Below are 109,710 nucleotides of genomic sequence, written 5' to 3'. Positions count from 1 at the left end.
GTGGAAGGCTGCCGGCGAACGGCAATCACTTCACCGCTTGTTGATTTGTGGGTTTATTTTTCTTGGTACGAATGTTGATTGGTTTTTTTTTTTGGTTGGAAAATATTTGTAGTTTAAGAGAGGAGAACATGTGATATTTTTTATTTGTTGTTTGGGATTTAAAGAAATTGTTGATTTCTTGTTCTTCGGTCTTCACTTGGCCTCATTGATTTTTTTTTTAATTTTGTGCGGACACCCGTGGGGATCACCCGGCCCAGACGGACCGGGTACGGATAATATTCTCACAGGTCTTGAATACATTAACCCGCACCCATTAAAACTAACTGTATACACATTTGCTGCTATATTACCCCCTTTGCTAGGTCTAGTTAGTTTCAAACCACAATCCCAGGTTTAATTCTCCTGAGGGGCCGCGGCTGTGGATTAAAAAAGCACTGACTATGCATTCAGCTTTATAAAAATCACCGAAATGTATTGTTTTTTTTTTTTTTTTATTATGATTTTTGCATAAAAATACTTAAAAGAGAATGAATTTAACTTGATTTGGTTGGGGTGCGCCAGGCCCTTGCAGTAGTGCAACGCATGGGCGACGCTTGAGGAACCAGTAGCAAGCTACTGTAGTGGATCTCCCCCTAAAAAAATAAATTTAATATCATGTGAGACGATGTCCCACGTATCAGATATAAACTGATAGAACAGATACTACACTTGATCTAGCCAAAAAGGCCGAGAAAGGGATGCTTTGTTCTTGGTCAATTGTTATTTTATAGCTCTATTCTGCATTGTGTCTTCTGTTGCAATCAATGTGGGAGAAAACTAGGCCAAACATTGGTGCCTTTATTTATGCCAATTCATGCATGATTTTTTTTATTTGTTAGAATAATTTAAAAGCTCTTTTCATTAATTAAATACTGAAGTACTAGTCGCTGATTTCTGCTATCAGTAGTGACTGACTGACTATGTATGTTGATTCTCTCACCAGAACTGCTTAAGGAAATTGTTTAGGCAGCACTGCTTACGGACTTGAACTTGCTAACCAAACAAATTTCGGTGCAAAAAGTACCCATCAAATGACATGATAATATTGGCATGGTTAAAGCATTCAACAAATATCCTTCAATAAATCTGAAACAGAAACAGTGTTATGTTGTCGTTCCCATGCATCACCTCTAAAATCAAATCAAGGTTGTGTACAGCACAGTCTTGCTGCACTTATAAATTAAGCAAGATTATATTATATACAGCAATTTTCAGCACTCAAGAGAGAACAACCAGATTATATTATTATTAAAGCATTTTCACAAATAGATTTGATAGGAGCTGTACTCAAGAGAGAACAACCCCTCAAAATAGGGTATGCCGTTTAGGTGGGAGCACACGGATTCTTTAGTAAAAGGCGAAGAATAGTTCCGCTTTGCTCACCACGCGGCTCCATGCTTGGAGAAGGATTTACTGCATTTTATGATCTACTTTATGGTGAGGAAACTACTTCTAGGCAATGTGGGATCAGAAACATATCTACATTCTTGCTTCTCTCATAAGCTCATAACCAATAATCTTTCCAAAGTATCATTGACCACGACCATGCCAAGCAGCTCCCAGATCGATGAATCAGAAATCAGAACTCTCTACACAATAAGAATGCACTTGGTCAGGGATAGATACAAATGATATCAGTGAGAATGCGAATATAAAATGCTTTATGTGCTGAAGTGAAAAAACAGAGTGAGAATGTTAGGACTGCTCAAATCTGCAGGGAGGAGTCAAAACAGAGGAGAATGTTATGAAGATGGTTCATTTAATTAAATCTATGTTGGTGTGTTTAGTTACGTCTTAAAATTCCAATAATTCACTGGAGTCAGACACATTACCTCAAGAAAAACTTATTACTTCGGCAACAAGTGTATAAATTAGTAAAGACGATGCCGAAAGTTGCTTGGAGTGATCTGGTTTGGTTCCAAAATTCTATCCTCGGCATGCATGATCTGTGGATGGAAAAGAAAGGTACCAAAGACAAGCTGGATGTGTACAAGCAACTCCGTTATGCCACCTAATTTTCCCACTTACTCCAGGTTGTTCTTTTTTGAACAAGTCAAAAGACAATATTCTCCAAGTTGTTGAGATAAGTGTAGCTTAGCTGCACTTTTAAGTAGGCAATAATCTCTCAGATTGCTCAGAATTTGTGAGGAAATCTTGCTGTCAGTATTTTACTTTATGTATTTAAACGTGGCCTGAAACATTAATAAGGGGAGAAAAAAATCAAGTCTCAGTTAATTTGTGGGGGAGGTTACCCTCGAAGAAACCTAAATCTATCTTTATCTTCTTTGCTTGGACACACACCAAAGTGGTATCAGAGCCGTCGAATCCTGCTTCCATGGCAGAGCAAGATCTTCCCCGTACTCGCTATCGTGAACTTTCTGAAGTGGTAGCCACATATATGCTTCCTTACAACGTCTAGAGGAAAGCTCCAACAACTAGAATCTTCCCTAAATAATGTTCATCGACAACTCGCTTCCATCACTCCGCTTAAAGACTTTCAAAGGCCCTCACCCTGAGCAACCTGAAGGTCCTCTTCTTCATCCACTCGCAATCCATTGTTTGTCGACGATAATTATCGTCAACCATTAACCCCAAAAATTGATCTCTACAAGTATGATGGTACTGAGGATCCTTCGGGATGGATATACTAGCAGATCAATTCTTCCTCTTGTACCAAATTCCTGCTCCCCAAAGACTCCTTTATGGATCTTCTATCTGAAAGGAGAAGCATTATTATTTCAAGTATCTCAACATGCAGGAGAATTGTCTGACTGGGCATCCTTGGTTCAGTCTCTAGAAAAAAGATTTGGCCCCACTGAATATGAAGATCCCGAGGGTGAAATCACTAAGTTACGTCAACCTCTACAGTTGCGGCATATCAAACTCAATTTGAGAAACTGCCCAGCGTGTTGATGGACTTCCAGATGATTCCTTGCTCGTACCTTCTGTAGTGGACTACGAGATGATATCCAGGGGATGGTAAAACTACTTCGTCCTACATCCTTGAAAGAAGAATTGGCCTAGCTCGACCCAAGAGAAACACCATTGTAAGGATCAAAAAAGCTTTCAGCTCCCAATAAGCCCACTACATTTGCTGCCCTACACCCACCAAGCCATCACCTTCTCTCAAGACTCAACGACTTTCTTATGATGAGATGAAAGCAAGGAGAGACAAAGGCTTGTGGTATTATTGTGATGACAATCGGGCCAGGACACAAATGCAAGACACGTACTTTTTTCTTTTGGAAGGGCAAGAAGATAGATATGGATTGTTCAGATGACGATAGCCCAATTAGTCCGCCCCCAGCAATCCACTCCATGCCATTTCAGGAGTACAAACGCCAAAACTATGCGAATTATAGGCACCGTTGCCAACCGCTCAGCTTTATTTAATTGACTCAGGCAGTACCCATAACTTCATAGATCCATCGATTGCTAAAAAAGCCAACCTACCCATTTCTCAAACCACCACTTCACTGTTATGGTAGCCAATGGGGAATAAACATCTAGTGAAGGTAAATGCTCAAACACAAGCTTTCAGTCAAGACATCCTATAGTTACAGATTTTTATCTTCTTCCTTTGGGGGGTGTGACATGTACTTGGAACCTTTTGGCTTCAAACACTTGGCCTATTGTTTGGGATTTTTCCCGACTAAGCATGAAATTTCTTTAAAGGGTAATTCACATACTCTCACAGAGTACTACTAAAGACATATCTATCTTGAGTTGTCATTCCCTTGAGAGTCTTTCAAAAGAGGCGTCATTGTTAGTTTATGCTCCATCCAAGAACCTGACACCTATCCAACTCACACACCATTACTTCAAAAGGTCCTAAATGATTTCATGATGTTTTCCCATTCCAATGGGCCTTCCTCCTAACCGAACCCATAATCACAAAATCCCGCTTTTTGAGGGAGCTCAACCTACAAATGTGCGGCCATAGCGTTATCCACATTTTCAAAAAGCTGAAATTGGGAAAATTGTCAAAGAGTTGCTTCACGATGGTGTTATTCAGCCTAGCCAGAGCCCATACTCATCTCCAATCCTTTTGGTTGCGGAAAAACAGATGGAAGTGGCGAATGTGGTTGTTACAGGGCCCTTAATAATGTCACAATCAAAGATCGCTTTCCGATACCGGTGGTGGACGAGCTTTTGACGAATTACATGGATCAAAGATTTTTTCAAAATTGGATCTCCGATCAGGCTACCACCAAATTTGAGTTGCACCAGAGGATGTTCATAAGACTGCCTTCCGCACCCATGACCGGCATTATGAGTTCTTGTCATGCCATTGGTTTGTCAAAGCTCCATCTACTTTTCAGAGTCTAATGAATGAAATATTTCGCCCTTTTTGAGAAAATAGTCTTAGTATTTTTGACGATATTCCTGATTTATAGTCAATCACTCTCTGATCATGTGGAGCATCTTTGTACTGTACTTGAAGTTCTTCGTCAACATAAGTTGTTTGCCAAGTTATCAAAATGTAGATTTGGATGCCAACAAATTGACTATCTGGGGCATATAATTAGTTCAGAAGGAGTATCAGTGGATAATAAGAAAATTGAATGCATACAGTCTTGGCCATTACCTAGTTCTCTCAAGGCATTACGTGGGTTTCTTGGATTAACTGGCTATTACCAAAAATTTATTCAGAATTATGGTAAGTTGGCAGCTCCTCTCACAAATATGATAAAGAAGGATTCCTTCCATTGGAATCATGAAGCACGCCAAGCATTTGATGCACTCAAACAAGCAATGGTTAATCCTCCGGTTCTCTCTCTCCCTGATTTTTCAAAGCCTTTTATTATTGAATGCGATGCTTCAGGTGCGGGGATTGGGGCAGTTCTAATGCAAGCAGGGAGACCCCTTGCTTTCCTTAGCCAGAAATTGCAAGGGAAAAATGTTTTTTTTTCTACATATGAGAAGGAATTGCTTGCTCTAGTTTTGGCGGTGCAAAAATGGCGTCCTTACCTTTTAAACAACCGATTCATTATCAAGACAAATCATCACAGTTTAAAGTATCTGTTGGAGCAACGAGTGGGTACGCCAGTACAACAACGGTGGTTAACTAAACTTTTGGGATATGATTTCAAGGTTGAATATCGAAAAGGCTCTTTGAATCCAGCTGCAGATGCTTTATCACGATGGGATTTCTCTTCAACTTGTTTATCCTTATCACAAGTGATCCCAAGCTGGTTAGATGAGATACGTGCCTCATATGCAAATGATCAAGATGTTCAAACCAACTCAAACAATATGAGGATGGAATTCTTGATAAAGTGAAATTTGTTGTACGTAATGGGATTCTTTTTTATAAGCAAAGAATTTATTTGGGCCCAACCTCTCCTGTTCAAGAAAAATTGTTGCATGAGTTCCACTCTACCCCTACATCTGGACACTCTGGGTTTCATCAAACTCTCCAAAATTTGCGGCAACATTTCTATTGGTCCGGGATGCGAAATTCGGTACGTGACTTTGTCAAAGAATGTGATGTGTGACAACGAGTAAAATCCATGAATACAAGTCCAGCAAGACTCCTTCAGCCTTTGCCAATTCCTACCTAAGTATGGACTGATATCTCAATGGATTTCATAACGGGTCTCCCTAAATCAAATAGTCGTGATGTTATCATGGTTGTTGTTGACAGATTATCCAAATATGACCACTTCATTGCTTTGGCACATCCTTATACTGGCCAATCTGTGGCCAAGATCTTTCTTGATAATATATTCAAACTGCATGGGATGCCTAAATCAATTGTGTCTGATCGTGATAGACTATTTCTCAGTTCCTTTTGGAAGGAATTTTTTAAGCTCAATGGGACTCATCTTTGCTTTAGCAATGCATACCATCCTCAATCCGATGGACAATCTGAGGTAGTTAATCGCTGTCTTGAAAACTATCTAAGGTGTTTTGCAGGTATTCGTCCTAAAGATTGGAGCAACTGGCTACCATTGGCCGAATGGTGGCACAACACTAATACCAACTCATCCTCTAGTATTTCTCCTTTTGAAGCAGTTTATGGCTACCCACCCCCACGAATTTCATCCTATTCAGGAGACACCACTTTTCCCTCCAGCGTGGCTGAACACCTTAAGAGCAAAGAGCAGATTCTCCACCTCTTGCGAGAAAATCTTTCAACAGCGCAAAATCGAATGAAGCTGTTTGAAGATCGTAAGCGTACTGATCGGGAGTTTCATCCGGGAGATTTTGTCTATTTAAGATTACAGCCTTACCGACAAACTTCATTGGCAATTCGTCGCTCTTTGAAACTAGCCCTGCGATTTCATGGCCCCTACAAAGTCCTTGAACGAATTGGCAGCGTAGCTTATCGATTGGAACTACCAGAAGACTCCAAAATACACCCCATCTTTCACGTTTCGCAGCTCAAACCCAAGGTTGGCAGTAAAGTGGTCCCATTGATCAATCTACTAGAAATTGCATGCACTGGAGAGCTACAACCCGTTCCTGAACAAATTTTAGCTAAAAAGATAGTCCGACATGGAAGGCGTAATATCACTAAAGTTCTGGTTCAGTGGTCTAGCTCCAGTACAAATGAGGCTACATGGGAAAAACTCATAGACTTAAAAAGGGAATTTCCAAATTTGAACCTTGGGGACAAGGTTCCTTTGACAGGGAGGGTCTGATATGTGTACAAGCAACTCCTGTTATGCCACCTAATTTTCCCACTTACTCCAGGTTGCTGTTCTTTTTGAATAAGTCAAAGAGACAATATTCTCTCAAGTTGTTGAGATATATTGTTAGCTTAGCTGCACTTTTAAGTAGGCAATAATCTCTCAGATTTGCTCAGATTTGTTGAGGAAATCTTGCTGTCAGTTATTTTACTTTATGTATTTAAACGTGGCCTGAAACATTAATAAGGGAGAGAAAAAATTCAAGTCTTAGTTAATTTGTGGAGGACGGGTTACCCTCGAAGTAAACCCAAATCTTATCCTTTATCTTCTTTGCTTGAGCACACACCACAAGCTTACGAGGTATGGTATAGTCCCTCATTCTAATTGTCGTTTTTGTAACGAGGGGCAAGAATCTCTTGATCACCTTTTCTTTGCGTGTCCTTTCTCCCATGCACTTTGGGGTAGAATTCTTGAGCTCTCATTTGGGCTATCTTGTAAGACCTTGCGAGAATTATGTTTTGTTACTTGCTAGAAGATGGAAACGGAAAAAACTTAAATATGCAATTGGCAAATTTTGCTTCAGAGCCATGGTTTATTGGATTTGGAGGGAGAGAAATAGCAGGATGTTTGGGGGTGAATGTAGAGATATTAATTCTATTATTGACTCTATTAAGTGTGTGGTTAGAGAAAAAGCCTTGGAGCTTAAAAAGTTTAAGGCTACTTTCAATAATAGGCGCTTGATGGATGATTAGAGCCTTTCGAGGTCCATTTTCAAATCTTACCAGCCCCATGGTCCAATTGATTGATGCCCTCGTAATGTTGTTTTGGGCGGCTTGCTATTGAAGATGCCGAGTTGTTGTCTTTGTATTTCTTGTCTTTGTTTTGTTTTATGGTTCTTACGCAAGGGCTTGTCCTGTGGGAGGAGCCGTTTCTTTGTTTTTGATCTTTTTCGTTGGTTTTAGTTGCTTTGTGTGGGCTAGTTCGTTTATACTCCTCTTGTTCACATTCTTGGTATCAAGATTGCATAACAAGGGGAGAGCGGGCTTTTAGTTTTGTATAAGCTCTTGCCTAGTCAGCCTTTTGATTTTAGTCTTTTATATTACTTGATTCTTTTGTACCTAACCCAAGACATGTCATGAGGTAGGTTGGCCGAGTTTTTATGGCCTTTGTATATTATTTCTTTTCTTCTAATGAAATTTAATTACCCAAAAAAGAAAAAGAAAAAGAAAAAAAAGGTTTAGATTCTCATACTTTTATTTTATGGTCAAGCACTACATAACATTGTGGGCAATTGCTCTGGAAAAATGACCTACTGTTAAACTCAGAATTGAAGTAGAACTTGATTTGGAAGGGGTGTGCCAGCTCCTTGCCGTAGTGCAACGTGAGATATACAAGTATTTTCTTCGGACTAAACGCGTGCGCCTTTCATATTCAAGTATTTGTTTTCGGCTTTCAAGCAAGCAACCTTCAACCAAAAAACGTCTACTTAATTGAGAGAACCCAAATCTCTCTGGATCTTCTTTGCTAACAATATAAAATGTGACAGCATCCTACTTGAAAATTATGGTAAATGAAGATAAAAAGAAATGTCAACCAATGCCATGATCAGTTACTAAAGCATTCCAAGAAGTCAATCATGTCAAGAAATATAGGTTAGGAGAAGAAAGCAGTTCAGATATACAACTGCAACCTGTGTAAAACCCCATTCCTGATTTAGTTAGATCATGAATTGTATTTAGTTAATTAATTCTTTTTTTATTTATTTGATTTTTGGTATTATGGTAAGATAGGGGTATTTCTGTCAGTTTTTAAAGTTGTGTTAAGGGGTGAAAACGAGGAAATAAATCTTGATGGGTTTGCATGATCAAGAGGGAAAAATTTGGACATTTTGGTAAGGAAAAGCTTATGTGGCGGGGTTAGACTGAAATTTAGAAATTTTTGGGGGCACATATAATTTCAGAAAATTTATTAGTTTTAAAGAGGAAAAAAACTGGGCAGCTCGCGTAAATGAAGAAGAAGAAAACGAGAGCAGAAGAGAGGAAGGAGGAGCGAAAGGAGAGAAAAAAAAAAAAAAAAAAAGAAGAAAGAGTGGGTTCGGCCGAGAGATAAAGTGAGAGAGGAAGAGAAGAAAAAGAAGAACAAAGAGAAAGGGAGAGGATATATTAGTTTTTGAGTCTGTAAATAGTGCATCATCAAATTGTGATCTGGAGCTCGTTTGCCGTCCGATCGTTCTGATTGGATATGTTGTTCATGAAACACAACTCTACATTCTGAACGGTGAAGATCGAAATCCAAGCACTGTAATAGGCAGTCAATTATAGGATTAGAAGGGTGAGTGGCAAAAATCAAACATTTTTCTCAATATTTCCAAGCGTGCATGTGTTAATTGTTGAGTTTTGTTTCTAAGATATGAAGGATTTTACATGCATGGAGATACATTGCATCCAAATGCTTAAATTCATGTCTGCATGTGTAAGTTGTGCTTTCCATTTTATTGTTTGAATGAGATTTCTTTGGTTATGTGTTATATGATGCATGCAATGATGGCTTGGATTCCATGTGTTTATGAATTTTATGTCGGCCGAAATTATACATGTAGTGGTGGCTGGTTTTATATGCGTTTATGGGTTGCATTTTTGTTGAATAAAAACATGAGTTGGAGGCTGGAATTACATGGTTATGGGACTGCATTTTTTGCCAAATTAGCAGGTAAAGGTGGTTGGGATTTTAATTATATATATAATTATATAATATTATAATATACACTGTTGGGCTTGACTGAGAAAATTAAATTGGAAACTTACAAATCTGATTATTTGGATGGTGTGTTGAGTTATGCATGTGAGGTTATATATATATACGGTAAAAAGGAAAAATGGGGTGTTTTTTGTCAGTTTTGAAAGTATATTTTAAAAACTTGCATTTTACCCCCTATTTTCCATGAAATCTCATATGTTGGCATGATTTAATCTTATATGAAATATTTTTATATTATTATTATTATTTTTGCTCTTGGGTTTAATTATCATTATAATGCATTATATGAGTTTTGACTTTTAAAAGTGATATTTGCTTATGATTTATATCGGATATGTGCTAAGATCATGTGATGTTGAAATAATTTTCAATATATCATATATGTATGATCTATGGGCACATACGTAATATGCTCTTGACTTACATGTTACTTGAGATTATATATGAGATTGTTGTGGTGCTAAAACCACCCTACGAAGTACCCATTCCCTAGAGTTACAGATTATCAGATCTAGTTTATGGCTCTACGCATGCGTATGATAGTTATCAGTGCTCTGCCTAGGTGTTGAGTGGTCCGCCAGGTATGACAGTTTCGGAGGCTCTACCCACGCGATGATAGATCTTGTCGGGTATGACAGGTACGTCCCTCGCTTTGCCTGCATGTGGGACGTCCACCAGGTATGACAGATTTTCCCTAGGGTACTAGTTGTGGTGAGAGTTTCTAATACCAAAAGTTGAGGTTTTATTCAGGATCTGATACAGTTAAAGGAAATAAGTCAGAGTACAGTTTACTGAGTGCAGGATGGTTAGAAATAAATCATATATTGTATACGTGAATAGGGTGGTTGTTCTATTGCATATTCATAGAATTATATTGTCATCAGGATTTGCTTGAGAATTGTTGTATGCTATCATTATTTCTTTTTTTAAAGAACTTTTTATAAACCTCCCCTTTCCCCCACTCACTGAGTATTTCAGCTCACCCCTTTTTAAATGTTTTTCCCCCCCACCAGGACCTTCCGGAGATCATGCCGAGCAGTGAGTCTTTGCTCAGGGTTGTGCCACGTGTCGACATCTTTTTATGTGGGTTTTACATTTATGTCGTATTGTATTTTTGGACTTCCGTTTCAAAAACTCATGTTTCCCATCATGTATTTCCTTTTGTTTATGTTTCAAAATGTGTTGTATAAATGGAAAACCTGATACCACAAGTTTCCCTAAATCTTTTCTTTTGAAAAACGAAAGATGGTGTACGTTTTTTTTTTTTTTTAGATGTTGGAAATGGAAATACTATAATGTTATTCAGAAAAAAAATAAGTCCTTTAACAGGTTTCACAATTTTTCTACATGGCACGTCTCGAGTATCCGAGTCTTGTGGGAGCGCCCGGATCCTACGAGATGAGAAAATTCGGGACGAGTTGTGTCAACTTGGTATCAGAGCATGGTTTTCGATCTTTAAGGGCATTTTTTTTGAAAAATTTCACGCATGCCAATTAGTCCCTTAATGAAGCTTATTTCCAATCTATGAGTGTTTTTTTAGAAACCAATTTGTTTATGTTTTGTAGATATCGACATGAGTCAACGTGGCCAACCTCGCACGAAATCTGTGAGAGAATTATTAGTTCCTAGAGTACTTAGAAAGGTGAGTGAGCCTAGGGAAGACAGAGTAGAAGAGTCGGGTACCTGGATGTCAGGACCTTAGGGACCCCAGGAAGAATCAGATGCCGATGATCAAAATGTTGGGGAAGGACCAGTGAGTGAACAAAATGCAGGGCTCCAACGTGATGGGGATAACATGGAGTAGACTATGGATAGGCTAGCTCAGCTGATGACTAGGGTAGTGAGCTGATGACTAGGGTAGTGCAGGATAGGACGCTTGGGCGTCAGGGAGAAGGAAAAACTATAGAGAGAGCAAGAAAATTAAGGGCAACAGACTTTGAGGGGACAGGAGATCCCACAGATGTCGACTCCTGGATGGATCAATTAGAGCAAGTGCTTGGGATAATGGACTGTACCGATGACCAAAAACTACGGTTTGCTATTTTTCTACTAAAAGGTAAGGCTCGTCATTGGTAGAGATTGGTGCAACATAGATATGGGGATCCGACAACGATTACTTGGGCCAATTTTTGTCAGGAGTTCTTCTATCATTATTTTCCTATGGTGTATCAGGATGCTAAGCAGAGTGAGTTTATCAGACTAACACAAGGAAATATGTCAGTGGAGGAATAGTTGATTAAGTTAATTGAGTTATCCCGTTTCACCCCGTTTATAGCCGAAGATGAGAGAGCAAAATGTAGGAGATTTGAGGAGGGCCTCAGAGGTAGGATCAGAACAATAGTGGCCTCACACTGCTGCTCGGGGTTTGGGAAATTGACAGAGATAGCTATGAGAGTTGGAGTAATTTGGGAGAGTTTGATAAGAGAGATCCACGAAGACCGAAACGTAGTAACCGTGAGTGGACAGTTGGCAGACCTAGTAATAGAAATCAGAAAAGAGAGGGTAGTTTTTCCGAGACCTCGAGCAGTTCAGGATGGATTCAAAGGCATGCTTAGAGTCAACATTCAGGGGATAGTAGCAATTGGAATAGGAGGTCTCAAGACAATAGATATCAGAGTGGTGGTGCAAGTGGGAGTCAACGATCACCTTGTAACAGTTGTGGTAGGTTTCACTTGGGGCAGTGTCAGAAAGGAGTTTTAGGTTGTTATCATTGTGGGCAGTTTAACCATATCAAGAGAAATTGTCCCACTTTGGCTCAAGGTGATAATGCCTTAGTTCAGCAGAATTTCAGAGGAAATAGGGACTAGTTTCAGGGACAATAGAGATCTCAGGTTCAGAGGGCCCAGGGTAGTCTTACAGGTAGTAATAGTGCCAGACAGAGAGAAACAGGGCAATCTCAGACTCAAGCTCGTGTCTTTGCTCTCACCAAGCAGGATGCTCAAGCTACCCAAACGTGGTTACGGGTATGTTGACCGTTTTTTATCATGAGGCCCGTATTTTAATTGATCCGGGTTCTACACATTCATTTGTTTCTTATCATTTTACTATGCATGCCAATAGAAAGTTAGAACCCTTAGAGTGTAAGTTAGCAGTAGCCACCCCTATTGGAGATTCTTTAGTGTTTGAGTATGTGTATAGATATAGTGTGGTGAGGATTGGTGAGCATAAGTTGGAGGTAGATTTGATTCCTCTTGACATGCACAATTTTGATGTGATTTTGGGAATGGATTGGCTAGCCTTGCATTGTGCCACGGTGTATTGTTTCCATAAGGAAGTGACCTTTAAGAAACGAGGGAAACCAAAGTTTGTTTTCTGTGGGGAGCATCATATCCTTCCTTCTTGTGTTATTTTAGTGATGACTACCATGCGACTACTCAGAAAACAATGTCCCGCTTATCTAACTCATGTGGTAGACACTAGAATCAGTGAATCGAGGTTAGAGGATATTTTGGTAGTGAAGGAATTCCCAGACGTTTTTCCTGAAGACCTTCCTGGTTTGCCACCTGATAGAGAAATTGAGTTCACTATAGATTTGGTTCCCGGTTCAGCCCCCATATCCATGGCCCCTTATAGAATGGCACCACGGGAATTGCAAGAGTTAAAGGTACAATTGCAAGAATTGGTGGATAAGGGTTTCATTAGACCTAGTGTGTCACCATAGGGAGCACCATTTTTGTTTGTTAAAAAGAAAGATGGTACTTTCAGATTATGCATAGATTACCGACAGTTAAATAAGGTAACAATGAGTAACAAGTATCCTTTGTCGCGGATCAATGACTTGTTTGATCAATTGCAGGGTGCTACTCCAAAATAGATCTAAGGTCCGGTTACCATCAACTAAAGATTATGGAGACTGATATACCGAAAACAACATTCAGGACTTGTTATGGACATTATGAGTTCTTAGTGATGCCTTTTGGCTTAACCAATGCTCCTGTAGCTTTTATGGACCTGTTGAATAGGGTGTTTCGTCCATACCTGGACTGGTTTGTGGCTGTGTTCATTGATGACATCTTAGTGTATTCAAGAAACGAGGAGGAACATGAGGAGCACCTCAAGATGGTTCTACAAACCCTCAGGGAAAATAGACTCTATGCGAAGTTTAGCAAGTGTCAATTTTGGCTCAATCAAATTTCATTTTTGGGTCATGTGATCTCAGCGGATGGTATTTATGTGGATCCCCAGAAAGTAGAAGCAGTGTTGAATTGGGAGAGACCTACCAATGTGATAGAAGTGAGGAGTTTCCTTGGGTTAGCCGGATACTATCAGAGATTTGTGGAAGGGTTTCCTAAGATAGCCACCCCTTTGACCAGATTGACTCGGAAGGAGGTAAAGTTTGAGTGGGATGACGATTGTGAGCGGAGTTTCCAGGAGTTGAAAGTAAGGCTAACCTCAGCCCTCGTATTTACCAAGGACATGACTTGTCCCGAATTTTCTCATCCCGTAGGATCCGGACGCTCCCACAAGACTTTGATACCCGAGACGTGCCATGTAGAAAAAATGTGAAACTTGTTAAAAGACTTATTTTTTTCTAAATAACATCATAGTATTTCCATTTCCAATATCTCTAAAAAAAACGTACACCATCTTTCGTTTTTCAAAAGAAAAGATTTAGGGAAACTTGTGGTATCAGGTTTTCCACTTAGACAACACATTCTAAAACATAAACAAAAGGAAATTCATGATGGGAAACATGAGTTTTTGAAACAGAAGTCCAAAAATACAATACGACATAAATGTAAAACCCACATAAAAAAATGTCGACATGTGGCACAACCCTGAGCAAAGACTCACTGCTCAGCATGATCTCCGGAAGGTCCTTGTGTTGTGTTGGGGGGGAGGGGGGGGACATTTAAAAATGGGTGACCTAAAATACTCAGTGAGTGGGGGAAAGGGGAGGTTTAGAAAAGTTCTTTAAAAAAAATAATGATAGCATACAACAATTCTCAAGCAAATCCTGACGACAATATAATTCTATGAATATGCAATAGAACAACCACCCCATTCACGTATACAATATATGATTTATTTCTAACCATCCTGCACTCAGTAAACTGTACTCTGACTTATTTCCTTTAACTGTATCGGATCCTGAATAAAACCTAAACTTTTGGTATTAGAAACTCTCACCACAACTAGTACCCTAGGGAAAATCTGTCATACCTGGTGGACGTCCCATATGCAGGCAAAGCGAGGGACGTACTTGTCATACCCGACAAGATCTATCATCGTGCGGGCAGAACCTCTGAAACTGTCATACCTAGTGGACCACTCAACGCTTAGGCAGAGCACTGATAACTGTCATACGCATGCGTAGAGCCATAAACTAGATCTGGTAATCTATAACTCTGGGGAATGGGTACTTCGTAGGGTGGTTTTAGCACCACAACAATCTCATATATAATCTCAAGTAACATGTAAGTCAAAAGCATATTACGTATGTGCCTATAGATCATACATATATGACATAATATTCAAAAATCACATATAGGAATTTTCTAAACATGTTTCAGAAACTGACGGTTTAACCCAGATTGAAAATTATTTCAACATCACATGATCTTAGCATATATCCGATACAAATCATAAGCAAATATCACTTTTAAAAGTCAAAACTCACATAACACATTATAATGATAATTAAACCCAAGAGCAAAAATAATAATAATAATATAAGAATATTTCATATAAGGATAAATCATGCCAACATATGAGATTTCATGGAAAATAGGGGGTAAAATGCAAGTTTTTTAAATATACTTTCAAAACTGACGAAAAACACCCCATTTTCCCTTTTTATCGAGAAGATTATTTACCACATCATATATATATAAAACCTCACATGCATAACTCAACACACCATCCAAATAATCAGATCTGTAAGTTTCCAATTTAATTTTCCAGTCAAGCCAAAAAGTTTATATATATATAAAATCTCAACCACCTTTACCTGCATAATTTGGCAAAAAATGCAGTCCAGAACCATGTAATTCCAGCCTCCAATTCATGTTTTTATTCAACAAAAATGCAACCCATAAACACATATAAAACCAGCCACCACTACATGTATAATTTTGGCCAACATAAAATTCATAAACTCATGGAATCCAAGCCATCATTGCATGCATCATATAATACATAACCAAAGAAATCTCATTCAAACAATAAAATGGAAAACACAACTTACACATGCAGACATGAATTTAAGCATTTGGATGCAATGTATCTCCATGCATGTAAAATCCTTCATATCTTAGAAACAAAACTCGACAATTAACACATGCACGCTTGGAAATATTGAGAAAAAGGTTTGATTTTTGCCACTCACCCTTCTAATCCTATAATTGACTGCCTATTATAGTGCTTGGATTTCGATCTTCACCGTTCAGAATGTAGAGTTGTGTTTCATGAACAACATATCCAAAAATCAGAACGATCGGACGGCAAACTTCACAATTTGATGATGCACTGTTCATAGACTCAAAAACTAATATATCCTCTCCCTTTCTCTTTGTTCTTCTTTTTCTTCTCTTCCTCTCTCACTCTATCTCTCGGCCGAACCCACTCTTTCTTCTTTTCTCTTTTTTTTTTTCTTTTTTCTCTCCTCTCTTCTTTCTTTCTTCTACTCTCGTTTTCTTCTTCTTTATTTGGGCAAACTGCCCACTTTTTTTCTTCTTTAAAACTAATACAATTTCTTGAAATTATAATATGCCCCTAAAAATTTCTAAATTTCAGTCTAACCCCGCCACATAAGCTTTTCCTGGCAAAAATGTCCAAATTTTTCCCTCTTGATCATGCAAACCCATTGTTGATGCGTGATTTTTACATCAACAAAATGCACGTGTGAAATGTTGAGCTGACCCAAAAGACACACGTGAATGTAAAGGAAAATGACAGTAAATGCAATAGGGACAGTGTTTAAAGTGGTTCGGATGCTAAGGTAGCAAGTCTTACGTCCACTTATGCTTATATTGATGATAAGGGTCAGGTCGCTTTGATTGACTGACTTTACAATGATAATACAAGGTATCAAATGCTGAAAAATTCTAGAGAGAGAAAGAGAGAGAGAGTAGCTAATCAGATGTAAAATATGCGAATCCCCTTCAATGAGAGAGGGGCTCTCAATTTATAGAAGAATGGATCGAGGCAATCATCACTGAATCTGTGGGTTGGTGAGATTATCCGTGCAAAATCCTTCTTTATGTCACATTGCCCACCTTCTATAGTAATTTGCGCGATTTGGAGCAGGGATTGGACACGTGGGAGCGTCACAGCTCTTGGTTGGCCTGATGCGTGCCCACTATTCTGACATAAACAGGCTGCGGGCGTTCCCATGATCTGACTTTTGCATGCTGACTGGACCTTATGTCAGCCCTTATATTTTTAGGCATAACAAAAGTCCCCTAGTTTTTAAGGTTTAAGGATCGAACCTTAGAAACTATAAGTCACGCCGCGATTGGATTATTTCTGGAGATTTTGGTGATTCCGACCTGTTTGAAAGTAGGTCGAGATGGTACTTTTTGCGAACACGTCCTCGCATGGTCATTGTTCGCAGAGGATGAGCGACCTGATTTCGTCAGGCGTTACCTGTTGTGCTTTTGATATAAGTGCATTTAATGAAGCAGTCCCTATGTTGATAGATGTGTCCTGCGCGTGATAAGTGCCAGCCAAGTGCTTTAAATGCATTGTATGCAGACATAGTACCACTTCATTAGAACATTAAATGCGTGGCATGCTGATTTGACGCCCCTCATCAAAGCATTGAATGCAGACTGAGGCGCAATTAAGGCTTTGAGAAAGAGAGTGCCGTCGTTTGAATTTCTCAACGGAAAATATCAAGATTTGACTTTCTTTAATCATGACGCTCACTCTTTCCCACTGATCTGCGACACGTGGTCGTGATCAACGGTGAGAAATTTTTGCCGCCCAAACGTCGCTTTGATTTCGAGAGAAACTAATGTTGGTACATGCTCTATAAAAACTTAGACCTTTCTCAAGCAATGTTACCAGAGTCTTTCTCACAGAGAGCAAGAGATTTTCGCAAGCTTGAAATCTTTGTCTTCCAAATAGGCGTCTTTTTCATATTCAAAACAGAAGCCATCTTCGTACTTCAAGAGGTAAGAACCTTTCTCTGTTTTTTGTTTTCTTATTTTCTATGGTTAAATGGCGTCAGTCCTCCAGTAACCCATCAGAGACGAGATGCTCATGTCGGGTTCGAGCCATGGATGGCAGCTTGAATCATGCTGTTAGGGTTTTCTGTGGATTTAGGGTGTTTGTTTCCCTCCACGTCATCGTATGAAATAGCGTACGACAGCTATATGACCCTCTGGCTTGTCGCTTTACAGACTGGCAGAATGGACCCTCAACAACCACATCCGAACAGGGAACTGGTTCGTCCCCTCAGGGTGCTCCGAGCATCCCTCTCGAGGTCTTCTTGGTACTTACCAGGGATGAGCTCAGAGGGTAATAAAACAGAACGGTATCGAGGTGGATGTTTTCCTTGATGTGGCACACTCATCGCGCTGCCCGTTAAGTGGTCTGGCCGCAATCTCCGAGGAGATCATCAAGGGTGGGGGACTGATCCCCTTCCAACCTTTCATTAGCTCGCTTCTGGATCACTTCAAGATTGCTCCGATGCAGCTAACTCCGAACACGTACGTCATTGCCGTTGCAATGTACATCGCATGTCGTGAGAATGGGTTGGGCAAGCTGACCGCGGTGGGGCTCGGCTGTTCATATTTCTTGAAAAAGAGCAAGGACAAAGATTCTTATTACTTGTCCAAGCGACCTACCATCGTCGAGGGGATACACAGTTACCCTAGCAACGCGGGGGCCTATGAAACGAAGTTTTTCTTCTTTCACTATGACGGCCATTGCCGCTTCCAGGAACCGAGTAGGCCTCTTTTTCTTTCTCTCCCTTTTTTTTTTCCTTTTTTTTTTTTTTTGGTTGACGAATTCATTAAATTCGAAATGTGTTTTCTTTCTAACGACCTGATTCCTTTCTGACAGTTAACAAGACTACTGACTTAGGGCTGCTCTTCGATCCGAATAGGATCTGAAATTTCCGCTTACTGCCGAAGGACTGTCGCGACACGAAGAAGCTCGTGGCAACTGCGAATCTGCGGAAATACGGTTTCTTCAACGCAAGCGCGTCTGTAGAGCCTCCATTGAGTAAGTCTTGTTAACTGGTCCTTCTCTAGTCGTGAGATGAAATAATTTGCTAACGATGCTTTGCATGCAGCGACCATGCCTCCGAAGGAGTTAGAGCAGCTGCGACAAAGGCCGCTCAATTTTCCTCGGTCAAGAAAAGCCAAGGCGACCGATGCTGCTCCGACTGTTCCCCTGGCTGAAGGTGCAGCATCGAGCCCATCGGCGCGACCGGCTGGAACTTCTTAGCCCCAACCATCAGAGGATGCACCAATCCGAATCACAAAGGCCTCCCAGTCGTCGCCTGCTCGCCCGAGGCTAAAGACAATGGCTCAGCAAAAGAAGAGGAGGTAGATTCAGGTCGAAGAGTCAGAGACCGATTATGAGGGTGATCAACCTAAGAGGTCGCCGTCGGACGTGAGGAGGTCGGGTAAGGAACTGATGGAAGACACGAGCACTGCCGAAGGCGCGAGGAAGGATACTTTTGTGCTGGACTCGCTGGGGAACCTGTCGGAGTACCTGCAGCCAATAGTCTACACCTTACTGGAATGCGGACTCTCAAAATCATTTGAGCAGTTCACAGATTCCAACGATGTGGACCTAATGTCCACATCGGTCCAACATTTAAGCAAGGTGAACAAACTGTCCTCGGCGGGGACTGCCCTTAGCTCCTTTTGATTAGCTAACTCTTTCTTTGTTTGTAGGCCCTGCTTTCCATGCGAATGTCCCTGGAGAAGGTTCGACTGGGACACACGAAGGGGGAGGTCGCTCTTAAGGAAGAGAACGCAATGCTCAAGCGAAGCCTACAAGCTACTGAAACAGAGAGAAACTAGTCTTCTGAGTCGATGAACCGGTACCTGAACGAAAGAGACGCGACTCTTCGAACGGTGGACTTCCAAAAAGTAGAGCTCGAGCAGCATGCAGAGGAAACAAACAAGCTTCAAAGGACCATAGCCAGGCTCTCCAAGGAGGTCGGAGAGAATGACCAGGAGCTCAAAGCAACCTGTCTGCGGGCTTTGCGAACAGAACAAGAAAGGGATGCCTCCGAGAAGCAAAGGCAAGCTCTCGAGGCTGAACTTCAGGCAAGTCAGGGAAAAGTTACTTCCCTGACCGAAGAGATGCAGAATCAGGCAGCAGAGGTCAAGGAGAAGGCTGCCGATTGGGCGATCAAGTCTATCTATGCCTTGCGATCGAAGAATCCGTGACTGGATATGTCCGACCTTCTGGAGGACTAGTAGTAGGATACCCTCATGTCCATGGCGTGGGAGGATGATGAAGCGGCGGCCACCCGAGCATCTGATCAAGCAGGAGGTTCAGGACATGCCTCAGAGAAACCCCCAATCGACCAGCCCTAGAACAATGAGATCGGTCCTCTAGAAGCTAGATTAGGGTGTATAGTCATGCCATTTTGCCTGTTGTACTCTTCTCATTAATGAAACACTTTTTGCTTTCACAATTTCTATTCGCTTTATTATACATGAGTTTGCATTGTTTACAATACTTGGACAAGTTTATGCGAACATGATAGCATATTTACACGAACAATATTACATGCGAAAGTTGTTACAAACGAACAAAATAACACTTTACAAGGAAATTATTTACACAAATCGCAAATTAATTTACAAGGAAAACTGAGTTCGGAATTACTGATAGTATGGTCGAAGGTGCTCAGCATTCCAAGCTTGGGGTACTTTGGAACCGTTCAGCCTTTTGAGATGATAAGTCCTTGATCTTATCACTTTGTCGATGCAGTATGGACCTTCCCAGTTTGGTCCTAACACTCCCGCACTTGGTTCCCTAGTACCGAGAAGAACTTCCTTTAACACAAGGTCGCCAACTTAGAAGTCTTTTCGCCTTATCTTTGAATCGAAGAACCTCTTCGCGCGTTGCTGGTAGGCTGCTATCCTTAGCGAAGCCTTGCTGCAATGTTCTTTAACAAGGTCTAGGCTTGCTCTCATAAGTGCTTCGTTGTCGGCCCTATTGTACAAGTCCCTCTGAAGTGAACTAGTTCCTACCTCTACAAGGATCATCGTTTCGCATCCGTATGCTAGCGAAAAAGGTGTTTCTAAGGTGGAGGTTCTTAGAGTTGTTCTGTACGCCCATAAGACTTCGGGGAGGTCGTCGACCCAATTCTCTTTGGCTGCGCCAAGTTTGGCCTTTAGGGTGTGCTTGATGGTTTTATTGACAGCTTCAACTTGTCCATTTGCTTGTGGCCTTGCGATTGAGGCAAATTTTTTATGCATGCCCATCTCGTCATAAAACTGCTTGAATTCCTCGTTGTCGAACTGTTTCCCATTATCCGAGATAAGAGTATGAGGAATTCCGTAGCTGCACACAATATTCTTGAAAACGAAGTCTTTGAGCTTTCTGGCTGTGATTGCGGCTAGCAGTTCGGCTTCCACCCATTTGGTGAAATAATCTACCGCGACCACGACATATTTGACTTCCCCTTTACTGATTGGCATGGGACCGATGAGATCGATCCCCCACATGGAAAAAGGCTAGGGGCTAGTCATGGTTATCAATTCGTGGGAGGGAGCTCGTGGTATGTTCGCGAACCGCTGACACTTATCACACCTCTTGACAAAGTTGTAGGCGTCATCATGGATTCGGGGCCAATAGTACCCTTGACGAACAACCTTGTTCGCAAGAGATCACGCGACGGTGTGATTATCGCAGATCCCTTCATGTATTTCCCTCATGATGTATTCTGCTTCTTCGCTGGTTACACATCGAAGGAGAGGGGCACTAAATCCTCGCCTGTATAGCTGGTCCCCGATGAGGGTGTAACAAGCAGACCTTGTTCACAGAAACCTTGCCTCGACCTTGTTGTCAGGCAAGATCCCATCCTTGAGGTATTGAAAAATGGGAGTCATCCAGGAATCTGATTCCATCACATTCACGGCCTGTTCAATCGGGCTGATACTTGGGGCTTGATGAATCGAACAGAAATGTTATTCGACGCTTCTGAGTCCAACGATGAGGCTATTCTTGCCAGGGCGTTCGCCACAGAGTTGTCATCTCTGGGAATCTGAGTGATCGCGAAGTGCTTGAATGGCTCGAGTGTGGCCTTAGCTTCTTTCAGATAACGGATCATGTTTTCTTCCTTGGCTTGGTATTCCCCTAAAATTTGGTTAACGACCAACATGGAGTCGCTGTGGACATTGATTGCGGTGGCCCCCATTTCTCTGGCCAACCGTAATCCAGTGAACAGGGCTTCATACTCGGCGTCATTGTTGGTTGCCTTGAATCCAAACTAAAGAATGCCGTGAACGCGAGCCCCTTCGGGGCTCAAAAGGAGAAGACCTGCACTGGCCCTTTTTCTATTCGATGATCCATCAACGTAGAGGCTCCAGGTCGATAGATTTTGAGCAGTTTCCTGGATGGCTTTGCTAGGCTGTTGCTCTGACTCACTTGGAAGATAGGAGAATTTTGAAATGAAGTCAGCAACAACCTGCCCTTTGATAGTCGATCTTGGCTTATACTTCAGATCGAACTGACTCAATTCCATGGCCCATTTAAGCAATTTACCCGATGCCTCTGGCTTCTGGAGGACCTGCCTGAGGGGGTAATTAGTCATCACATAGATAGTATGGGCGTAGAAGTAAGGTCGCAGCTTTCTAGAAGCGATCAGCAGGGCATAGGCTTATCGCTCCATTTCTGGATACCGCATCTCGACATCCATCAGATGCTTGCTCGCATAGTACACTGGACATTGGACGTTTTCCTCTTCCTGAATTAGGGCTACACTGACCGCGAACTGAGATACAGACAGATACAGGAGCAGGATCTCTTAGGGAAGAGGCTTGGACAGGAGAGATGGTTTCCCAAGGTGTTCTTTTATACTTTGGAACACTTGTTCACACTCGGGAGTCCACTCGAACTTCTTATTGGCCTTCAGAACATTGAAGAACGGTAAGCAGCGATCTGTTAGCCTCGATATGAAGCGACTTAATGCCGTTATTCGCCTATTAAGACTTATGACCTGTTTTTTGCTGGTCGGGCTTTCCATATCGAGCAGAGCTTGAATTTTCTTGAGATTGATCTCTATTCCCCGTTAGTTAACCATGTATCCTAGGGATTTACCTGACGATACTCCGAACGAACACTTGAGAGGATTCAGTTTCATTCTGTACAGTCGGAGGATATCAAACATCTTAGAGAGATGCGCTATATGATCTGCAGCGACATGGGATTTGACCAGTATATCATCTACATAGACCTCCATTGACCTGCCGATCTGGTCAGAGAACATCCAGTTAACCAATCGCTGGTAGGTCACGCCAGCGTTCTTGAGGCCGAAGGGCATAACTTTGTAGCAATACAACCCCCGATCTGTAATAAAAGATGTATGCTCTTTATTTGGCCCGTACATCAGAATTTGGTTATATCCTAAGTACGCGTCCATAAAACATAGTAGCTCGTGCCCCAAGGTGGCATCCACGAGTTGGTCAATTCTTGGCAGGGGGAAGCTGTCTTTGGGACAGGCCTTGTTGCGGTCGTTGAAGTCGACACAGGTTCGCCACTTGCCATTTGGCTTCTTTACCAGAACCGGGTTGCCAACCTAGGTCGGGTAGAGCGCCTCTCGGATGGACCTATTTCGGAGGAGGTTATCCACCTCTAATTTTAAGGCGGCATATCGCTCTGGATCCATTGCTCTTCTTTTCTGGTGAACTGGCTTGGCTTTGCCGTCGATGTTCAACGCATGGCAAATGATATACGGGCTGATCTCGACCATATCTGACTGTGACCAGGCAAACACATCGATATTTTCTTTCAGGAAGCTGATTAGCTCGGAGGCAAGTTGGGGGTTGAGATTGCTCCCAATCCTTAACACCCGGCTCGGCTCCTTCGGGTTGACCGAGACTTCGGACAAATCCCCAACTGGCCCACTGGAAGGGCTTTCCTGAATCTGATGATCCATATTATCCTTTGCTGGGCCAGGCTGTGGCTCGATCCGGCTGATCGCCATAGCCTTTCAGGGAATACCATGCGAGATGCCCTTCCCTCTGCACGCCATCTGCACTGCTTTTATGTAACAGTCGCGAGATGTGCTTTGAGATCTGCTAACTTCCCCTATCCCCGTCAGGGTGGGGAACTTCATCTTCAGATGGTATATAGAAGCGACTGCCTTGAAGTTTCTTAACAGAGGTCGCCCAGGATCCCATTGAAGGCAGATGGGCAGTCTACGACCTAGAATTCAGTAATCTTGGTCACTTCGTCATAGTCACCTAGCGTGACTGAGAGTTGGATCGTTCCTTTGGGGATTAGGTGGTCCCCTGTAAAACCATAAAGAGGGATAGAGGTGGGCTTCAGGTCGGCCTCGTCCAAGTTCATTCTTTCGAAAGCGTCTTGGAACAGGATGTTCACAGTGCTTCCATTGTCCACTAGCATTCTGCGGACGTTATGGTGCCCTATGAAGGGCGTGATCACTAGAGCGTTGTCGTGAGGATGATGCAAATGAGCTACATCCTTTTCAGAGAAAGCGATCGGTTCCTCCTTGCGAACATTCTGTGGTCACTGCGACGTGTTCATCACCCTGATTGGGTCGTGATGAGCCTCACGGGCATATCTCTCTTGGGCACCTCGCGTGTTCCCCGTGAGGTGCGGCCCTCCGAAATTTATGTTGACATTGCTATACCCTTTGCGATCACAACGCTTCTTTTCTTGCTCCCCTTGACTTTTCTCTTGCGCGGGAGCGGAGTCATCAATATACTCCTTAAAATGCCCCTTCTTAATGAGCTCTTTGATTGCTTGCTTTAGAGCTCGACACTCATCTGTATGATGCCCATTGTCCCGATGGAAGCGACAGTATTTTTTATTATTTCTGGCTGTCACGGGAGTTTTCATGGGCTCGGGCTCTCCGAGCAGGCTGGCCTCCTTGGATTTATCAAGAATAGCCAATACAGATGCGTTCAGTGGAGTATATTGGTTTCTGTTGCGATCGCGATGAGGGACGGGAGCATAAGACTTTTTGGGCTCGTAATGAGGTTTCTTCCCTCTTCGCGGATCATCAGCGTCCCTCCCGCGATCAGCTCTTCTACTATCCCCCCGAGCAAGTGCATTGCCTGAAGTGCCGGGGTCGCGACGGCGGATTGCCACCAATGAATTTTCTATCTGGAGGTACTTCTCCGCAAGGTTATAAAATCCAGTGAGGGAAACATCGTCCTCAACCTGTAATTCTTTCCACAGGTCGGTTTGTGGACGAACTCCGGCTATGATGAGAGTCCGAACAAACTCTTCGGGAGTATGAGCCACCTTGTTGAGTTCTCTGTGGAAACAGTCAATGTAGGACTGGAGGGATTCATTTTTTCTTGCCTTATATTGTTGAAGTAGCTCAAAGGCATCGAGAACTTTCGATTTACTTGAAAATGCCTTAGGAACGTCGCACTCATCTGAGGCCACGAACTGATCGATCCCTCTGGGAGCGACCTGAACCACCGTTTGGCATGAGAGGTCAAAGTCACTGCCAAACAACGGCATTTTGCTAGATCTGAGACCTGGCGAAGCTCCATCAGGTCGTTAAATTCATATAAATGATCTTGCGGATCAGAGTTTCCATCAAACGTCCGCATGTCGGGCATCCTAAATCCTGGTGGGAGTGGAGCGACTAACACTTCGGGAGAGAAGGGGGACGTAGATGCAACCTGCCCCTGTTCATTTTGCTGAGCTCTTAGTTTGTCAAGAGCTCGCTACAGCTCCTCAATTTTAGGCAATGGAGCCGTTTGGGGATTACTTTCACCCATGCGAGTTCGACCCTCGCGATTGCGATTGAGGAAAGTCCGGAGGTCAGGTTCCTCTTTGCCTCGGCTGGCGGTTCCGACCACTCTTGACACACGTTGGCTAGAGGCATATGATGGCGATGAAAGGTGCGGGGTATTTTCATGACCTTCGTGGTGGTAAGAACCGCCCCGCGAAATGTGGGACCCTCTCGTACTGTGATGATCAGGATCATTTTGCTGGCGGTGATAAGAATCGCCTCGTCCAGAACTTTTATGGGTGTGTACTTGCGACGTGGCATGGGACAGCTCGGGCTGCGTCTTTTCACCGAGTCTCAACGAGACTGGTATTCTGTTTGGGACGCGGTCGGTGTTTGCTGGCCCTTTGGAGCTCGTGGGCTTGTTTTTTGCCACTTGCTTACCCTTTCGTCTACACGTTGCAGTACTTGCGGCATGGGCTATTTCCCTTTGCCCCGCTTTCGCGCGACCTGCAGGTATTTTTGGCGGTTGCACCGCCGCAGCTGACTTGGATGGCACGCCTTGGTCCAAACGGTCCAACCTTCGGCTGACCGTTTGGAGAGTATTGTCAAACCTCTCCAGGTAGCTTCTGATGGCGGGGTCAAGTTATGAACTTGACAGGATATCCCCTGCAGCATTTTGCAGGGCTGAAGGTTTTTTGGAAGAAGTGTCCCCCTAGACTTGGGGGAGCCCCTTGGCGCCCTGGTTGGTTTGCTCAGGTTTTGGTTGGTGGGCCATTTGCTATTGTAGGACCGGTAAGTTGGAGATTCTCCTGATGAAGGATGAACACTAAATCCGGCCCTCCTTCTAGCGCCAAACTGTTGATGCGTGATTTTTACACCAACGAAATGCACGTGTGAAATGTTTAGTTGAGCCAAAAGACACACGTGAATGTAAAGGAAAATGACAGTAAATGTAATGTGGACAGTTTTTAAAGTGGTTCGGATGCTAAGGTAGCAAGTCTTACGTCCACTGATGCTTATATTAATGATAAGGGTCAGGTTGCTTTGACTGACTGACTTTACAATGATAATACAAGGTATCAAATGCTAAAAAATTCTAGAGAGAGAAAGAGAGAGAGTAGCTAATCAGATTTAAAATATGCGAATCCCCTTAACTGAGAGAGGGGCTCTCAATTTATAGAGGAATGGATCGAGGCAATCATCACTGAATATATGGGTTGGTGAGATTATCCGTGCAAAATCCTTCTTTATGTCACATTGCCTACCTTCTATAGTGATTTGCGCGATTTGGAGCAGGGATTGGACACGTGGGAGCGTCATAGCTCTTGGATGGCTTGACGCGCGCCCACTATTCTAACAGAAACAGGCTGCGGGCGTTCCCATGATCTGACTTTTGCATGCTGACTGGACCTTACGTCAGCCCTTATATTTTTAGGCAAAACACCCATCAAGATTTATTTCCTCATTTTCACCCCCTTAACGCAACTTTAAAAACTGACAGAAATACCCCTATCTTACCACAATACCAAAAATCAAATAAAAAAAAAAAGAATTAATTAACTAAATACAATTCATGATCTAACTAAATCAGGAATGGGGTTTACACAGGTTGCAGTTGTATATCTGAACTGCTTTCTTCTCCTAACCTATATTTCTTGACATGATTGACTTCTTGGAATGCTTTAGTAACTGATCATGGCATTGGTTGACATTTCTTTTTATCTTCATTTACCATAATTTTCAAGTAGGATGCTGTCACATTTTATATTGTTAGCAAAGAAGATCCAGAGAGATTTGGGTTCTCTCAATTAAGTAGACGTTTTTTGGTTGAAGGTTGCTTGCTTGAAAGCCGAAAACAAATACTTGAATATGAAAGGCGCACGCGTTTAGTCCGAAGAAAATACTTGTATATCTCACGTTGCACTACAGCAAGGAGCTGGCACACCCCTTCCAAATCTAGTTCTACTTCAATTCTGAGTTTAACAGTAGGTCATTTTTCCAGAGCAATTGCACACAATGTTATGTAGTCCTTGACCATAAAATAAAAGTATGAGAATCTACACCTTTTTTTTCTTTTTCTTTTTCCTTTTTGGGTAATTAAATTTCATTAGAAGAAAAGAAATAATATACAAAGGCCATAAAAACTCGGCCAACCTACCTCATGACATGTCTTGGGTTAGGTACAAAAGAATCAAGTAATATAAAAGACTAAAATCAAAAGGCTGACTAGGCAAGAGCTTATACAAGACCAAAAGCCCGCTCTCCCCTTGTTATGCAATCTTGATACCAAGAATGTGAACAAGAGGAGTATAAACGAACTATCCCACACAAAGCAACTAAAACCTGGAGTAAGTGGGAAAATTAGGTGGCATAACAGGAGTTGCTTGTACACATATCAGCTTGTCTTTGGTACCTTTCATTTCCATCCACAAGATCATAGCATGCCGAGGGATAGAATTTTGGAACCAAACCAGATCACTCCAAGCAACTTTCGGCCATGCTTTTACTAATTTATACACTTGATTGCCGAAGTAATAAGTTTTCTTGAGGTAGATGTGTCTGGACTCCAGTGAATTATTGGGAATTTTAAGACGTAACTAAACAACCAACAATAGATTTAATTAAATGAACCATCTTCATAACATTCTCCTCTGTTTATGACTCTCCCTGCAAGAGCATTTTCCTAACATTCTCACTCTGTTTTTCACTTCAGCAAAAGCAATTTTATAGCAATTCTCACTCTATTTTGTATCCTCCCGGCAAGTGCATTTTATGTTAGAGAGTTCTGATTTCTGATATCGATTCTGGGAGCTGCTTGGCATGGTCGTTGGTCAATGATACTTTGGAAAGATTATTGGTTAATGAGCTTATGAGAGAAGCAAGAAATGTAGATATGGTTCTGATCCCACATTGCCTAGAAGATAGTTTCCTCACACATAAAGTAGATACATAAAATGCAGTAAATTCCTTATTCCAAGCATGGAGCCGCGTGGTGAGCACAAAGCGAACTATTCTTTCGCCTTTTACTAAAGAATACCGTGTGCTCGCCACTCTAAACGGCATACCTCTATTTTTGGAGGGGTTGTTCTCTCTTGAGTACAGCTCCCTATCAAATCTATTTGTGAAAATTGCTTTATAATAATATAATCTTGGTTGTTCTCTCTTGAGTGCTGAAAATTGCTGTATATAAATATAATCTTGCTTAATTTATAAGTGCAGCAAGACTGTGCATGTAACACAACCTTGATTTGATTTTAGAGGTGATGGCATGGGAACGACAAACATACACTGTTTCTGTTTCAGATTTATTGAAGGATAATTTGTTGAATGCTTTAACCATGCCAATATTTATCATGTCATTTGATGGGTACTTTTTGCAATCCGAAATTTGTTTGGTTAGCAAGTTCAAGTCCAGTTAAGCAGTGCTGCCTAAACAAAATTCCTTGAAGCAGTTCTGGTGAGAGAAATCAACATACATAGTCATAAGTCAGTCTACTGATAGCAGAAAATCAGCGACTAGTACTTCAGTATTTAATTAATGAAAAAGAGCTTTTATATTATTGCTAAACAAATAAAAAAAATCATGCATGAATTGGCATAAATAAAGGCACCAATGTTTGGCCTAGTTTCTCCCACATTGATTAAGCAACAGAAGACACAATGCAGAATAGAGCTATAAAATAACAATTGAGCCAAAGAACAAAGCATACCTTTCTCGGCCTTTTGGCTAAGATCAAGTGTAGTATCTGTTCTTATCAGTTTAATATCTGATACGTGGGACATCGTCTCACATGATATTAAATTTATTTTTTTAGGGGGAGGATCCACTACAGTAGCTTGCTACTGGGTTCCTCAAGCGTCGCCCATGCGTTGCACTACTGCAAGGGCACAGGGCATGGCGCACACCCAACCAAATCAAGTTAAATTTCATTCTCTTTTAAGTATTTTTATGCAAAAATCAATAATAAAAAAAAAAAAAAAACATACATTTCGGTGATTTTTAATAAAGCTGATGCATAGTCAGTGCTTTTTTATCCACAGCCGCGGCCCCTCAGGAGAATTAAACTGGGATTGTGGTTTGAAACTAGACCTAGCAAAGGGGGGTAAATAGCAGCAAATGGGTATACAGTTAGTTTTAATGGGTAGGGGTTAATGTATTCAAGCCTGTGAGAATATTATCGTACCCGGTCCGTCTGGGCCGGGTGATCCCCACGGGTGTCCGCACAAAATTAAAAAAAAAATCAATGAGGCCAAGTGAAGACCGAAGAACAAGAAATCAACAATTTCTTTAAATCCAAACAACAAATAAAAAATATCACATGTTCTCCTCTCTTAAACTACAAATATTTTCCAACAAAAAAAAAAACCAATCAACATTCGTACCAAGAAAAATAAACCCACAAATCAACAAGCGGTGAAGTGATTGCCGTTCGCGGCAGCCTTCCACGGCGCCAACACATGCTCACTCCACGGTGCCACAATGGGAGATTATGATCTATAGAGGGAGAAAAAGATGAAGAATTGGAGAGAGGGAGAAGAATAAGACGAACTGAAAAAGAAGAGAAGAAATATGAAAAAGTAGAGAGGGAGAAGAAGAAGAAATATGAAAAAGTGGAGAAAGGAGAAAAAGACGAAAATGAAAGAGAAAAAAGTGGAGATGACAAATAATAAAGAAATAAATGGAGAAAAATAAAATAAAAAAAGAAGAAACTGTTTAGGAAAAATTTTTAAAATAAAAGAACGGGTGACCCGCATGATGGGTACGAGTGATGCATTTTTTACCGTTTAACCTGTAATTTGCTATTGCCCGACCCGTACTGTCCCACTCACCGTTTGTAGAAACCATGGTTATCAAATCGGTATCGTACGTGTATAAAAACCTAATTTTTGTATTATGTATCGTACGTATCATAAGATACGCCTTTTTCAAAAAATTAATAAAATAATCAAAATTTCTAAAAATTAATATTATCCCCAAGATTAATTAAAGAATTTTGTGGTATTATTGACTTTAAATTACGTATTACATAATCAAAATTAATCACAAAATTCCAAGATCAATGTCAATATCTATATCTCCACTTATATTATTATTACATGTAAAATGGGCAATACATATCTCTTCACTTTCTTAATGCAAAATAGGTAAATTTGGACAGATTTAGTGAATCAAGTTGGGTGACCCGGTTTCAACCCGAAATTTTTTTGGACCTTTGGCCCAAATTAATAAAGTCGTCATGATTTATATCGATATTTTTAAGGATACGAACGGATACGTATCATATCGTAGGATACATATCAACGTATCGAATAGTTTAGGATACACCTGATAGTATCATTGGCGACCTGTATCGAATCGTATCGTATGAACGTATCGGGTATCATAGGATATTAACAACCATTTGAAACTATTTGTATCCCCTTGATTCACCTGCTCAGCACCCATGGGTGGGTTGCATAGTCAATTTATGAAGATAAATGGCTATATAATAGGTTGTTTATGTTTATAAGCTATTTAAAGTGTTAAAAAATATCAAAAAAATCTCCATATTATTTGATGAAACTTATTTTAGTAATATAAGACTCAAAAACTCTTTTTACATCTTTGTGATCAAAACAATACCCATTTTATCATGTCATACAAAAAATACTACAGACACCGAATGCTAGTACCAAAATTTTGTATCGCTCTATGTAGCATCTGACTCAAACGTGTGCACCCATAGGACACAATATAGATATTCAGTGAAGAACGACCGTTCTAATTATGGACGCTTGTCTATATCTTATGGACGACTATTCATCACGAATGGATGAGAGTCTAGAAAATATCCATGAACTCTCATCCATATATTATGGATGGAACCTTTACTATGGCGATCGTTCATATAATTTTAAAAGTATGGACGTCAGTACATCTAAATAATTTTTTTTTTTAATTTACAATTGCTTTTTCATTATAAAAACCTATGCTTGTATAAGACGCTTCACAAAATAAGCGTCAAAATTTTTAGATGAAATATTGATTTTTAAAGCACAAAATTTTTAGATGAAATAAAGGGGAAAAAAAAAAACTTTGATTTAAGTGACAAAGTATGGACGACAGTCTTCTAATGAGGATGGTCATCCATATACAATGAACGGACATCACATGAGATGAACTGGCGTCCATACTCAAATAATTTTTTTTTTTTTAAATAACAATTTTTTTTTCATTATAAAAAAATGCAAAGCAAGAGAGAAATGAAACTTGTTTTTTAAAACCTATTTTGGGAGGCCTAAATTTTAAAAATTCTAATTGAAAATTTAAAGAAATTTTTTTTATAAACTAGAATTTGGGTGTGGACGGCCGCCCATCTTATACGGACGACTGTCCATTGTATATGGATGTCGTTCATTATTTGTTTTTAAACTTTTCTAGTATGGACACTCATCCATATTATATGGACGGGAGTCCATTGATATTGTTAGAGCTGGACCGGGCCCAAAAGCCCAGCATCAAAACCCGGTCATAGGAGGTGGTCCCAAAACTGGACCAGGCCTAAGGAGGAGGGCCCAGGCCCAGGCTTGGGCCCAAAATTTTTTTGCCATTTATCATTTTAGTCCTTTGTAAAATTACATTAAATCCCTTAAATAAGTATAAATTATTAGGACTAAACTAAAATTTTATAAATTTTATTAAAAAAAAAAATTAACTTCTATAACCGTTGTTGCCAACAGTCACAAGAGCAGCCACGGTTATAAACTTATAATTATATTAATTATGAGTTTTTTTTTCATTTTTCCCCCCCAAAACTACACTATAAATAACCCTAAAACCTTTCATTTTTTTCACACCAATCAATCTCTCATTCTTTCATTCTCTCAATCTCTCTTACTCCAAATCTCCAATCAATTCTCATTCAATTTATATTTATAATTTTTCATATTATTCAAATTTTTTTCTATTTTTCAATATCATCATAATTTCATATTATTATTTAATTTCTTTTCATTTTAATATTTATTATTTTATAAAAATTTAATGTCTTCCCACAATGAGTTTTATGTTCCATCCACCGAAGAAATTGAAGCTTCAATCCATTTTCACCATTTCCTCCAGAGGAAGCAACTGTAATTCCACAACCACATTCGGTCAGAACGAGGTGTAGCCAAACACATGCGAGCTGCGAGTTAACGGGCACGGACATAGCCCAACCCCCCAACCGTCAAAGAGGGTCGTGTCCGATGTCTGGCGATACTTCACCAAATCAAAATGGCCAAAAACAAATGGGGAGGGGGAAGAATCGTGTGGGATATGTAATTATGTGGAACCATTATTGGCGCTGAGAAGGGGACTTCGACGATACGACGACATGTAGAGAAGAAGCATCCCCAAATAAATGCATCTTCAAGCGGATCAGGTAGACAAATTCAAACTCAACTTAATTTTAACCACAATCCTCAACTCTCTCAATATGGCAATACAATACACATGTTGCACGAGAGGAAAAAACAAGATATATAGTTGCTACAGACTCTCCCATTTGTTTATTGAAAATCATTTTTTTGTTAATATGGTAAAACATACATTCGTTCTCTTTAGTATTTTAATGCAAAAATCAAATAAAAAAAAAAAAACATACATTTCGGTGATTTTTAAAAAAGCTGAATGCATAGTCAGTGCTTTTTTAATCCACAGCCGCGGCCCCTCTGGAGAATTAAACCTGCGATTGTGGTTTGAAACTAGACCTAGCAAGGGGGTAATATAGCAGCAACTGGGTATCCAGTTAGTTTTAATGGGTGGGGGTTAATGTATTCAAGACCTGTGAGAATATTATCCGTACCCGGTCCGTTGGGCGGGTGACCCACGGGTGTCCGCACAAAATTAAAAAAAAATCAATGGCTGCGTTTTTCACATTTGGGAATACTAATTTTAGTATTCCCAAAAAGTTAAACATAGTAAAAAACAAAAAATTCAGATTTTTGGGAATACTACTCCCAAAATTATTCAACTTTTTTAAACCCCTTAAATTTGATAATTTAATTAAATACCCCTAATATTTTTTTAAATTACAAAAAACACCCCAATAATCACATTTAACCAGATTCCGGCCACCACCACGGAAATGGCGGAATCTGGTAGAATGGCGCACTACCGGCTGAATCTGGCGGCAGTGCGCGAGATGCCTTTTCCGGCCAGACCATGGTGGATTGGCCGGAAAAGGCCAGATCTTTGGCCGTAACACTCGGTCACGACGGCCAACAAAACGGTCGTCGTTGACCATCAACGACGACCGTTTGTTGGCCATCGTTGAGAGCAAATACGGCCAGATTGGCCGTTAACGGCCAGATCTGACGTAGATCTGGCCTTTTCCGGCCAGTCCACCGTGATCTGGCTGGAAAAGGCCATGGCGAGTATGACCGGGCTAAGATCCAACCGGTCATGCGCCCATACGGCGACTCCGGCCACCTCCGGTGGTGGTCGCCGGCTGGGGGTGTTTGAGGGTGGGTTAGGGGTATTTTTGTTAACTTTTAATGTTTTATTATAGGGGGTATTTTGTAAAAAAACAAACATAAAGGAGATTTTATTAATTTATAAATTTTACCTCGTAATACCTGCCCAATTCAACTTTTTTTTTAACTTTTTTCAAAAAACTTTTCCCAAAAGCCCCAAATTTTGAACCAAACGCAACCAATTAGGCCAAGTGAAGACCGAAGAAGAAGAAATCAACAATTTCTTTAAATCCCAAACAACAAATAAAAAAAATCACATATTCTCCTCTCTTAAACTACAAATATTTTCCAACAAAAAAAAAAACCAATCAACATTCGTACCAAGAAAAATAAACCCACAAATCAACAAGAGAAGGCATGATCAAGCCGTGAAGTGATTGCCGTTCGCTGGCAGCCTTCCACGGCGCCAACACATGTTCACCCTCACCGGTGCCACAATGGAGATTATAGGTCTATAGAGGGAGAAAAAGATGAAGAAGAATTGGAGAGAGGGAGAAGAATAAGACGAACTGAAAAAGAAGAAGAAGAAGAAATATGAAAAAGTGGAGAGAGAGAAAAAGATGAAGAAGAATTGGAAAGAAGAAATATGAAAAAGTGGAGAGGGAGAAGAAGAAATATAAAAATGTGGAGAGGAAGAAAAAGACGAAGAAGAATTGGAGAGAGAGAGAGAAGAAAAGACGAAATTGAAAATGAAAAATGTGGAGATGACAAATAATAAAGAAATAAATGGAGAAAAAAAAAAAAAACCTGTTTAGGAAAAATTTTAAAAAATAAAAGAATCGGGTGACCCGCATGATCGGGTACGAGTGATGCATTTTCTTACCCGTTTAACCTGTATCCGTTGTTACCCAACCCGTACTGTCCAACTCATCCGTTTCGTAGGTCTGGTTGAAACTATCCCCCTTGACTCACCCGCTAAGCTACCCATGGATGGGTTGCCTAGTCAATTTTATGAAGATAAATGACTAAATAATAGGTGGTTTTATGTTTATAAGCTTATTTAAATATTTAAAAATATCAAAAACATCTCTATATTATTTGATGAAACTTTATTTTAGTAATATAAGACTCAAAAACTCTTTTTACATTTTCGTGATCAACCAACCACCCATTTTATCATGTCATACAAAAATGCTACGGACACCGAATGCTGATACCAAAATTTTGTATCAATCTATGTAGTATCGGACTCGGACGTGTCACATAGGACATAATACATATACTCAGTGAATGAACGGTCGTCCAACAATTATAGACGCTCATCTATATCTTATAGACGACCATTCATCACGAATGGATGAGAGTCTAGAAAATATCAATGGACTCCTGTTTATATATTATGGACGGGAGTCCATATAATTTTAAAGCACAAAGTATGGATGCCAATACATCTCACATAAATTTTTTTTTTAATTTACAATTTCTTTTTCATTTATAAAAACATATACCTTGTATAAGACGCTTCTACAAATGCGCGTCAAAATTTTTAGATGAAATAAAGGAAAAAAAACTTTGATTTTAAGTACAAAGTATAGACAGCAGTCCATCTAATGAGGATGGTCGTCCACATACAATGGACAGTCATCCAAATGAAATAGACTGGCATCCATCCTCAAATAATTTTTTTTTTTTTTAGATTAACAACTTTTTTTTTTCATTTATAAAAAAAATGCAAAGCAACGAGAAATGAAACTTGTTTTTTAAAACCTATTTTGGGGGGCCTAAATTTTTAAACATTCTAATTGAAAATTTTAAAAGAATTTTTTATTAAACTAGAATTTGGGTGTGGACGGCTGCCCATGTTACACGGACGATCGTCCATTGTATATGGACGTCCGTCCATTATTTGTTTTTAAGCTTTTCTAGACGGGCAAAATGAGCACCCATCCATATTATATAGACGGAAGTCCATTGATATTGTCATGGACAATCGTCCATTTGTAATAAACAGTTGTCGATAACGTATGGATAGCCATCCGTGTAAGATGGACGACCATCCATTCATAGAATTAGTATTTTCTATCTAACATGGCCACGTCTTAATGAATGCCATGTCATTCGGTAAAAAATTTTGATGCACAAATTTGGTGTCCGTAGCATTACTGTTTATCATAATATATAATCCTGGCAGAAACTGTCATGCTCTTCTAATTAAATCAATGCTCTTTTAGTTGATATTTGTGAAGGGTGTATCATGCTCTTCTAATTAAAATTTGCCAAGTATGTATCATGCCCTTTTAATTTCAAACCTCTTTTTTCTAAAATATAATAAAATGAGAATCTACAATCTAAGCAAATATTAATGTTTCGTGGTGTAGTGGGTCATGGCGTCAATCTATTTAACTAAAGTTCGAGTCCGAGTAAAGCTAAAACTAATACAATTTTCTTCTCTACTCTTCTCTCTCTCTCCTTATTTATTTATTTATTTTTCTCTCCTCTCTTCTTTCTTTCTTCTGCTCTCGTTTTCTTCTTCTTCATTTGGGCGAACTACCCAGTTTTTTTCTTCTTTCTACTAATACAATTTTCTGAAATTATTGTGCCCCCAAAATTTCTAAATTTCACTAACCCCACCACATAAGCTTTTCCTAGCATCAGGATTTATTTCTTCGTTTTCACCCCTTAATGCAACTTTAAAAACTGACAGAAATACCCCTATCTTACCACAATACCAAAGATCAAATAATAATAAAAAAAGAATTAATTAACTAAATACAATTCATGATCTAACTAAATCAGGAATGGGGTTTTACAACCTGCACATAAAATTTTCCAACTACTGCGGCTGTATGGAAGGACTTCTTAATTTTCTCAGAATTTTGCTGCAATGACAACATGTATATTAATTTAACTTCATGGTTTCAATAAATCCAACAATATCACTAATTAAACAGTCACCGCATAAATAGAATTGAACAACATTACAACTAAAGCTACAGTAAGTGGCGGACCCAAGATTTTTGCCAAGGGAGAGCCTTCGCGACTCTGCCATTGTTTGTCAAACAACTAGTGAAAACTTTAAAAAATCATCAAACCTTAGCAAAAAATAATAATACAATTTTAAGAACCTGAAAGAAAAGAATGCAATAACACAATTTTTTCCTACTTGATAAGTCTATGAGAAGCAAAATTTTGAGTAAATGTGTTGAGTAAAACTTGAGCAAAGCGTTCTTTTAATTATTATTTTTTATTTTTAGCTTCCAAAGATTATAATATAAATTTTTATGTCTTTGATCAGATTTAACCTAAGCTAAAGTCAACCAAAACTTAAATTAAATTAATGCTGCATTGACTTTTAATATGAATTAATTAAAAAAAGAGGGAATTTTCTTGGTATAAACATAGATAGTGACTCAAATTTCTTTAATAATTTTGAGCAGCTGAACGGTGATGTTTGAAATATAGGAAAGTGGTGGGTGAAGAATAACGTCCTTTAAAATATAGTTAAGGTTTTAATTTGGGAAAACATAAATATTCTTAGACATAAAACACAAAATAAACTCACAAGATCTATGTCTTTTTCCCTCAAATTAGAATAAAAAACCTTTAAAAATCAAACATGATTCAACCTTAAAATAAACTAAATTGAAACAAGCAATACACATCTAAAAACTGATAAAACAGAAAACGGAACTAATTGTGACACCTTAAGTAGTAAAAGCTTCAACAATTTTAGTCTTGAAAAGCTTTATGAGTGAATAACATGAGAAAGGGGAAGAGAGAATGAGAGAGTAAATAATTTGAGGGATAAAATCATAAAAAGCAAGTGAAGCTGGGGAGAAGAAGAGTGAAGAGAGTTTTAAACTTTTAATATGATGTGGGCTTAGAATATATATATTAATAGCAAGTTTTTTGTAGGTCTAGATATTTGTTTTCGATATTTTTAACGCTTTAAATAAGCTTATAGACATAAAACAACATATTATTTAGTCATTTATCTTCATAAAATTGGCTATGCAACCCACCCATGGGTAGCCTAGCGGGCAAATTGAGGAGGTTACAAATAGTTTCAACCAAACCTGGCAAACGGGCGGGCTGGATAGTACAGGCCGGGTAATAACGGATACGGGTCAAACGGGTAAGGAAATACATCCTGTATCCGGTCATGCAGGTCACCTGTTTCTTTTATTTTTTAAAATTTTTCCTAAACGGTTTCTTCTTTTTTATTTTTCATCTCCACATTTTTCTCTTTCATTGTCGTCTTCTTCTCTCTCTCTCTCTCTCTCCAATTCTTCTTCTCTTTTTCTCTCTCTCCACGTTCATATTTCTTCTTCTTCTCCCTCTCTCCAATTCTTCTGTCTTTTTCTCCCTCTCGACTTTTTCATATTTCTTCTTCTTCTCCCTCTCTCCAATTCTTCTTCATCTTTTTCTCCCTCTATAGATCTATAATCTCCATTGTGGCCACCGGTTAGGGTGAGCATGTGTTGGCGCCGTGGAAGGCTGTCGGCGAATGGCAATCACTTCACCGCTTGATCATGCCTTCTCTTGTTGATTTGTGGGTTTATTTTTGTTGGTATGGATGTTGATTGGTTTTTCTTTGTTGGAAAATATTTGTTGTTTAGGAGAGGAGAATATGTGATATTATTGATTTGTTGTTTGGGATTTAAAGAAATTGTTGATTTCTTCTTCTTCGGTCTTCACTTTACCTTATTGATTATTTTTTTTACAGTGTGCGGGCACCTGTGGGTACCCACGGGGATCACCCGGCCCACCCGTGAAAATAACGGACGGGCCGGATATGAGCAATATTCCAAAGGTCTTAATTACATTAACTCGTACCCCAGATTTGCTAGGTCTAGCTTCAACCCACAACCCCACATTTAATTCTACTGAGGTGCCGCGGCTGTGAATAAAAAAAGCACTGACTATGCATTGAGCTTTATTAAAAATCACCGAAATGTATGCTTTTTGTTTTTTTTAATTGATTTTTGCATAAAAATATTTAAAGAGAACGAAATTTAACTTGATTTGGTTGGGGTGCGCCAGGCCCTTGCAGTAGTGCAACGCATGGGCGACGCTTGAGGAACCCAGTAGCAAGCTACTGTAGTGGATCCTCCCCCTAAAAAAATAAATTTAATATCATGTGAGACGATGTCCCACGTATCAGATATTAAACTGATAAGAACAGATACTACACTTGATCTTAGCCAAAAGGCCGAGAAAGGTATGCTTTGTTCTATGGCTCAATTGTTATTTTATAGCTCTACTCTGCATTGTGTCTTCTGTTGCTTAATCAATGTGGGAGAAACTAGGCCAAACAATGGTGCCTTTATTTATGCCAATTCATGCATGATTTTTTTAATTTGTTTAGCAATAATATAAAAGCTCTTTTTCATTAATTAAATACTGAAGTACTAGTCGCTGATTTTCTGCTATCAGTAGACTGACTTATGACTATGTATGTTGATTTCTCTCACCAGAACTGCTTCAAGGAGTTTTTGTTCACTCACTAACATAAAATGCACTTGCCGGGAGAGTTAAAAACAGAGTGAGAAATGCTATAAAATTGCTCTTGCTGAAGTCGAAAACAGACTGAGAACGTTATGAAAATACTCTTGCTGGGAGAGTCATAAACAGAGGAGAATGTTAGTGAAGATGGTCCAGACACATCTACGGCAAGAAAACATATTACTTCTGCAATCAAGTGTATAAATTAGTAAAAGCATGACATTTTTAACAAACAGTTTAGATACTCCACTTTTATTTTATGGTCAAGCACAATAAAACATTGTTGGCTCTTTGTTTCTGATGCATGTGGACAACTGCTCTGGAAAGATGACCTCCTGTTAAACACAGAATTGAAGTAGAACTGGAATTTGGAAGGGGTGTGCCAGGCCCTTGCTGTAGTGAAACGTGAGGCCGACGCATGAAGGCTCAAGTAGCAAGCTAGTGTGGCGAGCTCTTCCCCTAAAAAACATAAACTTAATAACATGTGGGACGATGTCCCACTTATCAGACATCAAGCTGATAAGAACAGATACTACGCTTGATCTTAGCCCAAAGGCCGAGAAAGTTATGCTTTTCTCCATCTCTCAATTCTTCTTTTATACCTATATTCTGCTTTGTCTCTTCAGTTGTTTCAACAAGGTGGGGAAAAATTAGGCCAACAATATAAAATGTGACAACATCCTACTTAAAAATTATAGGTTACTAAAGCATATAAATAGAAATTTCAACCAATGCTATGATCAGTTACTACAGCATTTCCAAGAAGTCAATCATGTCAAGAAATATAGGTTAGAAGAATAAAGCAGTTGAGATATACAAGTACAACCTGCACATTAAATTTTCCAACTACTGCCGCTGTATTGAAGGACTTCTTAATTTTCTCAGAATTTTGCTGCAATGACAGCAACATATATATTAATTTAACTTCATGGTTTCAATAAATCCAGCAATAATATCACTAATTAAACACTCACAACATAAATAGAATTGAACAACATTACAACAAAAGCTACACCAAGGCATAATTTGATATGTTTAGTATTTCTCCTTACTTTCCGTAGTGTTTTAAAGTTTTTGAACCTGTTAGATGATGCTCATAAACATTATAAGACATTCCTTCTTAGCTCACTATATTCATTCCAAAATATGGATAATCAATGTAGGATAGAACTACCAAAAGGGCTATCATGAGAGCACAAAAGCTTCGAGTATTTTGCGAAGCGATTATGAAGGATTCACTTGTTTGCAATCAAAAAGATTAAGTTGATTAATCCTGCTTTGTTTTGGGACTGGCTGTGTGTCATTTAATGGTGTTTGAGCTGGGTCATGTATTCTACAGCAGAAGCTTCTTTACTAGTCTCATGTTGGTGTTCAATTTCGTTTACAATTTCATCGTATCTATTTGCCCCTGAAAAACCTTCACACCTGTGTCACGTTTCAGCAATGTGGAGCCAGAGGCATCAGGTGAACCGGCTACAGCATCAATTAGAACAACAATACTGTGACAAAGATGTATAAATTTCCATATACTGCAACAATTAATATAAATTCCCATATAAATTAAGAAATTTGGATCCAATTTTAGATCAGTTATCGTGTAAATAGAATCAATACAATTTATTGAATCAAAATACTAATGATCATGCATTAAAGTTGACGTTATATAAGCAAATCTGATAAAAAAGAGAACGCAAATTTTAGGTACCATTAGTTAGCGGGTTGGGATGATGATCAGATGAGAATGTTAGTAGGGATGATTGATTGAGCAGATCATGATCAGAGTGATATGTCTAAAATAAGGACTGACATATGCTGACATCATCAATCACCAATTAGAATCCAGAAAACCATTCTACCGTCCAGAATATGACATGTCTCCAAAGGCAAAAGGAATATAGGTGTCTTAGACGCAAACTGACTCAAGATGTTATGTAAAAATTGAAAATGGAAATATAATTTAATTTTTAGTTTGCTCAGACTCGAACTGGAGACCTTTAGTGAAACCAACTACACCACGAAACATTAATATTTGTTTAGATTGTAGATTCTTATTTTATCATATTCTAAAAAAAAAAAAAAAAAAAAAAGGTGTGAAATTAAAAGGGCATGATACGCACTTCACAAATATCAACTAAAAGAGCATTAATTTAATTAGAAGAGCATGATAGTTTCAGTCAGAATTACATATTATGAAAATAAAACTGTTATGATAAAATGGGTAGTTGGTTGATTACAAAAATGTGAAAAGAGCTTTCTAGTCTTATATTACAAAACCAGAGTTTCATCAAATAACATGGAGATGTTTTTGATATTTTTAACACTTTAAATAAGTTTATACATAAAACAACTTATATTTAGTCATTCATCTTCATAAAACTGACTATGCAACTCACCCATGGATAGCCAAACGATAAGGGCGAATCTAGAGGGTTGAAGCTAAAAAGTTTCAACCTACAATCCAGGTTCAATTCTTCTGAGGGGCCGGACTGTGAAGGTGGATGAAAAAACACTAACTATGCATTGAGCTTTATTGAAAATCACCGAAATGTATGTTTTTTTTTTTTTTTAATAATATATATATATATTTTTTTTTGTTATGGCTGGCAATATTTACTATCATCACCATCTCCATCTTCATATAAACTAAAATTATCCAGCAGAAACTGCCATTACCACCCACCCACATTGAAAAAATTATGTAAACTAAAGAAATAGAATCTTGGCATTATTGATTTTTGCATAAAAATACTTTCAGAGATTGTAATTTAAACTTGATTTGGCTGGGGCGCGCCAGGCCCTTGTAGTAGTGCAACGCATGGGCGACGCTTAAGGAACCCAATAGCAAGCTACTGTAGGGGATCCTACCCCTAAAAAAATAAATTTAATATCATGTGGGACAATGTCCCACGTATCAGATATTAAACTGATAAGAACAGATACTACACTTGATCTTAGCCAAAAGGCCGAGAAAGGTATGCTTTGTTCTTTGGCTCAATTGTTCTTTTATAGCTCTACTCTGCATTTTCTCTTCTGTTGCTTAATCAATGTGGGAGAAACTACGACAAACATTGATGCCTTTATTTATGCCAATTCATACGTGATTTTTTTTGATTTATTATTCTTCTGGTTTAGCAATAATGTGAAAGCTCTTTTTCATTAATTACATACTGAAGTACTAGTCGCTGATTTTCTGCTATCAGTAGACTGACTTATGACTATGTATGTTGATTTCTCTCACGAGAACTGCTTCAAGGAATTTTGTTTAGGTAGCACTGCTTAACTGGACCTGAACTTTCTAGCTATTGCTAACCAACCAAATTTTGGATTGCAAAAAGTACCCATCAACAAATGATCGTTCAATAAATCTGAAACGGAAACTGTGTATGTTTGGAGTTCCCTTCGCCTCTAAAACCAAATCAAGGTTGTGTTACATTCACAGTCTGGCTGTACTTATAAAGCATGACAACCCTCAAAAATTAAGCATGACAACCCTCAAAAATTAAGCATGATAATATTAATAAAAAGCAATTTTCACAAATAGATTTGATAGGGAGCTGCACTCAAGAGAGAACAACTCCTCCAAAAATAGAGGTATGCCGTTTTAGAGTGGCGAGCACACGGTATTCTTTAGTAAAAGGCGAAAGAATAGTTCGCTTTGTGCTCTCCACGCGGCTCCATACTTATACTCAGGCAGTTGACGCATTTTATAAAAGAAAGTTCAGGCTGAGAGTTGTATCTTCTAGGCCATGTGGGATTTTAAAATTTAATTATATCTTCAAAGTTTCATGTATATCCATTTCAAGGCTTTAGAAAACCCTAGCTGCTCATGAAATCACTATCGCAATTCTTATCTCTTTAGTACTCTCTACCTGATATTGCTAGATCCAATTTCCTGGTATTGTTTCATTACATTTTCAACGGCCAAATAATTAACTAAATTCTAAACAGATGCACCAAGCAAAAGAAGACTTAATATTGTCTTATAATACCAGAATAAATTTGAATAAGAACTGATATTCTTATAGCTCATAAATTTAAACATGAATTACAAGTATGTGGAATGGACATAATAGATTTTATTGCGAAACTTATTTAGAAATACTCTATTTTTCATTTATTTTTCTTGCATATATAATTCCATTGATAAAATTGAGACCTTCCAATAGGTTTTCACTCTATCTCGTAACCATGTCAAGATACTAATATTGGCTTCGTCCTTATATAATTAATATTATATCGGTCCTTACATTAAGATAACTAATATTGGCTCAGTCTCGGTCCTTAAATTAAAGATAATTAATACAGGCTTGGTCCTTACATTAGCACTGGTTTTTATATGGTATCAACCGGCAAGGTTTATGGTTTTTCTAATTTCTTTCCTGCCGGAATCCCATATATAAAAGTCTTTACCTCAGTAACGTTTATACAGGTCAATGCTGTTATCTGTAGCCTTAAACTAAGAATGATGCAGGTCTTTTCTTCAGTAAAGTTTATACTGGTCAATGCTGGTATCTGTGTAGTGGAAAAGTAACCCGACCCGGCCCGCGACGGGCTGGTCCTAACCCGCTCGCCAACAAAGGCAGGCCGGGTTAGGCCCACCATTCTTTGGAAAATGGCTGGCCCAACCGGCCCGCCAATCCTAACCCGCTGGGTTAGGCTGCGGGCCGTGTCGGGTTAGTCCTATTTTTTTATTTTTTATTTTATTTATTTAATTTTTTAAATAAATAATTAACAATTTATAAATGAATAAATGAAATTATTTTTAGTTAACTTTTCAAATATCAATAATTCAATTAAATTAATTTGTTTTTGTTAACATTTCAAATATTAATTCAATTTTAATAAAATAAAATGTAGTATAAGAAAAATTAGATTTATTCATTCAATTGATGAAATTTTAGCAGAAGAATGAATTATATTTTATACAAGACATGGAAATTTGAGAATAAGACTTTAGTATTTTTTTTTTTATATTTTACGTACCATAAAAAATAATAATAACAATATGTCAAATATTACGAAATTTTATACATTTTAATATTTATGATTTAGAAGTATAGTTTAATATTATTGTGTAAAATTATTTGTTTGTAAGAGTTCAATCATAATAGTTTAATTAAAAGAATTAAAAAAATAGGGGAAACTTGAAAAAAATAATTTATTTTTTAATTTTTTTTGGGCCAACCCGACGGGTTGGCTAATGCAAACAAAATAGCAACCCGCCGGGTTGGTGGCTTGCCACATAGCAACCCGGCCTGCCCGGGGGTTGCATGCGGGTTGGGTTCAACCCGGCTCGCCTATAAGGCGGTCCAGGTTGAACCCTCTCTAATGCGGGCCGGGTTAGGGTTGACCCGTCTAACCTGGCCTATTTATTCCACCTTTATCTGTGTGCTATTACCCCAGAGGGAGCACGGGCCGGGTTGAACCCTCTCTAATGTGGGCCGGGTTAGGGTTGACCCGTCTAACCCGGCCCATTTGTTCCACCTTTATCTGTGTGCTTAAACTAGGAATTGTAGGGCTTTACCCCAGAGGGAGCCCTTCCAGAAATTCTCAAAGGCCAAGGCTAAACCTTGGCCTAAGAGGGGGTTTGGAAATAGTTTTCAACCAGCAATAGACGCGCCTCGGTTAGAACCTCACTAGCTGCGTCATTGCCCCAAGCGCAAAGATGCCTTTTCAATCAGATTTAGTTGTAGCTTTACAATGGACACAGAAGGTTCAACTGCCTCTCATCACCGATGTGGGAGGAAAAAAAAGCATTGGTTGTTAAGTTCTGGTTCCAAAAAACTAATAAAATTTTCTATTGAAATATCAACATGCGCAAATTTGTATGGCAGATATATAAGGTTTATCAGACTTTTACATGGAATAAACACAACCAATTTCGCAGAAGTAAAGGGTTCTTTTGACAGTGGAAGTCTCTAAAGAGGTTTCAGAGTTGCAAGTTTTTAAGCAATCTTTAGTGCACGCTTCAACATTTTGGCTACCATGAGACAAACATCTATTGTGGCACTCTTTGGCACATATTTCATTGAAAGAGGCGGTACACTGGCTAAAAAGAAGCCCCAACACCAAAGAAACTATCAAAATCAATTGAAATGAATTTTTCTCCATTTTCTTTTCTGATATATGCAAGAGAAGATATGTCAAGCTAAGATGAAAAGCAGCTGAATCCCTGAAAAGGTTTATATAGGAATTTTCATGACAGGTTTGTATAGTAATTTTCGGTAACTAAACTACATTTTTCCATAAATAGACATGGAATTAAGTGGATTACTTAGAGATCTGATATTCCTTAAAGAATGATTGATACGTAGATATTAATGCTAGGATTTTTTTTTTTTTTTTTTTCCCCCAAAACATTATATAGATAATTCTGAACAAAATCTAATACACCTATTTCCTCGTTCTTTTTAGCAATATTATACATACAAAATATGCACATAAACTCTGATACACAAACTTCAGCTATCAGTTCATATCCACTCTTCCATTAATTTTACAACACATTCTGCAGTTTGTACATAAAATTTTTATTTGTCGTTTTCCTTTTTTATAATCTTAAAAGAGCTTTCCAAAATGACAAATTCATCAGCTTTAAATCTTATTCCCCCTACATGATACCTGTAAGGTAGTTTGAGAAACAAAAGGTAGATGAAAATAATTAAATTTTTGAACATTGGAAAAAAGATAATTAAACTAGATTTGTTAGGGGTGCGCCAGACCCTTGCAGTAGTGCAAAGCATGGACGACGCCTAAGGAACCCAGTAGCAAGCTACTGTAGTGGATCCTCCCCCTTAAAAAATAAATTTAATATCATGTGAGACGATGTCCCACGTATCAGATATTAAACTGATAAGAACAGATACTACACTTGATCTTAGCCAAAAGGCCGAGAAAGGTATGCTTTGTTCTTTGGCTCAATTGTTTTTTTATAGCTCCACTCTGCGTTGTCTCTTCTATTGTTTCATCAATGTGGGAGAAACCACTCCTTTACAAACACCCTTCCACTTTCTCTTTCCCTGACAATAACAGATACAAAAAACATGAATACTTTATAAATTATAGATAAATAAACCATGAAAATATTATGAGTTTAATTAGTTACCTCCAGGTTTTTGAAGGTTTTCTTTGGTCATAAGATTGGAGCACAAAGAGGAGACACAACCGACGTTGCAGATGTCATTTCTGTTTACAGAGGTTTTTCCGTTATGTGTGGCCTAGGCATTGCCCTATGCAGGATAAAGGACACTGACCAGGATTAATTATAATTGTAAAAATACATCCTTTTATGCAGTTACGGTAGCATCTCTTGAAACTGGCAGCTACAGGTTGCATAGAAAGAAGCCCCAACACCAAGAAACCAATCAGAAGAGACTGGACTTCAGTTTTCTCCATTTCCGTCGGTGTTTTTAATCTTTAACTTCTATGCCATAACAAATTTGTAAGACTGCTTTATATAGGACTTTTCATTAGCTTAATTCCATATTGACCATTAATAATTCGAAAACTAATATGGTATAAAAACATTAATTTTTTTTTATTAATTAGGCAGGAGGTCAAAGAATTAAACTGGCAAATCAATGGATAGTGAAGATATAAATATGAGAAGATAACATACTGAAAAAGATTTATTGTTTCATAGCCAAGATTGACTTGCTATATAATATGATATATTCTTCCTTTCATGTTGAGTGAATCTTCAACGGTGTCTAAGTGAAACGCTGACGTTTTGGTGTTAGCTTAAGTGATAATCCTCAGCCATTGATTCTATTCAGATCTGACGGCCATTATTAGCTCATTAAGTCAAAGGTATAAAAGCAGCAAATCTGGAAAATTCGCATAGTAGCTTCGTCTTCTTCTTTCACGCGTTTTACAACAGGTTTTAGTCTTCTTATTTTCTACTCTTTGAACATTGTAATCAGGTTAGATTCTTGTGAATCTTGTTAGCAGAAATTACAGAGTAGTGTTTCTGGTATAGGCTTTCAGTTTTTCGGGTTAGCTTATTGTGATTACAGGGAGGTTTGAGTGATTGTTGTATAAGTGTAAGAGTTGAGAGATTTGGGTTGTGATTGAGTTGTAATAGTAATACTTTGATCCTTATAGTGCAGTGAGTCCCAATTTGCTTGGAGCTCAACGTGGACGTAGTTTATTCCATTGGAATAAGCGAACCACGGTAAAAATCTTGTGTTCTTGATTGTGTTCTTGGTAGTTTAAGTCTTGTGATTCTGTTTGTGAGTGTTGATTGATAGGTTTGAATTCTGTTTCACACACAACATTTCATATATTCATAGAATTCAAATTCCTTTTATGATTTCTGAACTAATTAATGTAAGAAATCAATTCTAGTCATGAATCGTGATTGTATTGATCAAATGACAAGGTTGAAGCAATCAATAGTTTAGCCTTTAATAAATCTCAATGAATGTATGTGTGGAGTTCTATCCCACATGAAAGCCAAAAAAAAAAAGGCTGATTTACATTCAGACTTATGCTAGCATCATGCTTTCACCAGAAAGGTTTCATTCCAAACATTTTATTACAAACTAAACTAAGAATCATTGTAAACATTTGCAACTTCTAGGACCAGCTGGCTGAACTTATCCTATGTGTTTAAATTTTTTCTGAAACATAAATATAATAAGAGTGTGTTTGGTTGGATTTATCTACTAGTTAAAAAGAGCTTATTTATAAGCACTATTTTAGGTTGTTTACCAAAAGACTAATCTATTAGGGGGAGAGATTTTCCTTGGGTCTGCTATGATATCACTCGTCACGAGCGGGGAGTTTCACACCTAAAAGGTTAACCTATTTGGTGGAGAGACTCCCCTCTTTGTAAGCTCAAGACTTCTCCAATGCACTTTCGATGTAGGATTCACCAAAAAAAAAAAAAAAAAAAAATTATTCTATTAAACATATTTGACTTAATTTATTTGTGTGCCTTAAATTTAGCACTAAAAAGTTTTTTACATTTTCCTAACCAAGCAACTAACACATTTTTCATAATAAAGCTATATTTCATATGGTCTTCTTCAATAAGCTTTACTCGAATAAATCGTAACAAACAGATCTTTATTAAACGGTTGAATGACATGCTTCCACCCAAACTTTTCCCTAACAACAATTTGTTACCAAAAAATTTAAAAATGAAAATTACCCACTTTTCGACAAAATCTATTAGTAGAATCTGTTAATTGACATGATATTATTGATGTTTGTATGGACCAAAAATTGTATTAGGCCTAACGAGACACAATAACAAAATAAACATATTATGACCAAGTGTCTTAGCCCAATTATAGCTGGGCCTACGCTTAAATCCACCGTGCGAACTAACCACTCTATGAGTTGAGCTATCTTATAAGTTAAGCTAAATTGAGTTTTAGCTCGTTAGCCCACAACAATCCAGAATAGGAATTAAAATCCTATTTACTTTCCGCTTCAGTCAAGATCCTGAATCTTTCTTAAAGTGGTAAGTCTAAAGTGGTAAGTCTAATATGATAAAGGCAAATGATAATGCTTCTTTCCTAGCTGAGGCTCATCTACCAAGTAGGACTTAGAGTTCTGCTAGGACTCCAATCCCTTTGGTTTACTATATAAATAAAGGCTAGATCTTTTATTATTCATTCAGAAATAACTCATAGCTCTTAGCTCCTAAATTCTTCCTCTCAAGAATCACTATCTTTCTTTGCCGTGAAGCTTACTTCCGATCAACTTCACCACCCTCAGCCACCGCAAAGTTATGCTCCGACCACTTTGTGTGAGTCTAGCCCTAGCCGCATTATACGGTAAACCCTTCCCGCTCTCAACCCTCACTAAATATGTTCAACCTCGCTGACTTGAATGTCGGAGTGCTTATGACAAACACCATATCGGTGTCACCTAAGCCTTCACATTCCCTTTCCCTCTCCTTCTTTGTGCAGATCTATCAGATTATCAATGGCTCGCTTCTCACTAGATATGTCCTTTCCGAATCAACTGTAAATTTTATCGTCTACAATGTTCTTTCATCCTTAAAGGGTGATTTTGACTTTTTATGTTTTATAAAATCTCTAATTTTTTTTCTTTATTATTTTTACTTCATTTTCTCTTTCTTTCCTTCTCATCTCTCATCTTCTCCGCCTCTTCTCTTTCTCTTATCTTTCTTTCCATTCTTCTCCCTTTCTCTTTTCCTCTTTCTATCCACCACTTTTCTCTCTACTCTCTGTCAAACAACCCCCCCCCCCCCCCCCTCCTCTCCACCTCCCATCTTCTTCTTGTTCATCTCCCCCTCTTCCCGTCTTCATCTTACCATTCGGCCAAATTGCACATGATCGCTCCGATTCCTGCCAAATCACACCCGACTAGGGTCATTTGGCTGGAATCGCATCAGGTCGGGTGCGATTCCGGCCAAATTGGATTCGGAGAGGTGCGATTCAACTTGATTTTATGTTGACCATTTGTCTTCTTCAACCGAAGGAAATCGAATCATGAGTAAGATGATACAAGTGTTTAGGAGCCCTTCCACCAGCACTTGCCCATCTTTTGTAGCCATGGACAAGCTCCCACCATAAAGATTTATACTAGTAGTGTGCCGTGGCATGGAGCTTTCTAGGAAGATTCGGAGTAATCTTCATCTTCACCGGGGCATGATCAGCTCGACGCGGCATCTTCGTCTTCTACAAAAAGATTCAATCTTCGATAGAATCCATTTCTGAATCATCATAGCAGCTATCAAACCAATAGCTAAAACTAAGAACTGTATGCAACAAAGAACATATGCATTGAATTTTTTGAACATCAGCTAGAAATTGTAGTAAATGATATATTCCTGTTAAGGTGAAGAATAGTTGGTGGGGGAAATCTGAGCGGTATATTCTTACCAAGAAAACAGAACTCTTATTTAGGAGCTTAGAATGAATCAATTTTACAGCTCTTTTGAACCTATAACGCAAACATTTTGATAAATAGGTTTATTTTAGAAGACATTTAACTATATTTGAAAATAAGATGATGGATTGAAATTCCATTAGTTCATAATCATGAGAGGAATTCGAGTTCAATGAATATATAAAGAAAGAATATATCATATACATATATGGCAAATCAACTGGCTATGGAACAGTGAATCTGTTTTAGTATGTTATCTGCTCATATTTATGTATTAACTACCCATTAGATTTGATACCATAATTAACATTTCCCAATCTAGTACATAAATCCAAAATCAATGTTTTATACCATAATTTACTATCCAATTATCAATGTTTCAATTGGAATTATAGACAGAAAGCGAATGAAAAGTCCTATATAATCAGTCTCACAAATTTTCTATGCTGTAAAATATTAAAGACTAAAGACATCGATTAAAATGGAGAAAACTGAAGTCAAGTCTCTTTAATCCTTTGTTTGGTGTTGGGTGTTCTTGCTGGGCAATCTGTAGCCAATTTCACGAAATGCTGCCATTTTTGCTTAATTGGTTGTATTTTTTCAATTATAACTGGTCCTACTGATTGTGCTAAATCCTGCAAAAGGAATGTCTGCGTGAAAGCGGCGTGGCGCCTTTAAACAGCAAGGACTTTGCGACGTTGGTTTTGTCTCGTCCATCTGCTACAGTCTTATGACCAAAGAAAACCTTCCTAAACCTGGAGGTAAAAAATTAAACTCAAGATATTTTCACGGTATATATATTTTTTTTTTATAAAACTAATTTTTTTTGTTTTGTTTTGTTATTGTCAGGGAAAGAGAAAGTTAAGAGTGTTTGGATTCATGTGCAACAAGCCATTGCGGCAAGAATTGATCACCGAGGGAGCCGAAAATAATTCCCATTCTAACCTACTATGCCGCAATCTTACATTACATGTCTCATTTTCCTCCTCCTTTCTCTTGCAACTCAAAAATCATGCCGTGATCTCGCCGGAATCTTATTCGAATTCTGACGAAGACCGACGACCAAATCCACGAATGCCCTTAATATGAATTTGTATGATTTTTTCTCATTAAGCCTCACGTAAAAAAACAAAAGCTCTTCTAAGAAATCCCAATCAACCTCGCTTGATGTTGCAGTCTTGCCTCCACCATTTCTTGCATGGAGCGTTAAAATCACCGTATGGACTTGGAGAGTATCTCAAGATTGTAATGGAGTCACCAGGAAGCTTCACATACTTGGAATCAGTAGAAACAGTAGAGGAGTGATCATTGGGCAGTGGTTGAAGTTGAGGTTGAGGTTGGTTGAGCCACCCATGTCCTCATCATAGTTGGTGAAACTATTCCGATCTTCGATGAGCGAGCCTGAAAATCCTGGCGCCACGAAAAACCGGTGAGACCCCTGACGAATCCTTGGCGGTTCAATGAACCGAGGTGAATCAAACAATGCCCCATTTGGAATTTTATCTCCATCACATTCTTCTTTTTTCATTTTTATTATCATCCTCGTCGTTAAGATAAAGAGACTTAAAATTCTCGAATAGAAAACGATCGATGTCGGAGAGCGTTGCAGCGCCATCATTATTATTGTTGTTGTTGTTGCTGCTGCTATTATCATTTTGGTCACAATAAACGGCAAATGATAAGGTTTTGGGGTGTTTGCAGCTTGAAAGGACCCAATTTTTCGAAGTTGAGAATGAACTAGAGTATTGTAATTGAATATTTGATGGGCATTTTTTTAAATTGGAGAGGCATTTTTTGAGAGATTTTTGAAGGTGCTTGGGCATTTTTGTTGGCTATGGATTTCTGTTACTTGAACTGTGTTTGGTTTTGATTTGAAGGATGTGGTATGCTTTATAAATAAGCAAGTTAAGGAAAGTAACATAATTAAAGTATTTATAAAGTAACATAATTAAAGTATTTATTGTTTTCGGAAACGTATTTAGTTTATTAATTTAGTTGAGAGTCTTAAAAAGAAAAAAGGATAGGGGGCATGAATTTTGTTGGAGATTTGGTAGCCATAAATGGATGTAAGATTTGTTTTAAATTAATGCAAAATATTAATATATGGTTAAATAATAATAATAATAATAATATGAGAGATTTCAGTTTCCTTTTATGCAGTGCTTCTTATGGATTTGCTATCTATTCATTCATTAATTGTCAAAATTGAATGATATTATATTGATGGTATTACAATATTTTTTAATATTTTCTATTTCTTTTATCTTTAAATTAATTGTTGTTGGTAGTTATTAAATGTAAGAACTTCTTGTGATGTATGTATTGTCTTGCGATGCCAAAGAAGATGAAAAGTTGAAAAAAAAAATCAATTTAAAAGTGAATGATGTTATATTTCATGTTTTGTAAAGTCGAAAATAAAAATATAATTTAATTTTTAGCTTTGCTCAACTCGAACTAGACCTTTAGCAAAATAGATTGACATCGTAACCAGATACACCACAAAACATTGATATTCGTAGATTCATCAAATAACATAGAGATTTTTTTGATATTTCTAAAACTTTAAATAAGCTTATACATAAAACAGCTTTATTTAGTAATTCATCTTCATAAAACTGACTATGCAACCCACCCATGGGTAGCCCAACGATTAAGGGTGAGCATGGGTAATAGGTAGAACTAGAACGAGAATTGGAACCGGAATCGATACTGTACTAGTAGGTTCCGATTCCAATATTTTAGGATCAACATTGTACGGGTCCGGTTCCGCTGGAACTAAAACCAAAATTAAAACCGAAACCGGAACCGAAACTAATGGCGAGTACTTGGGATGGAACTTGCTTGGAACCGATGACGAGTACCCGATATGGAACTTGCTTGGAACCGATGGCAAGTACCCGATATGGAACTTGCTTGGAACCAAGGGTTGGTACTCGAGCTAGAACCTGCTTGGAACTTATCTTGGAATTTGGACTGAAACGGAATATCAATAAAGAATGGGGGTCTATATAGTTTTACATATAAAAAATTTAGAATGGGATAAAACACCTGTGGGTGCGTGTGTGGACTTGGAGGCCCCATTTGGTTGGTGTAGATTATATTAAATAATAAAATATTATATATATATATATTTTAAAATGTTTTTTTAAATATATATTATAACATTAAAGTTTTGATTAATTAAGCGAATAATTGAAATTAGGATCCAATTAAAATAATTATTTTTGACTAAAGTAATATATTTGATTGAGTAATATTTACCTAAATGATCAAGTTTTAACTTTCAGTTATATCTATAATAGATTTGTAATTAATTAATTATATATGATAAATTGATAAATATTATTATATTAGTGCATTACTTATTATTGAATTAAATAATTAGAAATTTAATTAATTATAAAATTACATTATAGTATGACAACCTCATGAGTCATGACATATTAAAAAAGGTAAGTGTTTAATTAAAGATTCATAAAACATGTTAATATTAATATTTAATTTTATTCTTTTGTCACAAATTCACAATTAATGTTAATTTACTGCATTTCAATTTCCGTCGATTTTAGTTCCAGTTCTAGTTCTTTTTCCTGGGAACCAATCGGTTTTGGTTCCTTTTCCTGGGCTACTAAAGAAGACGAAATATGAAAAAAAAAAATTAAAAATGGATGATCTTACATAAAAAAAAAAAAAAATCAATTTAAAATGGAATGATATTATATTTCATGTTAAGTAATCGAAAATGAAATGATTTAATTTTTGGCTTTGCCCATCGAAAATTAAAAATAAATTTATGTTTGGGTTTGCCTGGACTCGAGACCTTTAGTGTGACAGACTGAACAACACCACTGAACCTTAATATTTACCATTGCCGGCAATATTTTTTATCATCACCAATTTCATTTTCATATAAACTAAAATTATCCAGCAGAAATAGAATCTTGGCATTATTGATTTTTGCATAAAGATACTTTCAGAGATTGTAATTTAAACTTGATTTGGTTGAGGTGCGCCAGGCCCTTGCAGTAGTGCAACGCATGGGCAACGCTTAAGGAACCCAGTAGCAAGCTACTGTTGTGGATCCTCCCCCTGAAAAGATAAATTTAATATCATGTGGGACAATGTCCCACGTATCAGATATTAAACTGATAAGAACAGATACTACACTTGATCTTAGCCAAAAGGCCGAGAAAGGTATGCTTTGTTCTGTGGCTCAATTGTTCTTTTATAGCTCTACTCTGCATTGTGTCTTCTCTTGTTTCATCAATGTGGGAGAAACCAGGCCTGACATCGCTGCCTTTATTTATGCCAATTTATACGGTATTTTTTTGATTTGTTATTCTACTTATTTAGCAATAATAAAAAAGCTGTTTTTCATTAATTACATACTGAAGAACTAGTAGCTGATTTTCTGCTATCAGTAGAGTGACTCTGATTTCTCTCACCAGAACTCCTTTAAGGAATTTTGTTTAGGCAGCACTGCTGAACTGGACTTGAACTTTCTAGTTATTGCTAACCAAACAAATTTCGGATTGCAAAAAGTACACATCAAATGACATGATAAATATTGGCATGGTTAAGGCATTACACAAATGATCCTTCAATAATCTGAAACAGAACCAGTGTATGTTTTTGCAGTTCCATCACCTCTAAAACCAAATCAAGGTTGTGTTACATTCACAGTCTTGCTGCACTTAAAAATTAAGCAAGGTTTTATTAATATAAAGTAATTTTCACCATAATTGTCAAATCGTGTATCGTATTGTGTATTGAAAACCTAATTTTTCGAATTGTGTATCGTATCGTAGGATACATCATTTTAAAAATAATAAAAATTTTCTAAAAATTAATATCATCCTCAAGATTAATTAACAAATTTTGTGATATTATTAGCTTTAAATTATAGTACTACATAATTAAAATTAATCACAAAATTAAGAATTTATATCATTTCCTCTCAACCATTCATATTATTTTCAAGATCAATGTCAATATCTATATCTCCATTTATGTTATTATTATCATGCAAAATAGGCAACATATATTTTTTTTTTTTGGTAACTGGGGTGTTCTAATCAGCTTACGCGCATCTCAACTAATCACTATGGTCCATTGAATACCCTACAAACCCAATGAATAGGTAAGACAATTATGCATTGAGATAGGTGGCCCTAAGGTTTGAACCCAAAAAGTTAAGGAAGGGAGCACACCTCCTTGACCACTAGGCCAACATCTTGGAGTTAATGGGTAACACATCTTCCTCTTCACTTTTTCCATGCAAAAAGGGTAGATTTGGGCAAGTTTTAATGAACTGAGTTAGGTGACTTAGATCCGACCTGAAATTTTTTTTGGACCTTAAACCCAAATTAATAAAATCATATCGCGATACTTATTAAAAGTTGTATCGTTGACAACTTATATCTTACTATACGTATATTATAAAATACTAATAACCATAATTTTCACGACTAAATTTGATAGGGAGCTGCACTCAAGAGAGAACAACCCCTCCAAAAATAGAGGTATGCCGTTTTAGAGTGGCGAGCACACGGTATTCTTTAGTAAAAGGCGAAAGAATAGTTCGCTTTGTGCTCATCACGCGGCTCCGTGCTTAGAATAAGGAATTTACTGCATCTTATATATCTAAGTTATGGGTCAGGATTCTACGTTCTAGGCCATGTGGGATTTGAACCATATCTACATATCTTGATTCTCCCTTAAGCTCATTGACTAATGACCATGCCAAGCAGCTGCCATAAAATGCACTAACATAAAATCAGAAATCTTAACTCACTAACATAAAATGCACTTCCTGGGAGGGTAAAAAACAGAATGAGAATGCTATAAAAATGCTCTCGCTAAAGTCAAAAACAGAGTAAGAATTTATGAAAATGCTCTTGCTGGGACAGTCATAAACAGAGGAGAACGTTATGAAAATACTCTTTCTGGGAGAGTCATAAACAGAGGAGAATGTTAGTGAAGATGGTCCAGACACATCTACCGCAAGAAAACTTATTAGTTCTGCAATCAAGTGTATAAACTAGTAAAAGCATGGCATTTTTAACAAACAGTTTAGATACTCCACTTTTATTTTGTGGTCAAGCACAATAAAACATTGTAGCTCTTTGTTTGTGATGCATGTGGACAATTGCTCTGGAAAGATGACCTCCTGTTAAAGTAATCATATATGAGTAGCCTAATGTTAAAAGCATTCAACAGGTGAACCTTCTTCAGTAAATCTAAAACAGAGCATGTGTGGAGTTCCATCACCAAGTAAATCAAAGTTGTGTAAAAATCAGGCGTGACCATAACCCACGTAAACTAAGTAAGTTTCTGGTTCACAAAGCAATTTTCATTACAAGAACACTAAACTAGATTTGTTAAGGAGTTGCACTCAAAGAGTACAACCCCTCCAAAAATAGAGGTATGCCGCTTGAAGTGGCGAGCACACGGTATTCTTTAGTAAAAGGCTAAAGAATAGTTCGCTTTGTGCTCACCACACGGCTCCATGCTTTTTATAATCAGTTACTGCGGTTTATATATTTACGTTGTGGATTGAAGGTTTTATCTTTTCTAGTTCATGTTAGACTACGTGCATCTCTCTCTTTCAGTTAGTAAGGGCATGACATAACTCTCTTCTGCTGGGCTGATGAATCAGAGTCTCTTTAATATTCATTCACTTCTATGACCTTGAGTAGGAGCAAACACAATGCCCATGAATATTTTTTATTACCTTAAGAAGACAGAATTCTCATTGTATTAAACCGTGCTTTCTGGTCTACATTGCCTCTTCCCCCTTGTAGCCAACGTGGGATACTCTTTGCCTGACATCGCTTTTGCTGTTCATACTGTTAGTCAATTCATTTCTGCTCCACGCTCCACCCATTATACTGCTATCCTACGGATTCTGCGATACATTAAAGACACTCTTTTCATGAGTCTCTCTTTTTCCGCTCACTCCTCACTACGGTTGCATGTTTACTCTTATGCTGATTGGGCAGGGGATCTTACTGATCGATGCTCCACCACTGAGTATTAACACTACAAGAAAACTGAAATTTTGCAACCAATTTTTTAGCAACTAACCAGAATTAGTTGCAAAAAGATTACATTTACCAACTAAATTGACATTAGTCCAGCAAAGAGGATTAAAATTTTGGAGCCCACATGTTCCAACATTTGGCATCTAAAGTTAATTTTTTACGACTATTTTGTTAGTCATAGAACCGGTTGCTTTAGTGATTAATAAATTTAGTTACAATTTTTTTTGGGTGATTTTTCCCTCCAAAATTTGATAATTTGCATTTAAAATATAGCTTTTGCATCTAAATTTTTGGTTACAAAAAACAATTTTTTGCAACTACTAATTTAGTTGCTAAATTAGTTGCGAATAATTAGGAATTTATTAGCCACTATTATGATTAGTTGTAGAAAAATAAAATTACCAAAATATTCCATATTTGGACAGTAATTACAAGGGCCCCAAAGTATATACAGCAACTAAATTTGATTTAGTTGCTAATTTAACTTTAAAAATTCATATTCCCCCCAAAATTATTTGTTCCCGCCAAACCTCAATTATGGGCAACTAACACTAATTCTTTACTGACTAAATTTTTAGTTGCAAATTGACTTATTTCCATAATAGAATTATATTTCAAAATTAAATAACTAATTAGAACCCTTACTTTTTTAAGTTATTTATAGAATACCCTATCCTATATAAAGCAAGCATTTTTTGCAATTTCATCTCTTCTCCACGCATGTTTGCCGTCGCTGTTGCCTGAATTTTCGAACTGTAGAACCTAACTTCATCTTTTCCCCAAGCATCTTCATCTCTTCGATCTGACGTGCCTTCATCTTAATCGCTGTTGCCCGAATTTCCGNTCCCATCGGAGAAAACATATTTAATTCCATTTCTTTCATCTTTCACATCAGGAATACTTTCGGTGTCCTTCCTGTCAACATGCACAGCTACCCTGGATGGATGCACTCAAAGACTGACCAAGTCTGGCTGCATATTCTGCCACGTTCTTCATCTTACGAAAATCACCCAAGCTCTCTCTAATATCTGCTGCAGTAAGCCCAGGTCTAGATGCAAACATCCATAAAGTATTCTCTCTTACTTGACTATTTGAGAAAGCAAGAGTTTCAAACTTCTTGTCTCCTATGACTATGCCATATCGGAGAATTGACAGTATCCTTTGATATATTCCTGTACGCCTTTCTTCTGATTTCCTAGGAGATAAAACTGTTGAAAACAATTTACCCATATCCTCATCAACGAAAGAAACACGAAGAAAATTATCAATGTCATCAGAATAACTGCGTAAGACACGATTGGAGAGACTAACTTCTGGACCATAAAAGTATATTTTGGTGGGGGTTACCAAAACCTTGTGCACGTATACTAACCCATCATCCAAGGCAACGGTAGGCGATCCAAGAACTGGCTTAGACTTAGAGTAGTTTCTGTATTGATCTTTGAGCCAACTTACCGGGTCATAGCAGCATTCTCTTAGATTTAACAGCTTCTCCAAAGCATGTTCTATGAATGCTATATCTATTCCGCTAACGAAGCGAAAGAACTTGACATCAAGTGCTGGCCCGGGAATACAACCATGCTGAATCAAAGAATTGATTTTGAACAAGATCCTAAATGGCAAGTCAATAACTTGGGGTGGACTTAAAATCGGGACAATATCAGAATTGCAGGAGAAAGTAGAACCTTCCTGTAGACTGAACTTCCCTGGACTTTCCTTGTAGAAAAAGAAATCTTTCAGAACTTTTGGAACATGGCCCCTCCCTGGAAGCTCCAAACACATAGCAGATGATTGTCCAATGCAGGAGGATGGAGTAAAATCAATTGTCCGGTCCCAGTAGATATGTCTCTCATAAATAAGTGGTGAACCATATAACTAAAAAAAAAAACAGAGACATGGAAATTGGTTTACTAATTAAAAGAAAGACATTGCTAATTTAATGCAAAGAAAACAAGTTTTGACATATAACATCCAAAAGAAGCGAAGAAAATAGAGACATGACGGAACAAAATTTTACATTTAAGTGTACCAGGTGACATTTTAATTACAGTAACTATCAGAAGATAAGTAGAGTTATTTTAGAAGAAAGCCATGTTCAGAAAGTCTCACAAAGGTTTATGTGTGCAATGGACATGGTGAACATTAAGGTAGCTCTACTCATATCTTATCATATGCTAAAACAAATAATCACAATAATAAGTTTTAGATAGCAAACCTGGATGACAAGAAATTTCATAGATTGACCACGAGGGCGTTTTAGCTCAATCTGCAAAATTGTCTCGTAAGAAACCTCGAGCTTATAATTCACAGAATCATATGATAGCAAGAAGCTAAAATTTCTGAGATCCCAGTCAAATTTTACAGAAACATTTTTCTGTGACCAGAGCAAAAAAAACTTCTCCTCTGAAATTTGGCAGCCAAAGTTCAACGTTGCATTGTCAATCCTGTGCTGAGGTAAATTGCTATCACGGTCCAAATACCAAGCTTGCAGATAAGAATTCTCATAACATATAACTCTTTTATCAGCCTTAAAGATGATAAACTCTGCGGCTTCCATGGTTGTGAATTCAACTATGGCATATGCCCTTGAACCTTTATTTTGCCCAACTTCTACTACATCAGAGACTGTTCCTTTACCCGTAAATCTCTCCACAAATTCCTTCACTTCTTTTGCAGGCTTAAAGGAAGCAAACCCAAACAATTTGATTGTCTAATCCATTTCGTCGAAACAATTTCAACTGCAGTTCCATATCCAAAACAAAAGTTAGCAACTCTAATAAAGTCATTCTAGGCATATATATTACACATGAACAATGTTGAATCCAAAATGAACTTTCTGAAGCCATATCCTAGTAGTTGCTTTCTTATAAGCCATCAAAGTCCTAGGAACTACATGTCATCCACTTCATTTCCACATTTATGTATAAACTACCACTTAAAAACCTTGTCAATTTGAGCTAATTGTAGAAAAAAGAATATCATTTCTTGTCTGTAGGTTTTATCTAAAACAACATGATAAAACCATTCCCGAGTTTCATATAACCAGTTTTCCAAAGCAATGTTGGAAAAATGGCTCATTTAGCAAATGACATGGGGGTAGAAGTGATAATGGAAAAAGGTTTAAGGACTTATATGTAATAGGCCAAAATGTTAGTTTGTCCCACATTGCTTGGGAATGAAAAGTGAGAAACTTTTGGAGCCTATATATAAGGACCTAAATCATTGTTATTTGTATCCCAAGATGTAATTCCATTATACTTCTTTTGTTTAGGGTTCTTTTTTTAAGGACCATTTAGTTTGCAAGTTTTGTTGTATCTCCCATTTGTTTTGGGTATTTGTTGTATTGCCCAAAAGTTTGTAATATTGTTTAGAGATAGTGGAGTTTTCTTTTGCAGAGCACAAGGACGTAGGTTTTAATACCGAACCTCGTTAATTCCTGGTATTCTTTATTTTTACATTTAATTTTGGCAATTTATTTATGCTTTACTACTTGTTATTATTATATTCAATAAGCTAGCGTTAGAGTTTATGTTTTCATTGCATAACAAGCAATTCATCTATCCCGCACCATACAAAAAGGAACTAACAGAATGATTTAACAAGGTAGAGAAATGAACAAGACTCAGAAGAACTCTTAATCACAAAAAAAAAAAAAAAAAAGGCATAAAATTCACTATAAACTAGCTCATACATTCAACAAAGTAATTATCTGTGAAGTAAAGAAATTAATGAAAGAAAGAGATAGAATTTAAGAAGAGATTTATTTACGAGTGCTTGCAGAAATATCAATAATCAATGTACACTCCCTTGCTTTATGAGAATCAAATGGAAAATCAAGTAAGGTATATGTATAGAACAAAAAAGTAAACACTATTGCTAACAAAATGTATGTCTATATATTTCCTTCTCTTACAAGAGTGACCTGAAACAAACTGAGAGTAGAAGGAAATTTTCCTTTTAGATGACATGGGCATATTGTATATGACAAGTTGGGTCCCATGTGACTGACACGTTTCAACATCTTATTGACTAATAATAGACCTTTCCTATGAAGTTGTTAATGTAATTACAAATATTTTATATACTGAATGTGGAAAAAATTGCATGAATGAATGATTAACTACGCGGTTTTGAATACTTTAAACGAAAGTGAAGGAAAGAAAGAAGTTATTCCAAATATATGGAAAAGAGAGACAGGCATTGCTGGTTGAAAAAGCGATACCCCACAAACAAATGAAGACCCTTCCCCGTGCTATAGAAGGGAAGAAGAGTGATGCGTGTTTCTCAAGTAAACCATCATCATATTCATGCCAACGTCTTCCAATGCTATATCTAGTTGAAAAATGTTTCAATCAAAGTATGAGTAATAAAGACAAATTATTTTGGTTTAAAGAAGATATTGTTAATGTTTAATCACATCATATGTGTTCTAATAGTCATATAGTGTCATGGCTGTATTATTCTTTTGGTATCACGAGTTAGAGTCATGCTATAGTCATCGAAAATAATGCACCGAATGACGTGACACAATCCTGACCGTCGATTAATATTAATTTATAATTAATCGATGGTCAGTATTACGCTACATCATTCGATGCATGAATTCGATGTACTACTTTCAATGACTGTATTATTTTCCCACAAGTTAATGTATGTATCCAAGTTATTCATACAATTTCTAATTACCAACCACATTTTATGTAAAAATAGATGAAAGAAAAAAAATAATCATATATTCAAGAAAGTATTATAGATATGATGTGATATGCTCTTTGGTATTTTAATTTTTTTCTAAATTTAATGGAAAAGAAATTGATAAAAACATAAAATTAAAATCCCTAAATTCTATTCTTCATCTTCAATTCCAATCTTCAGTTCTTGATCTTCACTCCCTTGAATCTTCTAATCTTCGATCTGGATTATAGTTCGCTCTGCCTCTATGTCATCGATCGTGTGGTCCCTCTTCACCCATTCAACCTTTATCTCCTCTTTGTGACAGCTCTCCTAGTTTGTGGTGGGTTTTGTTGTGGCAAATGTGGTGTTTTGTTGTGGATTAGTATTTTTCATGGTGGTTTGTCCGACATTCGGTTGAGGGTTTAGGAATCGCAAGGGTGTGTTTACTGAATTTCAAACTTGCAATAATTGATACATAATTTCTCATAAGTATGTCTATTAAGTTTCATGCTAATGTTACCTGTCCGACCGACTAGTCAAACCATCCAACCTGGGGACTAGCCCATTGATCAGGTCAAGGCTCAGTTTGGATAAAAACACAACATAGTACTAGGCTTAAACTCTCATTAGGAAAATAAATGTCATTAATTATGTACAAATTACGATTTAGCCTACATGACTAAGTTAGTAAGACTCATTTTACAAGCTTGTCAAGACTTCCAATCATAAACAGAAATAGGAAGGAAATTATGAAGGTGTGAATAACACAGGCATTATATAAGAAGTAAGAACCCAGATACTTATAACACAGATTAAAGTATCAAGTTATCGTTTAAGGTCGACATATTTCATGTTTTATAATTCTAATTAAAAAGCTCAGATGTTCTCTTTCATTTGTTCATAGAGCCGTATATGCACATATATTTAGTCAATTCTTAGCGCGTTTCATGCATGTACGCTAATTTGGCGCATCTTGATTGACCAAATATACATAAATATTGCATAGAAGTTCTTTTCGACTTGAATTTTCTAACAAAACCTCCATACAATTGATGGAGATATGAGCTTATGAACCAAACCTGACATGATATGAACACGTTTGAATCTTATAATAATGACAAACAATTAACAGTAATAACAGAAAAGCTAGCCAACACAACCTGTTAATAATCAAGAATATCTACTACAATCCTTCCCTACATTAACGAATTCTCCCAATTTCCAAGTATTTAACAATCAAATTAAGGAAATAAAGGAGTTAATGAAGAGACTCACAGTACAAGAGTGAGCAGAGATAGATCAGTTAGCTGATCAAACACATAAACAAGAGTCAAAGAAGGGAGAGATAGTATTGGTTTTCACAGTAACATAACATTTGACATGGACATAATGTAATTGGGGGCCAGCTAAGTTGTCTTTTTAACACCAAAACTTCTATCAGAAGTAATATGAGCTTTGTACTGTGTGACTCTCTGAGAATCTTGATTTTATTTAGTTTTATGTGAAGTACTGTAAGATTCTTCAAAGACTTTCATTTGGTGACTTGGACTGATCCACGCTACTACAAAAACTTTTTTTTCAGTTTTTAAACTCTCATTGTAACCCTTATCAAGAAATGATCTTTTAACGGATTCTTAACAGTTCAAAAACCATCAAAGATTTAGCCAAATTTTAACCAAATACTTGATAGTTTTCAAACTTTCAAGGATTTGGTTTTATTTTTCAAATTTTAACCAAATTCTTGAGAGTCTTAAAATTGTCAAGAATTTTTTTTTTTTTTTTTTTTTCCTAATTATTACTTAAATTATGGAATAGTGCAACGAAATTATTCATAATATTTATCCTTCCAACAACAATTATCACAATTCAACAATAAATTTAAACATTCAACAATTTGTCAATTAATTTATTGAATGGTACATATAATACTTTACTCTTATTAAGCAAAATTGAAAGTTTTAAAATATAGCAAAAACAACTATTAGACCATCTCCAACCCATTGCACCAATTTGGTGCAAAATTGCACCAAATTGGTGCAAATTTTGGTGCAAAACACTATTCTATCTCCAACCCACAACACCAAATATTACACCAAAAAGAATATTCCTTAAAATATTCCTTAGAATATTCTTTAGAATATTCTTTTTTTTTCTTTTATTGTAATAATCAACAATTAATCTATTTCACTCATTATTTTTATATATATTAATTAAATATTGGGAATGATATTTTTATTAAATAATAATTATTTTGAAAATTATACTAATTTAATAGAATTAAACATTTATTTAATCAAATAAACATTACATTTAATATAGAAAAACATTATAGAAAAACATTACATCTAATATAAAATGATAAAAAAAAAAAAAAAAACAACAACAACACAAAGGTAAAATTCCATATTGATAGTAATTTTAGTTTGATGATCTTACTGGATCCGGAACTAATCTACCGGAATACTAAATTGTTATTTTAGTTTATGTTGTATTTTCTTTTAATTTTAGTGTTTTTAAATTAGTGTTAATTTTTATTTTGAGTTATTGTAGTTTAATATTTGCATTGAATAAAATTCTATTTTTAATTTTTCATCATTTTTTAAATTATATCATTATTATAAATTTATTATTATAAAGAATAATCAAATTAAATTAAATACAAATACTCAAATTTGGTGTGATTTTGGATGTAAAATTTAATACTCAAATTAACTTAACAAAATTAAAAAACAAAAACAAAAAAACCAAAATTAAAAAAAAATATATATATTTTTTTTGTGCTACAGTGTTGCGCCATTTTGGCGCAGTGCTACAGTGCTGCGCCAATTTTGGCGCAGCACTGTAGCACTACGCCAAAATGGCGCAGTGTTTGGCGTGGGTTGGAGTACCAACCCACGCCAATTTGGTGTTTTTTGCGCCATTTTGGCGTGGGTTGGAGATGCCCTTAAAGATGAAAAGTGGATAAATTCAGTATACATACAGAGACTTGCTCAATAATGCCTGTTGTACACCCTCACCAGAAACATCTCTACTAATACTTAAGCTCTTAGCTTAAAAAAGAACTTAAATATTTAGGGGTGCGTTTGGTTTATTATTTTGGATTGGATTTTAGAGACAGTATTGGATAATTGAATATGGGAGTATTACGAGGTAAAATTTAAAAATTTATAAAAAAACCCCATAAGTTTGCTAATTTAATAAATATCCTAATATATAAAAATATGTAAAATGACAAAAAGACCCCCACCACCTGCAGTGCCAGATTCTGGCCACCACCGCAGGAATCTGGTCGGAAAATTGCATAACGACACATACCGGCCGAATCTGGCCGGTATGGCGTCGCTATGGCCTTTTCCGGCCAGATCCACGGATCTGACCGGAAAAGGCCAAATCTACGGCCATATGTGGCCGTCGACGGCCGAAAAAAGGCCAAAGAAGGCCATCTTTGGCCGTCATTGTCGGTCAACGATGGCCAAGATTTGGCCGTCGTTGACCGTCAACAAAGGCCATTTCTTTGGCCGTCACTGACAGCCAGATCTAGCTTTTTCCAGCCAGATCCATTGTGGATCTGGCTGGAAAAGGTTAGATTGGTGAATTACCGACCAGTTCTGGTCGGTAATTCACAGTTGTGCCAGATTCCGGCTACCACCGATGATGGTTGCCGAAATCTGGCAAGTATGGGTCACGAGGGTGTTTTTATTAATTTTTAAACTTTTTTTCAAGAGGTATTTAATGAAATTAATAACCTTGTGGGGTCTAAAAATAAGGTAATATTCCTAGAATAATGTGCTAAACATTATTTGGAGAATAGAATGAGAAATATGGGCAAAAATAATAAACCAAACGCACCCTAGGAAACCTTGGGTCAAAAAGAAATCTACAAAACGATAAAATATCACTCAGGCAAATTGTAAAGGACCTTCTTAGTTATTTTATCAACTTCATCAATATACACGATCCCTTGTTGAGCTACTTAAACATTGAATTCAGATGCATACATGCCAAAGTAGAAAATCACTAGCAAATGAGGTCACCAATAACTAAGAGGTCAAATAGAAGCAAAAAGAATGAGAAATCACACACAAAGTTTAAAAATGGTCGCTAGCGTTATAAAGTCAAACTTGATTGACTAAATAAAGCACTTATTTCACAAAGAAAGCATATTGCCAAATCTACATTTAACCAATGCAGCCACGTCTTATTTATATAAATTTAATCCATCAAAATACTAACGCCAAAGCAAGAATGAGATATGCGAATAATAAGTATAAAATGTCAAAAAACCCAACAGCAAGTATTATCCTATAAAGTATTTGTTTGACTTTGATGGGGTTCCTACTTTCCACCCACATATGGAAGTCCTTTTCGAGAATCAGAAGGTATATCTTCTTGTAATCCAAGTATAATCTCTGTCATTGCTTGCACAACTTTGTGATCCTCACTGTAGCTTTTGAACAAAATATAACAGTAAAACAAATCAAACAATAAACAAAGAAAATAACACGAGCGATTTATCCTGGTTCACCCAATGTAGGCTACGTCCAGCTATCAATATTATTGCAATATGTCTCACCTCTCTCGTTTACAATAAATGAATTGCCCTATGATTTGTTATCACTGTCATAACAAGAGAAAAGTATGTTTATATATTAGGTTTAAGAGACTAAACCTAGTTTTACAAGGATTCCTATTCCTAAGTCCAACCCAATAAGAAATTAGTAACTTAAAAGAAATCTTACAGCGGTTATACATGGAAAAGCCCAAAACCGTCTACGGGCTCGGGACCCGCCCGCTCACCGGGGAGCGGGGCACCCGTCCGTTGACCGGGCAGCGGGACCCTCGAATGCGTCTGCGTTACCCAATAATGCTGAAGTATTCGACAACTCCAACAACTTTCATAACACCGACCCCATCTTGGATCTCTACAAACCTATGAAAAAGAAGTGACATAAATTACACAGTCCATACATCCAACTTAATAATGCAGTGATGAAATCATCTGATTTTAATCAACTGATGTGTAGCATATCTTTTACCGCAATGCAAGTCGCAAAAACATAAATGGAGAGTGGAGGGTAAATGATGGAATGGAATGATTTAGAAGTTTTTGTTACAGTGGCTCCGTGCATTTGGAGAAAGTTTTAGGATGTAGTGGAGACAGACACCTTTTATTCCTACAACGTTTATTTCTAGCCGAAACTGATAATTCTTCAGTTAGTTTCGACCCTAATTTTACGATTATTGGTAAAATTGTCACCACCACCAAAGGGAGTGTCCCATTTGAAACGGTGTTGAAGGAGGAGCCGGTGAATTGGGGGAAGAAGAAGAAGAGGGGAAGTGGGGCGGAAAACTTTTGATGGGTGAGAAACTTTTGACTTTTAGATTTTAACTTTTGATGGGTGGGAAACTTTTGACGAAATTTTTAATTTTTGTTGGTCTAGAAAAAATTTCTTAAAATTTATTTTGACCGATAATTATCAAGAATCATCTAAAACAATTAAGGGTTATAGTTTATAAATTAGACATTTTTTTAAAACAATTAAGAAAGTCTATCAACTTATTTTCCTAGTTACTAAATACGGGTACGGCAAAAAAAGGGCACGGGAATTTTACGGGTATAATACGGCAAACGGTGAAAAATACGTTTATAAAAATTCGGCCATAAAATTCGGATATAGGAAAAATACGGTACGGGTATATACGGGTTTAATACGGTGCATTGTCAATAATACGTTTTGAAAAATACGGCAATATTAATCTTAGTTTTAACACTTTTATGGACTACCTGGTTAAAATCAATATAACATTTCAAATGCAAAGTATTCAATTAACCAATAACACAAATACACAATATATAAATATAACTGATATTCAAATTATAGTCTCCAGACTCAAACACAATATTTAGCCAAGATTCAACTGTAGTGTCAAATCAAATACAGTCATAACAAAACCAATTGTTTACAAAAATTACAAATACACCATGCAGTCAGTTTACAAAAATTACAAATGTACCATGTAAAACTATATATTTTATTAAACACAGTCTCTTCTCTTTCATTTTCTCGTTCTTTTCAAAACTTTCTCTCTCTTTCTTCTGTAAGTTTCTTCTCTTCTTTCTCTTTGTTTTCTCCACCTTCTCTTCACTTCCTTCTTAAACCTTCGTCTCTTTTGTATAAACTTATGTCTATTTTGTTTCTCTTCCCTTCTCTTCTCTCCCTCTTCTTCTGTTTCTTCTATTCTCCCTCTGCATTTCTTGTCGACCGATGACTGACCACTGTTGGCCACTGCGTGTGGCCAAGATCTGCGCCCCCTCACACCGTTCTTGGGTTTTGTGTTTTGTGCTTGTGATTGGTTCACATGATTGGGTCCGCCAATGTCCTCAGCCTCGCCGCTCTGTTGCCCGAGCAACTATCTTATGGAAATTTGTTTGTTGGAATCAGGAGTTCATAGCTTGTTTGTTGGAGTTGATTGTTGTGTGTTGATTGTGGGAGTTGATTACTTGTGGAAATTTGTGAAGAATTGAGGAAGAAAAGCTGAAGAAGAACTGAGGAAGAAGAAGAACCGAACTGAGGAAGAAGAAGTGAAGAACTGAATAAGAACCAAAGAAGAGAGATCTGTTTTAATTTTTAGTAAAAAACCCACTAAAACGACGTCATTTTGGGGGTGAGATTTTGTTTTTTTTTTTTTTTTTTCAATAATTCGCGAATTATACAAGAAGCCTTATTATACGCGAATTATACGGCAGATTTTACAAAATATGTAACCAAAGAAGAAAGATCTGTTTTAATTTTAAATAAAAAAACCCACTAAAACGACATTATTTTGGGGGTGAGATTTTTTTTTTTTTTTTCAATAATTCGCGAATTATACGGGAAGCTTTATTATACGCAAATTATATGACAGATTTTACAAAATACGTATACATGCATTTTATACACGTTTTTACTAACTAGGCTTATTTTATCAAGGAACAGGGTTTTGTAGTCGTGCCAGTGTGACCGTCTCTATAGTTTATTACACTAAGCATTAATTTATTGATACAAATTGACAATAGGAATCAATGAGAGGAAATAATTATTTCTCAGATATGAGGCACTTGTACTAGAAAAGCTTTAGAAAAATCAAACCTGGCTTAGTAATAAAAGATGTTTGAATTATTAAATGAAAATTGTCTCTATTTTACCACAAGTTTTCCAACGTCTTGACTTCAAAGCCACCCTCCTCAATTTCAGAATCAATTTAGAAAGTAATTTTTTAAACAAATCTTATTTAAAAAAAAAAAAAAAACAAATCCAGGAGATCACACAACAAACCGGACATTTATTTTATTATATTGAACTGAATTACATGTTTCTAGTACTGATCACAACACACTTTGAAAATACACATATATTACAACAATACACTTCTACCACAGGGTAAAGAAACTAAAGTTGCTATTACACAAGCAGCTTAATTAGATAGGAACAAGCATATGCAGATACTTGGGTGCTGAACTCCATTCAAATCGCTCCACCAACTACAAGCGCAAGCCATTACTGAAATAACGTCCATCACTTGCTCTTAGTGGCTTCTTTTTTTCTTCTTGATTTCAATGAGGGTGTCATGAATACACCATGGAAAGCTGAGAAAATGCTCACGTGTAATTCCTCCAATGCAAAGACCCCAATAACTGTGATGGTATGTGACAAAATACCATGCTGAAGCCTTTGCATATACATCATTAGCATCAGAATTACTAGAACCTGACTCACTTGTCTTGTTGAACCAGGCCCTGGCTTCCTTTCTTATCGACCTTGCAGCAGAAGTAATTGCATCCAGATCTCTTCTCTTATCAAAACATTTTGCCATTTTTATTATGTATCCACTGACTATTTCAGCCTCGGTTTCGATTCCATAATGCTTCATCAGGTTACTCAACCTACTATCATACTCGCACTTGTAATAGAAAGCTTCACTGACATATTTCGAGTAACCATCTACTAACATATCAGAATCAAAAGACCTCGTTGCTACTTCCTTTGTGAAGGATTTGATATTTGCTGTAAGTGGTGGAATGCCTTTTACCTCTCGATACAGCCTTCCCATCACACGCTTTGATTGATAGGTCATATGGTCAGGCTTATCCATGAAGTCAGGATATTTCTTGACACGTAGTTGACCTGGTAATTGGGCTGCCACACCTGTTTTAGGAAAATCCACAGCAATAGAGGATAGCTGGGCGAGCTGAAGACATTGCGTACTCCTTGCCTTCATAGGTTCTGTATCTGCAAAGACAACATGGGCATGACTGATTATGCCCAACTTGTCATTGACAATAAAGTCAATGAAGTACTCCTCAACATCCTGCAACATAACAATATATATGTTAAAGCAAAGGAAAAGACCACAACAGATTGCAGCATTGATCAAACACCACTTATAGTAAATTTCAAATCTGATGCATACTGAAATAGAATTCAAGGTCAATCTCATGAAATGTTTCTTAGGAATATCATAATTACCAATCATAGACTCCGTGTGAAGCTATTGAGCTAAAGATCCAGCAATAACAGATTTAGCTGAATTATATACTTTCATTGTATTACAGAACACTTAATGAGAAAATGTCAAGACAGCAGCCAAGAGAAACAAAGTGTACATCACTAGTGCTTGCTAGAAACAGCGAAAATTTAATCTAACAAATCAAATGGCGAGGACAAGATGATATACGTTTCGATGCAATTTCATATGAAAATTAGCAGCGCAAAACATCAGTGACAGAAAAAATATTTGAATTTCGTAGGACTTATTGTTGTGATACCTATCTAATTGTAGTGTACTTGTGGAAATTAAAATCAAATTAAACAACTAGAAGTAAGAGTTGATTCAAGAATGTGAGTAAATAAGTCTTAACATGCATGATGCTAAAAGATTTGAGCAATACCTCAATTGTAACATCACGATGCAAAACCTTAGGTGGTCCCGCGTTATAATCCATGGGAGGAAACTGACGAGGAGGAATGAGATCATTATCCCAACATACAAAATAATTGTCTCCATCGAGATCACTCCCTGAACATTCATCTGGATGGGGCCTAATCAATAATGAAACNGGTTTTGATTTGAAGGATGTGGTATGCTTTATAAATAAGCAAGTTAAGGAAAGTAACATAATTAAAGTATTTATAAAGTAACATAATTAAAGTATTTATTGTTTTCGGAAACGTATTTAGTTTATTAATTTAGTTGAGAGTCTTAAAAAGAAAAAAGGATAGGGGGCATGAATTTTGTTGGAGATTTGGTAGCCATAAATGGATGTAAGATTTGTTTTAAATTAATGCAAAATATTAATATATGGTTAAATAATAATAATAATAATAATATGAGAGATTTCAGTTTCCTTTTATGCAGTGCTTCTTATGGATTTGCTATCTATTCATTCATTAATTGTCAAAATTGAATGATATTATATTGATGGTATTACAATATTTTTTAATATTTTCTATTTCTTTTATCTTTAAATTAATTGTTGTTGGTAGTTATTAAATGTAAGAACTTCTTGTGATGTATGTATTGTCTTGCGATGCCAAAGAAGATGAAAAGTTGAAAAAAAAAATCAATTTAAAAGTGAATGATGTTATATTTCATGTTTTGTAAAGTCGAAAATAAAAATATAATTTAATTTTTAGCTTTGCTCAACTCGAACTAGACCTTTAGCAAAATAGATTGACATCGTAACCAGATACACCACAAAACATTGATATTCGTAGATTCATCAAATAACATAGAGATTTTTTTGATATTTCTAAAACTTTAAATAAGCTTATACATAAAACAGCTTTATTTAGTAATTCATCTTCATAAAACTGACTATGCAACCCACCCATGGGTAGCCCAACGATTAAGGGTGAGCATGGGTAATAGGTAGAACTAGAACGAGAATTGGAACCGGAATCGATACTGTACTAGTAGGTTCCGATTCCAATATTTTAGGATCAACATTGTACGGGTCCGGTTCCGCTGGAACTAAAACCAAAATTAAAACCGAAACCGAAACCGAAACTAATGGCGAGTACTTGGGATGGAACTTGCTTGGAACCGATGACGAGTACCCGATATGGAACTTGCTTGGAACCAAAGGTGGGTACCCGAGCTAGAACCTGCTTGGAACTTGGACAAAAACGAAATATCAATAGAGAATGGGGGGTCTAATAATTTTACATATAAAAAATTTAGAATGGGATAAAACTCGTGTGGGTGCGTGTGTGGACTTGGAGGGCCCCATTTGATTGGTGTAGATTATATTAAATAATAAAATATTATATATATATATTTTAAAATTTTTTTTAAATATATATTATAATATTGAAGTTTTGATTAATTAAGTGAATAATTTAAATTAGGATCTAATTAAAATAATTATTTTTGAATAAAGTAATATATTTGATTGAATAATATTTATTTATTTACCTAAATTATCAAGTTTTATCTTTCAATTATATCTATAATAAATTTTTCATTAATTAATTATATATGATAAATTGATAAACATTATTATATTAGTGCATTACTTATTATTGAATTAAATAATTATAAAATTACATTATAGTATGACAACCTCACGAGTCATGGTATATTAAAAAAGGTAAGTGTTTAATTAAAGATTCATAAAACATGTTAATATTACTATTTAATTTTATTCTTTTGTCACAAATTCACAATTAATGTTAATTTACTGCATTTCAATTCCGGTCTATTTCAGTTCCAGTTTCAGTTCTTTTTCTTGGGAACCAATCGGTTTTGGTTCCTTTTTCTGGGCTACTAAAGAAAACGAAAAATTAAAAAAAAATTAAAAATGAATGATATTAAATGAAAAAAAAATCAATTTAAAATGGAATGATATTATATTTCATGTTAAGTAATCGAAAATGAAATGATTTAATTTTTGGCTTTGCCCATCGAAAATTAAAAATAAATTTATGTTTGGGTTTGCCTGGACTCGAACTGGAGACCTTTAGTGTGATGGACTGACGTGCGAACGACACCACTGAACCTTAATATTTACTATTGCCGGCAATATTTTTTATCATCACCAACTTCATTTTCATATAAACTAAAATTATCCAGCAGAAATAGAATCTTGGCATTGTTGTTTTTTGCATAAAGATACCTTCAGAGATTGTAATTTAAACTTGGATTTGGTTGGGGTGCGCCAGGCCCTTGCAGTAGTGCAACGCATGGGCAACGCTTAAGGAACCCAGTAGCAAGCTACTGAAGTGGATCCTCCCCCTAAAAAGATAAATTTAATATCATGTGGGGCAATGTCCCACGTATCAGATATTAAACTGATAAGAACAGATACTACACTTGATCTTAGCCAAAAGGCCGAGAAAGGTATGCTTTGTTCTGTGGCTCAATTGTTCTTTTATAGCTCTACTCTGCATTGTGTCTTCTCTTGTTTCATCAATGTGGGAGAAACCAGGCCTGACATTGCTGCCTTTATTTATGCCAATTTATACGGTATTTTTTTGATTTGTTATTCTACTTATTTGGAAATAATAAAAAAGCTGTTTTTCATTAATTACATACTGAAGAACTAGTGGCTGATTTTCTGCTATCAGTAGAGTGACTCTGATTTCTCTCACCAGAACTGCTTTAAGGAATTTTGTTTAGGCAGCACTGCTGAACTGGACTTGAACCTTCTGGCTATTGCTAACCAAACAAATTTCGGATCGCAAAAAGTACCCATCAAATGACATGATAAATATTGGCATGGTTAAGGCATTACACAAATGATCCTTCAATAATCTGAAACAGAAACAGTGTATGTTTGCAGTTCCATCACCTCTAAAACCAAATCAAGGTTGTGTTACATTCACAGTCTTGCTGCACTTAAAAATTAAGCAAGATCTTATTAATATAAAGCAATTTTCACCATAATTGTCAAATCGTGTATTGTATTGTGTATTGAAAACCTAATTTTTCGAATTATGTATCGTATCGTAGGATACGTTATTTTAAAAATAATAAAAATTTTCTAAAAATTAATATCATCCTCAAGATTAATTAACAAATTTTGTGATATTATTAGCTTTAAATTATAGTACTACATAATTAAAATTAATCACAAAATTAAGAATTTATATCATTTCCTCTCAACCATTCATATTATTTTCAAGATCAATGTCAATATCTATATCTCCATTTATGTTATTATTATCATGCAAAATAGGCAACATATATTTTTTTTTTTTTGGTAACTGGGGTGTTCTAATCAGCTTACGCGCATCTCAACTAATCACTATGGTCCATTGAATACCCTACAAACCCAATGAATAGGTAAGACAATTATGCATTGAGATAGGTGGCCCTAAGGTTTGAACCCAAAAAGTTAAGGAAGGGAGCACACCTCCTTGACCACTAGGCCAACATCTTGGAGTTAATGGGTAACACATCTTCCTCTTCACTTTTTCCATGCAAAAAGGGTAGATTTGGGCAAGTTTTAATGAACTGAGTTAGGTGACTTAGATCCGACCTGAAATTTTTTTTGGACCTTAAACCCAAATTAATAAAATCATATCGCGATACTTATTAAAAGTTGTATCGTTGACAACTTATATCTTACTATACGTATATTATAAAATACTAATAACCATAATTTTCACGACTAAATTTGATAGGGAGCTGCACTCAAGAGAGAACAACCCCTCCAAAAATAGAGGTATGCCGTTTTAGAGTGGCGAGCACACGGTATTCTTTAGTAAAAGGCGAAAGAATAGTTCGCTTTGTGCTCATCACGCGGCTCCGTGCTTAGAATAAGGAATTTACTGCATCTTATATATCTAAGTTATGGGTCAGGATTCTACGTTCTAGGCCATGTGGGATTTGAACCATATCTACATATCTTGATTCTCCCTTAAGCTCATTGACTAATGACCATGCCAAGCAGCTGCCATAAAATGCACTAACATAAAATCAGAAATCTTAACTCACTAACATAAAATGCACTTCCTGGGAGGGTAAAAAACAGAATGAGAATGCTATAAAAATGCTCTCGCTAAAGTCAAAAACAGAGTAAGAATTTATGAAAATGCTCTTGCTGGGACAGTCATAAACAGAGGAGAACGTTATGAAAATACTCTTTCTGGGAGAGTCATAAACAGAGGAGAATGTTAGTGAAGATGGTCCAGACACATCTACCGCAAGAAAACTTATTAGTTCTGCAATCAAGTGTATAAACTAGTAAAAGCATGGCATTTTTAACAAACAGTTTAGATACTCCACTTTTATTTTGTGGTCAAGCACAATAAAACATTGTAGCTCTTTGTTTGTGATGCATGTGGACAATTGCTCTGGAAAGATGACCTCCTGTTAAAGTAATCATATATGAGTAGCCTAATGTTAAAAGCATTCAACAGGTGAACCTTCTTCAGTAAATCTAAAACAGAGCATGTGTGGAGTTCCATCACCAAGTAAATCAAAGTTGTGTAAAAATCAGGCGTGACCATAACACACGTAAACTAAGTAAGTTTCTGGTTCACAAAGCAATTTTCATTACAAGAACACTAAACTAGATTTGTTAAGGAGTTGCACTAAAAGAGTACAACCCCTCCAAAAATAGAGGTATGCCGCTTGAAGTGGCGAGCACACGGTATTCTTTAGTAAAAGGCTAAAGAATAGTTCGCTTTGTGCTCACCACACGGCTCCATGTTTTTTATAATCAGTTACTGCGGTTTATATATTTACGTTGTGGATTGAAGGTTTTATCTTTTCTAGTTCATGTTAGACTACGTGCATCTCTCTCTTTCAGTTAGTAAGGGCATGACATAACTCTCTTCTGCTGGGCTGATGAATCAGATTCTCTTTAATATTCGTTCACTTCTATGACCTTGAGGAGGAGCAAACACAATGCCCATGAATATTTTTTATTACCTTAAGAAGACAGAAATCTCATTGTATTAAACCGTGCTTTCTGGTCTACATTGCCTCTTCCCTCTTGTAGCCAACGTGGGATACTCTTTGCCTGACATCGCTTATGCTGTTCATACTGTTAGTCAATTCATTTCTGCTCCATGCTTCACCTATTATACTGCTGTCCTACGGATTCTGCGATACATCAAATGCACTCTTTTCATGAGTCTCTCTTTTTTTGCTCGCTCCTCACTATAGTTGCGTGTTTACTTTGATGCTGATTGGGCAGGGGATCCTACTGATCGATGCTCCACCATTGGGTACTATTTCTTCCTTGGTCTTACTCATTTCTTGGCGAAGTAAGAAACCATCAGTTACAGCTCGATCTAACACAGAAGCCGAATATTGTGCCTTAGCTGATACCATTGCCGAACTGCTTTGGCTCCAACGGCTCCTAGAAGATATGGGTGTTGCTCATTCCTTTGCCGTTCCTATTCATTTTGACAATCAGAGTGCAATATAGATCGCTGATAATGATGTCTTCCATGAATGCATTAAATACATTGAGATTGATTGTCACTTCATTCGCCACCACATTGCACAAGGCACTGTTGAGCTAGTATTTGTCTGCTCCGTCGATCAACTTGTCAATGTCTTCACAAAAGCTCATCACTGGACAATTCACGGAGCTAGTTTCCAATCTTAATCTAGAATCTGCGTTACCACCTTGAGCTTGAGGGGGGGTGTTAGCCAAAATCAAGCAAGGCTTGATCAATGGCTTGAGCGAATGGACTTGAACCTTCGGCTATTGCTAACCAAACCAATTTCGGATCGCAAAAAGTACCCATCAATGACATGATAAATATTGGCATGGTTAAGGCATTACACAAATGATCTTCATAAATCTGAAACAGAACAGTGTATGTTTGCAGTTCCATCCTCTAAACCAAATCAAGGTTGTGTTACATCACAGTCTTGCTGCACTTAAAAATTAAGCAAGATCTTATAATATAAAGCAATTTTCACCATAATTGTCAAAATCGTGTATTGTATTGTGTATTGAAACACTAATTTTTCGAATTATGTATCGTATCGTAGGATACGTATTTTAAAAATAATAAAAATTTTCTAAAAATTAATATCATCCTCAAGATTAATTAACAATTTGTGATATTATTAGCTTTAAATTATAGTACTACATAATTAAAATTATCACAAAATTAAGAATTATATCATTCCTCCTCAACCATTCATATTATTTCAAGATCAATGTCAATATTATCTCCATTTATGTATTATGATCATGTTGTTTTCGGAAACGTATTTAGTTTATTAATTTAGTTGAGAGTCTTAAAAAGAAAAAAGGATAGGGGGCATGAATTTTGTTGGAGATTTGGTAGCCATAAATGGATGTAAGATTTGTTTTAAATTAATGCAAAATATTAATATATGGTTAAATAATAATAATAATAATAATATGAGAGATTTCAGTTTCCTTTTATGCAGTGCTTCTTATGGATTTGCTATCTATTCATTCATTAATTGTCAAAATTGAATGATATTATATTGATGGTATTACAATATTTTTTAATATTTTCTATTTCTTTTATCTTTAAATTAATTGTTGTTGGTAGTTATTAAATGTAAGAACTTCTTGTGATGTATGTATTGTCTTGCGATGCCAAAGAAGATGAAAAGTTGAAAAAAAAAATCAATTTAAAAGTGAATGATGTTATATTTCATGTTTTGTAAAGTCGAAAATAAAAATATAATTTAATTTTTAGCTTTGCTCAACTCGAACTAGACCTTTAGCAAAATAGATTGACATCGTAACCAGATACACCACAAAACATTGATATTCGTAGATTCATCAAATAACATAGAGATTTTTTTGATATTTCTAAAACTTTAAATAAGCTTATACATAAAACAGCTTTATTTAGTAATTCATCTTCATAAAACTGACTATGCAACCCACCCATGGGTAGCCCAACGATTAAGGGTGAGCATGGGTAATAGGTAGAACTAGAACGAGAATTGGAACCGGAATCGATACTGTACTAGTAGGTTCCGATTCCAATATTTTAGGATCAACATTGTACGGGTCCGGTTCCGCTGGAACTAAAACCAAAATTAAAACCGAAACCGAAACCGAAACTAATGGCGAGTACTTGGGATGGAACTTGCTTGGAACCGATGACGAGTACCCGATATGGAACTTGCTTGGAACCAAAGGTGGGTACCCGAGCTAGAACCTGCTTGGAACTTGGACAAAAACGAAATATCAATAGAGAATGGGGGGTCTAATAATTTTACATATAAAAAATTTAGAATGGGATAAAACTCGTGTGGGTGCGTGTGTGGACTTGGAGGGCCCCATTTGATTGGTGTAGATTATATTAAATAATAAAATATTATATATATATATTTTAAAATTTTTTTTAAATATATATTATAATATTGAAGTTTTGATTAATTAAGTGAATAATTTAAATTAGGATCTAATTAAAATAATTATTTTTGAATAAAGTAATATATTTGATTGAATAATATTTATTTATTTACCTAAATTATCAAGTTTTATCTTTCAATTATATCTATAATAAATTTTTCATTAATTAATTATATATGATAAATTGATAAACATTATTATATTAGTGCATTACTTATTATTGAATTAAATAATTATAAAATTACATTATAGTATGACAACCTCACGAGTCATGGTATATTAAAAAAGGTAAGTGTTTAATTAAAGATTCATAAAACATGTTAATATTACTATTTAATTTTATTCTTTTGTCACAAATTCACAATTAATGTTAATTTACTGCATTTCAATTCCGGTCTATTTCAGTTCCAGTTTCAGTTCTTTTTCTTGGGAACCAATCGGTTTTGGTTCCTTTTTCTGGGCTACTAAAGAAAACGAAAAATTAAAAAAAAATTAAAAATGAATGATATTAAATGAAAAAAAAATCAATTTAAAATGGAATGATATTATATTTCATGTTAAGTAATCGAAAATGAAATGATTTAATTTTTGGCTTTGCCCATCGAAAATTAAAAATAAATTTATGTTTGGGTTTGCCTGGACTCGAACTGGAGACCTTTAGTGTGATGGACTGACGTGCGAACGACACCACTGAACCTTAATATTTACTATTGCCGGCAATATTTTTTATCATCACCAACTTCATTTTCATATAAACTAAAATTATCCAGCAGAAATAGAATCTTGGCATTGTTGTTTTTTGCATAAAGATACCTTCAGAGATTGTAATTTAAACTTGGATTTGGTTGGGGTGCGCCAGGCCCTTGCAGTAGTGCAACGCATGGGCAACGCTTAAGGAACCCAGTAGCAAGCTACTGAAGTGGATCCTCCCCCTAAAAAGATAAATTTAATATCATGTGGGGCAATGTCCCACGTATCAGATATTAAACTGATAAGAACAGATACTACACTTGATCTTAGCCAAAAGGCCGAGAAAGGTATGCTTTGTTCTGTGGCTCAATTGTTCTTTTATAGCTCTACTCTGCATTGTGTCTTCTCTTGTTTCATCAATGTGGGAGAAACCAGGCCTGACATTGCTGCCTTTATTTATGCCAATTTATACGGTATTTTTTTGATTTGTTATTCTACTTATTTGGAAATAATAAAAAAGCTGTTTTTCATTAATTACATACTGAAGAACTAGTGGCTGATTTTCTGCTATCAGTAGAGTGACTCTGATTTCTCTCACCAGAACTGCTTTAAGGAATTTTGTTTAGGCAGCACTGCTGAACTGGACTTGAACCTTCTGGCTATTGCTAACCAAACAAATTTCGGATCGCAAAAAGTACCCATCAAATGACATGATAAATATTGGCATGGTTAAGGCATTACACAAATGATCCTTCAATAATCTGAAACAGAAACAGTGTATGTTTGCAGTTCCATCACCTCTAAAACCAAATCAAGGTTGTGTTACATTCACAGTCTTGCTGCACTTAAAAATTAAGCAAGATCTTATTAATATAAAGCAATTTTCACCATAATTGTCAAATCGTGTATTGTATTGTGTATTGAAAACCTAATTTTTCGAATTATGTATCGTATCGTAGGATACGTTATTTTAAAAATAATAAAAATTTTCTAAAAATTAATATCATCCTCAAGATTAATTAACAAATTTTGTGATATTATTAGCTTTAAATTATAGTACTACATAATTAAAATTAATCACAAAATTAAGAATTTATATCATTTCCTCTCAACCATTCATATTATTTTCAAGATCAATGTCAATATCTATATCTCCATTTATGTTATTATTATCATGCAAAATAGGCAACATATATTTTTTTTTTTTTGGTAACTGGGGTGTTCTAATCAGCTTACGCGCATCTCAACTAATCACTATGGTCCATTGAATACCCTACAAACCCAATGAATAGGTAAGACAATTATGCATTGAGATAGGTGGCCCTAAGGTTTGAACCCAAAAAGTTAAGGAAGGGAGCACACCTCCTTGACCACTAGGCCAACATCTTGGAGTTAATGGGTAACACATCTTCCTCTTCACTTTTTCCATGCAAAAAGGGTAGATTTGGGCAAGTTTTAATGAACTGAGTTAGGTGACTTAGATCCGACCTGAAATTTTTTTTGGACCTTAAACCCAAATTAATAAAATCATATCGCGATACTTATTAAAAGTTGTATCGTTGACAACTTATATCTTACTATACGTATATTATAAAATACTAATAACCATAATTTTCACGACTAAATTTGATAGGGAGCTGCACTCGAGAGAGAACAACCCCTCCAAAAATAGAGGTATGCCGTTTTAGAGTGGCGAGCACACGGTATTCTTTAGTAAAAGGCGAAAGAATAGTTCGCTTTGTGCTCACCACACGGCTCCATGCTTAAAGTAAGGAATTTACTGCATTTTATATATCTAAGTTACGGGTGAGAATTATATGCTCTAGGCCATGTGGGATTAGAGCCATATCTACATTTCTTGATTCTCCCATAAGCTCATTAAGCAATAATCTTTCCAAAGTATCATTGACTAATGACAAGAAATCAGAGTGACATAAAATGCACTTGCCGGGAGAGTTAAAAACAGAGTGAGAAATGCCATAAAAATGTTGTTGCTGAAGTTAAAAACAGAGTGAGAATGTTATGAAAATGCTCTTGCTGGGAGAGTCATAAACAGAGGAGAATGTTATGCAGATGGTAGAGAATTGTTCCAATCAAATTTATTGTTGTTTGTTTAGTTACGTCTTAAAATTCCCAATAATTCACTGGAGTCCAGATACATCACCTCAGGTGTATAAATTAGTAAAAGCATGGCATTTTTAACAAACAGTTAGCTCTTTGTTTGTGATGCATGTGGACAATTGCTCTGGAAAAATGACCTCCTATTAAAGTTATCATATATGAGTAGCCAAATGTTAGCATCCAAAAAGTGAACCTTCAGTAGATCTAAAACTGGGTATGTGCGGAGTTCCATCACCAAGTAAATCAAAGTTGTCTTAGAGTCAGGTTAGTATTTCAAACATTTTGCTACTCATATATGATAACTTAGGTGTGAGCATAAATTAAGTTTGTTTCTGGTTCACAAAGCAATTTTCATTACAAGAAAACTCAACTATGTTTGTTAAGGAGGTTGCCGCTTAAAACGGCGAGCACAAGTAAATCTATATTCTCTAGATTTGTTAAGGACCCGCTCACCCTTAGGGACTATATCTTCATTTCTTGATTCCCCCATAAACAATAATCTTTCCCAAGTATCATTTGACTAATATGACTATGCCAAGCAGCTGTAGAACTCGATAGCTTAACTCACTAATGTAAAATGCTCTCGCTGAGAGAGTCGGAAACAGAAATATGTTGTTTAATTACGTCTTATGGCACTTTTAACAAACAGTTTAGATGCTCTACTATCTTTTACTTTATGGTCAAGCACCTATAAAACATTTTTAGCTTTGTCAACAGTTTGTGATGCATGCTGCCAATTGGTCCGGATAAATAACCTCTTGTGAAATTTAGAATGGAAGTTGAACTACATTTGGAAGGGGTGAGCCGGGCCCTTGCTGTAGTGCAACACAAAGGCGACGCTTGAGGGCTCCAGTAGCAAGCTACTGTGGCGAGCCCTCCCCCTAAAGAAATAAATTTAATATCATGTGGGACAATGTCCCACGTATCAGATATTAAACTGATAAGAACAGATACTACACTTGATCTTAGCCAAAAGGCCGAGAAAGGTATGCTTAGTATCCCGTCTCAATTCTTCTTTTATAGCTCACTTTGCGCTGTATCTTCTCTTTTTTTCATCCATGTGGGAGTAACAACGCCGACATTGGTTGGATCATAACTCCTTTATAAACAAGAAGTAGTATTTTAGTGTTTCCAATAAGATTGATCAATTAGATTTATTATTGTTTTTTGATTATATCATAAAAATTCTCAATTACAAGATTAGTATATGGTGCGCACTTTCACCGCTTTTATTTTAACTTTCCATTCTATGATCAATTCTTGGCGCAATAGCTTGTTGAGCATGAATCCAAACACCCTTCCACTTTCTCTTTCCCTGACAATAACAAATTAAAAAAAAAAAAAAACATGAATACTTTATAGATTATAGATAAATAAATCGTGAAAATATTCTGAGTCTAATTAGTTACCTCCAGGTTTTTGAAGGTTTTCTTTCGTCATAAGATTGAAGCACAAGGAGGAGACACAACCGACATCGCAGAAGTCATTGCTGGTTAAAGAAGTATTGACGTTATGGCCGCCTAGACATTCCCCTAAGCAGGATTAATTATAATTGTAAAAGTACATTTTTTTAGGCAATGACGGTAGCATCTCTTGAAACTGGCGGCTACAGGTTGCATAGAAAGAAGCCCCAACACCAAGAAAACAATCAGAAGAGACTGGACTTTAGTTTTCTCCATTTCCGTCGATATTTTTAGCCTTTAATTTCTATGCCAGAACAAATCTGTAAGACTGCTTTATATATGACTTTTCATTAGCTTAATTATTTGGAAAGGAAATCTCAATGGATAGTTTAGATATAAATATGGGAAGATAACATACTAAAATAGATTTATTATTTCATAGCCAAGATTGACTTGCTATATAAAATGATATATTCTTCCTTTCGTATATTCATAGAACTAGACATGGGGCTCACACGTTGTGCGGATATGTTTATTCAATATTTTTGAAATACATTGTAAACAAATTTATTCTAATAAAATAAACTAATTAGATTAAGACATAATAAGTGTTAAATTATACAAATTTTAAAGTAAATATATAATTGCACACGCTCATCACAAGTTAAAGTAAAAGAAAATCAAAGTTTTGTTATCATGATTCATGAGTCAAACTTATGATAGTTGCACGCTCATCACAAGTTATGTTGGCATTTAAAACATTTACATTTAAAATAATTAATTTGATTTAAAATCAATTCATGCTATCAGCATATTGGCTGGTGTATCAATTTCTATCACCTGAATATACATCTATAAAGGAATTGTTTAGACAGCTGTGAGTTATTTGGAATGCATAATTTCAAGCAAATGCAAACTGAACAAATTTTGGGTTGCAAAGAAATAATGTTTATGTGAGAAGTTTTAGAGTAGGTGTCCCTGAGCCAATTATATTGTTGTATGTAGACTCTGTGGATCAGGATTATTCAATCTATAAAGGCATCGTTTATATTATATAAAGCATATTCCATGTGTATGTATTAATATATGCCCTTAGAGTGGTTAAACCGTGACGAGAGAATCAAGCAATGATAAATCTTGATTGTGAGATCCGTATCAAGTGTTGTGTATTATTTAGTTGAGAGTCTTAAAAAGAAAAAAGATGGGGGCATGATGTTGTGGAGATTTGGTATCCATAAATGGATGTAAGATTTGGTTTAAATTAATGCAAAATATAATAAATGGTTAATAGTCATATAATATGAGAGTGCAGACTTTTTCCTTTTATTGCAATCCTTCTTGTGGCTTGGCTATCTATTCTACATTAATTTGCAAAAGTGAATGATCTATATTCATGGTATTACGAATATGTTAATATTTTCTATTCTTTTCTTGTAATTATTGCGTTGGATTTATTGAAATGTAAGAACGTCCTGTGATGTATAATATGTCCTTGCGATGCCCAAGTAGCTGAAAGTTTGAAAAAAAAAAAAAAATCAATTTAAAATTGAATGATGTTATATTCATGTTTTGTAAAAAGTTGAAAATAAAAATATAATTTACTTTTTAGCTTTTGCTCACTCGAACTAGACCTTTTAGTGAAATAATGGACATCATACCAGTAACGCCACAAAACAGATATCGTCATTCATCCAAAACAAGGAGATGTTTTTGATATTTTCTAACACTTTAATAAGCGTATACTACAGCACTTATAGTTAGTCATTCTCCTTACATAAAACTAACTATTGCAACCCATCCCATGGGTGGCCTAGTCTGATTAGGGGTGAGCATGGTTAGTAGGTAACTAAACCAAAATTGGAACCAAAACGATAATTTTACTATTAGGTTTCGATCCATATTTTGGAACGAAACCAAAATCGAAACCGAAACCGGAACCGAACTAATGGCGATACTTGGGGATTGAACTTCTCCTTGGATCGTGGCGATACCCGATATGGAACTGCTTGGAACCATGGTCTTCCCGAGTTAGACACCTGCTTGGAACTTATCTGACTTGGACTGAAACAGATATCATTACAGAATTGGGGGGTTCCCTAATTTACATATAAAAATTTAGAATGTATTAAAACCGTGTGGTGCGTGTGCGGACTGGAGGTCCCCATTTGGTTGTTGGTAGATTATATAATACTAAAATATTATATATTATATATATATATATTTCTATATATTATTTAAAATGTTTTTTAAATATATTATTAAATATTACAGTTTTGATTATTAAATTGCATATTGTAATTAGACCAATTAAAGGTTTTAATGTTTCTACAAGAATTATTTTTTGAATACAATAATATATTTGATTGAATTGATATGTAATTTATTTACCTAATTATCAAGTTTTAACTTCACGTAGCTCTATAATAATTTGTAATTCTTAATTATACATTGATAAATTGATAAACATTATTCTATTAGTGCATTACTTATTACGACTTAAATATTAAAAATTTAATTAAATTATACCCTACATTATAGGTATGACAACCTCATGAGTCCATGGTATATAAAAAACGATAAGTTTTAATGAAGATTCATAAAACATGTTATATTAATATTTAATTTTATTCTTTTGTCACAAATTTCAACAAATTTAAACTTTTGGGTTAATTTACTGCATTCCCAATCCCGTGTTGATTTCCTTTTTCTGGGCTACTAAAGAAATGAAAAAATGAAACAAAATTAAAAATGAATGATATTACATGAAAAAAAAAAATCATTTTAAATGGAATGTATTATATTTCATGTTAAAGTAATCGGAAAATGAAATGATTTAATTTTTGGCTTGCCAATCGAGATAACATAAAGTTATTTTTGGGTTTGCCTGGACCTCGACTGGAGACCTTTAGTGTGATTGCTGACCTCCGAACGGCACCGCTGAAGCGGTTACTATTCACTATTGCTGGCAATATCTTTTTTGTCATCACCATCTTCCTTTTCATAATACTAAATTAATCCAGCAGAAATAGAATCTTGGCCTATTATTGTTTTTTGCAAAAGATATTTCAGAGATTGTAATTTAAACTTGATTTTGGTTGAGGTGTCTCCAGGCCTTGCAAGTAGTGAAACTTCATGCGCGCTTAAGGAACCCAGTAGCGAAGCTACTGTATGATCCTCCCCCTAAAAAAATAAATTTAATATCTGTGGGACAATTCCCACGTACAGATTTAAAACTGATACGAACATATTACAACACTTGAATCTTCGCCAAAAGCGAGAAGGTATGGCTTTGTTTCTGTGGCCTCAATTGTTCTTCTATAATCTCACTCACATTGTGTTCTTCTCTTGCTTTCATCCATGTGTAGTAACAACGCCGACATTGGGGGATCAGCTCTCGTTTTAAACAACAGGTAGTACCTTGTAAATCTCGGTCTATTTCCTAAGATCATCAATAGATTTATTATGTTTTGGTTCATTACTCATAAATTCCATAACCAAGATATTATAACGGTTGCGCACTTTTAGCGCTTTTCTTTAAACTTCCTGTTAAGCTCCTCCATGAATATGTGCTAATTCTTTGCACACATGCTTGTTTTGTAGCATGATCCAAACACACCTATCCACTTTCTCGTTCCTCTGGGACAATAACAAATACAAACAACCTGAATCTGTTTAAATTAAGATAAATAATACAACATATTATGAGTTAATTATTTTAGCTGTGTATACCGGGAAATAAGGGCTGACGTGGGAAGTCCCGTTACGGTGAACCTTCGCCCTCAGCAACACCCACACTCAACCTGCAAAGTAATATGGAGCTCCACGCGTCCATCCTCTGCCGCAGTCGTGCAAAATCAGCTTGGAAAAGACAATGGGTAAAGCCCGGATTACATCCTGACAATCACACCACCACCCCTGGATTTAATTGATGAATTACAAACTCTTCAATTTGCTATAAACCGAAAAAGACCCCCCCATTTAGGGGGATTCGCGACTTCTTTACAAAAACGACTCTCTCTCTCTTGTAAAGTAAAAGCACTTACTTTTCAGTAACTTTTGTACTTCATCCGCTTCGCGCCTGACCCACACTAATATCAATACAATCATGGACTAGCTTTGCTACCTTAGCATCCACCACTTTAAAATCTTCTTTGCATTTATTTCACTTCAGGCATCCATATTCACGTGTGTTATTCATCACAAAGCATTATCACCACGTGAGAAAATTGGTTGGTGCACATAACGAGCATCACAAACATTTGGCGCTACAATGGGCCTGATAGCGTCAAACACCTTCCAAGAATAATCTTTGACCTAGCTTTCTTACACGCTACAATGGCGACTCAATCTGAACCTGAGCAGTGGGAACCACAACAGTGTTTGAAGGATCCCGCGACCCATAGGGACACCCCCTTCCACATAACCTCCATTCGCAACATGCTGTTGGGAATACCCCGTCAGCTCCGCGCTGGACCCTGCATCTGAAGCTACCTGAGAGGTTCTGAAATACTCTCTCAACGTCCTCAACCAAGGTTGACCGTCTGTGAACCAAAGTGCATGTTCGTCCCGAAAGACAGCCGAGCGGTAAACCGCCAACGCCTGCAGTCCGCGCGAAAGCGCGGCAAAGGGCGATTATCGCCGTGCCGCGAGCACTGCCGCGTCCACGCAAGTTACGAACAAGTGGAAAAATAGTGCCTAAATACGGGGCTCCCAAGGTGTCCAGCGAATACAAAAGCGCCCCGAGCAGGTGTGTCGGATTCAAGCAGACCGTGAAAAAGTAGTCCCGACTGTCCCATGCCACGTCGTCTAGGCAACCCAACGAAATGCTGGACCGATGATCCTATCCACCACCAGCCAGAACGACCCCCGTATAGTTCCATTGCGTTGGTCCCCCCACAACCTCGCGTGGCGTTTCGTACCACCGCGAGGGTCGTGAGGATGCCCTCACAATAGCATGCGCCTTCACACGCTGCTAGTCACGTGTGTCGGCGCGGCTGGGAATACCGCCGATGCGAGGAGCATCCGACGCTCCGAACTCTCCTACCGCAACCGGATAAGGCCGGCTCGCAGGGTGAAAACAACCCACGGTCATGTCTCCTTCACAAAATTGAGGACTGGCAGCGCGCTGTTGGACAGTGGGTGGTCGTGCGGGACCAAGCAAACGAACAGGCCCGGTCGCCTCTACATCCCCCTTTTCTCCTGAAAGTGCTGCTGCTCCACTTCCGCCAGGTTGTTCAGAATGCCGGATTGCCGGCCGTTGATGTGAAACTATGTATCCGCAGTGATCATTTATATGATTCAACGTACCTGATGAGCTTCCACCATGTTTTCGCCTTGCGAAGTGCCGCCTTGTTTTTGTTTGCCGTGACGCCTGCCCTCTCACGCGAACGTTGGTTCAGGTCCGCTCCCACGGGTATCTATCGGTTCGTGGCCCATCAAGATGACCGACGTTCCTTGCGGCTTTCCAAGCAACCAGAAATTTTCCAATGCCTTTGGCTACTCACGTCTTTAAGGCAGAGATGACGAATCCCCTGTCATCTTACATGGATCGCTCACAGGATCTCAACAAAGTGGCTCACGCAAGCCCAGAAGAGTCCATCCTAACTCTTATAATATCTTGATTTCGCACCGAAACCGAACTTTAAAGAACCTGGCAGCTCGAGACGATTCTCCCTCACCAGATTTCTTAACCTGGCAGAAATTCGCTCCGTAATAAGAATTCGCTGCGGCACTTCCGCCATCGCAGTCACCGCACTTCGCAGTAGTATGTCAAGTCGGGTAGTACCATATGGCTAGCTATCGCAGAAGGAGATCTTGACGGTCAGCGAAAAGGGAAGAAACCCCCGCTGATGTAGCAAAAAGTCCTATGCTCCTGTCCCCCGTCGCGTACCGCCGCGGACCCAGTACCGTCCGTTGAATGTGTCCATATCTGCGATCCTCGACAAAATCCGAGGAAGCCCTCCTGCTTGGTGAGCCCGACCCAATCAACCCCCCCGTCTTAGAAACAACAAATAGTATTGGCCCGTTATCTCGGGAAAACGGGCATCTCACCGATGAGATGCCTAGCTCTAAAGCGCTAATCGAATGAGCTCGTCCAGAATGGGCACTTCAAGGATGTACATTGATGACTCCCCCAAAAGAACAACCAAGCGGGAGCGAAAGAAAAGCGTCGTGACGCACGGGTACAACAGCTTTAACATAAATCTTCGGTAGGTCTGCACCTCGCGGGAAACTGCGAGGACCAGGAAATATATGGCCGCGAAGCTCCCACGACCCGTAGGTAATGGAATACTCGCATGCGACCTCCAAAAGCCCGATAAAGAGACCGATCACCTTCTGTGAGAAAGGGCAGCTCGCTTTGCACCATCCACACGAGGATGCTCTGGTATCACCCCCCTGATAGGATTCATCATTCTGCAGAATTCTTGTTAGACACAGGAAGCGCCGTGAATCATCCTGTTCAAATCCGGCTTTCCGACAGAATTAACCTTGGTTCGAGGCCGCCTAAACCGCCCTCGATGCCTCTGTAACGTTTTACCGGGGGATCACCCGATCCCTCATGGTCGATCTCCACTCCAGTCACGTCTCAGGCGACACGACGATGTTGACATGTTACCGAATTTTTGTCGTGGACTGTCCGTCGGCCTTCAATGCAATCCTGGGGCTACCTCTACTGAGAACCTTCAGGCAGTCACTTCCATTTTAATCATCTCAAGAGAAGTTCCCCACTCACGGGGATATGGGGAGGTAACGGTCGCAAAGCCGCAATCTCTCGCAATGCTATGTAAATCAGTCCAGATTGCCGCAAAGAAGGGCATTTCGCGGTGTGCACCCCGCCTGCTATTTGGCGAATCAGCCGACGCCAGCCTGGTCCCGGAGGATACATAGATCCGCGAGTTCAGAAATCCCCCCGAGCGGCCCCGGTTGAGACTCTTGTCCGAAGTTTTCGGTTGATCCAAAAGAGCCGAGCCGAATGCCTAAATAGTCGGAAGCTGTCTCAAACCCTTAGCTCGCTTCCGACTGGTGAAGCTTCTTGAAGGAGAACCATGATTGTTCGCCTGGTCGCAATGCGATTGGGTCGTATCAGCCTGAACGTTACTCATTCACCTAAACGTCAACATGAGCTACCAGTTTTCGCCAAAGAGACAGGGCAATGGATCCGGAGCGTACGCCGCATAAAATCAGAAGTGGAGAACCTTCTCCGCAAGTGGATCTAGTTTCGCGAGGCCTGCTCTACCCGACCTGGGTTGGCTAACGCCGGTCTTGGTCAAGAAGCCAATGGCAATTGGCTGACCTGCGTAGACTCATCACAGCGACTTAATCAAAGCTGCCCCAAAGCAGCTTCCCCCTCCCCAAGAATCCGACCCACTCTTTCTGACCTGCCACCTCGGGCACGAGCTTTAAGCTCTGGGATGCTACCTCGGGATACACCAAATACCATGGTAAATGCCAGATAGGAGCCACTACCTTCAATTACGTATCGGGGCTATACGCTACAAAGTCATGCCCATTCGCCTCAACGAATGCGGGGTGCGCCCTATCAGAGGTTGGTCACCCGAATGTTCTTCCGACCAGATCGGTGAGACATGAGTCTATGTGACACATGCTGGTCAAAATCCCAGGTCTCGCACACCTATCATTATTCGCATCTCCTTGAATGTTTGACATACCTCCGACTCTACGTAATGAAGCTGAACCCTCTCAATGTCGTTTCGGATTATCGTCAGGAACTTCTTCCTGGAGTATCATGGTCAATCAGCGAGGGCATAGAGTTAAACCCCGAAAAGATTCACGCTCTGCTCGCTATGGAAAGAATCCACCAGCAAAAGCCAGTCATGATCTATGGCGAATGACGCAACTTAGGTCCTTCATATCAATGCTCAACGACCGCGTGGTTTACCAGTGTCGTTGGCCATTTTCTGAAAACCAATGAGAAATTCGCGGGGGGGGTGACGTCGAAGCGAGCAATGGGTGCGAGCGCTAAGTACAAAAAAGCTTGGGCAGCCACCGTCCTCTCTAAGCCTCTTTTCCACAAGAAATCCTGGCTCTCTACCTGTCCTTGTCTCATTCGCGTCATTGCAAGCTATATCGAGAAGATGGAAAAAGTTCAGTTGCCGGTTATATTTATGCAGTAAGCGTTATCCGGTGTCCGAGATTCGGTAACCCGGAAATGGAGCGACGTACTTTTGCCCTGCTGGTGCGTCCAGACAATCTCGACCTTACTTCATGCCCATACACTCACCGTATGACGAGTATTACCTCTCATCGGCAGTCCTCCCACAACCAGAGCGGCCTCGGGTAAATTGCTCAAATGGGCCGTGAATGAGTCAGTTCACTTAATGTACACGCCCGGTCGACTATCAAAGTGGCAGCTGTGCAGACTCTCATCTCGATTTTCCCTATCTCCCAGCGAGCAACAGCTAAGTGAGTCGGGCAAGAAAACTATCCAGAACCTGTCACATGGAAGCCCTCACGTCGTTTCTCGAACAGGAAAGGCCGGTTGCGGTCTTCTCCTGGTGAGGCCTCCGAGGGGATCCTATTCATGGTATCTTCCGGCTGTTCGGTTTAAAAGCGACTCAACAATGAGTCCGAATAAGCTCTTGCTCGCCAGATTGTGACTCGCCAAAGAAATGGGTGCAACTGCGAATCAGTATTTATAGCGACTCTATGCTGTCGTCAACCAATCCTATAGGGGATAACCAACCTAAGGAGGAGACAGTGTCCCTACTGAGCCTAAACGGTCTCTCTGGGTCGTTTAAGCACTTCCGAGAATCCGCTGTCAGATCCCCATGGGAGCAACTGCAAATGCAGACGCCTTGGCAAAGATAGCCTCATCACTATAGTCAGAGCTTTTTTTCCTGATAGCATCCTGTTCGCCTTTGTCCAATGCTCCAACCATCACTCTCGCCCGAACAGGCCGTGAACGAGTTTTAGCCAATTCCTGGTGACTCCCATTGTCCAGTACCTCAAGGAGACGACCTGCCCAGCGACAAGTCGAGGCAAGGGCCTACGAGTAAGGTCTCTTGTTTACACCATCGGGGATCAGCTTACAGGAAGGATTCAAATGTGCCCCGCTCCTCCGATTTGTGACCAGCGAAAGAGCGACTACATCATAGGGAAATTCATGAGGGATCTGCGGTAACACACGGAGCTCGGTCCTTTGCGAACAAATTGTTTCGCAGGGATACTATTGGCCCCGAATCCAGGAGGATGCGCACAACTTTGTCAACGAAGCACAAATGCCAACGGTGCCCAACATTCCGTCTCGCCCCTTCCACTCGACGCCTGATCACTATGGTCGTACCCCTGCCATTCTCCTGTGGGGGACGCTTATCTGGCCCTCCATGCCAGTTGGAAAGGAGGGGTCAATATGCCGGTGGTCGGCGGTAGAATTTATTCTCACAAAATGTGGTCGAAGCCCGCCACTAGCCACGATCACGACCAAAGCGAAAGACTCGTTTTTCAAGAATAAGTGTGCCGCATGGAATTCCTCACACCCATCTGCGATAATGTGAAAGCAGTTTTCGCATGAGGAGTTCCAGCAGTTCTGCGAGAGCTGGACATCCATAAAAAATTTGCCTCAGTCGCCCCCAGACCGCAGGCGAACGGCCAAGTTTGAAGCAGTCCACAAGACCATCAGCACCTCTGAAAGCCAAGCGCCGGCAGCCAAAGGAAATTGGGCTGACACCTCCCCGAAGTCTTGTGGTCGGTACAGGACAACTCCAAGGACGCTCCCCTCGGAAACTCCATTTTCCTAGCCTATGGCTGCGAAGCGATTGACCCTGTAAGGTGGACCTGGGCTCTTCTGGATGGGTATTTGTACAATGAGGAACGACAACGAACCACTAATGAAGAGCAAGTTTGATCTGGTCGAGAGAGCACCGCAACAAGGCTTCGCTAAGGATAAGCGGCCTACCAGCAGCGAGCAAAAAGATCTTCGCTCCAGGTCAGCGAAGAGACTTCCAGGGCGGAGACCGTTGTGCTAAGAAGTTCTCCTCGAACCAAGAGCCGAGTGACGGAGAATTTCGTTGACCTCATCTGAAAAATACAAAGTTTTATATGGGATAGGCAAATCGACGTTTACCACCGCCCCCGGAATCAAACGGCAGTTCCCTCTCCCGCTGCATTAAATGCGCCCCAACTCGCATTAAATGCCGTGGAAAGTGGCGCCATTTCAAAAAACCCACGTCGCATAAAATGCAGTAATAAGGCTGTCGTTTCAATGCGTAAACAGTCATACTGTCAAAAACGGCGTCGGTCATCATACCACGCATTTAATGTGTCTGACAAGCGCTGTAATGCATGCAGAGCACCTGACAGCGCAAACCAGTTCTTGACCTCTAAGGTACGAAAAGGAGCGTCCGTCAAGTCCAGGTCGCTAAGATAAAGATTGTCAGGTCCGCTTAGGCAAGGGATCGCGCAGATCGTGTTTGCTGCGCGTCTTGAGACGAGCTCACCCCCTCCTCGGTCGGATACGACCAAAGCCTCCAGTGTGACTTAGTTTTCCAAGGCTCGTTTTCCTCTAACCTTAAAAACTAGGGGCTTCTGTTATACCTGGAATTAAAGGCTTGACGTGGGACAGTCACGTTTCGGGTGACTTGCATCCCGTCAGGCAACACGCACACGTCAGACCTGCAAAGTAATATTGAGCTCACGACTCGCGTCCATTCCTCTGCAGCAATTCGTGCGAATCAGTCTTGAAAAAGGAAATGGGACGTAAAGCTGGATTACTCCTACATCACACCAACCCATGGATTTAATGATGATTACCGCTTCAATTTTATCTAAAACGAAGAAGACCCCTCCATTAGGGGATTCGCCATCTTTACAAAAACCGACTCCTCTCTTGTAAAAAAAACCACTTACTTTTCATAACTTTTGTACGTCAGTCCGCTTTGCGACCGACCCACATCAATATCAATACAACTCGTGGACGTAGGAATTGCTACCTTAGCAGCCGAACACTTTAAAGTCTTCTTTGCTTTATTTCACTTCAGGCATCCATCATCACTGTGTTTAATTCATCAAATAGCCGTATCCACGTGAGAATTGGTTGGTGCCGTAAACTAGCATCAACAGTTACCTCCAGGTTTTTGAAGTTTTCTTTGGTCATAAGATTGTAGCACAAGAGGAGACACACCAAACCGCGTTGCTGAGGTCATTTCTGTTTCAGAGGTTTTGCCGTTACGTGTGCCTAGGCATTGCCTATGCAGGATAAAGGACATTGACCAGAATTAAGATAATTGTAAAATACATCATTTTATGCAGTAGAAACTGGCGCTACAGGTTGCATAGAAAGAGGCCCCACACCAAAAAACAATCAGAAGAGACGGACTTTATTTTCTCCATTTCCGTTGATGTTTTTAACCTTTAACTTCTATCCATAACATTTTGTAAGACTGCTTTATATAGGACTTTTCATTTGCTTAATTCCATATTGACCATTAATAAGTCGAAAACTAAATATGGTATAAAACATTATTATTATTATTATTTTTTGTTTAATTAGGCAGGAGATCACAGATTAACCGGCAATCAATTTGTTATTTGCGATTGAAGAATATATTAAATAATTAACTAGCCTTATGTTTTCAAGATCTTATTGGAAAGGCCAGCTCAATGGATAGTGAAGATACAATATGAGAAGATAACATACAGAAATAATTTATTATTCCATAGCCAGAGTTGACTTGCTATATAATATGATATATTCCTCCCTTTCATATATTCATAGAATTCAAATTCCTTTTATGATTTGTGGAATCATTCTAGTCATGAATCATGATTGTATGATCACATGACATTGAAGCAATCAAGTTTTAGCCTTTAATAAATCTCGAATGAATGTATGTGATGGAGTTCTATCTATCCCACTGAACGCCAAAAAGGCTGATTTACATTCAGACTTATGCTAGCATCATTCTTTCACCAGAAGGTTTCATCATTCCAACCTTTTTGATTACAACTAAACTAAGATCTTGTAAAATTTGCAACTTCTAGCCAGCTGGCTGACTTATCCAATTGTTTAAAGTTTTTTTCTGAAACATAAATATAATAAGAGTGGTGTTTGGTTGGATTTTATCGACTAGTTAAAAAGAGCTTATTTATAAGCACTATTGTAGGTTGTTTCTCCAAAGATTTAACCATTAGGTGGAGAGATTCTCCTTGAGTCTGCTCTGATATCACTCGTCACGAGCTGAGAGTTTCACACCCAAAGGCTACCGATTTGGTGAGGGACTCCCCCCTTTGTAGCTCAAGATTTCTCTAATGCACTTTCGATGTGAGATTCAACAAAAAAAAAAAAAAAAAAAAAAAAAAAAAAAAAATATATATATATATATATATATATATATAGGATATATTTATATTAACATATTTGACTTAATTTATTTGTGTTGCCTTAAATTTGCACTAAAAAGTTTTTACTTTTCCTAACCAAGCACCTAACACATTTTTTCAAATAAAGCTATATTTCATATGCTCTTCTTCAATAAGCTTACCTCGAATAATCGCTTTATTAAACACATTGAAGCGCATCCTTCCACCCAAACTTTTCCCTCACACAATTGTTACCAAAAAATTAAAAATGAAAATTCCCCACTTTCGACAAAATCTATTAGTAAATCTGTTAATTGACATGACATTATTAATGTTTGTAATGGGCCAAAAATTGTATTGGCCTACACGACACAATAACAAAATAAACTATTAATGACTTAGTGCCTTAGCACAATTATAGTTGGCCCGACCTTCAATCCACCGTGCGAACTGACCACTCTATGAGTTGAGCTATCTATAAGTTAAGTTAAATTGAGTTCTAGCTTGTTACCCACAACAATCCAGAATAGGATTAAAATCCTATTTACTTTCCGCTTCAGTCAAGATCCTGAATCTTTCTTAAAGTGTAAGTCTAATCTGATAATGGCAATGATACACTTCTTCCTAATTGAGGCTCATCTACCAAGTAGGACTGTCGAGTTTCTGTTAGGACTCTCCCACCTCCTTTGGTCACTATATAAACAAGGCAGATCTTTGATTATTCTTTCAGAATAACTCCTAGCTCTTAGCTCCTAAATTCTCCTCTCAAGAATCATCTACCTTTCTTTGCCGTGAAGCTTACTTCCGCAACTTCCCCACCCTCAGCCACCGCAAAGTTATGCTCCCGACCACTTTGTGTGAGTCTACGCCTAGCCGCATATACGGTACAAACCTTCCCGCTCTCAACTCGTCACTAATATGTTTCAATTTCGCTAACTTGAATGTTCGGAGTGCTTATTGCAACACCACACCAGTGTCACCTAAGCCTTTACTTTCCCTTTCCCTCTCCTCTTTGTGCAAGTCTATCAAATTATCCATGGCTTGTTCCTCACAAGATATGTCCTTTCCCCGAATCAACTATAAATTTTATATCGTCTATAATTTTTTTTCATCCTTAAAGGGGTATTTTGATTTTTATGTTTTTATAAAATCTCAATTTTTTTTTCTTTATTATTTTACTCTTCATTTTCTCCTTTCTTTCTTCTCATCTCTCATCTTCTCCTCCTCTTCTCTTTTCTTATCTTCTTTCCATTGCTTCTCCCTTTCTCTTTTCTCTTTCTATCCACCATTTTTTCTCGGTCTACTCTCTCTACACACCCTCCCGCCCTCCCCCTTCCCACCTCCCATCTTCTTCTTCTTCATCTCCCCCTCTTCCCCTTCATCTTCTTCATCTTACCATTCGGCCAATTGCACATGATCGCTCCTATTCCTGCCAAATCGCACCCGACTAGGTTCAATTTGGCTGAATCGCATCAGTCGGGTGCGATTCCGGCCAAATTGGATCGGAGAGGTGCGATTCAACTTTGATTTTATTGTTGACCATTTGTCTTCTTCACCGGACTGAAATCGAATCATGAGTAATATGATACAAGTGTTTAGGAGCCCTTCAACCACACTTGCCCATCTTTTAGTAGCCCTGGACAAGCTCCCACCATAAAGATTTACTATAGTGTGCCTGGCATGGAGCTTTCTAGAAGATTTTGGAGTATCTTCATCTTCATCTGGCATGATCAGCTTCGACGCGTCTCTTCGTCTTCTACAGAAAAGATTCAATTTCACTAGAATCCATTTCTAAATCATCATAGCAGCTATAAACCAATAGCTAAAACAACTGTGTGCAACAAAGAAACATATGCATTGATTTTTTTGAACATCACCTAGAAATTGTAGTAAATGATATTGAAGATATTTGGTGGGGGTAAAATTTGAGCGTATATTCTACCAAGAAACAGAACTCTTATTTAGGAACTTAGAATGAAGCAATTTACAGTCTTTTGACCTATAACGCAACAGAACAAGGAGCTTGATAAATAGGTTTATTTTAGAAGACTTTAACTATATTTGAAAATAAGATGATTGATTGAAATATCTATTAGTTCATGAATCATGAAGGAATTCGAGTTCAATGAATATGACACAACCGTCCCAATTCCTCATCCCGTAGGACCGGGCGGCTCCCACAAGACTCGATACTGAGTGCCTGTAGAAAAACTGCGAAACCTGTTTAAAGACATACTTTTCCTGAATACATCATAGTATTTCCATCTCCAAACATCTCAAAAGACATGCAATCTTTCGTTTTACAAAAGAAATAGTGTAGGTAACTTTTTGGTATAGGTTTTCCACTTAGACTACCCATTCCAAATATGAAACAAAGAATACAGCATGGAAAACATGAGTTCTGAAACGAAAGTCCAGATTTACAATGCACATAAATATAAGACCCACCTAAAGTGTCAACGCGGTGGCCACAACCCTGATCGGAGGCTCACTGTCTCGGCACGATCTCCGAAGGTGCTGGTGGGGAAAAAACATTTAAAACGGGTGAGCTAAAATACTCATGAGTGGGGAAAAAGGGGAGGTTATAAAGTTCTAAAAAAAAAATATGCTAACATACAACATTTTCAAGCAAATCATGGCAACAATGTAACTTATGATATGCAATAGAAACCCACCCTTCTCGCATACAATACAATTTTTTCTAATCATCCTGCACTCATTAAACTCTCTGCTTACTTCCTTTAACTGTATCGATTCTATAAAACTCAACATTTATTATTAAAAACTCTCACCACAACTAGTACCCTGGGGGAAATCTGTCATACCTGGTGGCGTCCCCCACGCAGCAGAGCGAGGGACGTACCTGTCATACCCAGCAAGGTCTATCATCCGCGCTGGCAGAGCCTCAAAACTGTCATACCTGCGGACCACCCTCACGCCCAGGCAGAGCAATAAAATCTGTCTACCGCATGCGTAGAGCCAAAATCTGAAACTGTCATACCGCGGAATCCTGCATCGCTCAAGGCAGACCAAAACTGTATCTCTGGGGATGGGTACTTCGTAGGTGGTTTAGCCACCAACCATCTCATGCATAATCTCATAACATATGTCAAATAACACATTACCTATTGCTTATAAATCATGCATATACGAATAAATTCAAAACTCACATATAGGGGTGAACTTCATATTTTAAACATTTTTCAGAACTAACATTTTAACCCCAGACTCAAACTTACCACAACATCATATCACCACGCATTAATCCACCACCACCCGAACCAATAATTCCTTTTTAATCTGGTCAATAACCATATAAGAATTTCTACAATAACACATCAAAAAATCAAGATGAAGAAGTGATTTTTAAATAAGTAACCCAAGGAAAGTATAAACGAATTCATGAAGCCATGTCCCAACAAATTGAACAAGTAAGACAACTCTAACACTTACTACGGACTTGACCCTTTAACAATAATGCAACCCATTCACTCTTCCATGACCCACCATTCCAAACCACAGCAGCAGTCCACTAAAAAAAAGACCAAAACCAAACCTTTTCCTCTACAAGTCTTTTTTTCCAACTCAAAATTTACATATTGTCAAAAAAAACTTTATTATGGAGTTATATAATGCATTTGCATGACACTCAACCTGAAATTCATTCCCTCTAAATACATCTAAAATTATTACACAAAAACTTGTCCATGCGGTGACTGCAAAGGTAAGTTAAAACAAGTTTTTTCACTCCATAACATAACTTCCAGAATTCAACCAACCATGCAGCGTCATACGCCAGCAACTCCATATAATAGCAAAATATTAGCAACCAACCATCCTAACACACCAGCCGAACCCCTAAACAATAGGTCACAAACACAGCATAAGAGAAATTATGCAAAGCCCTAACAATCAATCAATCGACAATGCAAAGTAAGTTTTTCAAGAAACAATTTAGATCCACTCACTCTTCTATCCTAAATTGGCTGCCTATTACAGTGCTTAATTTCGATCTCCCCCGTTCAGATGTAGAGCTAGTTTCATGAACAACATATCCGAAAATCAGCACGATCGACGGCGAATGAGCTCCAACACGATTTGATGATGCACTGTTCACAGACTTAAACTTAAACTCTCCTTTCCTCTTTGTTCTGCTCTTCTTCTCTCACTCTATCTCTTGCCAACAAGCCATTGCGGCAAGATTGATCACCGAGGAGCCAAATAATTCCCATTCTGGCCTATTGCCACAGTCTTACATTACATGTCTCATTTTCCTCCTCCTTTCTCTTCAACTCAAAAATCATGCCGTGATCTCGCCGGAATCTTATTCGAATTCTGACGAAGACGCGACGACCAAATCCACGATGCCTTAATATACAATTTGTATGATTTGTTTCTCATTAAGCCTCACGTAAAAAAAACAAAAGCTCTTCTACAGAAATCCCAATCCACCGTCGCTTGATGTTGCAGTCTTGACCTCCACCATTTCTTGCATGGAGCGTTTGAAAAATCACCGTATGGACTTGGAGAGTATCTCAAGATTGTACTGGAGTCACCAGGAAGCTTCACATACTTGGAATCAGTAGAAACAGTAGAGGAGTGATCATAGGGCAGTGGGTGAAGTTGAGGTTGAGTTGAGGTTGAGCCACCCATGTCCTCATCATAGTTGGAAAACTATTCGAGCTCTTCGATGAGCGGAGGCCTGACAATCCTGGCGCCACAGAAAAACCGTGAGACCCCTTACGAATCCTTGGCGTTCAATGAACCGAGGTGAATCAAACATGGCCCATTTGGAATTTTTCTCCATCATTCTTCTTCTTTTTATTATCATCCCGTCGTAAAGATAAAGAGACTTAAAATTCTCGAATAGAAAACGTCGATGTCGGGAGGCGTTGCAGCGCAGTCATTATATTGTTTTGTGTTGCTGCTGCTATTATCATTTTGGTCACAATAAACGGCAAATGATAAGGTTTTGGGGGTGTTTGCAGCTTGAAGGACCCAATTTTTCGAAGTTGAGAATGACTAGAGTACTTGTAAGTTGAATATTTGAGGCATTTTTTAATTGGAGAGGCATTTTTTGAGAGATTTTTGAAGTGCTTGGCATTTTTGTTGGCTATGGGATTTCTGTTACTTGAACTGTGTTTGGTTTTGATTGAAGGATGTGTTAGCTTTATAATACATAAGCAAGTTAAGGAAAGTACATAATAAAGTATTATAAAGTAACAAATTAAGTATTTATTGTTTTCGGAAACGTATTTAGTTTATTAATTAGTTGAGAGTCTAAAAGAAAAGGATGGGGGCTGAATTTTGTTGGAGATTTGGTAGCCATAAATGATGTAAGATTTGTTTTAATAATGCAAATATTAATATATGGTTAATAATAATAATAATATATATGAGAGATTTCAGTTTCCTTTATGCAGTGCTTCTTATGGATTTGGCTATCTATTCTTCATTAATTGTCAAAATTGAATGATATTATATGATGGTATTACAATATTTTTTAATATTTCTATTTCTTTATCTTAAATTAATTGTGTTTGGTAGTTATTATGTAGAACTTCTTGTGATGTATGTATTGTCTTGCGATGCCAAGAAGATGACAAGTTGAAAAAAAAAATCAATTTAAAGTGAATGATGTTTATTTCATGTTTGTAATCGAAAATAAAAATATAATTTATTTTTGCTTTGCTCACTCGCACTAGACCTTTAGCAAAATAGATTGACATCGTAACCAGATACACCCAACAACATTGATATTCGTAGATTCATCAAATACACATAGAGATTTTTTTGATATTTCTAAACTTTAATAAGCTTATACATAAACAGCTTTATTTAGTAATTCACTTCATGAAAACTGACTATGCAACCCACCCATGGGAGCCAACGATTAAGGGTGAGCATGGGTATAGGTAAACTAGAACGAGAATTGGAACCGAATCGATACTGTACTAATAGGTTCCGATTCCAATATTTTAGGTCAACATTGTACGGGTCCGGTTCCGCTGGAACTAAAACCAAAATTAAAACCGAAACCGAACGCAACTAATGGCGAGTCCTTGATGACTTGCTGGAACCGATACGAGTACCCGATATGGCACTTGCTTGGAACCCAGGTGGGTACCCGAGCTAGAACCTGCTTGGAACTTGGACAAAAACGAAAATATCAATTAGAGAATGGGGGGTCTAATAATTTTACATATAAAAATTTAGAATGGGTAAAACTCGTGTGGTTGCGTGTGTGGCCTTGAGGGCCCCATTTGTATTGGTGTAGATTATATTAATAAAAATATTATATATATATATTTAAAATTTTTTTTTAAATAATTAATATTGAAGTTTTGATTAATTAAGTGAATATTTAAATTAGATCTAATTAAATAATTATTTTTGAATAAGTATATATTGATTGAATAATTTATTTATTTACCTAATTATCAAGTTTTATCTTTCATTATATCTAAATAAATTTTTCATTAATTAATTATATATGATAATTGATAAACATTATTATTTAGTGCATTACTATTTTGAATTAATAATTATAAAATTACATTAATAGTATGACAACCTCACGAGTCAGGTATAATTAAAAAAGGTAATTGTTTAATTAAAGATTCATAAACATGTAATATTACTATTAATTTTATTCTTTTGTCACAAATTCACATATTTTAATTTACTGCATTCAATTCCGGTCTATTTCAGTGTCCATTTCGTTCTTTTTCTTGGGAACCAATCGGTTTTGTTCCTTTCTGGCTACTAAGAAAACGAAAAATTAAAAAAAAATTAAAAATAATGTATTAAATGAAAAAAAATCAATTTAAATGGAATGATATTATATTCATTGTTAAGTAATCGAAAATGAAATGATTTAATTTTTGGCTTTGCCCATCGAAAATTAAATAAATTTATGTTTGGGTTTGCCTGGACTCGAACTGGACCTTTAGTGTGATGGACTGACGTGCGAACGACACCACAACCTTAATATTACTATTGCCGGCAATTTTTTATCATCACAACTTCATTTTCATATAAACTAAAATTATCCAGCAGAAAGAATCTTGGCTTGTTGTTTTTTGCATAAAGATCCTTCAGAGATTGTAATTTAAACTGGATTTGGGTTGGGGTCGCCAGGCCCTTGCAGTAGTGCAACGCATGGGCAACGCTTCAGGAACCCAGTAGCAAGCTACTGAAGTGGATCCTCCCCCTAAAAAGATAAATTTAATATCATGTGGGCAATGTCCCACGTATCAATATTAAACTGATACACAGATACTACACTTGATCTTAGCCAAAAGGCCGAAAGGTATGCTTTTTCTGGCTCAATGTTCTTTTATAGCTCTACTCTGCATTGTGTCTTCTCTTGTTTCAATCATGTGGGAGAAACCAGGCCTGACATTGCTGCCTTTATTTATCGCCAATTTATCGTATTTTTTTGATTTGTTATTCACTTATTTGGAATAATAAACAAGCTGTTTTTCATTAATTACATACTGAAGAACTAGTGGCTGATTTTTCTGCTATCAGTAGAGTGACTCTGATTTCTCCTCACCAAACTGCTTTAAGGAATTTTTTTTAGGCAGCCTGCTGAACTGGACTTGAAACTCTGGCTATTGCTAACCAAACAATTTCGATCGCAAAAAGTACCCATCAATGACATATAAATATTGGCATGGTTTAAGGCTTACACAAATGATCCTTCAATAATCGAAACAGAACGTGTATGTTTGCAGTTCCATACCTCTAAACCAAATCAAGGTGTGGTACATTCACAGTCTTGCTGCCTTAAAATTAAGCCAAGATCTTATTATATAAAGCAATTTTCACCATAATTGTCAAAATCGTGTATGTATTGTGTATTGAAAACCTAATTTTTCGAATATGTATCGTATCGTAGGATACGTATTTTAAAAATAAAAAATTTTCTAAAAATTAATTCATCCTCAAGATTAATTAACAATTTTGTGATAGTATTAGCTTTAAATTATGTACTACATATTAAAATTAATCACAAAATTACGAATTTTATTCATTCTCCTCTCACCATTCATATTATTTCAAGATCAATGTCATATCTATCCTCCATTTTAGGTTATTATCTCATGCAAAATAGGCCACATATATTTTTTTTTTTGGTAACTGGGGTGTTCTAATCAGCTTACGCGCATCTCAACTATCACTATGGTCCTTGAATACCCTACCAACCAATGAATAGTAAGACAATTATGCATTGAGATAGTTGGCCCTAAGGTTTGAACCCAAAAAGTTAAGGAGAGGAGCACACCTCTTGACCTAGGCCAACATCTGGAGTGTAATGGGTAACACATCTTCCCTTCACTTTTTTCCAGCAAAAAGGGTAGATTTGGGCAAGTTTTATGAACTGAGTTAGTGACTTAGATTCCGACCTGAATTTGTTTTTTGGAACCTTAAACCCAATTAATAAAATCATATCGCGATACTTTATTAAAAGTTTACGTTGACAACTTATATCTACTATACGTATTAATTTAAATACAATAACCATAATTTTCACGACTAAATTTGATAGGGAGCTGCCTCAAGAGAGAACAACCCCTCCAAAATAAGTATGCGTTTTAGAGTGGCGAGCACACGGTATTCTTTAGTAAAAGGCGAAAGATAGTTCCTTTGCTCATCACGCGCTCCGTGCTTAGAAAAGAATTACGCATCTTATATATCTAAGTTATGGTCAGGATCTACGTTCTAGGCCATGTGGTATTTGAAACCATATCTACTACTTGATTCTCCCTAAGCTCATTGACTAATGACCATGCCAAGCAGCTGCCATAAAATGCACTAACTAAAATCAGAAATCTTAACTCCCTAACATAAAATGCACTTCCTGGGAGGGTAAAAAACAGAATGAGAATGCTATAAAAATGCTCCTCGCTAAAGTCAAAAACAGAGTAAGAATTTATGAAAATGCTCTTGCTGGACAGTCAAACAGAGGAGAACGTTATGAAAAATCTTTCTGGAGAGTCATAAACAGAGGAGAATGTTAGTGAAGATGGTCCGACACATCTGACCGCAAGAAAACTTATTAGTTCTTGCATCAAGTGTTATAAACTAGTAAAAGCATGGCATTTTTAACAACAGTTTAGATACTCACTTTTATTTGTGGTCAAGCACAATAAAACATTGTAGCTCTTGTTTGTGATGCATGTGGACAATTGCTCTGAAAGATGACTCCTGTTACAGTAATCATATATGAGTAGCCTAATTTAAAGCATTCAACAGGTGAACCTTCTTCAGTAAATCTAAACAGAGCATGTGTGGAGTTCCATCACCAAGTAAATCAAGTTGTGTAAAATGCAGGCGTGACATAACCCCACGTAAACACGTAAGTTTCTGGGTTCAACAAGCATTTCATTACAACCACTAAACTAGCGTTTGTTAAGGAGTTGCACTCAAAGAGTACAACCCCTCCAAAATAGAGGTATGCCGCTTGGCAGTGGCGAGCACACGGTATTCTTTAGTAAAGGCTAAAGAATAGTTCGCTTTGTGCTCACCACACGGCTCCCATGTTTTTTATAATCAGTTACTGCGGTTTAGTATTTTACGTGTGGATTGAAGGTTTTATCTTTTCTAGTTCATTTTAGACTACGTGCATCTCTCTCTTTCAGTTAGTAAGGGCATGACTAACTCTCCTGCTGGGCTGATGAATCGATTCTCTTAATATTCGTTCACTTCTATGACCTTGAGGAGGAGCAAAACACAATGCCCATGAATATTTTTATTTACCTTAAGAAACAGAAATCCATTGTATTAAACCGTGCTTTCGGTCTACGATTGCCTCTTCCCTCTTGTAGCCACGGGGATACTCCTTTGCCTGACTCGCTTATGCTGTTCATACTGTTAGTCAATTCATTTTCTGCTCCCATGCTTCACCTATTATACTGCTGTCCTACGGATTCTGCGATACATCAAATGCACTTCTTTTCATGAGTCTCCTTTTTTTTTGCTCGCTCCTCACTATAGTTGCGTGTTACTTTGATGCTGATTGGGCAGGGGATCCTACTGATCGTGCTCCCCCATTGGTTCCTATTTCTTCCTTGTCTTCTCATTCTTGCGAAGTAAGAAACAATCATTACAGCTCGATCTAACAAAGAAGCCGAATATGTGCTTAGCTGATACCATTGCCGAACTGCTTTGGCTCCAACGGCTCCTAGAGATATGGTGGTTGCTCCTTCCTTTGCCGTTCCTATTCTTTTTGACATCATAAGGCATATAGATCGCTGTAATGATGTCTTCCATGAATGCATTAAATACATTGAGATTGATTTCACTTCATTCGCCACCACATTTGCACAAGGCACTGTTGAGCTAGTAGTTTGTCTGCTCCGTCGATCAACTTGTCAATGTCTCTCACAAAGCTCATCACTGGACAATTCACGGAGCTAGTTTCCAATCTTAATCTAGAATCTGCTGTAACCACTTGAGCTTGAGGGGGGGTGTTAGCCAAAATCAAGCAAGGCTTGATCATGGCTTGAATCAATCAAGCTTGATTTTAGCCATTAGCAATAATTCACTGCATGGATCTAGCATATATTGTAAGTATAAATAGATAGCTCTTGTACATTGGAAAATACATACTGCATATATAATTTCATTCTTTGCCTTCTCTCTATAATTCTTTCTCTCTCTCTAGAATTCTAACACTCCATATATTTCATTGAACTTAATTCCAAAACAACTAACATAAACCCTAAACCAGTCGATAACTATAACTAGCTTCGTCCTATAAATAATACTATACGGTCCTTACATTAAGATAAACTAATATGGTATAGGCTGGCATAGCTTGGTCCTTACTAATTAATACTGTCTTTATATGGTATCAACCGCAAGGTTTGGTTTTTCAATTTCTTTCCTGCCGGAATCCCATTTAAAACTCTTAATCCATTAACGTATATACCTGTCAATGCTGTTATCTGTAGCCTTAAACTAAGAATATGCAGAGGTCTTTCTTCAGTAAGTTTATACTGGTCAATGTTGGTATATGGTGCTTTAACTAGGAATTGTAGGGCTTTACCCCGAGGGAGCCCTTCCGAAATTCTCAAAGGCAAGATGAACCGGGCCTAAGAGGGGTTTTTGGAAATAGTTTTCAACCAGCATAGACGCGCCCGTTGAACCTCACTACTGCGTCATTGCCCAAGCGCAAGATGACCTTTTCAAAGATTTAGTTGTAGTTTACAATGGACTCGAAGGCTCACTGCCTCTCATCACCAATGTGGGAGGAAAAAAAAGCATTGTTTTAAGTTCTGGTCCAACAACTAATAAAATTTTCTATTGAAATATCAACATGCACAAATTTGTATGGCAGATATATAGGTTTATCACTTACATGGATAAACACACCAATTCGCAGAAGTAAAGGTGTCCTTTCTTGACAGTGGAAGTCTCTAAAGAGGTTTCAGAGTTGCAAGGTTTTAGCATTCTTAGTGCACGCTTCAACATTTGGCTACCATAACAAACATCTATTGTGCACTCTTTGGCACATATTTCATTGAAAGAGCGGTAGACTGGCTAAAAAGAAAGCCCCAACACCAAAGAAACTATCAAAATCAATTGAAATAAATTTTTTCTCTCCATTTTCTTTTCTGATATATGCACAGAGAAGATATGTCCAAGCTAAGATGAAAGCCTGAATCCCTGAAAAGGTTTATATGGAATTTTCATGACAGGTTTTGTAATAGTAATTTTCGGTAACTAAACTACATTTTCCATAAATAACATGGAATTAAGTGGATTGCTTAGAGATCTGATATTCCTTAAAGAATGATAGATATGTAGATATTAATGCTAGGATTAATTTTTTTCTTTTTTTCCAAAACATTGAAGGGGCTACCTATATATACTTCAACCTTGTAATAAAGTCAACTTATATAGATAATTCTGAACAAAATCTAATACACCTCTTTTCCTCGTTCTTTTTAGAAATATATATACATACAAATGAATTATGCACATAAACTCTGGTACACAAACTTCAGCTATCAGTTCATATCCACTCTTCCAGTTTGTACATAAATTTTATTCGTCGTTTTCCTTTTTTATAAAACCAATATTAAAAGAGCTTTTCCAAATACAATTTTCATCAGCTTTAAAACACTTTCCCCCTACATGATCCCCGAAGGTAGTTTTGAGACACTTAGGAACCAAAAGGTATGAATAAACCAATAACAGTTGTGTTACATTCCCAGTCGGCTGCACTTATAGAGCATAACACCCTAAAAAATTAAGCAAGATTATAATTATATAAACAATTTTCCTACTAGATTTGATAGGACTGCACTCGAGAGAGCAAACCCTCCAAATAGAGGTATGCGTTTTAGAGTGGCGAGCACACGTATTCTTTAGTAAAAGGCCGAAAGAATAGTTCGCTTTGTGCTCACCACACGGCTCCTGCTTAAGTAGGAATTTACTGCATTTTATATCTCAAGTTACGGGTGAGATTATATGCTCTAGGCCATGTGGGATTAGAGCCATATCTACATTTCTTGATTCTCCCATAAGCTCATTAAGCATAATCTTTCCAAATATCATTGACTAATGACAAGAAATCAGTGACATAAATGCACTTGCCGGGAGAGTTAAAACAGAGTGAGAAATGCCATAAAAATGTTGTTGCTGAGTTAAAAACAGAGTGGAATTGTTATGAAATGCTCTTGCTGGGAGCATCAACAGAGGAGATGTTAGCAATGGAGAGAATTGGTTCCAAATCAATTTATTGTTGTTTGTTTAGTTCCGTCTTAAAATTCCCAATAATTCACTGGATTCCAGATCATCACCTCAGGTGTATAAATTAGTAAAAGCATGGCATTTTTACAAACGTTAGCTAGATATTTGCTTTTCTACTCCATCAATTTGATTTTGGTTTGGTGCTGCAGTACGTTCTGTGAACTTTGAGGAGTAGTCTTTCTTTTCTATTGCCATTTCATAAGTTTTTGTCACATATTGTATACCCTAGAATAATTATAATTTATTTGTAATAATTTAGTTTCTTGCTTGACTTATTGATTATGCATTGAATTGATGGTAGGAAAAAATGATACATTCGTGCAATAATGCTTGAAGGAGCAGCTCATCTTACTTGAAGGAGCAGAAGCAGAGTTAAGGCGCATAGTCCAATAAGAAGAAAATAAGATAAACATTTGTATGGAATATATATATATATGAAAATATGATATTTGATGTTAGTGTTCAGATTTTTATATTGTGATGGATTATTTTGTTGATGTTAAATGTATAAACTAAGTCAATACAAAATGCTTTTGCCACTAATTATTTTCTCAAAAAAAAAAAAAACCCATTCTGCAACTAATTTTGTAGTAGCAAACGGTAATTTATCATAATTGGATTCCACATTCAACGTCTAAAATGACTATAATTAACTACTAAATTTTGGTCACCAAAAGATACATTCGGCCACTAATAAAATAGTTGCGAAAACCTATCGGGTTCCACATTTAGCGTCTAAAATAACTATAATTAACTACTAAATTTTGGTCACTAAAAGATACATTTGATCACTAATAAAATAGTCGCGAAAACCGTTTGGATTCTACATTCAACGTCTAAAAGTATTACAATTAACCACTAAATTTTGGTCACCAAAAGATACATTCGTCGACTAATAAAATAGTTGCGAAAATCTTTTACGAAATTACCTTTACACCTTTGGCGTCTAATTTTTGTGGGATTCGCAACAAATTAGTAGACACTAAAACGTACATTTTGCAACTAATTGATTAGTCGCTATATAATTTTACCAAATTACCCTTGAACTTTTGGTGTCTAAGTTGGGGGACTAATTTGACCAGCATTTAGCGACTATTTTGCTAGTCACAAAAAAAAAAAACCTTTCGCGTCTAAACCAAAATTTAGACGCGCTATGAATCTGCGACCAGCCTACTGCAACTAAGGGGGGACTACCAAATTTAGACGCTAAAAATGGCTTAGCGTCTAAATGTGACTTTCTGTGTCTAATTTTGCTAGACGTAGAATGCTAGTTTTCTTGTAGTGATTGTTTCTTCCTTGGTCTTACTCATTTCTTCGCGAAGTAAGAAACAATCAGTTACAGCTTGATCTAACACAGAAGACGAATATCGTGCCTTAGCTGATACCACTGTTGAACTGCTTTGACTCCAACGGCTCCTAGAAGATATGGGTGTTGCTAATTCCTTTGCCGTTCCTATTCATTTTGACAATCAGAGTGCAATATAGATCACTCATAATGATGTCTTCCATGAATGCATTAAACACATTGAGATTGATTGTTACTTCATTCGCCACCACATTGCACAAGACATTGTTGAGTTATTATTTGTCTGCTTCGTCGATCAACTTGTTGATGTCTTCACAAAAGCTCATCATTGGACGATTCACGGAGCTAGTTTCCAATCTCAAGCTAGAATCTGCTTTACCACCTTGAGCTTTGGTGGGGGGGTGGTTGGGGGAGATTGGTTGGGTGGTGGGTGTGGTGTTAGCCAAAATCAAGCAAGGCTTGATCAATGGCTTGAATCAATCAAAGCTTGATTTTAGCCATTAGCATAATTCACTAGCATGGATCTAGCATATATTGTAAGTATAAATAGATAGCTCTTGTACATTGGAAAATACATACTTGCATATATAATTTCATTCTTTGCCTTTCTCTCTAGAATTCTTTGCTTCTCTCTCTAGAATTCTAACACTTCCATATATTCATTGAACTTAAATTCAAAACACTAAACCATAAACCCTAAACCATGTCTAGATAACTATAACTAGCTTCGTCCTATAAATAATACTATATCGGTCCTTACATTAAGATAACTAATATTGGTATAGGCTGGCATAGGCTTGGTCCTTACATTAATACTGGCTTTTATATGGTATCAACCGGCAAGGTTTAGTTTATTAATTTAGTTGAGAGTCTAAAAAGAACAAGGATAGGGGGCATGAATTTTGTTGGAGATTTGGTAGCCTAACTGGCTGTAAATTTGTTTTACATTAATGC

At 37.4% G+C, this 109,710-nt stretch overlaps 2 protein-coding genes, 21 non-coding genes and 4 pseudogenes across 23 annotated transcripts; 2 read left to right on the top strand and 25 right to left on the bottom strand.

Moving 5' to 3' along the window:
• Positions 1-547: 547 nt before the first annotated feature.
• On the bottom strand, positions 548-739 carry LOC116123941. The gene has a single exon (XR_004127125.1). It is a non-coding gene; the product is annotated as a U2 spliceosomal RNA (small nuclear RNA).
• A 27,525-nt stretch (positions 740-28,264) lies between these two features.
• On the top strand, positions 28,265-28,382 carry LOC116123950. Its single transcript, XR_004127131.1, has one exon. It is a non-coding gene; the product is annotated as a U5 spliceosomal RNA (small nuclear RNA).
• A 605-nt stretch (positions 28,383-28,987) lies between these two features.
• Positions 28,988-29,190, top strand: LOC116123939. Its single transcript, XR_004127122.1, has one exon. It is a non-coding gene; the product is annotated as a U2 spliceosomal RNA (small nuclear RNA).
• Positions 29,191-38,746: 9,556 nt separating this feature from the next.
• Positions 38,747-38,942, bottom strand: LOC116123936. Its single transcript, XR_004127119.1, has one exon. It is a non-coding gene; the product is annotated as a U2 spliceosomal RNA (small nuclear RNA).
• A 652-nt stretch (positions 38,943-39,594) lies between these two features.
• Positions 39,595-39,791, bottom strand: LOC116123942. Its single transcript, XR_004127126.1, has one exon. It is a non-coding gene; the product is annotated as a U2 spliceosomal RNA (small nuclear RNA).
• Positions 39,792-42,002: 2,211 nt separating this feature from the next.
• Positions 42,003-42,198, bottom strand: LOC116123940. Its single transcript, XR_004127124.1, has one exon. It is a non-coding gene; the product is annotated as a U2 spliceosomal RNA (small nuclear RNA).
• Positions 42,199-42,777: 579 nt separating this feature from the next.
• Positions 42,778-42,897, bottom strand: LOC116123955. Its single transcript, XR_004127136.1, has one exon. It is a non-coding gene; the product is annotated as a U5 spliceosomal RNA (small nuclear RNA).
• Positions 42,898-44,738: 1,841 nt separating this feature from the next.
• LOC116123946 lies at positions 44,739-44,889 on the bottom strand. The gene has a single exon (XR_004127128.1). It is a non-coding gene; the product is annotated as a U4 spliceosomal RNA (small nuclear RNA).
• A 1,039-nt stretch (positions 44,890-45,928) lies between these two features.
• On the bottom strand, positions 45,929-46,124 carry LOC116123948. Its single transcript, XR_004127129.1, has one exon. It is a non-coding gene; the product is annotated as a U2 spliceosomal RNA (small nuclear RNA).
• Positions 46,125-51,091: 4,967 nt separating this feature from the next.
• On the bottom strand, positions 51,092-51,911 carry LOC116123880 (annotated as a pseudogene).
• Positions 51,912-54,090: 2,179 nt separating this feature from the next.
• Positions 54,091-54,286, bottom strand: LOC116123964. The gene has a single exon (XR_004127143.1). It is a non-coding gene; the product is annotated as a U2 spliceosomal RNA (small nuclear RNA).
• Positions 54,287-55,574: 1,288 nt separating this feature from the next.
• On the bottom strand, positions 55,575-55,694 carry LOC116123954. The gene has a single exon (XR_004127135.1). It is a non-coding gene; the product is annotated as a U5 spliceosomal RNA (small nuclear RNA).
• Positions 55,695-56,476: 782 nt separating this feature from the next.
• LOC116123952 lies at positions 56,477-56,594 on the bottom strand. Its single transcript, XR_004127133.1, has one exon. It is a non-coding gene; the product is annotated as a U5 spliceosomal RNA (small nuclear RNA).
• Positions 56,595-58,049: 1,455 nt separating this feature from the next.
• LOC116123879 (RNA-dependent RNA polymerase 1-like) lies at positions 58,050-59,688 on the bottom strand. Its single transcript, XM_031409620.1, has 2 exons — positions 59,347-59,688; positions 58,050-59,006 (listed from the first exon to the last, which is right to left on the bottom strand). The coding sequence occupies exons 1-2, from the start codon at positions 59,686-59,688 to the stop codon at positions 58,050-58,052; spliced, it is 1,299 nt and encodes a 432-aa protein (XP_031265480.1).
• Positions 59,689-69,169: 9,481 nt separating this feature from the next.
• Positions 69,170-70,881, bottom strand: LOC116123926 (probable RNA-dependent RNA polymerase 1). Its single transcript, XM_031409664.1, has 2 exons — positions 70,735-70,881; positions 69,170-70,154 (listed from the first exon to the last, which is right to left on the bottom strand). Exons 1-2 carry the CDS (start codon positions 70,786-70,788, stop codon positions 69,372-69,374), a joined length of 837 nt encoding a protein of 278 aa, XP_031265524.1. The 5' UTR covers positions 70,789-70,881; the 3' UTR covers positions 69,170-69,371.
• A 2,111-nt stretch (positions 70,882-72,992) lies between these two features.
• LOC116123938 lies at positions 72,993-73,188 on the bottom strand. Its single transcript, XR_004127121.1, has one exon. It is a non-coding gene; the product is annotated as a U2 spliceosomal RNA (small nuclear RNA).
• A 1,287-nt stretch (positions 73,189-74,475) lies between these two features.
• On the bottom strand, positions 74,476-74,595 carry LOC116123953. The gene has a single exon (XR_004127134.1). It is a non-coding gene; the product is annotated as a U5 spliceosomal RNA (small nuclear RNA).
• Positions 74,596-75,376: 781 nt separating this feature from the next.
• LOC116123949 lies at positions 75,377-75,495 on the bottom strand. The gene has a single exon (XR_004127130.1). It is a non-coding gene; the product is annotated as a U5 spliceosomal RNA (small nuclear RNA).
• A 3,503-nt stretch (positions 75,496-78,998) lies between these two features.
• LOC116123937 lies at positions 78,999-79,194 on the bottom strand. Its single transcript, XR_004127120.1, has one exon. It is a non-coding gene; the product is annotated as a U2 spliceosomal RNA (small nuclear RNA).
• A 1,287-nt stretch (positions 79,195-80,481) lies between these two features.
• LOC116123951 lies at positions 80,482-80,601 on the bottom strand. The gene has a single exon (XR_004127132.1). It is a non-coding gene; the product is annotated as a U5 spliceosomal RNA (small nuclear RNA).
• Positions 80,602-81,758: 1,157 nt separating this feature from the next.
• On the bottom strand, positions 81,759-81,954 carry LOC116123963. The gene has a single exon (XR_004127142.1). It is a non-coding gene; the product is annotated as a U2 spliceosomal RNA (small nuclear RNA).
• Positions 81,955-85,466: 3,512 nt separating this feature from the next.
• Positions 85,467-85,652, bottom strand: LOC116123944 (annotated as a pseudogene).
• A 16,159-nt stretch (positions 85,653-101,811) lies between these two features.
• Positions 101,812-102,001, bottom strand: LOC116123943. The gene has a single exon (XR_004127127.1). It is a non-coding gene; the product is annotated as a U2 spliceosomal RNA (small nuclear RNA).
• Positions 102,002-103,241: 1,240 nt separating this feature from the next.
• Positions 103,242-103,353, bottom strand: LOC116123958 (annotated as a pseudogene).
• A 757-nt stretch (positions 103,354-104,110) lies between these two features.
• On the bottom strand, positions 104,111-104,228 carry LOC116123956. Its single transcript, XR_004127137.1, has one exon. It is a non-coding gene; the product is annotated as a U5 spliceosomal RNA (small nuclear RNA).
• A 1,512-nt stretch (positions 104,229-105,740) lies between these two features.
• Positions 105,741-105,873, bottom strand: LOC116123947 (annotated as a pseudogene).
• Positions 105,874-106,997: 1,124 nt separating this feature from the next.
• LOC116123957 lies at positions 106,998-107,114 on the bottom strand. The gene has a single exon (XR_004127138.1). It is a non-coding gene; the product is annotated as a U5 spliceosomal RNA (small nuclear RNA).
• Between the last annotated feature and the right edge of the window lie 2,596 nt (positions 107,115-109,710).

The sequence above is a fragment of the Pistacia vera genome, unplaced genomic scaffold (assembly GCF_008641045.1).
Source record: "Pistacia vera cultivar Batoury unplaced genomic scaffold, PisVer_v2 Contig146, whole genome shotgun sequence".
Taxonomy (NCBI): domain Eukaryota; kingdom Viridiplantae; phylum Streptophyta; class Magnoliopsida; order Sapindales; family Anacardiaceae; genus Pistacia; species Pistacia vera.
Note: the sequence above shows the minus strand (reverse complement) of the source record. Positions and strands in the feature narration are given on the sequence as shown.

Coding starts and splice junctions, on each gene's coding strand:
- LOC116123926 (XM_031409664.1), bottom strand. CDS start 70,788: ATGGATTATAACGCGGGACCACCTAAGGTTTTGCATCGTGATGTTACA. Junction 70,155..70,734: donor ATCGTGATGTTACAATTGAG/GTATTGCTCAAA, acceptor GTTATGTTGCAG/GATGTTGAGGAGTACTTCAT.
- LOC116123879 (XM_031409620.1), bottom strand. CDS start 59,688: ATGGAAGCCGCAGAGTTTATCATCTTTAAGGCTGATAAAAGAGTTATA. Junction 59,007..59,346: donor TGAAATTTCTTGTCATCCAG/GTTTGCTATCTA, acceptor TTTTTTTTTTAG/TTATATGGTTCACCACTTAT.